The 144,179-nt window shown below is 42.6% G+C and overlaps 1 protein-coding gene across 1 annotated transcript; it reads left to right on the plus strand.

Annotated features, from left to right (window-relative positions):
• Positions 1 to 5,493: 5,493 nt before the first annotated feature.
• Positions 5,494 to 86,252, plus strand: LOC309601984 (E3 ubiquitin-protein ligase UHRF2-like; the record flags this gene model as incomplete). The annotated part of the gene is made up of 15 exons (XM_082335245.1): positions 5,494 to 5,556; positions 19,922 to 20,184; positions 27,232 to 27,450; positions 34,984 to 35,093; positions 42,669 to 42,855; positions 47,140 to 47,263; positions 47,612 to 47,719; positions 51,401 to 51,505; positions 69,290 to 69,396; positions 71,961 to 72,123; positions 80,819 to 80,956; positions 81,745 to 81,868; positions 82,251 to 82,411; positions 84,654 to 84,752; positions 86,106 to 86,252. The coding sequence occupies 15 exons, from the start codon at positions 5,494 to 5,496 to the stop codon at positions 86,250 to 86,252; spliced, it is 2,118 nt and encodes a 705-aa protein (XP_082191371.1).
• Positions 86,253 to 144,179: the final 57,927 nt, after the last annotated feature.

A 144,179-nucleotide genomic window follows, 5' to 3' on the forward strand; every position in this document is an offset into this window, starting at 1 on the left:
GTTTCTGCAAAGACCCTGTCAATCTCCTCATTGTCCTCCCTGATGATTTGCAGCCTGCTCACCTCTTCCTGCATCTCCTTCACCTGGTGACTCAGCACCTTGACCAGAACACATCTCTCACAGGAGATGCCACCACTGCCCCCAGTCCCACAGAGAGGCCCCAGGCACCCTCTGCAGCCCGAGACCTGGGAAGTGTCATCCTCCCACCCCACCCCAACTCTCTTTGGGTCGAGGCCTCCAGCGTGCCAAGGGCATTATCACCAGTCAGCGCTGGGGAGTGCTTCATGTTGAGACCATCACTGCACAATCTCCAAGCGGCCCCACGCAGTCCCCAGCATAAGTGCCTGTCCCCTCTGCACCACAGCCGTGTTAATAACTGCTGCGACAACTACCACGTCACTATCTGCTGCTCTCTGTGAGCCGGATCCTCCCTAATCAGGAGTCAGCCTTTCTGTGTGCAAACTGCTGTGCAAACTGAGAGCAGTCCCTGCAGCGTTCCAGGTGCCCTGCACCACAAACTGCCCCTGCTAATGGCCGCACCTCTGTTTGCAGCACTCTGGGCTGCTGCACTCCCTAAGGAGCAACTAAATAACAAAATCATTGCATGCTTTGTAGAGGCTAGGAATTTCTATGCGTTTGGAAGATGTAATCTTTTTCTTGTACTTGTAGATGCTCAGTATACTGAAAGAGTGATGACAGATGCACCAGGTGTAGCTGTTTGTTGGTGGTGCATCAATCAAAAGATGTTAATGAGGCCCTAAGTTTTAGAAGCATGCTAATCAGGAAGAAAAAATGGAAGTGAAATTTACTAAGGTAACTTGACTGTTTTCTAAATTACTGGAGTTAGAAGAGCTAGCGAAATGAAAAAAAACCTGTTATTCTTGCTCTAAGGCAAGTTACTCTTGCTTCAGTACATATTCTAATATCCCTTTAGAGAGTCATTATTGACTTATATGAAATACAGCTTGACTAATTATTTGCCTGTCGACTTCATAAATGTAAATTATGAACTGACGACAAGTGTTCTTAAAACTATTATTTAAGTTTATTTACCAAATGTATATCTTTTAGTTTAATATATTGCCTAGGCACCCTCATTTTGGGGGAGTCGTCTTTGAGCAAAGTTTTTCTCAATCATCTGCTATATAAACTGTTGTTGGATTGAATGTCCTATCAAGCTGATCGGGGGACTTGCTGTTCACCCATTCCCCAAAGCTTCGTTTCAGAGACAAATTGCAATACTTATTTTGATGAAAATTGACAGTTTTTTAGTTTGAATACTTAATTTGTCTGAGGGATTATTTGTGACTCATTTCAGTAACGCTTTCATGATTTCTGGTGATGTAGGAGCTGACTACTGGGAAGAAGAACTTTTTTATAAGTAATACTGTGTTCACTAAGGATTTAAAGTGTCTATTGTATTAATTTCCTTTGAATGTGCACAGATTGTCCTTGTCTGTTCATATATAGACCTGGGGCTATATCCTGAATTTTCTATATCTGACATTCCTTTAGTACAACTTGGAAAGTTGGAACAGACCAGAAGGTGTTATCTTAATTGCAGAGGGAAGGGTATGCTGGAGAAAGTGGTACTATGTTGTGGGTATAGCTGCTTCCTTGCAGTAGCTGGCTATGAGAATGTAGCCTTACCGGTTATGAGCCCCTTGTAATGTTAACTTTAGTATAGTGCGTGTACTTCAAGAAACCACACCTTCTTGTAGCTTTTCTCTCCTTCTGTAACAAAGTAGAGCACCTCAAGTACTGATTGTCTTCCAACTTATGTTATTCTTTTAAATCTTAATGAAGCAATAATGCTGGGTAGGGATATACAAATAAATAAGTTATTGTTAGGTCAGGTAGTGTAAGAACTTGAGCGTGTCAGTTATTTTTTGGTAATTCTCATTTTTTTTGTCCCCAAAGATGGGCACTGTTGCAGATTAATTGACTTGCTCTAAGTTTGCACATTTGCTGATATTCTAGGAACTTGTTTTTTTGATCATACCAGAAACAGATATTCTTGCCCTGAGTATCATTGCTGCTGAATACCGCACAGTGCTTTATACCTTTTAAATCGTTAGAGAAGCATGCTTGCAGCAGTCTCCTCTCTGGTGTTCTACTTGCAGACTTAAATGTGGCATTACTAGCCATAGAATAGTCTATAGCCATAGAATACTCCTATAAAGAAGACTGATTAAAAAAAATTACTTGGGCAGAGAATAGAACACTAATTCATTGTAAAATAATATTTTAAAATAACCGTGACAATTGGCTTAAAAATCTGCTAATCACTGAGTTACCGTTATTTAAAGATGGATGTGCCACATGAAGGAATGGATGATTTTGTGTATGGTGGTGGGTGCATGGGTTTCCCCATCCTCCTGCATTACCCACCAAGTACACCTGGGTCCTTGAGCGAAGACAATCCCACAAATGGGTTTGCCTTTTCCCAAGGGAGGAGCAACCCACACTGCCTTTCCCAGCCACTTCCCTATGTGCACTATGGGGACCTTATCTCCTCCCACAATACGTAAGGGCTGTGTTTGGGCAGGACCAGGTCGGTTATCAGATCCTCTGGTGTTAACCAGCCAAGTGGCTTCTGCTAATTTTACATCCCAGTGCTTCTGTTCCCCAGTGTCCAATGCTCTCGGCATAGTCTTTAACAGTCCATTATATTGTTCAATCTTTCCAGAGGTTTGTGGGTGATAGGGGATGTGATACACTCAATCGATGCCGTGTTTCTTGGCCCAGGAGTCTATGAGGTTGTTGTTTCGGAAATGAGTCCTATTGTCTGACTCGATTCTTTCTGGGGTGTCCTGTTGCCACAGAACTGGCCTTTCAAGGCCCAGGCTGGTGTTTCGAGCAGTGGCATGGTTTACAGGGTATGTTTCTAGCCACCCAGTAGTTGCTTCCACACAGTGCTTGCCTTGGCAAGTTTGTGGCAGTATAGTCAATCTACCAGGCCTCACCATATCGATATCCCAGCCACCGCCCGCTATTCCAGGGACACTTTACTCGTGTGGCTCGCTTCATTGTAGCGCATGTTTTGCATTCATGGGTGACCTGTGTGATGGCCTCAATAGTCAGGTCCACCCCTCGATCATGAGCCTATCTGTACGTTGCATCTCTCCCTAGGTGTCCTGATGTCTCACGGGCCTTCCAGCTATGAATAGCTCACCCTTACTTTCCCAGTCCAGGTCCACCTGAGCCACTCCAATTCTGGCAGCCTGGTCTACCTGCTTGTTGTTTTGATGTTCTTCAGTGACGCGGCTCTTGGGCATGTGAGCATCTATATGTGATGTGCCTTTACAGCAAGTTTTTCTACCCGGGCAGCGACGTCTTGTGACAATGCAGCAGCCCAGATGGGTTTACCTCTGTGCTGCCAGTTGGTCTGTTTCCATTGCTGTAGCCACCCCCACAGGGCATTTGCCACCATCCATGAGTCTGTATAGAGATAGAGTACTGGCCACTTTTCTCATTCAGCAATCTCTAGGGCCAGCTGGATGGCTTTCACTTCTGCAAACTGACTCAACTCTCAACTCGCCTTCTCCTTCGACGACTTCGACGGCTTGTTGTGTCGTTGCTTTCCGCTTCCGATGGTTTCCTACAACACAACAGGATCCGTCGGTAAACAGAGCATATTGCCTTTCACCTTCTGATAACTCATTGTATGGTGGCGCCTCTTGGGCACAAGTCACCTCCTCAGGCAATGCTCCAAAATCTCTGCCTTCTGGCCAGTCCACGATCTCTTCCAGGATTCCTGGGCAGTTGGGGTTCCCCATTCGAGCCTGTTGCATGATCAACGCTACCCACTTACTCCATGTAGCATCGGTTGCGTGATGTGTAGAGGGGACGTTTCCTTTGAACATCCAGTGTAGCACAGGCAATCGCGGTGCCAAGAGGAGCTGTGCTTCTGTACCAACAACTTCTGAAGTGGATGGAATCTTATTGATCACATCCCTTGGGTCTGTGACAACGTCCATCTTGCCATTTTATTCCCCAAAACTGGATGTCTCGTGCAGGTCCTTTGACCTTGCTTTGTCTTATGGTAAAACCAGCTTTCAGAAGAATCTGGATTATTCTTTTCCCTTTCTCAAACACTTCCTTCACCGTGTTGCCTCACACGATGATGTCATCAATGTATTGCAGGTGCTCAGGGGCTTCACCCTGTTCCGGTGTAGTCTGGATCAGTCCATGACAAATGGTAGGGCTATGCTTCCACCCCTGGGGCAGTCGATTCCAGGTGTACTGGACACCCCTCCATGTGAAAGCAAACTATGGCCTGCATTCTGCTGCCAAAGGGATTGAGAAAAATGCATTGACAATATCAGTTGTGGCATACCACTCGGCTGCCTTCAACTCCAGTTCATATAAGAGTTCTAGCATGTCCCGTCCGGCAGCACTCAATGGCAGTGTGACTTTGTTCAGGCCACGATAGTCCACTGTTAACCTCCACCCTCCGTCAGACTTTTGCACTGGCTATATGGGACTACTAAAGGGTGAGCGAGTCGTGCTGATCACCCATTTGCTCTCCGGTCGACAAATCAACTCATGGATGGGAACCAGGGAGTCTCGGATGATGTGATATTGCTGCCGGTGCACCGTCATGGTAGCAATCGGCATCCTGCTGTTCTTTGACTCACAGCAACCCCACAACAGAGGGATCCTCTGAACGGCTGGGCAAGGTAGACAGCTGTTTAGTCTTCTCTGTATCCACAGCAGCTACATGAAAGGCCCACTGGTATCCTTGGCCCACTTGGTATCCACTGGCCCACTTTGTGTCCTTGAAGTACCGTCTCCTGAGGTAGCCTATGCCAAGGATGCTTGGAGCCTCCGGGCCAGTAACAATGGGGTACTTTTGCCACTTGTTCCCTGTTAGGCTCACCTCAGCCTCCAACACAGACAACAATTGGGATCCCCCCGTCAGTCCAGAAATCCAGATGTGTTCCGCCCCCTTGTACCCCAATGGCATTAGGGTACGCTGTGCACTAGTGTCCACCCAGAGCCTTATACTCCTGTGGGTCTGATGTGCCGGGCCATCGAATCTATACAGTCCAGTACGCTCAGTCATCCCTTTCCTCTGCCTGGCTGAAGGCAGGGACCCTCTATTCCTTGTTGGAGTATTCACTATCCGACCCCTGCGGCGTCAGACCAGAAGTCCTTTCACCAAAATCAAGAGGAGAGGCGTTCTCAGTCGCTCTTCTGCATCTGGGGAATTGCTGGTTGCCAGTTCCCTTCTACTGTCTCAACAGCATCTGGAACAAAAGCCTTCTTGGATGGCCTCTTCTTAGCAGCTGTCTTCCCCCGCAAGTCACATATGTGGGCTTCTAGCTTTGAGGTGGGCTCACCATCCCACTTCCTCATGTCCTCCCCCTGGTCATGCAGGATGATCCAGAGGGTACCACGCAGCATGCGCCTGGGGCTCCCTTTCTTTCTGGCTGGGAGAGGCTGGCTCTGTGGGACGCCCCTGACAGCCGAGACGCTGGCCCGTGGGGGATGAGGAAGATGAGAGATTCTCTTCGAAACGCTGGAGCTGGTGGGACAGTCTCTCCACAGTTGGTATATTGAAGCCTGGCCAGTCCATCATCGCCAGGGTGTTGGAGTACAACACCGGTGCATTCCGGACAAGCCTCCTCCACATGGCCCGTGTACACTGGATGTCATCCAGATCTTTGGAGACCTGGTTGCTGTCCAGGTCACTGACAGGTTGCTGACTGTCACTGACTTCCACCACCGTTAATCCTCTCAGATACTGGATGCCTTCCTCAGTAATGGTCCGCTTCCCTCGGTAATTTACAAGATCATTCTTGAGGGGATATCTCACCTTCACACTCGACAGGAGCCACCTCTAGAGGCTGAGAATTGTCGCCTCTCTTCCGATTTCTTTGTCAATTCGCCAGTCCCTAGCTAGGGATACCAGCTGCTGGGCTTCCTTACCCTCTAATTCCTGACTGTTGGCCCCAGTATCCCTGGATCAGAGCAATCAGGCAGCAATCCGCTCACCTGGCTGAAGGCCATAATCTTTCCGCAGATCTCAAAGTTCACTCGGGGTTAGGGACCATGTGGTTTCTGCCTCTTGGGTGAAGTCTGTCACATCCTCCTCCTGTTTCTTTGTCGAAGAACCAGCTTCCTGATCAGACCCTTCCTCCTCCTCCTCTTCCCTTACTAATCAATGGTATGGACCTGTCAAACTCCACATCCAGTGTTTCTTTTTGACTACTGGGGCGATTACTGTAGTTGGGGTTTGGGTCCCTGTCTCAACCATTGTGTCCTCAGATGTAGAGGCCCTCCTTCCTGTGCTCCTCTGATGGTGCTGAACAGAGGCTCAATAGGCACAGGCCGTGCCCCAATACAGTGCTAGGAGCTGCTGGGTCTCATTGGGATAGGCAAGGCACCCTTCTGTCAAGTGGCGCACCAATTCAACGGGATTACATGCCTGTCCAGGCATAAAATCCCAGGCTATCAGAGGTGATAACCACCTTAGGCATCCGCCCAAATCCTCCCACACACCCTGCCACTCAGGGATCGACCGCCAGGGCGTGTCAACCGCCACTGCAAGGGGGGTTGGACTAGATAACCTTTAAAGGTCCCTTCCGATCCACACTATTCTAGGATTCTATGTTTCTCTGTGGCCTCACCAACAAGTTTTTTCCTCTTATGCCAGGATGAAACCAGGTTCCACATACTCGACAAAAAGCCAATGATGTTTGTTAGATAACAGAATCAAACAGCTTACATGAGGATGTACGAGAACCTCGGGAGCCCATGCAACAGAGCCAGCTGCATCGATCCCAGAGAAGAGGGAGATGTAATCCCTCATTCTCCCCACAAGGTAGCCCACCCAGCACAGGAATGACATCAATTACCAGGGCCACATGCCAGCCCAAGTACATGGCCATTGCTTTTATCAAAATGTTCCCAGGCACAGCGAAATAGAGAGATAAGCATAGCAAACAGCAAGAGTCGAAAGCAGCCACTAACAAGCCCTAAACTCTATTATACAGTAAAGCAAGCAAGCTCTGTGACCAGCACAGAAGCCTGCCAATTAACAACTACAACAGCTATAGCATGCTCAGATCAAAACTGTTGTTATCTCATGCCCCATGTTGGGTGCCAAAAAGGACTGTGGTGGGTTGACCCCGGCCAGCAGCCAAACACCCACCCAGCCTCTTGCTCACTCCCCTCTCCTGTGAGATGGGGAGAGAAATAGAAGGAAGGCGAGAAGATTTCTAGATCAAGATAATGACAGTTAAATGGGGAAAGAAAAAGCCACATGCACAAGCAAAGCAAAAAAAGGAATTTATTCACTACTTCCCATTGGCAGGCAGATGTCCTGCCACTTCCTGGAAAACAGGGCCTCAGCATGCGTAACGGTTGCTTGGGAAGAAAAATGCCATAGCCACAAACCTGTGGAGAGCCCATGCTGGAGCAGGCTCCCGGCAGGAACTGTGGCCTGTGGAGAGGAGCCCACGCAGGAGCAGTTGTTTCCTGAAGGACTGTGGCCCATGGAGAGGACCCACGCTGGAGCAGGGGAAAAGCGTGAGGAAGAAGGAGTGGCAGAGACAAAGAACTGACCGCAACCCTATATTCCCCATCCCCCCCCCCCCCCCCACGCTGCTCAGGGTGGGAGGAGGTAGAATAGTCGGGAATGAAGAGAGTGATGTTGAGCCTGGGAAGAAGGGGGAGTAGGGGGAAGGTGTTTTAGTTTTTGTCTTTGTTTCTCACCATCCTACTCTATTTGGCAATAAAATAAATTAATTTTCCCCAAGTTGAGTCTGTTTTGGCCGTGACGGTAATTGGTAAGTGATCTCCCTGTTCTTATCTCGGCCCATGAGCTTTTCTATCTTATTTTCTCCCCCCATCCTGTTGAGGAGGGGGAGTGAGAGAGTCTGGCAGCCAGCCAAGGTGAACCCACCACCAAATGTAATCTCTCTTGCTCATTACTTTCAGATCTTGGCTTAGATGGATAAGGAACTGGCTGGATGGCTGCATCCAAACAGTTATAGTCAATGACTCAATGTCCAAAAGGAAAACAGTAACAAGTGGTGTTCCTCAAGGGTCTGTACTGGGACCAATACTATTTAATAAATTCATCCATGACATAGATAGTAGGATTGAGTGCACCCTCAGCAAGTTTGCGGATGACACCAAGCTGAGTGATGCAGTTGATTCGCTAGAGGGAAGGGATGCCATCCAGAGGGACCTTGACAGGCTTGAGAAATTACCCATATTGGATAACCTGATTTTGTAGGAGTACCTTGGGGGCAGTGTCAAAGCAAAACTACTTAACTGGGCTCTGTCCAAGTTGACTCCTATAGAATCACTGAAGTGTCTCTGCACTGGGATATCCAGCGTTGCAGATTTCAGGAGGGTTCATATACTCACGACACAATGCCAGCAACGTTTTGTGTATTCTCAAATAAGTTTACCCCTGAACCAGAAATGGCTTCCTGTAGAAAGATAAAGCCAATTGGAAATTTGAAGCCATGGGGAGGTTTTTTAGTTTTACCCTATTTATTTCTTTGCAAACTTGCTGTGTTGTCCATTAGAACAAAATGGAGAAGCAATCATAAAAGTACGGATCCTTGAGGGACACCACTCATTACTGGTTTCCACTTGGACATTGAGCCGTTGACTGTAACTCTCTGGATGTGGCCATCCAGCCAGTTCCTTATCCATCTAACAGTCCATCCATCAAACCCATCTCTCTCCAATTTAGCGACAAGGATGTTGTGGGGGACTGTGTCAAAGGCCTTACAGAAGTCCAGGAAGATGACATCCATAGCTCTTCCCTTGTCCACCGATGCAGTCACTCCATCGTAGAAGGCCACCAGATTAGTCTGGCATGATTTGCCTTTGGTGAAGACATGTTGACTGTCCCTAATCACCTCCCTGTCTTCCATATGCTTCATCATAACTTCCAGGAGGATCTGTTCCATCATTTTTACTGGGCACAGAGGTGCGGCTGACTGGTCGGTAGTTCCCAGGGTCCTCCTTTTTGCCCTTTTTAAAAATGGGCGTGATGTTTCCCTTTTCTCCGGTCACTCGGGACTTCGCCTGACTGCCACGACTTTTCAAATATGATGGGGAGTGGCTTGGCAACTACATCAGCCAATTCCCTCAGGACCCTGGGATGCATCTCATCGCGTCCCATGGACTTGTGTACGTTCAGGTTCCTCAGGTGGTCTCAAACCTGATCTTCTCCTACGATGGGTGGGACTTCATTCCCCCAGTGCCTGCCTTGAGATTCAGGGACTCAAGAGATGTGGGAAGAGCCAGGGAAAACTGAGGCAAAAAAATTGTTGAGTACCTCAGCCTTCTCCATGTCAGTTGTCACCAGATCCCCATCCTATTTATCAGGGGGGGTACAATTTCTTTTGTCTTCCTTTTCTGGCCAACATACCTGTAGAAGCCCTTCTTGTTATTCTTCACATGCCTTGGAGAGACCTTGATTAAGAAATTGTCCTCGATGCACTCCAAGAGTCTCCTGGACTGCTTACAGCTTGCTGTGCTGCTCTTCCAGCAGATGTCAGGGTGATTGAAGTCCCCCAGCAGGATCAGAGCCTGCGAGCGTGATGCTTCCCGTAGTTGAAGTAAGAACACTTCGTCAACAGGCTCCCCTTGATTGGGTGGCCTGTAGTAAACACCAGCCACGAGGCTTCCTTTGTTGGCTTGGCCCCTAATTTTTACCCATAAGCTCTCAAGTTGTTCATCACTGTTTTTCAAAGACAGCTCTGTGCAGTCAATCCATTCTTTTACATAGAGGGCAACTCCCCCCCCCCCCCCCCGCATCCTTGCCTGTCCCCCTTCTGAACAGTTTATAGCCATTGATTGCAGCGCTCCAGTTGTGTGATTCGTCCCACCACGTTTCAGTGGTAACGATCAGATTGTAGCTTTTTAGCTGCACAGTGGCTTCCAGCTCCTCCTGCTTGTTACCCATGCTGCACGCATTGTTATTGAGGCACTTCAGCTGGGCCACCTACCTTGTCACCTTTTTAAGGAACATGACCTAATTCCTTTGAGGCATTTCACAGGTGTTTCCCTCTTGGTTCCTGATACATCAGCAGCCCCTTTGCTCTTCTCTGTTGCTCAAAATCGCATCCCCTTCCCCTGCTAAGTCTAGTTTAGAGCTCTCCGTATCAATGGCTGCCTTTAAGCTTAAAGTGTCCATGTTGATTTACCAATTGAAATTATATTCATAACAGAGTTACAGATTAAAAAGGCTTTGTTGTTATACCACTGATTAACATTCTTCTTCTGAATGTCTTAGTTTTTCTTTGAACCCCTCTGCTATTGTCTACATCTTTAGTTCATCAGGTATAAATAGGATGGTATATAAAATAACTGTGATATAGTCCTCAAGAGTTTATACTCGCAATTATTTGCCTTTACTCTCTACAAGGCTGGGAAGTCTATTGTCCAAGTGTGAGCATCACAGTGTAGAAAGATGCATTTGGGAGGAACGATCACAGGAGACTTACTTCTTTCTGGCTCTAATGTCTTTTGGCTTGAATAACATGGCTTCTTTGTCATCTTTGTAGCTAGTCTCAGGAAGTAGCTGCAGATGGGGAAACCTCAATAATGTCTGTGTCTCAACTGCGTTTTCAGGAGGAGGAAGTTGCGAATCACTTTAAGCTAGAACTAATTGAAATGCCTAAGGTTACATAGGGATGTTTTCCTGAGGTTTCCTTCCAGAAATACTCGCTCCTTATGTTTAAAATAGGTGTCCTGGTTTCAGCTGGGATGATAGAGTTAATTTTCTTCCTAGTAGCTGGTATAGTGCTGTGTTTTGGATTTAGGATGAGAATAATGTTGATAACACACTGATGTTTTAGTTGTTGCTAAGTAGTGCTTACACTGGTCAAGGACTTTTCAGCTTCCCATGCTCTGCCAGGTGCACAAGAAGCTGGGAGGGAGCACAGCCAGGACAGCTGACCCAGACTGGCCAAAGGGCTATTCCATACCATGTGACATCATCCTCAGTATATAAAGCTAGGGGAGTTGGCCGGGGGGCAGCGATCGCTGCTTGGGGACGTGCTGGGCATCGGTCGGTGGGTGGTGAGCAATTGCAGAGTGTATCACTTGCTTTGTAGTTTATTATTGTATTATTTTATTATTATTGTTGTTGTTATTACTACTATTACTACTATTCTATTTTATTTTACTTCAATTATTAAACTGTTCTTATCTCAAGCCACGAGTTTTCTCACTTTCACCCTTCCGATTCTCTCCCCCATCCCACCGGGGTGGGGGGAGTGAGCGAGCGTCTGTGTGGTGCTTAGTTGCTGGCTGGGGTTAAACCACGACAGTCCTTTTTGGCTCCCAACATGGGGCACGAAGGGTTTGAGATAATAACAGATTAACCAGAGCGTATTAAGGAATTTGTATCTGTCAACAGTTGCCGGTCATAATATTGATTCATCTGTTCTCGGTATTAGTCTACCTGATCTGCACCATGCTCCTGTTTTCACAGTACGTGTTAAAGATTGGTGTTGGGTTTTGCAGTTTGCTGTGCTCTGCAGTGATTAGTGATGTTTTGCTTTGGAGACTTATTATTCAAACACTGACCTTGAGCATTATCTGGTATTTGGGTTCTGTAGTGAAGCCATCACTGTACTTCGGGTACCACCTCATGGAGACAATTAGCAATTATACCTCTTCCTCTGAGAGGTTTTTTATGGAGGAAATAAATACAGAATGGCACCTTCACTGCCTTCTACTATGATGTTTCCTCCTTCATTACAACAACTTTTCAGTATCTCGAACATCCTTGGGTAGTTAAGATACATCTATTGGTAGTTCTTGGGAATTTTGTTTCAGTTTTATCTAAGGTTAATAAGCAGCTTAAGAATATCATCCAGAGATCTGCCCCAAGGCTGGATAGTTATGAGTGGCAGGGTGTGTGGGAGGGCATGGGCAAATGCCTAGGACAATGGGCCCCTCCAGTATTTTGGAACTTCACCCCTGAACAAGTGCAGAATCCTGAAAAATTAGTAGAATATTTGGAAAAAGTATGCTGTCACCCTGGCAATTCTAGGGAGACACAAATCACTGCAACGTGCTGGGGCCTGGCCCATGCCTACCGAGCCCTATTCAACACTATTCAGAACCCTCAAGGGGAAGAGAAGGTCTCTGGATCTGACGACAAAACGACAGGTGCTGCGGCTACTCCAGCCCCGGCAACAGGCGCTGCGGCTACGCCAGCCCCCACGACAGGCGCTGTGGCTGAACCAGAGAACCAACCCGTGCCAGTATCAGTCGCCCCTATACAGAAGAAAAAATACACAAGAAAACCAACTCATTTAGTAAGGGCTGATGATGAACCAGGGCCATCATGAGAACAGGAGGAGGAAGAGGCAGGACCCACAAATGAGATGGTAACAACCCGATCCCTGTCCCTGAGTGAGCTGCGAGATATGCGAAAAGATTTCGGTCGTGGTCCAGGCGAGCACATCGTCACCTGGCTGCTCCGATGCTGGGATAATGGGGCCAGTAGCCTGGAATTAGAGGGTAGGGAAGCCAAGCAGCTGGGATCCCTTTCTAGGGAAGGGGGCATTGACAAAGCGATTGCAAAAGGGGCAAAAGCCCTCAGCCTCTGGAGGCGACTCCTGTCAGGCGTGAAGGAAAGGTATCCCTTCAAGGAAGATGTTATATGTCACCCAGGCAAGTGGACCACCATGGAGAGAGGTATCCAGTACCTGAGGGAATTAGCCATGCTGGAGGTGATTTATGGTGACCTGGACAACAAGCAGTTATCCAAAGATCCAGATGAAGTCCAGTGCACACGACCCACGTAGCAGAAGTTTGTACAGAGTGCACCATCATCGTACGCAAACTCATTGGCAGTAATGACCTGGAAAGATGAAGAGGGACCAACGGTGGATGAAATGGCTGGCCAACTCCGACAATACGAAGGAAGTCTCTCTTCCTCCCTACGGGCCTGCATCTCGGCTGTGGAGAAACGGCCTGACGTGCTAGCTGAGAAATTATCCCGGGAGTTCCAGCGATTCAAAGAGGATATGTCCTACTCCTCACCTGTACGGACCAGTATCTTAGCCATTAGGAGTAAGCGTCCGTCTGCTCAAGAGAGAAGATATAGTGGATACACACCACGGGCCACCCTGTGGTTTTACCTGCGTGACCACGGAGAGGACATGAGGAAGTGGGATGGAAAATCGACCTCGACCCTAGAGGCACGGGTACGTGAGTTGCAAGGAAAAACAATCACAAAAGGGGGTTCTTCCAGGAAAATTGCTGCTCCAGTTTCCAGTGAGCAGTTCCCCAGACAGGGTAGAAGGGCTGATTTTGCTTCCGATTGTAATAAAGGGACTTTTGATTCGCATTTACAAGAAGCGAGTAACGAATGCTATGACCAGGACTAGAGGGGCCCTGCCTCCAGCCAGGTGGAGGAAAGGGACAACCGGGTTTACTGGACTGTGGATTCGATGGCCTGGCACATCAGACCCACAGGAGTATAAGGCTCTAGTGGACACCGGTGCACAGTGTACCCTAATGCCATCCATCAAGCTATAAAAGGGCAGAACCCATCTGTATTTCTGGAGTGAGAGGGGGATCCCAACAGCTGACTGTATTGGAGGTTGAAGTGAGCCTAACCGGGAAGGAGTGGCAGAAGCACCCCATTGTGACTGGCCCAGAGGCCCTGTGCATCCTTGGCATAGACTCCCTCAGGAGAGGGTGTTTCAAGGACCCAAAAGGGTACCGGTGGGCTTTTGGTATAGCTACCTTGGAGACGGAGTGAATTAAACAGCTGTCTACCCTGCCCGGTCTCTCAAAGGACCCTTCTGTTGTGGGGTTGCTGAGGGTCAAAGAACAACAGGTGCCAATCGCCACCACAATGGTGCACTGGCGGCAATATCGCACCAACCGAGACTCCCTGATTCCCATCCATAAGCTGATTCATCAGCTGGAGAGCCAAGGAGTGATTCAGCAAGACTCACTCACCCTTTAACAGTCCCATATGGCCAGTGCAAAAGTCTAATGGAGAGTGGAGACTAACAGTAGACTATCGGGGCCTGAACGAAGTCACGCCACTGCTGAGCGCTGCCGTGCCAGACATGCTAGAACTTCAATATGAATTGGAGTCAAAGGCAGCCAAGTGGTATGCCACAACTGATATCGCTAATACATTTTTCTCAATCCCTTTGGCAGCAGAGTGCAGGCCACAGTTTGCTTTCACTTGGAGGGGGGTCCAGTACACCTGGAATCGACTTCCCCAGGGGTGGAAACACAGCCCCACCATTTGCCATGGACTGATCCAGACTGCACTGGAACAGGGTGGGGCTCCGGAACACCTGCAATACATTGATAACATCATCGTACGGGGCAACACAGCAGAAGAGGTTTTTGAGAAAGGGAAGAACATAGTCCAAATCCTTCTGGAGGCCGGCTTTGCCATAAAACAAAGTAAGGTCAAGGGACCTTCACAGGAGATCCAGTTCTTAGGAATAAAATGGCAAGATGGACGTCGTCAGATCCCAATGGATGTGATCAACAAAATAACAGCCACGTCTCCACCAACCAGCAAGAAGGAAGCACAAGCTTTCTTGGGCGTTGTGGGTTTTTGGAGAATGCATATTCCAAATTACAGTCTGATCGTAAGCCCTCTCTATCAAGTGACCCGGAAGAAGAACGATTTGAAATGGGGCCCTGAGCAACGACAAGCCTTTGAACAAATTAAGCAGGAGAGAGTTCATGCAGTAGCCCTTGGGCCAGCCTGGGCAGGACAAGATGTACAAAATGTGCTCTATACTGCAGCCGGGGAGAACGGCCCTACCTGGAGCCTCTGGCAGAAAGCACCAGGGGAGACTCGAGGTCGACCCCTGGGGTTTTGGAGTCAGGGATACTAGAGGATCTGAGGCCCGCTATACTCCAACTGAAAAAGAGATATCGGCAGCATATGAAGGAGTTTGAGCTGCTTCGGAAGTGGTTCGTACTGAAGCACAGCTCCTCCTGGCACCCCGACTGCCGGTGCTGGGCTGGATGTTCAAAGGGAGGAACTCCTGTACACATCATGCAACTGATGCTACGTGGAGCAAGTGGGTCGCACTGATCACACAACGGGCTCGAATAGGAAACCCCAGTCACCCAGGAATCTTGGAAGTGATCATGGACTGGCCAGAAGGCAAAGATTTTGAAATCTCGCCAGAGGAAGAGGTGACGCGTGCTGAAGAGGCCCCGCTGTATAATAAACTACCAGAAAATGAGAAGCAATATGCCCTGTTCACTGATGGGTCCTGTCATCTTGTGGGGAAGCATCGGAGGTGGAAAGCTGCTGTATGGAGTCCTGTATGACAAGTTGCAGAAACTGCTGAAGGAGCAGGTGAATGGAGTCAGTTTGCAGAGGTGAAAGCCATCCAGCTGGCTTTGGATATTGCTGAACGAGAAAAGTGGCCAATGCTCTATCTCTGTACTGACTCATGGATGGTGGCAAATGCCCTGTGGGGGTGGTTACAGCAATGGAAGCAGAGCAACTGGCAGCGCAGAAGCAAACCCATCTGGGCTGCAAACCCATCTGGGCTGCTGCTCTCTACAACTACCTGAAAGGAGGCTGTAGCGAGGTGGGGGTCGGCCTCTTCTCCCTAGTAACAAGTGACAGGATGAGAGGAAACGGCCTCAAGCTATGCCAGGGAAGTTTAGGTTGGATATTAGGAAAAACTTCTTCACCAAAAGGGTAGTCAGGCATTGGAACAGGCTGCCCAGGGAAGTGGTTGAGTCTCCATCCCTGGAGGTATTTAAAAGAAGGGTAGGTGTGGTGCTTGAGGACATGGTTTAGTGGTGGACTTGGCAGTGATAGGTTAACAGTTGGACTCGATGATCTTAAGGGTCTTCTCCAACCTTAACGATTCTATGATTCTATGATTCTATTCTGGCAAGATATTGCTGCCCAGGTAGAGAACCTGGTTGTAAAAGTACGTCACGTAGATGCTCACGTACCCAAGAGTGGGGCCACTGAAGAACATCAAACCAACCAGCAGGTGGATCAGGCTGCTAAGACTGAAGTGGCTCAGGTGGATCTGGACTGGCAACATAAGGGTGAATTATTTCTAGCTCAGTGGGCCCATGACACCTCAGGCCATCAGGGAAGAGATGCAACATATAGCTGGGCTCGTGATCGAGGGGTGGACTTGACCATGGACACTATTGCACAGGTTATCTATGAATGTGAAACATGCGCTGCAATCAAGCAAGCCAAGCGGTTCAAGCCTCTCTGGTATGGAGGACGATGGCTGAAATATCAATATGGGGAGGCCTGGCAGATTGATTATATCACACTCCCCCAAACCCACCAAGGCAAGTGCCGTGTGCTTACAATGGTGGAAGAAACCACTGGATGGCTGGAAACATATCCCGTGCCCCATGCCACCGCCCGGAACACTGTCCTGGGCCTTGAAAAGCAAGTCCTATGGCAACATGGCACCCCAGAAAGAACTGAGTCAGACAACGGGACTCATTTCCAGAACAGCCTCATAGGCACCTGGGCCAAAGAGCATGGCATTGAGTGGGTATATCACATCCCCTATCACGCACCAGCCTCCGGGAAAATCACACGATACAATGGACTGTTAAAGACTACACTGAGAGCAATGGGTGCTGGGACGTTCAAACATTGGGATACGCATTTAGCAAAGGCCACCTGGTTAGTCAACAGTAGGGGATCTGCCAATCCATCTGGCCCTGCCCAATCAAAACTTTTACGTACTGTAGAGGAGGATAAAGTCCCTGTAGCGCACATAAAAATTATGCTGGGGAAGACAGTCTGGGTTACTCCCACCTCAGGCAAAGGCAAGCCCATTTGTGGGATTGCTTTTTCTCAAGGACCTGGGTGCACTTGGTGGGTGATGCGGGAGGATGGGGAAGTCCGATGTGTACCTCAAGGGGATTTGATTTTGGGTGAAAATAGCCAGTGAACTGAACTGTATGATGTTAGTTGCTATATAATACCGGATGTCATCACTTCAATGATTACTATGTGCCATATCAACAGTATACAGTAAGAATCACCCAAAGTAATGAAGAATGAACTTTGAGGAAACCGAGCAAAGTGCAGCAGTGATGAAACCAGGACTGGCTTCAGCATGCAACAATCCAACACCACACACCATCTCTCCTGCCCTGAAAGACTGTTCTGACAGATGAAACCCAAAGTCATGGACTAAATGAACTCAACAAACGTTTTAGAGGGATAGCCTATAGACTAAGGAAATGATATCTCTGTGTGTATGTGTATATATATATATATCTATATATCTCAAAAGACTGGAAAAGTGGTGGTGACTAATTGGAATGTATTGGAAAGTGTAAGACCCGGGCATGACGTAGATGGTATGGAATAAAGGGTGGATACTGTCCTGGTTTCAGCTGGGATAGAGTTAATTTTCTCCCTAGTAGCTGGTATAGTGCTGTGTTTTGGATTTAGGATGAGAATAATGTTGATAACACACTGATGTTTTAGTTGTTGCTAAGTAGTGCTTACGCTTTTCAGCTTCCCATGCTCTGCCAGGTGCACAAGAAGCTGGGAGGGAGCACAGCCAGGACAGCTGACCCAGACTGGCCAAAGGGCTATTCCATACCATGTGACATCATCCTCAGTATATAAAGCTGGGGGAGTTGGCCGGGGGGCAGCGATCGCTGCTTCGGGACGTGCTGGGCATCGGTCGGTGGGTGGTGAGCAATTGCAGAGTGTATCACTTGCTTTGTAGTTTATTATTGTATTATAATATTATTATTATTATTGTTGTTGTTGTTACTATTACTACTATTCTATTTTATTTTACTTCAATTATTAAACTGTTCTTATCTCAAGCCACGAGTTTTCTCACTTTCACCCTTCCGATTCTCTCCCCCATCCCACCGGGGTGGGGGGAGCGAGTGAGCGGCTGTGTGGTGCTTAGTTGTTGGCTGGGGTTAAACCACGACAACAGTTCAATAGACTGACTTAAAACAAGGTGGAGCTTTCATTTGTTTATTATATGTTTATCTTTTAAAAAGGTATGTTTTTAATATTGTGGGAGTTGAGAATAAAAACTAAATTGGATGCTGGGATTTTACATGGGGGGGGGAAGGAAAGGGTTGAATTTTTTGATAGGTTTTTTTCAAGGAAGCGTGTGAAAAGTAAGAAGAAATTGGCTCAATATGATATATACTTTATGCATTATATTCTTACCTTTCACCCTCTATCTCTCAGTAAATTTGTTAGTTCAGGAACTGCCTTCGTTTGTACTTCAGATTACCTAATGACTGCTTCAATTTAAATACTGATAATTAATATCATTCATGTTGTTTTGTTTACAGATGCTGGTCTTTGGGTGTAGTAAGAATAAATATCCATCTCTGTCGCTGTCTTGCTGCTTGATTAAGGCTATAAATTAAACCATACACATCTGTGGCAAATTAAACTGCCCTCATTTTAAAAAACTGTAAACACATAATACAGCCCCTGAGGCAATTCAGCCTTATAAATTTATCTCAGAAAAATGAGTTTTATAATTGTTCTATCTATGCATCAGTACAGAGCCTGCTTATTAAACATTTTGGAAATGCACAATTCTCTTGTATGCATCATAGTGTGGTAAAACAAGTTTGTTCATGCCCCGAGGTTGGCTGCTATGTTAATGTGTTATCTTTTGGGCTCAATTTTTCTGGTTTTTTGTTTGTTTGTTGTTTGTTTGGTTTTGGTTTTTTTTTTAAAGGGACATTTAGATGGTCTTTAGATAGTAAATTTCCTTCTTTATGTAAAAAAATTAGAAGAAAAGGATGTTTTGCAAATAAAGTAAAACTAAAAATGCATCTGTGAAACACTCCTGTTAAAATATTATTTCCAAAATGAGCGTGAAAAGTAGTTCCCCCAATTTGATTTTACAGTAATTGAACCTATTCTGAGCATTTTTAGAATTTACTTTAAATGTTTCATCTGAGAGTCCTCTTCCATATGCCTTATCTTCTTCACTTGGTATGGCTCCATAGCAGTTCTACTGCAATAATGTTTTCTTATACTTGGTGTGAAGTGTATAAAGGTGTTCCTTAAGTGTTTGGGTTTTTTTTTTTTTATACTATTTTAATCCAGTTAATATTTCAAAGAAAATAACTGTTTACACACTACAGCTTTTAAAAGAACGCCTGTGTAACTGAAGCGATGTATACCTCAGTGGTTTAACTCGAATCACAGGAAAAACCTTGTATTGTTGAAGTAATATGTATTTAATTAGTTGAAGGCTTGAGAAAATGTGTTAGGATAATGAATGAATGAAACATGCTCTACAATAGAGTAGCTTCATAACTTACTACCAGCACTATTGTGAGCACAGAAAGGAGAAGAGTCATGAGAGACTTCTGTTTCTTACAGTTGAAAGATTTATGGAAGCACCAGTCTCAATTGGTTATGATAGCAGCCTTGTTAGACTTGGAGAGCCCATCTCCCTCCCCCCTCCTTTCTCAAACATTGAAGGATTCAGCAGCAGTGCAGGTCAAAAAGAATCAGGGTTAAGTAATAATTCCAATTTGGAAGTCCGGGGAAATCTTAAAATCTGGTTGTGGGCTAATATTTTAAGTATACGTGCTTATTTTAGTCATAAGGAACAATTCCATGAAGCAAGAAAAAGTTCAGTGGAAAGAGAGATTAAGCTAATTTGTAGGTTAAAAAAAAAAAAATCAGCCTCAACTTTTAAAAATATATTTTTTACAAATTGTGTTCATAACAGATCTTATTAAGAGTAGAGGAATAAAATACTTAAAGCACAACGCTTGAATGACTGAACATTGCTCTAACTTACCCAAGCCCAAACCAGTATGAAATCAGCAGTGTAGAATTTTTTTCACTGACAGTTAAGTAGTTTAGTCAGTTTTCCTTTCTGTTCTTAACCAGGATTATAGAAAATAAATATTCATTATCAAATTTTCCTTTTAGATAAACGAATTGGTGGATGCCCGTGATGTCAGCATTGGAGCCTGGTTTGAAGCACATATAGAAAATGTTACTCGAGCAACGAAAGGACATAAGAATGGTAAAGCTCAAGTAAAGAGTGGCAATTCTTACAAAAGGACTAATGGAAACTTAAGTCAAGATCATTCTAGAGAGAATGCAAATTATTTGGACAGTACACCATCCACATCTTACTCAGACTGCATGGACACTGATGAAGAAGCTATTTATCATATCAAGTATGATGAGTAAGTGCTTCTGATATTATTTTGAGGACATCATATGTTATGATTTGGTGTGTATAAACAAAGAATTTTGTTGAAGAAACTTGGAATCAAAGAGAGTAAGTTCAATATTGCAACCAAGGAAAGAAATATTAAAAAGCCATGATGTCTTTCAGTCAGATATAATGAATATCCTGAGAGTAATGAGGTTTGTTTTCTTTTATTCACAAGTTCCTGTGAAGTATTAACTTTATCTTGACTTTATGAAACTCAGAATCCCTATCTCTAAGGAAAGGAAACTATGCATTGGATTTTTCTGTACTTGTTTTTCTATGTAAAATATAAGTTAATATTTTCTTTAAAAACTACTCTGCTCATATTCAGGTCCTTCCATTGAAGTCTAAACGAGTGTTTCATGGGAGCAAATTCTGGTGCTCGAATTGTTTAAATTTTGTTTTAAAAGTAATATTTATGCATGAGATGACAGGTCTGCATTTCACGTAGAGGTTTCTCGTAGAGAATCTGATGACTGGGAACATAAAATCAGTTCTGAGCTGGAGCGAGGGTACAAAGGGATTTTTTTATTTTTTAAATCTGTGGTACAAGCAAGTTTCAGAACCTACGACAGACGTGCTAGAGTAGAGGCTTTGTGCCATAAACTCAGTGGGATTTGCAGGGATTTCTCATCACCAGCTTTTGTGCTGATGCATTCACATAAATTGGATCCTAGGTTTTTTAATGATGCCTTAATTTGCTGAAGCAGCTAACTAAGCTTCTAAACCAATGGCATCAATGAGAACTTTTTATTACAGAGAACAACAAAAATATTGCACTGTGGCATGTGAGATTAAAGGTAAAGGAACATACGTTTACTTTACACAGAAGCATATTCAGTATTAGTCTTGTTGAGGATAAATTCAATTCAAGTTTTCAAAATATTTTTTTAGGTATCGATTTCAAGTTTTGTTGTTTTTAATAATTACAATTTAAACCGGTTTTGCTAGGGAAAAACCAAGAATGTTGAAGACCTAAGCTGAACATCTTTTAGCTGCTCTTGGCAATACTAGATACAACTTTTCTTTATATACTTACCTTGGAGGATAATATAGCTTTTTGTCTGAACATGGTGTTCAAATGCAGTTTTATATCTGCAACCATCATTTTTTTAACTGCAGATATGTTTGTCCACGCACACACACAAAAAAAAAAAAGATAGCTACCGTGTTGAAAGCAAAAATGCACTTAAAAAATATTGAAATACTTAAATTCAGAACTTTCTCACAACTTTAGTCACCCAGTATTATTACAGTTGGACTAGATGATCGTCGCAGGTCCCTTTCAACTGAACTATTCTAAAAGAAAAAAAATTGTCTCTAAAACGATAAATATGCATCATGGCATGGTTTCAAAGGCCTGGTTCTAAGATTGGTTAATTGTGTAACATCACAGAAGTATTTAATTGAGCAAAGGACAAAAATTTGAGAGAGTGTGTTTGTAATTACTGGAGTTAAATTATGTTCCTCTTTTGTAGATGGTGTCATTTTATGTGAGTTAGAGATTCGAGGGAGAAGCCACCTGTGAAGTAGAAAGTATAGTCAGGCTGATCTGACTTGCATAGGTGTACCTATGCTTACAAAACATCCATTTTACTTCATGTGTACCTTAAGATCTAGCATTTCCAGTAGATGCAGACAGTCGTCTTAGTCTTCCTATAACACAATCTTTCACAGGTTTGTGTTCTTAGCCAGTGACCATCTTAAAACATTATGTCTAATTTTGCTTATGTCATGGGCATTTACTTGATTGGCCTGAAATGTTAAAAGTTTGAGCTTTCGGGGAGAAAAGTTATTTTAAAACTTTCTAGCAAGCAAGATCTATGCATTTATCAGCTAATAGAGACTTCGGTAAAAGTTAACAGCCTACATACGACAAAACACAAGGCATCATTTGTGACACTTTGTATTTACCTTTCAACATCCCACTTTGTTCTTTGAGCGGTAGTTAACATGCACATTCACACGGTGGGTGGTTGTGCATGCACTCATAACACTGGCTTCAGACATTAGTCTTTTTGCCTTTTTGGTATCTGTAGAGCACACATATCAAACACAAGGGAGGAAGAATACATGGATAAATAGGGTAGCGTGTACTGTGCATCCTTCAGTTCTCAGTTCCAGATGTTCTTATCCTATTTGCCATCTCTTTGTGCTTGTTCTTTGAGGTTCATATTCTACTATTAGTTCCTATTTGTTCTGTGCATGGTTGCTGTTCCTGGATGCTTAGATTTGGGCTAGGCTGTGTGACACCAATCCACCTTGACAGCCTTTTCTTACTTTGTTCTTCATTGAAGTAGCTCATTTCTCCTTCCTTCTGTCTCCTACAGCAGATGATTTCACCCTGGCTGAAGGGCTTTAAGCTCCTTGCCCACAACAGGAGCGTTCCTGCCAGAGATGGAAGCAGTTGCTTTTTCTGCTTTGGGAAACTGCATGTCTCTGACAAGCGACCTGCAGATGGAGACCATAAGCCTGGTGCCCATAAAGCCATCAAAATGTCTTTCTTACATTATGGAGAAGACTATGTGCCTCTGACACAGATTGACAGCTGCTCAGATCCTCACTGAGATCATCTCAGTATCTAGACTGGTTCTCCTTCACTGCTTGTTTTATTATCCAGTCAAGAAAAACTGTCCACCAAGAAGGCTACAGCTGAAGGACGAGTCTGTTGTAATGTTTTGAGATGGGGTTGGGAACGTGGAGTAGACCTACGCTTTGTTTCTGAGACTTCGTGTTACGGCAAAGATTGTTTGATACCCAGCTGTTGTGGAAGGTCCAGTCTGACAATGCATACACACAAAAAGGGGGGGGGGGGGGGGGGGGGATCAAACATTCATTTTCTTTCTGTTTACATCTGGAACTGACTACTCAGTGATGTTTATTCAGAAGATAGCTATTCACCCTTGATCTCAACATGAAGCCCTCCACTGTCATAGATCTAGTTCTTTGGACCAAGCTTCCTAGTACAGGTCTATTTCTCCTAGCTGTCTTCAAACCCCAAAGATGCCACAGGTCTCCACTTAAATGGAGATCTAGAGCTGTTTTGGGGGGTTTTTGTGGGTTTGGTTCCCCCCCCCCCCCCCCAGCTGTCCCATTAGTATTGACACTGGTCAATTCAAGAGCAAGTCGAATGTTGACATAATATATCTTGCACCTCTGTAGTCGAGAACCTTAATCAGCTTTATTTATACTGGAGCATGATTGTGTTTTTCTTGGGGGCGGGGGGAGAAGACCATGCTAAGATGTCCTCCAACCTCCTTGTAGGTATTGAAAGGCTGCTATTAGCTGCCACCACCACCATCCCCCCACCAAGCTTTTCCTTCACCTGACTGAACAAGCCTAGTCCCCCAGCCTCTCCTCACAGAGCACATCTTGACAGCCATCTTGCCAGCCCTCCACTGGGCTAACTCCAGCTTGTCAGCATCTTCCTTGCATTGAGGGACCTAAACCAGGCATAATATTCTAGATATGATCTAACAAGTGCTGAGTAAAGGGAAATAGTCACTTCCCTCAATCTATTGCCTATGCTCCTGTTGACACAGCCCAGGATGCTGTTGGCCTTCTTTGCTGCCAGGGCACACTGCCGGCTCATGTTCAGCTTGCTGTCTACCAGGACCCCCAGGCCCTTTTCTGCAGAGCTGCTACCCAGCCAGTCATTCCGCAGCCTGTATTGTCACAGGGGGTATAGTGGGTTGACCCTGGCCAGCAGCCAAGTACCCACACAGCTGCTCGCTCACTCCCCTCTCCTGCAGGACAGGGAGAAAGCAGAAGGAAGATGAGAAAACGTGTGCATCGAGATACAGTTTAAAAGGTGAAGCAAAAGCTGTGCGTGCAATCCAAGCAAAAAGAGGAATTCATTCACTAATTCCCATCAACAGGCAGATATCCAGCCACTTCTTGGAAAGCAGGGCCTCAGCACACATAACGGTTGCTTGGGAAGACAAACGTCATAACCACAAACATCCCCAACCTTCCTCCTCTTTCCCTGAGCTTTTATTGCTGAGCACAAAGTCACATGGCATGGAATATCCCTTTGGTCAGTTTGGTCAGTTCGGGTCAGCTGTCCCAGCAGTGTCTCCTCCCAACTGCTTGCACACACCCAGCCTACTTGCTGTGGGGGCAGAGTGAGAAACAGAAGGCCTTGATGATGCGTAATTACTGCACGTAACTTCTGTTGTCTCTTAAGGTCACCACAAGATTTTAAAAGAAAGTCAATAAATAAGAAAATACCTTTACTAACCATAATTGTATCTAGCCATATTTTTTTATTCAGGTTTTACTGACATGGATTCTTAGGGAAAGTGAGAAAAATGAAAATTTTACAGTATTTTCTTAGTTTTTGAGCCTTTTTAAGAGGATGTTTTTTTCTCTTGTATTAGCTTGATTTATGTAGCCCTGCATATTCCCATTTTCTGCTACCTTAGTTACATACTCATCATGTATATTTGAGAGTTTAGGTTTTAATTTAACATTGTGGTCATTCATACAAATAACATGTTTAAATATAGGATGAAATTTGACATGGAGTAAGTAGCACTACCTAAATATTTTCTCTATGCTTATTTTGGTTTGTTATTTAGGACAAGTGAAAGGGAAGGAGAGAAATAGTCTAGATGGTGGAGGTCATAAGATGGAAAACATACTAGTTTTTGTGGAATTACAGTATTAGATATATCTGAGGTCAGAATTTTACTATAAAAGTACAATTTATTACTTACATGATGTAATGAGGAACAGCATTATAGTGCTTAATGTACTTAGACATGATTCTAAAAGTGTGAGTTAGACTCAATCTCAAAGGTTTGTGACAAGTGGTGTTCCAGTTATAAAAAAGTATCTAGATGTTCAATCTGTTATGTTGGCTATGGACAAATATGAATGCCAGCTGCTTCTCTCCTGTGTCCCATTGAATATAAATATTGGTGTGCCTTAGCTTATTGAAAGGATTCCTTAGACCAGGCTTAAGGTGAGTGGTAACAACTGTAAAAGCCTCTGCACCTGGTAGTCTTTTAATAATGAGACTTCTTGCACATCAGGCAGAAATTGTGAGACCTAGAGGAGGAAGATATATTCAGTTGACACACTTTTGCCCTCATATCTGTAAAGTTAGAGCACCCCATTACTAAAAGTTGTAGAATAAATAGAGAGATGGAGAAGTCATGTAAACAGTGTGGTTTTTGCAGTACATAAGAATATCCTTGTTTTTTATCCTTGATCCAGCTTCTGGATAACAGAGGTATTGATTTAGACTAAAACCAGATGAATGTCTTGATTATTCAAGTAGAATGGCTTTTTAATTTCATCAGGTGAATGGTTAAAAGGTTACATGTGGGTTTTTTTCTAAAGAAAATATTACAATTATACTTTCCTCAAACCATGTCACTTTGAATTTTTCCTTTTTTGTAAATCAGGAACTTTTTTCTTAAATTGATAATACTGTCTGAGATCAGATGCATGTCTGTGCTGGAAGAGAGGAAGGTAAAGATGACTGTAACTTCTTATATAATGACTTCAGGACTAACTTGGCATCCAGAGAAAACCATGGAGTAATAAGGATGAATATTGTTCCTTTACAGTTCTCCTGTAGTCTGGAAGTTCAGAAGTCAAGCACAAATGAGTGAAGAGAAGGGCTCTCAAGTGTGCTTTGTTTTTGCTAAGTTTCTTAATAAACTCCTGGAAGACATGTAGTTCAGAGCTGATGGAAGAACTTAACTTTTCTTTTCTTTTCTTTTCTTTTCTTTTCTTTTCTTTTCTTTTCTTTTCTTTTCTTTTGTTCTCTTCTCTTCTCTTCTTAACCTGTTTTAGTTTAAGAGGTTATATTTCTATCTTTTTATAACAGTTCACCTTCCTTTTCCTACGGTTATTTTCAGTGTCCACATTGCACAGTTTTTCCAGCACATCATAAGGAGGCTATGCAACCTCTACAGTCACTGCAAAATGGCTTTACACAGAGAATTTAAGACTATGTTATTAAACAGAATTGGCACCTCCAAAACCTTAAGCACCTCTTTTTTATTAATTTATGCTCTTTAACTGTAGTACAATGCCATTCAAATAGCCCTACTTTAATTGTTCTAAATGAACGTCTCTCAACTTGAAAAGGGAATAGAGCTCACTAGAAATTATTCATAATATAGCTGGGATAGGGGAGGGGGGGATAATCAGGTTTCTAGTTAAAAAAAAAACTGCCAAAGAACCCAAAATCCCATAAATGTCTTTTAGTGCACTTTTTTCTTTCTGCCTATTCTTTATTTCTTATAATTTTGCAACCCTTACTGTATCTCATTAAGAGAAATCCTGAAGTAATGCTTCTCTGATTTAACATAATAGGGTTTTAATTTTATAACTGAAGAGAGAAAACACTTTAAAACTATTAGCTCCTATGTCTATTAGAAAGTCTTAGAAATAGTCATGATTTTGGTTATGGATTTCTGCAGTTAGCCATTTTTTAAACATTGTTTGGTAAATGGAATGTGGACTCGTGCAATCTTCATCACGAGATTTTTTTTTATACATGCTGTGTTTGTAGTTTTGATTTTTTTTTAATGAGCTAACATTGTCTTAGCTATGTTGTTATTAAAATTGGTAGAAATGTAACAAATGTATGAAAGCCAAGTTAAACTAGAATTGAGCAGTTCTGAAGATTTGAGTTTTAATCTTTGTTGCTTTTTCACTGTTGGCTTAATTGAGTCCTTTGACTTTACTGAGAACAAATTTGATCTGTGCCTATGTGGAAACTTGAACTTATAAAAAGAAATCATCAAATGTTCATGGATTTTTTTTCCCTTTGGATTGCTAGATGCTTTTTCTGCTATGAGATTAGTCAAGTCACTAGTCAGCATTTAGACTAATATAAAATTTAGAAAAAACATACTAGATCAAATTTTTAAACAGAGTTAAGCATTAACACTCCCAGAAGTTATTTGGAAAATTGTGCTTCTGGAAAACATTTGTCTAACTTACTTCTTACTACTTTGGGAGTACTAATTGTTACTTCTGTTCATTTTTGCCTTTCAAGGTATCCAGAGAATGGCATAGTAGAAATGGACACCAAAAATCTTCGACCACGAGCAAGAACCATTCTGAAGTGGAGTGAACTAAAAGTGGGTGATGTGGTGATGGTTAACTACAATGTTGAGGCTCCAGAAGAAAGAGGATTCTGGTTTGATGCAGAAATTACCTCTCTGAGAGAAATTTCAAGGACTAACAAAGAGGTTCATGCTAAAATTCTGCTGGGGTAAGATTTCTTTGGCTAATATGGAAAGTCTATTTACATTCTTAAACAAGCAAAAAAACCCTAAAACTTTTAGTTTTTGTTTGCTACTCATCATTAGGTTAACATTAACATACTATATTTCCGCAGCTGAGCCAGGTCTGGGGTTTGTCCTCTGCTAGGGGAATTAAGGCACATATCAAATGTTCTAAAGGAATTTCCTTCACACACGAATTCCAGACCTGACTCAGGGATGCAAGCTTCAATGTCTACTGATTGCCATCCTTTCGTTCCTTGCCAGTCCCATTGTCGATGATCTACGCGATAGATCATGGATCTGGCAATATTAAAATAGTGGATTCCATGAGCCAGATATTCCCATTTGTCCTGTAAGTTTAGTGAACCAAGAGTCATAGGAAATTGAGATTTCTTCTTCAGAGTAGCAGGATGTCAAAGGAGACAATCTACAAGAAAAGAACAAAATGCACCCTGTCTAGGCTACAAGTCAAGCAGCAGGTAGTTATTTGAGTTACTCTTTTCAGAATGCCTTCATACAAATCTAATCCTAGTACCTCTGTAATTAGAGCTATGGTGATGGTATTGGTAGGGGGAATACATGCTCGCACTGTAGTCCCTACAAGAGCTTGTGAGGGTGGCGAAAGGAGAGGCTTCTGTAATAGGCGAGTTGGAGGGATCATTGGTAGCTGCAGAATAGGGAAAGGAGAGAGGGGTGAGAATAAATGGTTGGGACCTCAAGGTCAGACTCTGTCAATGATAGTGGAGATACCAAAAACCCAATGCTGAACGGTAATGGATTGTGCACGTCCTTCAGGAAAGGAACATTGCAAAGGACATAATGAAGAATAGGATGTAAAACCTTAAGTGTAAGGGGGCGATCCCCAAGGAGTTTGTGAATATCAGAAAGGGCAAGGAAAGTGAAGTGAAGAGGAGAGGAGAGGAGAATAGTTCAGTTGGAAGGGACCTACAACGATCATCTAGTCCAACTGCCTGACCACTTCAGGGCTGACCAAAAGTTAAAGCATGTTATTAAGGGCATTGACCAAATGCCTCTTAAACACTGACAGGCATGGGGCATCGACCACCACTCTAGGAAGCCTGTTCCAGTGTTTGACCACCCTCCCTGTAAAGAAATGCTTCCTAATGTCAAGTCTGAACCTCCCCTGGCACAGCTTTGAACTGTTCCCACACGTCCTGTCACAGGATACCAGGGAGAAGAGATCAGCACCTCCCTCTCCACTTCCCCTCCTCAGGAAGCTGCAGAGAGCAATGAGGTCACCCCGCAGCCTCCTTTTCTCCAAACTAGACAAGCCCAGAATCCTTAGCCGCTCCTCATAGGACATGCCTTCCAGCCCTTTCACCAGCTTTGTTGCCCTCCTCTGGATGCATTCAAGGTCCTTAAGATCCTTTTTAAATTGTGGGGCCCAGAACTGCACACAGTACTCAAGGTGAGGCTGCACCAGTGCTAAATACAGTGGGATAATCACCTCTTTTGACCAGCCGGTTATACTGTGTTTGATGCACCCCAGGATGCGGTTTGCCCTCTTGGCTGCCAGGGCACACTGCTGACTCCTATTGAGCCTGCTGTCGACCAGCACCCCCAGATCCCTTTCTGCAGGGCTGCTCTCCAGCCACTCCTCTCCCAATTTATACTTGTACCTGGCATTACTCCATCCCAGGTGCAGAATCGGGCATTTGTTCTTGTTAAATTTCATGCCACTGATGATTGCCCAATGCTCCAATCTATCTAGATCCCTCTGCAAAGCCTCTTGTCCCTTGAGAGAGTTAACAGCACCTCCCAGTTTAGCATCATCAGCAAACTTGCTAATGGTGCATTCAACTCCTGCATCCAGATCATTGATAAAAATATTGAACAGAATGGGGCCTAAAAAAAGCATTCTCCCATTCCTGATATGAGGCTTGCACATCTTGCCACCCCTTGCTAACAAAATGAGGATTGCCTTTTCAGGAATGCCCAGGGCCAAATAGTCTTTCCATGCTTCAAGGTGCTTTGGGTCAGGGCCCTTTTGCACAGGCTTAGAGGGATTTTTAACCACCCGGAGACAAGGAGGTTTGGTGGTAACTATAGCTGCATCTTCAGGGAGATGGGTAGATAACAGAACGGGCATAGCAGAAACTACCTCTTATGATACCTGGGTTCTGTACCTGTAAAGCAAGAGCCTATTGACAATAAATGGGCTCTGAGTGGATCAGGACCCTTTTTGACTAGTGGGTGCCACTGGGCCTCAGTGGGACATCCCCATAGGTCTTCCTTTACCATAGGGTTTACATCTAAAATGCAATTGATAACCAACCTATCTATGTGGAGTAGGAAAAAGAGAAAGCCTTGACACTGTATAAGCACTGCTCAGCAGTAGCCAAAACACTGGTGTGTTATCAACGCTGTTTTAGTCACAGATCCAAAGCACAGCACCATGTGGGCTGCTATGAAGAAAATTAACACCATCCTAGCCAGACCCAGTACACCTGTTTAATTTTAGGAACTTAGGTATAGTTCTTCAGAAATTCAGTAGTTTTTTGCATAAATCCACATGACAACTTTAAATAGGCTGTGACATTGCTTATTTTCCCCATCTTAAAGAATGCAGTCTTTACAGTTTCCTTGAAGAATTCACTGCTAGCCTTCTCCTCTCTTGCTAGCTTTCTTTGTCCCTTTGACACAGAGTCCTTTTCTTACCATATCATATTCATAAAGGAACCGAAGGCAGTTGGATTCAGTTTGTTGTCTCCAGCTCTGTAGGAGGATGGAGACACGGGGATGCATGTGTTACCAAGAGTGAAACTGTTACAGTGTAAATTGAAGTGAACGTTTCTTTTTAGCTAAGAAAATGTTTGCTTTAGTGGTGGCACCTTCTAAATTTCACCACAACAAACAGTATCGTAATTCTAAAAGTATTTTCCTTAAAATGATTTTAACCATTCAAATTTTAGAATGCTTTTTATTGTAAGAATGGAGGAATGTTGAATTTTTATGAACATTTCTAATGTAGGACATGATTGATTGGGAGAGACTGGCAGAATATTTTTATGATGAGCCGCAATTTAATATTTTGCTTACGTACCAGAAATAGTTGCATTTTTTAAATGTGAAAGACCTTGAGTTGGTAGCTTTTGCAAGCATATGCAAATCTGTTTTGAGTATTGCTTTTAAATTTGGGTTAACAGGAGTGACTTAGATGAAATATTTCAGTATATTATGGCTTCCTGTGGTTCAAAATGTAGAGGAGGCATATGAATTAATTTTGGAGACAATTGTCATTTAAGAAAAAAACACCCTCAAATCTAAAACAAGACATTGAATAGGAAGTTTGAATTATTAACCACAAACTTAGCAAGGGAGAAGTATTTTTTAAAATTAAAAACAATCCAGAGATCTCAAGATCATGGGATAATTCAGGTTGGAAGGAGCCTCAAGTTGTCTCTAGTCCAACTTCTCAAAGCAGGGTCAGCTATGATGTCAGACCAGGTTGCTCAGGGCTTTATTCAGTCTGATCTTGAAAACCTCCAAGAATGGAGACTGCACAACCTCTCTGGATGCCTGCTCCGCTGCTTGACTGTCCTTATGGTTTTTCCATTATATTTATTGTAATGCATTTAATATGTGTATGACATTTGGTGAACTGCAGAAATGGACTTCATGACCTTCTGCAAAACAAAACTGTCCAGAGGTTCATTTATATGAACCTTTGATTATTGATAATGTTTTTAAAACTGCTCTTTGGGGTAGTTTTTTTTGTGGCAAGGGTTCTTTTGTTCCCTCCCCCTGCCATTAAAATGGGTTAACCAAAATATGCTTTATTTTGGCAAAAACAGATATTTCAGGTGGTGTCTACATTATCTAATAAAAACTCTTTATTTCAGTTAGAAATTTCATGGATCAATTTTAAATTTTTTTTTTAAACCTAAGTAACCTGATAGTTATTTTTAAATTTTGAAGATGGTAAGTAGATATGACTCCCTATAGTATTCTTATTTCACTACCCTGTGGAAGAAATTTGAAAAAGCCACAATAGAGAAATATTGTATTCCAGGATGGTGAATTTATTTGACCAGATAAAGTACATTTTCTAAGTAGAATCTTATTTATTTCAGTGAGTATTCTGCCTGACTAAGTGTTCAGGCTTCATTGATGTGTTAATAGCTTATACATGTGGCCAATCAACTATGACAGTATGCAGAAAGCAAGATTTTATGAGCCCTGATGTTTCTTATGATTCATCCAGGTATAATTCTGAGTCACCTGAGTTACCCCAGTCATTCATCTCAATTAATGGTAAAAGTACAAGATAAACTTCCTGGAACTGATAAACTTGTGTAAAGAATATGCTTCAACGGGAATTACTTGATTTCAGGTATTTGGGTTTGTACAATTAATCCTTTAGTGTTAGTGTTAGTTATTAATTCTTTTCAATAAAAACTGTAATTTATCATGAGAGACTTATTTTTAGGTGATTAATTATTTGTTAACTACTTAAGAAAAAAACTTGGCAGGCAGTAAAGGGAGGCAGAACACTTGCAGTTTTTCCATTCACTGACTCTTTCTCTCTTCAGTATTAAGTTTAAGAGGGCTTGAATATTTGATTCAAAATAATACAACTTTTTATTGATCTTTATTGCTTTTGACAAAGGTGTCATTGAGTTGCTGGCACAATGACAGGAAATAACAAGGGCATGTATGTTTACATTGTATATAGTGATGGTGTAGAGTCAATAAAACTTGTGATGAGGAAAATGTATTTTTTACTGTATTTTTGACTTGCATATCTGTTATGTGGTATTTCTTTACTCATTTCTCAGTCAAACCCTAGTGGAAAACTCTTGAAAAATTTGTCATCATTACTTCATTTTTTGGGAAACCAAGAAAAATTAGAGAACATTATCAAAGAGAAGAGCAAAACTGAACAAAGATCCCCCCCAAAAAATCATTGCAACAGTAGATCTAACCATATATTAATAATTCTCATTTGTTCTGTATCTGCACTGCAGTTAAAGGTTGTCATTGTAGTGTTTCTAAAGCCTATCCAAACCAGACTTAATGCAGCTTAAATACAAATATCAGCAAAGCTGTGATGCTATAAGCACAGATCAGGTCTGCCCAAGAATGTTGGACTCTTATGACTCTGATCATACTTCATTATTTTCAGTTCAGAGTGGTCATTCCTGTTTCTCTGATACCCCAGAGAACTTGCAACTCAATTTACAGTATCTCTGAAATTCATCTATTCTTCCTTTCTTTGGGAAGTATTTATTTCACGGTGAAACCAATTATTAGTAATTAGGGCATTATGTTTTTTGTCTCTGAACTTTCAAGGAAGCATATATGTACCTGTTGGCGGAGGGTCACTGGGAGACAAACCTCTCATATTTTATCCAGACTTCGGTAGCTGGCTGACAATGAGAGTCACAATACCAAAAAAGTTCAAATGCTGCTTTGTCTTTTTTGTTTGCTAGACTTCAAGGTTGATGAACACTCACTTTTTCTTCACTCAGTTAATATATTAAGGCATTTGAAGTTTTGAATTTAGCAAGGGCCTCTCTCAATACCATGAGTTGTCTTATTTAAATCTTTGGATTAATTCAAGGCTAACAGTAAAATCAGTTCACTACAGATTCACTATACATCTTTCTCCAAGCAAATATATTATGAATTTGAGAAATTCATTAGAGTAGCAATAATGGAAGGTAGCAGTAAAGATCTTTAAATATGTCATAGTTTTGTATTTCAATCATCTGTTAGTTCTACAGATTGTGTTGGGCTTTCTGCTCTTAATCAGTGCTTTTCCAAACGTTTTTGCATTTTGTAGATCGCTGTCTTTTTATTGTGTTTTTACATTTAACCTGATGGATTTTGAGCCTTTCTATCTTCCTCATTTAGACACAACTTCTGCTTTTTGTAGGATGCTTTCTTGCTTCTTGTAATTTCCATTTCCCTGCTGTTTAGCCTTGCTTGGATTCCTTTCACTCATTCTTGATATTTTGATAGGTGGTGCACATTTGTTCTCAGTGTCCAGTATCTTGTCTAAGTAGTCTTCACACTGCCTGTAGAGATTTTACTCTTAATTATTTTTTGAGGAAGCTTTTGTATTTCTATTTAATTTTCCTTTTTGAAATTGAACGTAACTTGGCTTTTCTTGCTCTTGCAAAGATACTGAATTTAAGTACATCATTACAGAGCAACGGAATAATGCAATGAACCAGGTCTTGCAGAGTGGACCAAGTCACTCAGGACCAAGAGTTCTTCAGCTTTTGTGGATTCCTGGCTAGCTGCTCCAAGGAACCATCATTGGCAGTGTCTAAAAATTTAATCTTGACATTGGGTCTAGTACCCGATCTAGTATTTTTATGTTTCCTTTCTTAGTATGTCTGATGGCCTTCAACATCTCATAGTTGCTATTATCATGTTGTTTGGGTGCACAATAATGCAGTCCTAATGCTATATTTTTTTCTATTTAGACCTGGAATTTCAGTTTCTATAGATTCCCTTACTGATGTTTATATATATTCATGTGGTATAATTCCATATCCAAGATAATATCTTTTTTTCATCTAACACCTTTGGTACTTGCTGCTTGAGCTTTGAAGACATGTTTTTGTTGAGATGCAGAATGTTACTTCTGGTTCATTTCTCAAAATAGCTCTCATCATAACATAGTGGCATGTGGTCTAACAATTTGCTGAAACATTCTTGACCAGCTCTATTAAAGTTTACGTGTCAAAAAAACCTGTCTATAGACTTCTTGCACACACGTAGCTTATTTCCCTATAGGTAACAAAGCTTCTTAAAGGGAATCCTTGATTGATGTGATTTAGAGCCACTCATCATTGTGATTATCCCCTGTCCCAAGGTCCTAGTTGAGATACAGTAACTAAATTCAGCATCTAAGTAATCATAAACAGCAAGGTTGGAAGGGACTGAATGAGTTCCTCTTAGACAATTCTTTAAGATAAACTGTATCTGTTGTTATTTCTGAAAGGCATTTGTCTAACCTGTTACTAAAGGCATCCTTTTCTTGTCCCCTCTTTCTTCTTTCTCTTCTCTCCTCCAGCCAAAAATTACATATTTATATTTCTATATTTTGCATTATATACACACAAACACACGTGCGCGCGCACGGACACAAACATGCATGTATACATATATACTTTCAATTGAATATACTTTCAATTCAAAGTTTCCTGATATTTAGAAGTAAAATGAGGCATAACTGTGTGTTGGTTTAAGATAAAATCACTGTTGTGGTGTGTATTATATTAGAAGTATTCTTAGAAGAATCAAGCTGGACAATGAAACATTGTATTGGGATGTTCTTCATTTGTGCCACTAAGTAGACTGTATACCGTGTTTTGATTTTGCTACATTAGAACACTGCATTGAATTATGTTTGTGAAGTCAATAAAAACTATTTTATCATTGATAAAACAGATGCGAGTTAACTATACTTTGCTTAGGGTTTGCCAATTATAGAGGCTGACTGAGAAACAGAGTTCAATGTACTTTATTATATTTTTATTTTTCAGAGGCCCAGAAGATGCAATAAATGACTGCAGAATCCTTTTTATAGAGGAAATGTACAAGATTGAAAAGCCAGGAGCTTATCCACTGACATTTGGAGATGGAGATTTCAAAAGTATGCTTTTTTTATTGTATGATTAAGACTGTTAGTTAAATATTTGAATGGCATTAAAAAAATAAGGGATCAGAGCAGAGAATTAATTTAATTAAGGTTTCTTTTGTGTGTAATAAAAGAATTGTTATTACACAGATTTTTGGTTTGAAAAGTTTTTACTGTAATGTAACTTTATTATATGGCATACTGAGAATAAATTTTTGATGTAATATATCAAGACATTAGTGCTATGAATATAATCTCATAAGCAGGTAAATGGCTGATATTTTAGATAATCTATATGGACTGAGTTCATAGTCTGAGATAAGTTACTAGGCAGGTATCCGAATCATAAAACTTACTATCATAACTGACATCTCATTTGAGTTCTTAAAAGATGCAAAAGACTGAAAGAGTCAATACTGCTATCTTTAACACTGGCATTATCTAAGAATGAAAAATCATTAGCTGTGTAGAGCAAGAAAGTGTCAAGCTTGCTAGAACTATGAAAAAAACAGTTATATTTGATTTTAGATTATTATCTGACCACTTATGTCCTTCTGAACACCAAAAGGACGAGGAAAAGGCTGAGGTACTTAATGCCTTCTTTGCCTCAGTCTTTAATAGTCAGACCAGTTGTTCTCTGGGTACCCAGCCCCCTGAGCTGGAAGACAGGGACAGGGAACAGAATGAAGCCCCCATAATCCAAGGGGAAATGGTTAGCGACCTGCTACACCACGTAGACGCACACACAAGTCTATGGGGCCGGATGGGATCCACCCAAGGATACTGAGGGAGCTGGCGGAAGTGCTTACAAAGACACTTTCAATCATTTATTGGCAGTCCTGGCTAACCAGGGAAGTCCCAGTTGACTGGAGGCTAGCAAATGTGACGCCCATGTACAAGAAGGGCCGGAAGGAGGATCTGGGGAACTACAGGCCTGTCAGCCTGACCTCGGTGCTGGGGAAGGTTATGGAGCAGATCATCTTGAGTGCCATCACGTGGCATGTAAAGGACAACCAGGGGATCAGGCCCAGTCAGCATGGGTTTATGAAAGGCAGGTCCTGCTTGACTAACCTGGTCTCCTTCTATGACAAGGTGACCCGCTTAGTGGATGTGGATGTTGTCTACCTGGACTTTAGTAAGGCCTTTGACACCGTTTCCCACAGCATTCTCCTGGAGAAACTGGCTGGTCGCGGCTTGGACAGGCGTACTCTTCGCTGGGTAAAAAATTGGCTGGCTGGCCGGGCCCAAAGAGGTGTGGTGAATGGAGTTAAATCCAGTTGGCAGCCGGTCACAAGTGGTGTTCCCCAGGGCTCAGTGTTGGGGCCAGTCCTGTTCAATATCTTTATCAATGATCTGGATGAGGGGATTGAGTGCACCCTCAGTAAGCCTGCAGACGAACCAAGTCGGGCAGGAGTGTTGATCTGCTGGAGGGTAGGACGGCCCTACAGTGGGATCTGGCCAGGCTGGATCGATGGGCCAAGGCCGACTGTATGAGGTTCAACAAGGCTCAGGGCCGGGTCCTGCACTTGGGTCACAACAACCCCATGCAACGTGATACGCTTGGGGAAGAGTGGCTGTGGCTGGAAAGCTGCCCGGCAGAAAAGGACCTAGGGATGTTGGTCGACAGCCGGCTGAATATGAGCCAGCAGTGTGCTCAGGTGGCCAAGAAGGCCAATAGCATCCTGGCTTGTGTCAGAAATAGTGTGGCCAGCAGGACTAGGGAAGTGATCATCCCCCTGTACTCGGCACTGGTGAGGCCGCACCTCGAATGCTGTGTTCACTTTTGGGCCTCTCACTACAAGAAGGACATCGAGGTACTAGAGCATGTCCAGAGGAGGGCAACGAAGCTGGTGAAGGGTCTAGAGCACAAGTCTTACGAGGACCGGCTGAGGGAACAGGGGTTGTTTAGCCTGGAGAAGAGGAGGCTGAGGGGAGACCTTATCGCTCTCTACAACTACCTGAAAGGAGGTTGTAGCGAGGTGGGGGTCGGTCTCTTCTGCCAAGTAACAAGCGACAGGACGAGAGGAAACGGCCTCAAGCTGCGCCAGGGGAGGTTTAGGTTGGATATTAGGAAAAACTTCTTCACCGAAAGTGTAGTCAGGCATTGGAACAGGCTGCCCAGGGAAGTGGTTGAGTCCCCATCCCTGGAGGTATTTAAAAGACGGGTAGGTGTCGTGCTCGAGGACATGGTTTAGTGGTAGACTTGGCAGTGATAGGTTAATGGTTGGACTCGATGATCTTAAGGGTCTTCTCTAACCTTAATGATTCTATGATTCTATGATTCTAATATTTGTGTCATTGTATGTAGGTGTCATTAATACACAAGACTTTATTTGCAGTGTACTATTAAAGAAATGATGTCATATTAAAAATCAGTGTTTTTTCAAAAAGCAAATTCCATTTGGAAATATATTCATAAAAGTAGAAATGTAATTTTCAATAAATGAAGGGATTTAAGCAATTTATTTTTTTACTTGTTTATTATTTATTTTTCTCAGATTAGTTAATGAAAACTAACCATCCATTCTATTTATGTTCTCTTAGTCACTTTAAGGGTGATTCTCAACATTTTAAAATAATATTTTTGTGATAAACTGACAGTTTGAGAAATTTTTAAATTTAGAGATAGTCATTCTTTGCTTTATTTAATTAATTTAATTATTTTATTAATTCATTTTTATTTATTTATTAATTTCATTAATTTATTTAATTTTTAATAAATTTAATTTATTTAATTACGTACACCCTTACAGTGCAGTGTAACTAAGTTTAAAGTTCTGTTTTATGTAAATGATTACTTTATCACTAACTTTAGGTCATGGATTAGGCTTCAGGCCTTATTTATTTTACATTCTATATTTTCCTGCACTGGGTCCCTGTTTTATTCTATAAGAATCAAGTTTTCAGTTCCTACTCATTTTCAGTTACTACTGTCACGTCTTATTTCTTTAATTGTCTCCTTATTTGTAACTTGTTCTCAAACCTTTCACATAATTCCTATCTTTGTATAAATCTGCACCTATATGGTTTTTATGAAATTCTCGATCTCCTTTTCATTTCTTTCAAGTTTATTTTTTACAAAACATCATAATTAAGTGTAAGACAACAATATTAACTTACATTTTAACCTCAAAGATTTAATTGTTAATTTACTGCTGGCTATGTAACTTTATTCCTTTGTCTTCATCTACTTTTTTTTCCCCCAAAGTCCAACTTCCTCACCACACTGTTTACTTCATTTTCTCCTGCTGTTATTCTGATCTTTTTTTTGTAAGCTGTCCTGAATTTGTTCTGTGAAACACAGTGCACTATAGTTTTCTTATTGCTTATGGCTTAACTGATTTCTTTATTGCTCCTTTGTATTTGCCTCCCTAGTCCTACTCTACATTTAAAAATTAGCTGTCTAAATACATACAGCTCACTTTTAGTTTATTTGTATGCTAAGAAAAACAGTAGACTGGTATTTTAATAACAGTAGCTAGAATTCAAAGAGAATGAATTGGCCTGAAATGCTCCATGAGTTTCTATGGAGCAAGGTCAGAGAATGTGCTGAAATTAGGAGCTCTAGAACATATTTTAGATGTTTTTATACAAAACAGAACTGGTCATCAACACGTTACTTTAATTTCCATCAGAATCTAAATTTGTACTACAAACATTAGATAAGTTTTTTCCTACAAAAGAAGGGAATATGAAAGAACATATGCAACTAAATTTTACAGTGGTGGTAGGGGTGAACAGGCTCATCTATCCAAACAACAGTGCAAATAAAATCAATGCAATTTGAGTTATTAAACCAGTTTAAAACAGAAATGGGAAAAGGATATTTTCTGGCCCAGTCCTTCCCCTTCCTCTCACTGAGTTTGCTTTGAGGTTCCTCTGTTAGAGGACATGAGGAAACTCTTGCAAATTGATTGTTATAACTAATAAAAGTGGCTTTTCATTTTGTTTTTCTCATCTATCTTAAACTTTTTATTGTATCCTTTTACCTTTGTCCTAAAGTAGTAGTAGTAACAGGAGCCAAATGCTATCTGGTAGGCCTCAAGGTATATCACAGAATCATAGAATCATTTAGGTTGGAAAAGACCTTTAAGATCATCACATCCAACCGTTAACCTAGCACTGCCAAGTCTACCACTAAACCATGTCCCTAAACACCACATCTACACATCTTTTAAATACCTCCAGGGATGGGGACTTAACCACTTCCCTGGGCAGCCTGTTCCAGTGCCTGACTACCTTTTCGGTGAAGAAATTTTTCCTAATATCCAATCTAAACCTGCCCTGGCACAACTTGAGGCCATTTCCTCTCGTCCTATCACTCATTACTAGGGAGAAGAGACCGACCCCCACCTCGCTACAACCTCCTTTCAGGTAGTTGTAGAGAGCAATAAGGTCTCCCCTCAGCCTCCTTTTCTCCAAGCTAAACAACCCCAGTTCGCTCAGCTGCTCCTCGTATGATTAGCACCCCCAGGTCCTTTTCCTCCAGGCAGCTTTCCAGCCACTCTTCCCCAAGTCTATCACGTTGCATGGGGTTGTTGTGACCCAAGTGCAGGACCTGGCACTTAGCCTCGTTGAACCTCATACAGTTGGCCTGGGCCCATCGATCCAGCCTGGCCAGATCACTTCTTCTTTTAAAAGTAAGAAAAGGATATTCTTAATTTATAGCATTTCTGACAGTCTAGAGCTGCTTGGGAGCGTCAGAAAACAGTTCTGTTTATCCAAGTGAATGATATAATTAAATATTGCAGTAGTTCCAGAGAACCAGAAGATCAAGTTGTAAACTTCATAGGATGGTTGAAGAAAATGCGATATGGGGAAAAGAGAAGCTAATTTAAACTTTGTCTCATACTAGTCATTTGTCCATTATTATCAAAGGTGTCTTGATTCTCTAGATCAGTGAACACCAAAGTGGGATGTATGCACCCCAGGGGATGTGCAAGACAATCCATTGGGGTGCAGGAAGAAAATAATTTTTGTACTGTTAAAAAAGAAAATAAAAGAAAAGAAAAGAAAATTTAAAATAGTGTTTATTTCATCTTTATCTCATCCTTTTTTAATTTCTTTTTCTGTGTATGTTTTATAATGTACATAATATATTAGTACAGTAGTACATGTATATAATTTATAAATAAATATACATATATTGGCAGTGCATGCTCAAAAGTTTTTTACTGATGGGGTGCGCAAACAAAAAATTTGGAGAGCACTGCTTCCAACCCAAACTCTCAATCAATCATTCCAGTTACTCCTTGTCCTCTGATTCAAGGCCCATTTCTTCACTGAAGTAAGAAAAATGTTCCTTCAGCTGTCTGGAAGTGCTCTGGTCATCACATTACTTAGTTGTTGTTATTATTATATCCTGTATCACATCATCATAGTTTAGTTTGTCAGATTCACTTCCATAGTCTTTCTTGATGGTTTTCACACAGAAATACTCACTCCAAAATTGTTTTCCTTTAATGCTACAGTTCTTTGAGCTGTGGTCAAGTGCTCTTAAGTCTTCTCTTCCTTCTAAACTTATACTTGTTTCAGACACTTTCTGTAATAGTTAATTCTGCTACATGTATTCAATTTACCTACTCTCTCCTTTGCATTTAATATAAGACTATTAAATGTTCTCCTTTTTCTGTAAAGGCATTTCTTACCTTAGCTGAGGAATCAGTACCTATGCTGTTACTATATGAAGGATACATTGGTCCAAATTCCCAAATGAGCAGAAACTGAAGGGTAGCATTAATTCAATTTCTGTAAAAATAAACTATATGAAAATTGGTGATCTGGGATCATCTGTCATCCTTGATTAATAATTCTTATATCCCTCTGGATATTAATTTTTTAGAGGGATGGAGTTTTTCTGAGTTGTAATTTGCTCTTCATAGGTCTTAAGCTATACATTTAGGATTTATTAATATCTACATTTAAGAAAACTCCTGCTGAAGAATGCGCCAAGATCTGATCTGTAGGAAGAGTGTACAGGTGGAGTAGTGGTGGTGAGGAATCAGAGAAGCTGCTGATTGGTCACTTTAATTGTTGCTTGTACATGCGGCAGAAGAAATTCCATTAATCCAGGGAGAAAAATGCCTCATTATAAAAGCACCATTTTCAAATAGGGACAATGCTCATATGTGTAAAGAATTGAGTCCTATTGATGTAATAATGCATAAAAGCAGTAATCTGGTCATTTTACAACGCTAATGTAGGCTGATCCAAGTGCTTAACTTTCAGTAAACCAACATCATAATTAAACGTATTCTTTCATTTGACTGTTTGAACTAAGAGGAAAAAATGATTTATTACTAAGAATAAAGATGAAACATCTATTTTTTCAGATTTAAATAAAAATTATCTTGAATTGATGAAATTAGAATAAAACTGTATTATTCTTTATTTATCAACCCTGTGCATTTTTTGAATTGCAACACTAGAAAGGACTGTAGTTTCACAGTTCTGTTCAAGTCCTTCTACAGACAGTCCTGCCAAGGCAACTTGCAGAACAATATCTTCTCATGACCTAGTCCATGAAAATGAGTCTATTCATTCACATTAATAAGTGCTAAGTCTTCATAAAATTAGTTAGATATTATAATAGACTCAGTGCAGTCAAGCTGCCAGTGAATTGTGTTGCCACTGTTTGAGTGTGTAGAGCTGTTTTCTTTCTTTTTTACATCCCCCATGCCCCCATTCCCCGATAGCCAGGGTAGCAGAGCAATAGGCTAGGTTGCAACCTAACCTGTGTCATGGTTTAACCCCAGCCAGCAACTAAGCACCACACAGCCGCTCGCTCACTCCCCCCCGGCCCCGGTGGGATGGGGGAGAGAATCGGAAGGGTGAAAGTCAGAAAACTCGTGGGCTGAGATAAGAACAGTTTAATAATCGAAGTAAAATAAAGTAGAATAGTAGTAATAGCAATAGCAATAGTAATATAATACAATAATAATGTACAAAGCAAGAGATACACTATACAGTTGCTCACCACCTGCCGACCGATGCCCAGCACGTCCCCGAACAGCGATTGCTGCCCCCCGGCCAACTCCCTCAGTTCATATACTGAGCATGATGTCATATGGTATGGAACAGCCCTTTGGCCAGTCTGGGTCAGCTGTCCTGGCTGTGCTCCCTCCCAGCTTCTTGTGCACCTGGCAGAGCATGGGAAGCTGAAAAGTCCTTGACTGGTGTAAGCACTACTTAGCAACAACTAAAACATCAGTGTGTTATCAACATGATTCTCATCCTAAATCCAAAACACAGCACTATACCAGCTACTAGGAAGAAAATTAACTCTATCCCAGCTGAAACCAGGACACCTGGAAAATGACAATGACCCTTTTATAAATGTTAGGCTGAAGAACACAAGTTGATAATGACGGTAGCTGCTTAGTCATGTAGTAATACATAAGTGTTATATAGGTATAAACTGTTCCTATTGGCTTGATCTTTTTAAACCCAGACTTCATTGTAATAGCAAAGCTACTGCATCCATGGCATGTTCATGTGGACACACATATATATATTCTTCTGCCATTATGTTGTATTTATAAGTCTGAAATCAGTTTTCTAAGACCTGTGGCTTTTTATCTTTTTTGATAGGAAAGAGTGGCCCTGAATGCAAGCACTGCAGGGCTGACCCAGATAAGGAATGTCGCTTTTGCTCCTGTTACTTGTGTGGTGGAAAACAGGATGCTCACATGCAACTCCTTTGTGATGAATGTAATATGGCTTATCATATATACTGCCTGAACCCTCCCTTAAGCAAGATACCAGAAGATGAGGATTGGTAAATATACAAGGATGATTTACTTATGTATATTCCCATTCTACACAAGGTACCTCTTTGTTATTTGCAACTAGAGGAATTACTGAAGAGCTTTTATATTTCTGGTATGTTTTTCATCCTTGCACTGTATGTAAACATATTTACATTTTCTGTTAAGATTCTATTTATAAATATAATTCATAAACTATTGGTATTGAGCATTATTGATCATTACAGAATTTCAGAAATTAGCTTGTTCAGTTTATGACCTCTGTGACATTAACTGATGTTATTAGACTTAATTAGCACCACCTACAGTGGTGCTTCCCCAACCTTTTGGGTTTTTTTATTCGGGCTTCATTGTTGCTTCTCCTTTAATCCTTTTCTTTCCCTTCAATCTCAGCCCTTGTTGCTGTCTGCTTGCCCTTCCCTTATCCTATAGCTGCCTCATTAATTTTTTCTGCTGTGAGAAAACCACTACCTTACTCCTCCCCATTTCCAGTAACTCTAGCCAAACCAGTAGGCCTTGGTGGATTCAGCTAACTCCATTCTGAGCTGACTCTGCATGGAGCCAGCATCAGCCCATTGAAGCTTATCATCTTGAGCTCCATACCACATCACACCTGTATCAGTTATGTGCAACTCATGCCATTTGTACTTATAACCTGCTTGTAAAATATGTTAAATGCTAATCTTTTTTAAGTGACTTATAAATAGAACTTTAGAATTCAATTTTCCATTATGAATACATCAATAGATGTCTATGGACATATTTTAAAGAAAAACTTTGAACTGCACTTTGTGATAGATTTTAGTGGAACTACACACTTCAAATATAAAATATTTTAAGCACTTCAGAAGTTTTAACATTCTATGGAAGTAAATAACTTAGTGTACTATATTACATCAGCTGCCTCATATTGAGTAAGTTTGTTTAGAGTTCAGTGTCTAATGCTCTACCTTTTTTCCTGGGCTAATATATTTCAGTTTCCCCAGACTCCAGTTATATTTATACCTATGTGCAACTTCAGTTATGACATTTGGTGAGGGTTTTTTTCATTGTGTATATGTGCACACTGAGATGCTTCTGCTGATTTAAAAGGAAATAGACATTTCCTTTTGAATATCCTGAACTGAAAAGAATTTTACTCATATTTGCTCTGTTTGGAGAAACTGCTGAATTTGAACACTATCTAGAAAATATTTTCAATACATATTGCAAAACGTATGAGTTGTTGGGACTAAATATAGCAATTATTCTCTGTGTGCTTCCCATTTCTTGTATATGTAAAATGATTGTGTACACAGGTATATATAATCTTTATTCAGCAGTCTTTGTTGGGCAGCATGTGAATCCCAGCTATCCCCAGGTTTTCTACTTTTGTGCGAAGAAGACTAATCTGCCCCAACGTCCATTCACTTCTTACTAATTGCTTATGGAAGTAAGTGAGCTGAAGATCTTAGTGCTTCCAAATCATGTGTTGGAAAGTGTTCTCTGCTATAGCGCTTCAGAGTTGGTCACAGTCCTTAAACAGTGTTCTTTTGTGACTGTGCTTGACTTTTGGATATAACAACTGAGAAGTATTTTGACTACTTTTAGTCGTCTTAGTCTTTTTGAATTTCAGTAAAGCCTTCGATACTGTCTCTCCCAGTATCCTCCTGGACAAAATGCCAGCATACAGCTGGATAAACACATAATGCAATGGGTGAGCAATTCACTGATGGGTCGGGCTCAAAGGGTTATAGTAAATGGGGTTACATCGGGCTGGCGACCAGTCACTAGCGGGGTTCCGCAGGGATCCATCTCGGGGCCAGTGCTCTTCCATATCTTCATAAATGACTTGGATGCAGGACTTGAAGGTTTGCTATCTAAGTTTGCCGATGACACAAAATTGGGAGGAGCTGTTGACACTCTCGAGGGCAGAGAGGCCCTGCAGAGAGATGTAGGCAAATTAGAGAGCTGGGCAATCACCAACCGTATGAAGTTCAACAAGGGCAAGTGCCGGATTTTGCACCTGGGACATGGCGGCCCTGGGTGTACATACAGACTGGGGAACGAGAGGCTGGAGAGCAGCCCCGCGGAGAGGGATCTGGGGGTTCTGGTCGACGGCAAGTTGAACACGAGCCAACAGTGTGCCCTGGCAGCCAGGGGGGCCAACCATGTCCTGGGGTGCATCAAGCACTGTATTGCTAGCCGGTTGAGGGAGGTGATTGTGCTGCTCTACTCTGCACTGGTGTGGCCTCATCTTGAGTACTGTGTGCAGTTTTGGGCGCCACAGTACAAAAAGGATACGAAGCTACTAGAGAGTGTCCAGAGGAGAGCCACGAAGATGGTGAAGGGTTTAGAGGGGAAGCCATATGAGGAGCGGCTGAAGTCACTTGGTCTGTTCAGCCTGGAGAAGAGGAGACTGAGGGGAGACCTCATCACGGTCTACAGCTTCCTCACAAGGGGAAGAGGAGGGCCAGGCACTGATCTCTTCTCCCTGGCAACCAATGATAGGACCCGAGGGAACGGCAGGAAGATATGCCAGGGGAGGTTTAGGTTGGATATTAGGAAAAGGTTCTTCACCCAGAGGGTGGTGGAGCACTGGAACAGGCTCCCCCGGGAGGTAGTCACGGCGCCAAGCCTGACAATATTCAAGAAGCATTTGGACAACGCCCTCAGACATATGGTGTGAATTTTGGGGTTGTTCTGTGCAGGGACAGGAGTTGGACTCGATGATCCTTGTGGGTCCCTTCCAACTCAGGACATTCTATGATTCTATGATTCTATGACTATAGTAATCCAGAATATTAAAGGGAATATTATTTAGTATCTGTCCTCTGACAGTGCATCCATTTTTCTTCAGGTCCCCTTACTCCTAAAAGACTCTATACCAGTATTCCAGCAGCAAAAAGTAATTTTATGTTCCAATATTAATCACAACAAGGTTACAAAAAAGAAAATATACATGCTCTAAGTTTAATTTGTTTTAAAAAAGAACAACCCTCAAAACGTGTTTGAACAGGAAAGAACATAGCCTGAATGTCAATGTCCAGGTGGAGTTTGCCTAGTGGAAAATTATGGAAAATGTCTTCTTTACCTTTAAATTGAACAGGTATGATTTGGAAATTATTGGTTTAGTCTATATTTTCCAATTTTTAGAAATTTAGAATACTTTCACATTATTTCTTGGTTTTGGTGTAATAAGCTGCTTTAAGAGTACCAAGACCCCAAGTGTTAAACTGAATTGTGAATTGCGACTGTGTTCTGCAATAAGTATCTGTATGAATTCTAGGTTGCAAATAAAAACATGATTTGAGGTAGCTCCCATCTTCTTAGAGGGTTTAGAGTGTGTACACAGGCAATTCTTGTGAAATATCTGTACACAGTGACTTGTTGCCCTATGGTAACTAGTTCTTCTGTTCATACTCAAAGATAAAAAGTATATAGTAAAAATAAGGCATTAGTAGTAGTAGTAATCTAAATATATTGTTGTTATTATTATAGATCAGACTTCTTCCACTAGTGACTTTTGGACCAAACTCAGCCCATGGAAGCCAGAAGCAATGGCAGTTGCTTTTGCCTTGGCACTCCTGGAGTGGGAAAAAAGTGCTGTTAGAAGCAATAAAAGGATCTGTGTGCTCCCTTCCTCCCTTTGCCTTAGCCACTGTTTCCTACTGTTTCCTATCCTTTTTCTACTGTAATGGTTTTATGGTGGCTGGAATGAGTCCCAGTGCCATATGAGGCAAAGAAATATATAGAAATGGAGTTTAATACTCTTCCCATTTGTTGAGTAGAGTCACATTCCTGATGCTTTAGGCATGGTGGGGCAGGATAAGGATGCATGTGTACATGTATGCATGTTTTGTAGTACCCTAGGGCTGTTCCACATCCAGCTGTCTGAAGTGAGATTTGGTGCAGTAAAAGCAAATGTGGAAATTAACCATGAGCATTAGTCAGCAGTATACTTTAATCTCATTTCTCCTCTCCCCTATGTGATCTGAACAAGCAAGGAAAGGAAGAGAAAATGAGGAGGGAATACAGGAAACATGGGGACCTCTTGTACATCACATGAGAAGAGTGAAATGTTTCACCTCTACTACCCTACTTTAAAAAAAAAAGTCTTGTTTTAGAAGTGGACAGTATTTGTTCTTGTTGAGTTTATTGTTTCAACCTGAGTCCTCAGCTTTTAAAAACTGTCATATATTTGCTAGCTTCAAAATATTTATCCAGGATGAACAAATTTGACACTATTTTACTTAGAAGAAATGTATTGCCATTATTACGAAGTAATAAAGAATTTACTGAAGCTTTTATTTTAGGTATTGTCCTTCATGCAAAAATGATTCTAATGAAGTTGTAAAGGCTGGAGAAAAACTCAAACAGAGTAAAAAGAAAGCAAAGATGCCATCTGCCAGTACTGAAAGCCAGAGAGACTGGGGCAAGGTAGAGTGCATTTTAATTTAAAAATAGCTCACCGTTCATGTATGTGTTACATCTTTAACTATGTTTATATATGCATTACACAAAATTCAGTACAGGATTGAACAGACTGTAAAGCAATATTGAATCCTGTACACTGTCTACTGAAAGTTAAAACACCTGAAGAATTATTAAGATGACTGGAGGTAAATAAATGAAAATTAATTCATTAATTAAAACTGCTGTCGACAATTTTTATATTAATATATTTTGAAGTGTTTACTATAATGGTTGGATGTCTTGGTATCTGCATCAGCTTTTATAAATTATTTTAAATATGATAAAATTCATTCTCTCTGATGTGTTTTTTAGGGCATGGCTTGTGTTGGTCGCACTAAGGAATGCACTATTGTCCCTTCTAATCACTATGGTCCTATACCTGGTGTCCCTGTTGGGACAACCTGGAAATTCAGAGTTCAGGTATGTTTTTATATTTGTAATTGAAATAAATCTGAATAATAGGTACAGTTGGGGCACAAAAAATGATTTTTGGATTGGTAATTGTCTTGTTCACTAGGAATAAATATAGAGAGTGTATTTTCATTCTAATATTCAAAATACTGCCAACTATAGTGGAATTTGAAGTATACTGATTAGAAAATACAACTTAATTACAATTGTAAAAATGGTACTTACTATTTTTAAAGGGGAACCTGCTATAATTAGGATGGACTTATATCTTGCGTGTTAAACTCCTGACTGAAATAATAAGAGGAAGTTGAACATTTTCTGAAGTCTACTGCTATGGAACATGAACCAATCCATCCCACTTATGGATATAGATTATAGAATTCAGAAAATATTTGACTGTATCCAGTGGTGTCTCTAATGCTTATTAGCTGGTCAGGATCCCTGCTGAGGGCTACTGTGCAGGTGCAATATAGTTCCTGTTTCAGTGCATACTTCTCTTCCAATGTATTGTGGTGCCAGGCTTGGTGCTAGTGTGCATGCTATCCATACTTAGCACAGGAAAGAAGATTTTACTGAGGGTTCTAAAGTTCTGGTGGGGGTGGAACCCACTGTCCCCAAGGTAAGAGCCACCTCTGATTGTATCACTATGAAGTGATTACCTGTTCCTTTTGGGTCATGCACAACTGGCATCAGCACCTTCCTTTAGGCTGATGAATGTTTTAAACTAATAGAAGCCAGTATTGACTACTGAAAGAAGTAGTCCACCCAGCCATGTCCACTTCTTGCATTGTCCCTTCTGTTTTCTGTCACAAATGTTTCTCAGGCCATATGATAAACTATATTGGAAAGTAATCTGGCAGAAAAATAATCCTTTGTGGGAGAGGGTAATTTCCCCAATCCATTTCACTCTGTGGTTATACAAATACTGTGTCAGCACAAAGGGAGCAGGAATGAGCAGCGTGGAGAAGAACATATTTCAGGAGTATTCCCACCATAGCCAGAGGAATAGCCAGAGACTTTTTCTTCCCCTTAGGGAAGAGGGACATGGCAAGAACCAAAAGCCTCTTCTAATGTGTTTTCTGAAGTCTTCATCCCATCCATTGCCTCCAGAGAGAGTACTTATAAAAAAATCCTGGTTTTCTTATGGAAAATGGGTGTCTGAATAATTTGGGGTTTGGTATGACATGCAAGTCTTCAGGCTAACATGGTCAACAGCAGAGGTTTTACCCCTTAGCAACAGTTTTCAGTTTCTCCCCTTAATAGAATTCACAGTGAAACAGCTGACTACTAAACAAGTTCCTTGAATCTTGTCTGACTTTGGTGCTGATGTGAGCACTACCATCAATACAGATATTAGAGAATAGCAAAGCAAATTAATTTTCTAATGTAAAATTGCAGTGTTTGTTGATGTCAATTATTCATTGATTTTTTACACACAACTACTCGTTTGAGAAAATTAATGTCTATTCTTATGGGTTTTGTGATATTTTGATTTATCCCTACCATATTTGAAGAACTTTTCTGTGAAGCAAACTAAAATAAATACTTCAAAACATATTTATATTCTGAAAAAGTGCTTCTGTAGTTTCCAGGTAAATTATATTCTCTTAGATAGGGGATAAAAATCAGTTCTGCAAACTCAAGATCTCGGAATCAAATTTTATTGTTACTGGATCAGCCAGTATCAGCAGGAATAGAAGTTAGGATTTCATCTGTTTAAGGATTCCATTGCTGACATACAAGCTCAAATAGATCCCAGAACTTTCAAGTGCTGATTGCAAACAGGAATATAAGTAAAAAGAGGTTTGTTTTTCTCAGAAAATTAAGCAGATAAGACTTATAATGTAGGGTGTAGATATTAGAAGAGTTATCATTTGTACATAATTATTTAATAATGGCTACGTATTAACTGCATACTTTTAAAAAAGATCAACATTTTCCCATGTAAAAAGTTAGTTACACTTTTATTTCTGATTCGAATGTTCTTTTGTATAAAAATGGGTTCTTAGCAGATTCATGAGAATTTAGAAGGAAAATGTTGTCTCATGGTTTTCTTCCTTTTTTTCATGCAACAAGCTGCTTAAGAATATTTAAATGTCATGTATTATATATTATGAGTGGTCATGTAGTTTGAAGGCTTACAACTCTCTTTTTCCTGGAAGGAAACTGACTTAGAACTGTTTCTGGATACAGCATCCAAAGGGCAGAAATCTAAATTTTAAGTCAAATTCTGGATACCTCATGAAAATGAAAGAAGGGAGAGAGGAATGAATGAAATGACGTTTAATGGAATGGGAGAGAACAGAGTGGTAGTGAGGCCTGTGCTGTTCAACATGTTCATAAATGGTCTGGAAAAGATGACAAATAGCTGACAGTTAAGTGACAATGCTAAGTTGTCATGGATAGTAAAGATGAGGGGGAAAAATCATAACTTTTCACAGCTGATAAAGGGCTTTCAGCTAATTATTATCATTTAGCAAAGAGAACTTGTAATAAATAATTTTTTAAATATGTCATCTTTGTGCTCAGTAGTGGTCAGAAACGCAAATCAAGTGTTAGGAATTATTAAGAAAGGAAGAAGAAAAGCAATATAATTATGAAGAACAAGGATGGTTAAAGGTATGGAATGGCTTTTGTATAAGCTACAGAGGTCTATTAAAATTGAAGAAGGTGAACAGGGAACAACTGTATGTTCTTTTTTGATGCAAAAGGAGGGGGCATCAAATGAAATGATCATGTGCTAGATTAAGAATGAATGGAATCAGTACTAATTCATGCAATATGCAGCAATACTGTGAACTCTTTCCTGTAGGATATTGTGAAAGTGTGCAAGAGTTCAGAACTCAAGTAGATAAATTAATAACCATTGGTTGACTTCTCTTCCATGAAATGCAAAGATTATGCCTTTGGCTCAGGAAATCTAAGCCACACATAGCTGGAAACTGAGAAAATTTACATGTAAATATCATTGTGCACTTGCATAGTCAGTTTTCACACTGACCAGCTATCTGTTTTTATTTGTTGTCAGAGACAGGATATTTGGCTAGCTGAAACTCTGGTTTGATGCGGTTTGATGACTTATATTCTTATGACAATAGCAAAGCAATGCAAAATCTTATAAAATAAGACACACATAAAAGTGGTGGTGGTGGGGGGAAGTACAGGAGTTGGGCAGAACTGGAAAAAGAGAAAATGTTCAGAGATGAAAGAAGGCTGTAAATGTGATTGCATTTTCCTGAGTTGGTTAACTTTTAACAACACTTGACATAGTTTTCAGAAAAAAATTTTGACTCACTATGATCTTTCTTGCATAATTTTTTACACAAATTTAAAATACTACTGAATTAGATAATCTGTATCTTCTTTGAGTTGGTCTAAGCAACCATGAATCTGGTCTTAAATGTTGCTTACAGCAAGAATCGTGAAGATTTTTCCTAAGGGGCAAAGTGTACCTATTCATCTTTGTGTCAGCACTGTTCTATATTGTCCTGTCTTTTCATTGGATGTCCTTTCTTTTGTGTTTTTTTTTCCTTAAAAAAAAATCTTAAAAATTCATAAAATTATTTCCTTTAATGGCAATCCTGTTACACAAACATACTTATGGAAATAATTTTTAAGCAGAAAAATTATTGCAGAAGGCCAGTTGTTTCAAAAAGTCATTTTAAAATTTGTTCTTTTTTAATATTTAAGGTGAGTGAAGCAGGTGTTCACAGACCCCATGTTGGTGGAATTCATGGACGCAGTAACGATGGAGCTTATTCACTTGTACTAGCTGGAGGATTTGAAGATGAAGTGGTATGTCATGTAGTCAAATCACTAATATGTTATTTTAAAGTTTATAAAGATGAAAAGTGGTGTTTGTTGCTGATTCTAAAATTAGTACTTATGAAAATATGAGTATGCAAAAATTACTACTACCCAATATCTAATTTGCTATGTGTTACTATTTTTAGAATAAATTTTAAAATAAATTTTTCTTAAAGAATATTCTTAGTCCCATATTAATTACAGTTGAATTTTAGAATGTTTATGGAATTCAAGTTTCAATGTGCTTATATAGTCTGAGTTTATTATCATTTAAAATCTTATATTTTACAAGTCACAGAATATCAGAATCATTGAGGTTGGAAGGGACATTTTGAGAGGGTCTAGTCCAATGTCCCTGCTCAAGCAGAGTCACCTAGAACAGGACTGTGTCCAGTCAGCTTTTGAATATATCTATATATAGAGACTCCACAGTCTCTCTGGGCAGCCTGTTCCAGTTTTCAACCACCCTCACAGTGAAAAAGTGTTCCCTTATGTTCAGATGGAACCACCTGTGTTTCAGTTTGTGCCCATTGCCTCTTGTCCTGTCACTGAGCATCACCAAAAAGAGCCTGGCTCATCCTCCCTTCAGGTATTTATATACATTGATAAGATCCGCCCCTGAGCCTTCTCTTCTCCAGGCTAAACAGTCACAGCTCTTTCAGCCTTTCCTCATAGAAGAGATGCTCCAGTCCCTTAATCATCTTAGTGGCCCTCCATTGGACTCCCTCCAGTATGTCCATGTCTCTCTTGTACTGGGGAGCCCAGAACTGGACACAGGACTCCAGGTGTGGCCTCACCAGTGCTGAGTAGAGGGGGAGGATCACCTCCCTTCATCTGCTAGCAACAGTATGTAGCCCAGGATATCGTTAGCCTTTCTTGCCACAAGGGCACATTGCTGGCTCATGTTCAACTTGTCCACCAGGACTCCAAGGGCCTTTTCTGCCAAGCTGCTTTCCAGCTGGTGGGCTCCCAGTGTGTCCTGGTGCCTGGGGTTATTTTGCTCCAGGTGCAAAAGACTTGACATTTCCTTTTGTTGAACTGCATGAGGTTCCTTTCAGCCCATTTCTTAAGTCTGTTGAGATCCCTCTGAATGGCAGCACAACCCTCCGATATATCAAGTGATGTATAAGTGATATACTTCAAGTTCTGTCCTGGTCATTGCTTTTACTGTTGTCAAGTTAGATAGATGCCTCCTCTTTTGGAGTCATTATACCTCTGAAGTTAAATACATCACATTTTAATTTTAGTGAGGTCAGGACAAAAAAAAGCCTGTGACTTGGACATACAAGACAGACATAATGCAGCAAGTCCAGTGGAGGGTCACCAAGCTGATCAGGGGGTTGGAACACATGACATCATACATATATGGAAAGAACTGGGTTTGTTCAGCTGTAAGAAGAGAAGGCTCGGGGAGTTCTTACTGCTGTCTTCAGCTACATAATGGGAGCACGTAGACAAAACAGAGCCAGACTCTTAGAGGTGCACAGTGGAAGGATGAGAGGCAATGGAGAAAAGTTGGAACATTAGATATTCTAGTTAGGTATAAAAAAAAAAAAATTCTCATACAGGTAATCAAACACTGGAACGGGGGCCCAAAGAAGTTATGGGATCTCCATCCCTGGATATCCAAACCTTGACTGGACAAAGCCCTGAGCAACCTACTCTAACTGGATCTGTTTTGAGTGAAGGTTGGACTTAGAGACCTTGAGAAGTCCCGTCCAGCCTAAATCATGTGATAACTCTATGAAATAAATACATTTTGGAGGACATTTTACTGTATATTTATAATATCTTTCAAACTTTTTATACTCACTGCCAACATGCTACCTCTTCAATGTTCTCTTTCTGGCTCTGAATGTACCATTGGGGTAAGAGTAGTTTCAAAAATATACTTCAGGAAATAGAATTCACTGTTTGACTTTCAGGTTTTGTCTTTTTTATGATTCACATTTGGAAGCTCATGATCCTGCAAATGTAGACTTGTGAGGGACTTTGCTCACCTGAGGGTTTGGAATGCTTGGTAAAGTTGCCTCAATACAGGATTGGGACTCAAAATTGCAAAGGAATAAGGTTGTACTTTGCAAAATGAACATTAGGCCAAATAAAATTTAGCTTCATATGTAAAATATTCTTACATACATCAAAATTTTTATATGTTAATATTTCTCTTGTGAATGTTTAACCTAGGATTTTAGTGACAAGGACTTGAATTACTTCCATTACCTGATTGAAAATGCATTAACTATAGTGCTTAGATTTAGTGTTGGTTTTGTTAAAACTGCAAATCTTCTGGCGGTCCTATTGTTGATACTTAATAACTATAATGGGCATATTAGCTGAGAAATAGCAAGAATTATTTTGTGAATTTGAAAGTGAGAATTTTTTTCAGAATGGATTAACATTTGTAACCCATGTATTAGTTACTTTGAGCTACTGTGAAAGATATGATCACAAACTGCATGGTTAAATGATTTTGAAGTATTTATTCATCAAATGAAGTGGCTGAAGATATTTTACTTTTTCCTTGAGTTGCAAAATTGATATCCTAGTTGTTGTCACTGTTTTTGAGTTGGGGTCAAAAACTATGTTTATGTTCTTTGTGTATAAATTTTGAGATCCATACTTCTGCTGTATTGAGGTAGTGTTATTAAGATGTAAATTTCCATTCAGTGTTGTTCATATTAACAAATTTTGTTTCTTCACTAAGTGGCTTTTGCATATAGAATCACATGGTGTCTCTTAGCATTGAGGTTTAGAATGTCTTGGAGAATAGTATCTGCTGTGATCACTCACATACTCTTGCAGAAGATTCTGAGGGTATATAAATATATATATATATATTTTATAGGGTAGTTCTAGTGACTCAAATGTGACTCCAAGGTAATATACTTGTTGCTTAGATTCTTTCTTTAATCTAGGTCAATCAAAACTAGTGCCTAGAATGTGGCATTAATAAACTGCTTTATGAAACAGTCCACTGTCCTTTTTGGATAGTCTGTGTATCCCCATCAGTCTTGTGTTTGGGTAATCAGTTCCAAGGTATATCAGTATGGTTGTGTTCTAGTTCCTTGAAATTGTACAGTTACAGCATCAATAATATTTAGTTCTCTAGATTTGTATGGAGCTTATGATGAAGATCCAGAACCTCTGAACCATTGCTTAATGTTTATTCCTTAATGAAAATGCTAGATCAATTCTACCAGTGCCAAAGATGCATTGCCAAGACTGATTAATTGCTCACTGAAATAATTTTAGATACAAATGAAGTGGCAATAAGAGCTTCAGATTTGAGTCAACACTTGTTATATCCAAAGGTCTGGGTAAACTGCTAGTCAAAATGGTATGTATGATCTGTATCTATGCATGTATGATCTGTATCTATGCTAGCTAGATACCTACATCATCTGGATCCAACGTGAGAACTGTTACTGATGTGCTAGGTACAAAGGAAATGCTATATCACATATAAATGTCTTGAAATATGCCCTGCTGACTCTGTTGCTAGGGGAACAGGTTCTTTGAGATGTTCTAATTTCTGTTTATATTGCTGAGGATCCAATATCAGAAACTCATTACAGTCATTACACTGAGAATCTGTCTAGTGTGAGTCATCTGAACTGATTATGGAGCTGAAAACCTGACACTTGCTATCCATTTTTATAGATGCTGTCATGGTTCCAACATCTCTTAATTCCCATGCTGAGTTGGCACCTATTAATTTGGAACTAGTGTTCCAACGTGAGACATTTTGAGTGATCTCTCTACTATGGGAATAGCCAGCAAGCATCTTCCCATTCATTCAGATTTGTTATCTGTTTCCTCTTTCCACCTATGATATTAAGGGCATATTTGACATTATTTTGTTATATGGTATTTTAAAAATTCATACTTTCTTGTTACTGGTATTTCAGATTCTTAGGCAGACTATTATTTTCTGTTCTGCAATAGCCTCCTTCCCACTTTCCTTTACATATTGTTCCATATTGTTGTTTGTTAACTTTCAGTTTATACAAAATGCTAATACAAAAAAAATTCTTTTTCTTGTATCATTTTGTGAAATCTCTCCCTGTCTCCTGATCTTCAAACCCCTCATTGTCTCCTTGTCTGTACTTGCATTGTGTTGAAGATTATTTTCACAGCCTGAAAAACACAATTTTATTTTTTCAAACAAGAGTCCTATATTTAAACCTTGTCTTGGATTTAATAGCTTCTTTTTTAAAAAAGGCTTTTATTCTGGTTTTGTGATACTAAAGAAAATCTTAACCTTTAATCATATAATATTTTATATATTGACAGATACAGGATTTTGTGTATATATGAGACTAAACAAGTCATAGAATCATACAGTCATAGAATCACAGAATAGTTGAGGTTGGAAGGGACGTCTGAAAGTCATCTGGTCCAACCCCCCCTGCTCAAGCAGGGCCACCTAGAGCTGGCCAGGACCATGTCCAGATAGCTTTTGAATATCTCCAAGAGAGAGGTTTCACAACATCCCTGGGCAACCTGTTCCAGTGCTCAGGCACTCTCACAGTAAAAAAGTTTTTCAGTATGTTCAGAGGAAACCTCCTGTGTTTCCATTTGTGCCCATTGCCTCTTGTCCTGTCACTGGGCACCACTGAAAAGAGCCTGGTTTCATCTTCTTTGCACCCTCCCTTCAGGTATTTATATACATTGATGAGATCCCACCTGAGCCTTCTCTAGGCTGAACAGTCCCAGCTCTCTCAGCCTTTCCTTATAGGAGAGACGCTCCAGTCCCTTCATAATAGAGAGAATAGCATAGATAATCTTATGTCTCTTTAGATGCTGGAAACCCTGAGCAGTGTAGCATCGAACAGACCTCCGATCCACGCGTAGCACACCATGCAGACACTGTCCATAGCAGAGATTCTCCCATTGTGGTCATTCAAGTTATTATAGGATTTTTACTGTTAAAACAGAAACTATGTTCTCATGAGAACTTCTTGCTGCACTGTCAGATAAAGGCAAGGCCACGCAGGTGGCGTAATCACCAGTACCAAGTGGGAGCTGCCTGCAGGCTCCTCTGTTACAATGAGCTGGCTGAGTTTATCCTGCGGCCAAGGGATTTGTGCAACATAACACGGGCTTGAAGGACATGCAGCATAGCATGGCACAGCACAGGCCTGGGACTACTCAGACTGTTATGTGGATCACTAACTCCTAGATGTACAGTGGTCTTCCAGTCAGGTTCACTACACCACCTTTGCCCCAAAGGCACATTGCTGACCAATGTTCAACTTGGTGTCCACCAGGACCCCCAGGTCCTTTTCTGCAAAGCTGCTTTCCAGCTGGGCAGCCCCCAGCATGTGCTGGTGCATGAGCTTGTTCCTCCCCAGGTGCAGGACTTTGCACTTCCCTTTGTTGTCCTCTCAGAACATGTCTCCAGTCTTCAAGGTCCGTCTGGAATGCAGCACAACCCTCTGGAGTATCAGCCACTCCTCCCAGTTCATTATCCAGATCATTGCTTGGGGAGGAGTGGCTGGAGAGCTGCCCAGCGGAAAAGGACCTGGGGGTGCTGGTCGACAGCCAGCTGAATATGAGCCAGCAGTGTGCCCAGGTGGCCAAGAAGGCCAATGGCATCCTGACTTTGTATAAGAAATAGTGTGGCCAGCAGGACTAGGGAAGTGATTGTCCCCTTGTACTCGGCACTGGTGAGGCCGCACTAACCTTGGAGATATCAGAGCTGTGGGTACATTTTTCATAGGAGTGCCTCAACAAGCTACTCAGCCTCAAACAGAGAATGACAGACACAAAATAAGATTACATTAAATCACATTTCTCTGTTGCAATGTTGGTTCCTCTGTTGTATACCTGGTTTTGAATCTAACAAACAAGTAATAAAGAATCAAAGAATAAGACTTTAAATTCTTTAAATGTGGGCTAACATGAACCTTATATAGTTTAACAAGGACAAGTGTAAGGTCTTGCACGTGGGAAAACATAATCCAGGAGTGCAGCACAGGCTGGGATCCACCTGGCTGGAGAGCAGCTCTGTGGACAGGGACCTGGGGGTCCTGGTGGACAGGAAGCTCAATATGAGTGAGCAGTGTGCTGCTGCAGCCAAGAAGGCCAATAGGATGCTGGGTTGCATCAAAAAGGGCATCACCAGCAGAGATACAGAAGTCATTATCCCACTCTACTCGGCACTTGTCAGGCCACACCTGGAATACTGTGTTCAGTTTTGGTCCCCATTATACAAAAAAGATGTGGACAGGCTGGAGGGGGTCCAGAGAAGGGCCACCAAGATGATCAAGGGTCTGGGAAGCCTGCCGTATGAGGATAGGCTGAGAGAGCTGGGTTTGTTCAGCCTTGAGAAAAGGAGGCTTAGAGGTGATCTCATCACCATGTACCAGTACTTAAAGGGGAGCTACAAAGAAGATGGAGACTCCCTTTTTATAAGGAGTCCCATGGCGAGGACAAGGGGTGACTGGTACAAGTTACTCCCAGGGAGATTCCGATTGGACACGAGAGGAAATTTTTTCACAATGAGATCAGTCAGTCATTGGAATAAACTCCCCAGGGAAGTGGTTGACTCTGCTACGCTGGACACATTTAAGACTCAGCTGGACATGGTGCTAGGCCATCTCATCTAGACTGTGCTCTTGCCTAGAAAGGTTGGACCAGATGATCCTTGAGGTCCCTTCCAACCTGGTATTCTATGATTCTATGATTCTATGAAATTCCACCAATGTCCTCAAGCATAGTGTTCTTATTGAATAAGCTCAACTCTGAAGTCATGCAGAAGTTCACAAGGATATTAGCTACTACAACTCATGTGAATTTAGGCTATCTGAAGATGGTGCCAAATCTATTTTTTTTCCATTTAATATTTATCTTCTGTAGTATGCTCAGATTTCAACATCTTTAACATAGAATCATAGAATCGTTTAGGTTGGAAAAGACCCTTAAGATCATCAAGTCCAACCGTTAACCTATCACTGCCAAGTCCACTGCTAAACCATGTCCCTAAGAGCCACGTCTACCCATCTTTTAAATACCTCCAGGGATGGGGACTCAACCACTTCCCTGGGCAGCCTGTTCCAATGCCTGACTACCTTTTCGGTGAAGAAATTTTTCCTAATATCCAATCTAAACCTCCCCTGGTACAACTTGAGGCCGTTTCCTCTCGTCCTATCACTTGTTACTTGGGAGAAGAGACCGACCCCCCACCTCGCTACAACCTCCTTTCAGGTAGTTGTAGAGAGCGATAAGGTCTCCCCTCAGCCTCCTTTTCTCCAGGCTAAACAACCCCTGTTCCCTCAGACGCTCCTCATAAGACCTGTGCTCCAGACCCTTCACCAGCTTCGTTGCCCTTCTTTGGACACGCTCCAGCACCTCAGTGTTCTTTCTTGCAGTCAGGGGCCCAAAAGTGAACACAGTACTCGAGGTGCGGCCTCACCAGTGCCGAGTACAGGGGCGCTATCACCTCCCTGGTCCTGCTGGCCACACTATTCCTGACACAAGCCAGGATGCCATTGGCCCTCTTGGCCACCTGAGCACACTGCTGGCTCATGTTCAGGCGGCTGTCAACCAACACCCCCAGGTCCTTTCCCGCCAGGCAGCTCTCCAGCCTCTCTTCCCCAAGCCGGTAGCGTTGCATGGGGTTGTTGTGACCCAAGTGCAGGACCTGGCACTGAGCCTTGTTGAACCTCATACAGTCGGCCTCGGCCCATCGATCCAGCCTGGCCAGATCCCTCTGTAGAGACTTCTGCCCCCAAGCACATCATCACTCCTGCCCAACTTGGTGTCGTCTGCAGGCTTACTGAGGGTGCACTCGATCCCCTCATCCAGATCATTGATAAAGATATTGAACAGGACTGGCCCCAACACTGAGCCCTGGGGAACACCACTTGTGACCGGCCGCCAACTGGATTTAACTCCATTCACCACACCTCTCTGGGCCTGGCCATCCAGCCAGTTTTTTACCCAGCGAAGAGTATGCCTGTCCAAGCCATGAGCAGCCAGTTTCTCCAGGAGAATGTAGTAGCCAAATTAAGTTCTAGTTGGGCTTTGGCCCTTCTAATTTTCTCCCTGCATAGCCTCACAACATCTTTGTAGTCCTCCTGAGTTGCCTGCCCCTTCTTCCAAAGCAGTAAACTCTCCTTTTTTTTCCCTGAGTTCCAGCCAAAGCTGTCTGTTCAGCCAGGCTGGTCTTCTCCCCTGCCGACTCGTCTTTTGGCACATGGGGATGGCCTGCTTCTGCACCTTTAAGATTTCCTTCTTGAAGAATGTCCAGCCTTCCTGGACTCCTTTTCCCTTCAGGACTGCCTCCCAAGGGACTCCCTCAACCAGGCTCCTGAACAGGCCAAAGTCTGCCTTTCTAAAGTCCAAGGTAGCAGCTCTGCTGACCCCCCTCCCTACTTCTCCAAGAATCGAAAACTCTATCATTTCATGGTCGCTGTGCCCAAGACAGCCTCCGACCACCACATCACCCACCAGGCCTTCTCTGTTCACAAACAAGAGGTCCAGCGGGGCACCTCCCCTGGTTGGCTCCCTCACCAGCTGTGTCAGGAAGTTATCATCTTCCACACACTCCAGGAACCTCCGAGACTGCTTCCTCTCCGCTGTATTGTATTTCCAGCAGATATCTGGTAAGTTGAAGTCCCCCACGAGAACAAGGGCTAGCGATTGTGAGACTTCTCCCAGCTGCTTATAGAATATTTCATCTGCCTCTTCATCCTGGTTGGGTGGTCTATAACAGACTCCCACCATGATATCTGCCTTGTTGGCCTTCCACCTGATTCTTACCCATAAACACTCAACCCTTTCATCACCATCGTCAGGCTCTAGACAATCAAAACATTCCCTAACATACAGGGCTACTTTACTGCCTCTCCTTCCTTTCCTATCCCTTCTGAAGAGTTTATAGCCGTCCATTGCAGCACTCCAGTTGTGTGAGTCATCCCACCATGTTTCTGTTGTTGCAACTATATCATAGTTTTCCTGCTGTACAATGGCTTCCAGCTCCTCCTGTTTGTTGCCCATGCTGCGTGCATTGGCGTAGATGCACTTCAGTTGGGCTATTGATCCTGCCACCTTTTTTGGGGGAGAAGCCCTAATTCCTATGTGACTGTTCTTAGTCGCTTCTGTGGTTTCTAATGCATCAACAGCCCTTGCGTCTTTGCTGCTGTGTGGATCTCCATCCCCTATCCCCACTGAGATGGCTACGGTGCAAGTGCTTAAAGCTGTAGTTCTGCTAAAACAATAGCATTCCATTTGTTTCCCACTTTCCTTCTCCTGGACTTTCAATTTGCCCCAAATCTATAGCATTTTGCCCATTCACGTGTAGAACAGTGAAGGGGTATGGAACAAGTAAGTATATATGCCCAGGCCTTGCATCTGTCTTATCTATTTGTTAAGCCCAATGGCTAAAACATAGTTTTGATCAAAGAATATCTTCCAGAGTCATCTAATTCTACTTTGAAGGCCTCGAAAGTTTGAGAATTTCCTCTTTCCCCTGGAAACTGGTTATAGTGGTTAATAATAAATACACTTAAATATGTTCCTTTCATTTGAATTTGCTTGACGTAAGCCTCTATCCATTTCTTCTTGATTTATGTGTCTGTTAGATAAAAAATATTTTTGTATTCAGTATTCATAAAGGTACCTTCATGAAGGTACTTGTAATTTTTTTTTTTTTTTTTGCTAAGCTAAACAAACTATACCCTTTGTCTCTTGTGAGTTTCTCCAGTCTTGTTAATTTCTTTTGCTTTTTTCCCTCCAGGTTTTTTAACATCCTTTTAAAGATGCTATTCCAATACTTGTTTCAACAATGCTGTAAAAGAGGTAAAAATACCTCACAGTTTCTGATTACTATAATTTCCTTAAATATTCTATTTTCAGTATTTTTTCCAACCCAAATTTTTTACTTTCTAATGTTTTCTTTTTATTGTATCTAAATAAAAAGGAAAGAGAAATACTCTAGTAGTTCTGTTGCTGAATTTATTAAGATTTTTCTACACAGTATTGTTACCGGAAAGCGGCAAAATAATTCACTCTCTAAAACTTAATTTTGGAGTTTTAGAAAGCAGGCATTCTTTATTGCGGTGCTGGGCAGCACTGGGGATAATTCCACCATAAGTGCTCCGAAGGCTTGATAGACTTTCAGTAATTATATACTATGAAAATATACATATTCATAGGATTTCTGAGAATTCGTCTACATAAACATGAGATTTCCTGGAACTTATTAACATATGTAAATGTCCGATCCGCATGCGCAATCATCTTCCGTGGTGGTCTTCAGGTGGTCTTTGGGGGTCTTCAGATGAAGGCTCGTAGTCTTCTTCACTCTGTTCGCTGACTGACCTTTACTTCTGCGCAAACTCAGTTCTGGGATCACGTATACTATGTCCTTCAAGGTCGGATTGTTCTGGTCTAATGGTCATCTTGCAACTTTCTTATCCTCATGGCTCCGCATATCTGCTCTCCCAAGGCCTAGCTGTCTAAAGGGGAGTATTCAGGAGCTTCTTATCTTACAAGTGTCTTAGCTATTCACAAAGATTTGCTTTTGTTTGGTAAAGGGGAGTATTCAGGAGCTTCTATCTATATTCGCAGGTATCAATCCCTCCTTTTCTTTTGAGGGCTTGTAGCTTATATGCTACAGTCCTCACTATACAAACTTCTTCTGTCTTGTACAGCAGTTAGTTACAACATTGGATCATTATGCAGGCAAGAATACAAACTACAATAATAAAAATCATTAATAAAAATAATCTCTTCAGCCATAACCAATTAGGTAACCAAGAAGTGAGAGTATTCCAAATCTCTTCAAACCCAAAAGAGGTATTATCTTTAGTTACTTCATGTAAGATTGTTGTTTGGTCATGTATGATTTTTAAATCTTCTGATATCCTTCCACTTTCATCAACGTATGTACAGCAGCTTGAATTTACTACCGCGCATACTCCTCCATGGGAAGCCAACATCATGTCTAAAGCCATCCTGTTTTGTAATGCAACTTTCGAAAGCTTGGTAGTTTCTTCTTGTAAAGCTTTTATAGCATCGGATGTAGCATTCCCGATTTTCTCAATGACTCCTGATATGTTTACTATTGCTTTTTCCAATTCACTGACTCCAAATGCTGGGATTAACCATCTTTCTTACAAATGAGTGAAAGGTAGTAGACCGAGTAATCAATGGATTATCCATTGCTCTTTTTTGTTTCCAATTGGGGATTTAATTCCCCCCATTCCATGGAGATGTGTTATTACTTTAATGTCTGGGGACACTACCCCTAACGTACAAGAACCTGTCCACCAGGGAGGTAGTACTTTAAGGGCTTGCTCTCCGCACAGCCAATACCATCCTTGGGCACTTCACAAAATTTTCCTCGATATTTCTGTTGGTTTTTCCGCAATTGTAATTGCGTGTACCAATCACATTGCGAATAATTCCCTACAGAGTAGTTTCCTTTTTGTTCTGAATTACGGTCAGTAATGCACTTAACCTTGTCTGTCAATTGGGGAGTTTGGATTTTCCAAACTTGTGGATTATTATTCCGAGCTTTAAAATAAACTTTTGGACTGTCCCAAAGATTATTCCAAGTGGTATTGAAAGGAATTGGTAGGCCAATTAGTGTTACATCGGACTGAGTACTATGCTTTGGGAATCTAGCACAAATCCAACATTTGCTTGCATTAATAGCTGAAGCTACTTCTGCTACTAATTGCGCATGAACATTCTCGTGCCGTGGACTTCCTAGTTTCTGCCCAAACACTTCTGAACTTATCAATAACACAGAAACTAAAGTTGTCGTTTGAAAACGAGCTTGAGAGGAGCTGTCTCCTCGGAGGTCCATGGTTCAGGAGCCTTTTTGACTCTTGAGTAATGAATCCAGGGCCCTTTCTTATCTAGTTTTATGGCTGTGTATGTTGTCAGTAAAACCTGAAATGGTCCTTTCCACTTTTCTTGCAGGGGTTCTCCGGTCCACGACTTCAGGTATACCCAGTCTCCGGGCTGGAACGGATGTACTGGGGAATCAAGATTCAGAGATTTGTTTACAATCACATTCTTTTTCATTTCTTGTATCACTGTCCCTAGGGATATTAGATACTTTTGTAAATCTGTTTCACCTCTGATGTTTAATTCTTCTGGTAATTTAGGAATTTGGTATGGTCTCCCATACAACAGCTCATAAGGGCTTAACCGATGTTTTCCCTTAGGCTGAACTCTAATTCTCAATAGAGCAAGTGGAAGTGCTTGTATCCAAGTCATTGAGGTTTCTTGGTAAATTTTTCTCAATTGCAGTTTTAAGGTCTGATTCATGCGTTCAACCCGTCCACTAGATTGTGGGCAATAGGGGGCATGCAGCTCCCATGTTATTTGTAATACTCTACTTACTAGTTGGACGATGTCTGCAACAAAATGTGGCCCCCTATCAGAGGAAATCCCTAAAGTAAGATTTTGACAACTTCCCTGGCCTTGTTGGTGCGACACGGGAAGGCTTCAGGCCATCCTGTAAAAGTATCCACCAATACTAACAGGTATTTTAACCCTCCTTTTCTTGGCAGTTCAGTGAAATCTATCTGCCAGTGCTCTCCTGGAGTAGTTCCTGTTTTTGTGGATCCAAACTGAATTTTATTCTGTGTCTTTGGATTATTTCTAAGATGTTTCACACCTTTCAACTACGGACCTTATAATTTCTACCATATTACGACTCACCACTGACTTTTGTAGATGTTTCAGTAAATTCTCTGTTCCCCAATGAACACTATTATGTTCTTTCTTTACTATTTCATGCATCAAAATTGGGGTTAGAATTACCTGCCCCGCAGGAGTAACAGCCCATCCATTTTTCTGTATCTCAGCTCTTAATGTTTCAATTAAGTTTCTGTCCTGACTGTCATAGTTAGGAGATTCTCCTAATTCTATTTTCTTTTCAGGTATTATTGCCAATATTCCTTTACCCTTTTCCGCAGCCTTACGAGCGGTCAAATCGGCCAATTGATTGCCTCTTTCTTGTGGGGTGCGGCTGGTTTGGTGAGCTTTGCAGTGCATAACAGCCACTTCTTTTGGTTTCTATACACTTTCGAGTAACTTTAGAATCTGCTCCCCATGTTTAATTCCGGTCCCTTGAGATGACAATAGTCCCCTTTCTTTCCAAATCGCTCCGTGTGCGTGTAATACTCCAAATGCATATTTGGAATCGGTCCATACATTCACTCGCTTTCCTTCACTTAATTCTAAAGCTCTGGTTAGTGCAATCCGTTCTGCTTTCTGGGCTGACGTTTTTGATTGGAGAGCTTCTGCTTCTACAACAGTATCCACTGTGGTCACGGCATATCCCGACATCCAGATCCCTTCTTTCACAAAGCTGCTCCCGTCTGAATATAGCTCCTAGTCTGGGTTTTCCAGAGGGGTGTCTTTCAGGTCAGGTTGGCTGGAATACACTTCCTCGATGGTCTGTAAACAATCATGCGTGGGTTCTTCTTCTTCCAGTTGTCAAGATGACAGGAAAACTGCTGGGTTTACTACTGCAGTTGATTTTAAAACAGCATCATCTTGTTCAAGAAGTGCTATCTGGTACTTCAACATCCGGCTCGGAGACAACCAGTGCCCACCTTTTTGGTCCAGGACAGTGAGTACCATGTGTGGTACAAAAACAGCCATTTTCTGTCCCAGTGTCAGTTTCTGGGCTTCTTGAATTAACAGCACAGTAGCGGCTACAGCTCTCAGACAACCTGGCCATCCTTTGCTGGTATGGTCCAATTGCTTGGAGAAATAGGCCACAGCGCATCTGTTGCCTCCTAGCATCTGAGAGAGCACTCCCAGAGCTATAGCTTGTCGCTCGTGAATGAACAATTCAAAAGTTTTAGTTGGATCAGGAAGTCCTAAAGCTGGTGCTTTCATCAGAGTTCTTTTTATTCATTTGAAAGCATTTCTGGTGCTGTCGTCCCATTCCAAACATCCAGGCGGTGAAGTTTTCAGTAGCTCATATAAAGGTTTCACAATAAGTCCATAGTCTGCAATCCACAGCCTGCACCACCCCACCATTCCCAGGAAGGCCCGCAGCTCACGTGCATTCTGGGGCTCCGGAAGTTGACAGATAGCTTCCTTCCTTTCTGTGCTCAGTCTTCTTTGTCCTTTCAAAAGTTCAAATCCCAGATACCTGACAGATTCTCGAATGACTTGAGCCTTTTCTTTTGAAACTCGGTAACCATTCATTCCCAGAAAATTCAAAAGATCAATTGTTAATTGTAAGCATTCTTCTCGGGTTACAGCTGCAATTAGAATATCATCGACATACTGCAACACAGTCCCTGTCTTGTATCCTCTTTTCCAGGTTTCCAATTCTTTGGCTAATTGATTTCCAAATATTGTAGGACTATTTTTGAATCCCTGTGGCAACACTGTCCAAGTGTACTGTGATTTACGACCAGTTTACGGATTTTCCCACTCAAAGGCAAATATATTTTGACTTTCTTGATCGAGAGGTATGCAGAAAAAGGCATCTTTCAAATCTATAACTGTGAACCATTCTTGGTTTTCATTTATTGTTGTCAGTAAAGTGTATGGGTTTGCAACTACTGGATGAATATCCTGAGCAATTTGGTTAATAGCTCTTAAATCTTGGACCAATCGATAACTTTTCCCATCTGCCTTTTTTACTGGCAAGATGAGGGTGTTGTATTCTGATTCACATTCCCTCAGCAGACCACATTCTATAAATTTCTCAATAATGGGCTTTAACCTGATTCTAGCTTCTAGTTTCAAAGGGTATTGTTTTTGCCTTACTGGCTTTGCTCCTGCTTTGAGTTCAATTTTTACCAGTTTGGCGTTCTTAGCTTTACCAGGGACTTCTCCGGCCCATACGAGGGGTATCACTGCATTTTCCACTTCTGCTGGGATGCCGGTTCCTAAAGTTTTATCTTCCTGCAATAGGAACACAGTCGCTTGTACAAGTTTAGATTCAGGAATTAACACATCGACTTCCCCATCTTTAAATCATATTTCTGCTTCCAATTTTTCTAGCAAATCTCGCCCTAGTAAAGGTTTCGGAGCTCCCAGTAAATACAGGAATTGATGTGTTACCCATTGTTTTCCAATTTTAAACATTAAAGGCTTGAAGAATGGCCTAGTTTCAGCATTACCAGTCGCACCAACAACTTTGATTCTCTTATTACTAAATTAAAAACCTTTTTCATTCAAAACTGAATAAGCTGCTCCAGTGTCTACCAGGAATTCTATTTCAGTTTGATCTTCCCCCAGCTGTATTTTAACCAGAGGTTCTGCTGGGGAAGATACCTCCGGTCCCCTTCATTCCTCATTGTTAACTGCATTTATTGTTCTCAAAACAGAACCGGTTCCTTCCATTCCCTGTCAGGAAGGGCAGTTCGCTTTCCAGTGTCCCTCCTGTCTACAATAAGCACATTGATTTCTCCCCACTGCAGGATTAGGAAGTCCTCTAACCCGTCCTCTTCCTCGGACTCCATTTCTACCTCCTCAAAATCCTCCTCTACTTACTTGCAATCCTTCTAAAGCTGCTATCAACCGAGCATCATATTTTTCTTTCACCTGATCCCTGTTTCTGAAAGCTATCCATGCAACTTCCAACAATTTCCCTAAGTCTCTGGCATCCGTGCCCTGCAACTTCTGCAGTTTCCTCCGAATATTGTCTATTGACTGTCCTATAAAGAGGGACACTAACTGGTTTTTCCTTTCTTCTGATTCCAGGTCCATAGTGGTGTATTATTGTGCAGTTTCTTTTAGTCTATCTAAAAATTCAGTCGGCAACTCCTCCTTATTCTGCTTAATCTGATACAACTTCGACCAATTTACCACTTTGGGAATAGCATTCCTAACTCCAAACAAAATCAGTTTCTGGTATTGTTTTATTAATTCACTTTCCATTCTGTCATTAGGATCCCAATCCGGATCTGTAGGAGGTAAATGTTGCTCCCACCGACCCTGCAATTGTCCTGTAGCAATTTGTCCCTCTATTTGAGTTCTTGTTCTAAAGATCATTTCTCTTTCTGTGCTGTCAAACAATACCGACATAACAACATCAATATCCTTCCAATCAGGGTCTGTAGTTCTGATCATTGTATCAAAGGCTTTAGCCACCTTATCAGGATTATCTCTATAATTGCCTGCCACCTGCTTCCAATTATTTAAATCAGCAATTGAAAACGGCACCCTCACAATCACCAGTCCTTCATTTCCAACAGCCTGTCTCAATGGAGCTTGCAGCACTGCTCCCTGCTGACTAGAGTTCTCTCAGCTACTGGAGTCGCTTCTGTCTTTCTGTTCTCGGAGTTGCCCGCTTCAAGGGGCTCAGGTTTATCGTTCTGCAATCTCTATCTCAACCCGGGAGCAACCAACATTTCTGGGTCATCCTCTGGCTCATCCTGAACTAATTTTAAACACCTCTGTCCAATACTACAAGCAGCACAACATCTTTTCAAACCTTTCTCTTTTCCATTGCTCTTACTATCTTTTTCCAGTGCTAGCACCAAAGGATCTGAGGGAGCCAAATTTATCCTGCACTACTTCTGCCATTTAGGGTGTGAACATAAAGTGAAAAACATCCCCCCAGTTTATATACTGAGCATGATGTCATATGGTATGGAATAGCCCTTTGGCCAGTCTGGGTCAGCTGTCCTGGCTGTGCCCCCTCCCAGCTTCTTGTGCACCTGGCAGAGCACGGGAAGCTGAAAAGTCCTTGACCAGTGTAAGCACTACTTAGCAACAACCAAAACATCAGTGTGTTATCAATGTTATTCTCATCCTAAATCCAAAACACAGCACTATACCTGCTACTAGGAATGTTGTCCCAAAAAGCAGGGTCCGATACCCAGTGTGCAGTGACCAATTTACACACTGAGTCGAGATATTTGTTTATTATCCATTTTGCGCAAAAAGGGGTGCTAGGGGGTAAGTCCACAAAGCTAGCACACCTCAGTGTACCAGTTGTCCATATTTATACACTTCCTGTTTATGCAACAACCTAAGGCTTATCAGTTGTTTCTTTTTCTTTTCATCCCTTTTGCCGATTCTCCCACCAATTTTATCTTAGTACTTTTTATTTAGAATAACGACTCTCATCAGTCTGTAATGACCCTTGATTCTTATCAGGCTATAACGACTTTTATCGGGCTGTGACGACTCTTATCAGTTAATAATAATTTTTGAGTATTCCTAAGATAAGCAATAGTTAGTCATCAGGAAGAAAATTAACTCTATCCCAGCCGAAACCAGGACAAAAACCAAAACCTTAGACACCTTCTTTTTCTTTGGAGTTTTTTTCCTTTTTTTTTTTACTTGAAACTAAATGAGTATATCGTTACTGAAGTAAAGTACTTGTACTTAAGTACAAAGTGCTTTGCCGTATTGGTGCTCAATCCTATGAACAAGCAGAAGTGAGACCTCTGAGTGATGTATTACATATTTTCCAAATGGGATTTTCTTGTAAGCTGTGAAGTTAGAGAATGAGTACACACTAGCTAGAATGCATTCCCTCTATCAGAAATATTTGTGTGACTAAAAGTAATGCTTGAGGAGTTCAAAGAATTTTTTAAGGCATGTGGTTCTTTTTATAATCACTTTCTGATGAATATGTTGCATCTGAACCAGTAGCTTTTTGCTGTCATGGTTACTCTGAAAGGAGAAGGATGTTAAAACTGAGCACGTGTTTTTCTTTGCCTCAGGCAATTGTTCTTGTTTGAGTAAATAGGACCAATGAAGGAGCAGGTTTTCAGTTCAGATGCTTTAGTACGGAATGCTAAAATGGAGGATAATCTTCTTACACAGGACCGAGGAGATGAATTCACTTATACTGGGAGTGGAGGTAGAGATCTTTCTGGAAATAAAAGAATTGGAGAACATTCATTTGATCAAACATTAACACACATGAACAGGTAAGTTTTTAAGACTAAATTTAAAAAATGTTCCAGACCAAAAAGCTGAGTTTTATTCCTTTAATTTAAAAATTATATTTTGCAAAATTTGTTCCCTCTTATACATCATCTGCTACTGTAAACAGTGGTGCCTGCTGCTGTTTAGAGGCATTTTGTCAAACGGTGTTATGTTGATTTACAGAATTATTTGTAACTGATGAAAATATATTGCTGTATTACAGATTCAGCTGGTAGCTATGTATCTAGTTGAAATTGTCCAACACTTCTTATGAGAAGACTTGGTTGTCAGTTTGCCAAACTTAAACCTCTTAAGCTGAAATTTTCTGTGCTGGGTGTTTGCCTCAGATTGTTCTTATAAAGTTTCATCTTAAATGGTTTAACAATTTATGAAAGTTAGGTATGAAGAAAGTATGTTCATTTGCCCATGCTAAAAGAAATCTTACATAGTTTTGATAGCCTTTAGTGCCTTCATACTTTGCATGAAGAACAAGGAATTAGTATTGCTTTGCCTTTAGGTTGTGTGTTTTGATGTCCCTGATAAAAATTGGCCTATTTTTTGCTTAATTGTAAGCAAAACCAATTGACTAAAGAAAAAAAAAGGTTTGAAAAAATAAATGAGACATTTGCTTAAAGTATATTTATGTTCTGTAAATAGCCTGCCTAAACTCTAGGAATTCTCAATACCTTTACATTTCTAAATGTATACCATCTGCATGAAGCAACTAACCATGCAGTGGCTATGGGGTGCTAAGGTTGACTGGGACTTTCTCTACCAGATCTGTCATTGGATGTGCTGTTCTTCTGTCAAGTGCCAAAACTGAGTGGGGAGGCATTCTTTCAGGCTCTGTGCTGGTACTCAGAGGAGAAAGAAGAAAATACTGGGATACTGACAGAGGAGGAGGAGATAAATGTAACAGAAACAAGAGCGTGGAAAGAAGAGAGACAAAAAAATAGATTTGAGTAGCAGGTTTATAATGGCTTTTAATCATTAAAGCAATCTTTTTATTGGAACCTGGAATAAAACCTAGGCTCCTTAGTCTTGCCGTTCCTCTGCGCTCAGCAAATGGTTATGAAAGCCATTAGCAACATGTGTGTCTGGTTGCTTTGTAGTAGTTGAAGTGCAAGGAGTATAAGGTGGTGCTACCAGTTATCCATTTTGACTGGCTGGTGGTAGTCTGCTTTGGGTCTAATATTCTTAACCCTTGTGATGATTGAAGGAGGACAGTATGGTTGCATGTAATAGAATCAGAATTGGTTTTTTGTTTGTCCAGAATGTTTTCTTATTTTGTCTGTACAAAAGAAATAATACTTCTAAAACCTGCATTACTTCACCTTTCCTTACTTTTCTGTATATTGCAGGCTGTAGATTTTGCCATATTTTTCTGAGCGCCATTGTTTCTTTTGTGGTCGATGGTTGGGTTTGAACCCGATTCCAGAGACTTTTGTTCATCCACACTCAAATCAATGTATGGCTATAAAAATATTTTATGTTCAAACTGTTTAGTCAGGGAGGGATTCATACTATCTTACTCCAAGTGTCTAGAATAGGACACCTATATAAATAGTGGATAAAAGTGAGTGCTTCAGGAGGGACTCCGAGCAAGCTGGAGCCTACTTCTGCTCATCAACTGTATGGAGATCCAAATAGCTAAATTTAGACAATATAAATACTGTTGCTTAATGTTCCTCTACATTATTATAATGTTCCGCTAAGAAATGCCAGTTCTCTCCATGAGATTCATTCCCCTGTGTTCCTTTTGGAAGGATAAAGATTTATCCATAAAGATTTTTCACTTCCTGCCAAAAACAATACTTTTCCCCCCTCATGCATATCAATTCTTATTCTCATCCATTCTTAAAGCTAACGTGTGATGTGGGAGATGCTGCAACTAAACAAGGAAGAACATTTTTGTGGTGTTTACTGATATTTATTATTTTCTGAATCTTTGATGATCCATCTATACTCTTCTAGATCAAAATACATAGAAAAGAAGAACATTATGGTTTGCTTGTCTCTGAATTAGTTCATGGCATTTAACTTGTAAACATAGGTAGTTAATGGACTAAGAGTAATATTTGTTACAGATATATTTTTGGATAGTCACTATGTACTTTTTTTCCACATGTTACTTTTCATAATGTTTATCAATTCATGCACGCTTTAAAAGCCTAAAAATATGCAATAATGTGGAATAGTCAGAGACATAATTTGCCATTGTTACAACTTTTTAAAATCCTTCCATGTTACTTGAGAAATAATTATTTTTAAAAATTAAAAAAATATTAAACCTGAAGGGATTGGTTTCTTTTATTTAACTATATTAGTTGAGTTTTCATCATGAACATTTGGAACTAAATATATTGTATTCCTATTCTCACACATGGTAGAGTTGATCTCAGTGCTTCCATCAGTATTGCAGTCTACTGAAGAATTCACTGCAAATTCTTCTTCTGCTTAGTAAACATAATTGGATAAGGCAAACATTTCATCTTGTCACATTAATTCTCAATAGTAAGTTGTATGAAGCAATCTACTTTATGAAGATATTTAATGTGATTTTCAGGGCATTGGCCCTTAACTGTGATGCCCCATTGGATGATAAAAATGGAGCAGAGTCTAAGAATTGGAGAGCTGGTAAGCCAGTCCGAGTAGTGCGCAGTTCAAAAGGACGACGGATCAGCAAATATGCCCCAGAGGAAGGCAACAGATATGATGGCATTTACAAGGTATTATGATTTTTACTGTATTGTCGTGGTTTAACCCCAGCCAGCAACTAAGCACCACACAGCCGCTGGCTCACTCCCCCCCGGTGGGATGGGGGAGAGAATCGGAAGGGTAAAAGGGAGAAAACTCGTGGTTGAGATAAAGACAGTTTAATAATTGAAGTAAAATAAAAATAGAACAGTTAAATAGGTAAAGCAAAAACTGCGCACGCAAACAAAACAAAACAAGGGATTCATTCACTACTTCCCATGGGCAGGCAGTTGTTCAGCCATTGCCGGGAAAGCAGGGCTCCATCACGTGTAACGGTTACTTGGGAAGACAAATGCCATCACGCCGAACGTGTCCCTCCTTCCTTCTTCTTCCCCCGGCTTATATACTGAGCATGACGTCATATGGTATGGAATAACCCTTTGGCCAGTCTGGGTCAGCCCCCCTGGCTGTGCACACCCATCTGTTGGCCTGATATATAGTCAAAGGAAGTGTGCTGCTTGCCAGGAGCCAAGATCTGGAATGTGAGGAATGCTCCCCAACCCTCTCCAAAGGCAAGAACCCTAAGTCCAGCCACCTCAAGTGCTCACCAATGCAACTACCAATGCAAGCCCAGCCACCTCAAGTGCATGTATACCAATGCAAGTAGTCTGGGCAACAAACAGGAGGAACTGGAGCTCCGTGCCCAGTCTGAGAGTTATGATGTCAAAGGAATCACAGAAACTTGGTGGGAAAACTCACATGACTGGAAGACCGCAATGGATGGCTACAAGCTCTTTCGGAAAGATAGGAAGGGAAGAAGAGGAGGTGGAGTTGCACATTATGTAAAAGAGAAATTTGAGTGTATGGAGGTGAGCTATGGAGACCACAAAAGTTCTATCATCGAATGCCTTTGGATCAAGATTAGAGGTATCGTCACCAAGGGGGATCTTATGTTAGGTATCTGTTACCAACCTCCCAATCAGGGTGACAAGGCCGACAAAATCTTACTTCAGCCGCTCAAGGAAGTCTCGGGCCAACAGAACCTGGTCCTCATGGGTGACTTCAATTACCCAGACATTTGTTGGGAAAACAACACAGTGGTGCACAAGTCATCCATCAGGTTCCTGGAATGCACTGAGGACTGCTTCCTGCTACAGATGCTGGACATGCCGACTAGGAACAGCGCATTGCTACATTTACTGCACACAAACCAAAAAGACTTTGACACTGTCTCCCACAGCATTCTCCTGGAGAGGCTGGCTGCACATGGCTTGGATGGGTGCACTCTACGCTGGATTAAAAACTGGCTGGACGGCCGAGCCCAGAGAGTGGTGGTGAATGGAGTCAAATCCAGTTGGCAGCCGGTCACGAGTGGTGTTCCCCAGGGCTCAGTACTGGGGCCGGTCCTGTTCAATATCTTTGTCAATGATCTGGATGAGGGGATAGAGTGCACCCTCAATAAGCCTGCAGACGACACCAAGTCGGGCAGGAGTGATGATCTGCTGGAGGGTAGGACGGCCCTACAGAGGGATCTGGACAGGCTGGATCGTTGGTCTGAGGCCAACTGCATGAGGTTCAACAAGGCTCAGTGCCGGGTCCTGCACTTGGGTCACAACAACCCCATGCAATGCTACAGGCTGGGGGAGGAGTGGCTGGAGAGCTGCCTGGCAGAAAAGGACCTGGAGGTGTTGGTTGACAGCCGCCTGAACATGAGCCAGCAGTGTGCTCAGGTGGCCAAGAGGGCCAATGGCATCCTGGCTTGTGTCAGGAATAGTGTGGCCAGCAGGTCCAGGGAGGTGATAGCGCCCCTGTACTCGGCACTGGTGAGGCCGCACCTCGAGTACTGTGTTCAGTTTTGGGCCCCTCACTACAAGAAGGACATTGAGGTGCTGGAGCGTGTCCAAAGAAGGGCAACGAAGCTGGTGAAGGGTCTAGAGAACAAGTCTTATGAGGAGCAGCTGAGGGAGCTGGGGTTGTTTAGCCTGGAGAAGAGGAGGCTGAGGGGAGACCTTATCGCTCTCTACAACTACCTGAAAGGAGGTTGTAGTGAGGTGGAGGTCGGTCTCTTCTCCCAAGTAACAAGTGATAGGACGAGAGGAAACGGCCTCAAGCTATGCCAGGGGAAGTTTAGATTGGATATTAGGAAAAATTTCTTCACCGAAAGGATAGTCAGGCATTGGAACAGGCTGCCCAGGGAAGTGGTTGAGTCCCCATCCCTGGAGGTATTTAAAAGATGGGCAGCTGTGGTGCTTGAGGACATGGTTTAGTGGTGGACTTGGTAGTGATAGGTTAACAGTTGGACTTGATGATCTTAAGGGTCTTTTCCAACCTAAATGATTCTATGATTCTATGACTTGACAACATATCTACCAATGGTAGCCTTGGATACAGTGATCGCAACACTGTGGAGTTTAAGATCCTGCCGAGCACACTGAAGACCAGTAGTAGGACAAAGACCCTGGATTTTCGAAGAGCTAACTTGAAGATGCTCAGAGCCCAGCTGCAAGGGATTCCATGAGAAGCATCCATGGAGGGCAAAGGAGCTTGTGAATGCTGGGAGTTATTCAAGAACAGCCTCCTGGAAGCACAAGAACAGTCCATTCCCTACAAAGGGAAAGGAAGAAGGCAGAACAAGAGGCCACCCTGGCTTAATAATGAGCTTTTGACTGTGCTTAAAGGCAAAAATGAAGCATACCAGCTATGGAAAGGCAGCCAAATAGCCATCGAGGACTACAAAAACCTTGCTAGGGCATGCAGATATGCAGTCAGGAAGGCTAAGGCTCGGTTAGAACTGAAATTGGCCAGAGATGTTGTCATGGTTTAACCCCAGCCGGCAACTAAGCACCACACAGCCACTCACTCACTCCCCCCTGGTGGGAGGGGGGAGAGAATCGGAAGAGTAAAAGTGAGAAAACTCATGGGTTGAGACAAAGACGGTTTAACAGGTAAAGCAAAAGCCACACATGCAAGGAAAGCAAAACAAAGCAAGGAATTAATTCACTACTTCCCATCAGCAGGCAGGTGTTCAGCCATCTCCAGGAAAGCAGGGCTCCATCATGTGTAATGGTTACTTGGGAAGACAAACGCCATTACGCCAAACGTCCCTCCTTCCTTCTTCTTCCCCCAGCTTATATACTGAGCATGATGACATATGGTATGGAATAGCCCTTTGGCCAGTCTGGGTCAGCTGTCCTGGCTGTGCCCACTCCCAGCTTCTTGTGCATCTGGCAGAGCATGGGAAGCTGAAAAGTCCTTGAGTAGCGTAAGCACTACTTAGCAACAACTAAAACATCAGTGTGTTATCAACATTATTCTCATGCTAAATCCAAAGCACAGCACTATGCCAGCTACTAGGAAGAAAATTAACTCTATCCCAGCTGAAACTAGGACAGTATCCACCCCTTATTCCATACCATTTACGTCATGCTCAGGTCCCACGCTATCCAGTACATCCTCATTAACCACCACCCCCCTTCCCATCCTTTGATACAATACACTGCTATCATTCCCTTAGTCTATGGACCACCCCTGTGAAATGTCTGTAAAATGTCCATAAATGTCCACAAAATGTCCACTGAGTCCATTTAGTCCATGACTTTGGGCTCCATCTGTGATGGTGATCACTCAGGACAGGAGAGGTGGTGTGTTGCATGGAGTTACTGGGCACCAAAGCCAGCTCAGGTCAGGTCACTGCTGCACTTGCACTGCTTCTTGTAAGGCTTGTCCTCCATTGGTTCAGGTGGTTCCTGCTACAGTAATTCCTATAACATGCAACTCAGCTCATGGGTTACAACAATTTAAAGGTATTTCCATTACAGTCCCCACCCCTGGCCCCTTTGGACCAGACCATCAGGTTTAAAACTGCAATGGACTCCTCCCCTTGCCCCTGCTCTGCCTTGGACTTATCCACAGACTGCAGTCCCTTAGGGGTTTACCTGCTCTAAGTGGAGCCTTGTCGATGAGCCACAGTCTCTCCAGGGGTATACCTGCTGCGGCATGGACTTATCCACAGCTACAGTCAATTAGAGGTGCACCTGTTCCAGCGTGGCCTTCTCCATGGGCCACAATGTCTTCAGAGATAGACCTGCTGCAGCATGGCCTTACCCATGGCTGCAGTCCCTCCAGGAGTGTACCTGCTCTGTCGTGGGCTTATCCGCAGACACTTTGGGATGTCCTGCTCCGACATGGACTCATCAACAGGTCACAGTCCCTTCGACTCGAGTTCACACTGCAGTTCCAGCCTGTCAGTACAGCAGTACAGAAACAGCAGAGATGCCCTGGCCATCTGCCAGCCGAGGCGCATGGCCATTGCTGTTATCAAAATGTTCCCAGGCACAGCAGAGTAAGATGATAAGCAGTTCAGCAAGCAGCAAAAGCAAAAAGCAGCCACTAAGAAGCACTAGACTCTAATATACAGTAAGGCAAGTAAGCCTCACGGCAAGCACAGAAGCCTGCCAATTAATAGCTAAACAGCAATAACAGCTATAAATTCGATCTAGTGCATTCCAATCAAATATGTCATTATCTCGAACCCTTCGAGCCCCACGTTGGGCGCCAAAAAGGACTGTCGTGGTTTAACCCCAGCCAGCAACTAAGCACCACACAGCCGCTCGCTCACTCCCTCCGGTGGGATGGGGGAGAGAATCGGAAGAGTAAAAGTGAGAAAACTCATGGGTTGAGATAAAGGCAGTTTAATAGGTAAAGCAAAAACCGCGCACGCAAGCAAAGCAAAGCAAGGAATTCATTCACTACTTCCCATTGGTACACAGGTGTTCAGCCATCCCCAGGAAAGCAGGGCTCCATCACGCATAACAGTTACTTGGGAAGACAAACACCATCACGCCGAATGTCCCCCCTTCCTTCTTCCTTCCCAGCTTTACATGCTGAGCATGACATCATATGGTATGGAATAGCCCTTTGGCCAGTCTGGGTCAGCTGTCCTGGCTGTGCTCCCTCCCAGCTTCTTGTGCACCTGGCAGAGCATGGGAAAGCTGAAAAGTCCTTGACTGGTGTAAGCACTACTTAGCAACAACTAAAACATCAGTGTGTTATCAACATTATTCTCATCCTAAATCCAAAACACAGCACTATACCAGCTACTAGGAAGAAAATTAACTCTATCCCAGCTGAAACCAGGACAGATGTCAAGAACAAGAAAGGTTTCTTAAGGTACTTGAGCAGTAAGCAGAAGGACAGGGAAGACATAGGCCCATTAGTAAACAGGGCAGGGAAACTAGTCACTAATAATGCTGACAAGACAGAGGTTCTCAGTACCTTCTTTGCCTCTGTCTTTACTGGTGTTAGCTGGACCCCAGATCACAAGATCAAGTAGCTATGACAACACGTATGTCAACCCACCAGTAGTGGAGGAAGGGCTGGTCTGCGGCCTCTTGCAAGGGCTCAACCCACATAAATCTATGGGCCTGGATGGAATCCACCCCAGGGTGTTAGGAGAAGTGGCTGGCATTGTTGCAAGGCCATCTTTGAAAAGTCGTGGAGATCAGGGGATGTCCCTGATGACTGGAAGAGGGCAAATGTCATACCCATCTACAAGAAGGGCCCAAAAGAGGACCCAGGAAACTACAGGCCTATTAGTCTTGTTTCAGTCCCTGGGAAAGTGATGGGACGAGTCCTCCTAGAAACTATCACAAACCTAATGAAGCAGATGACTGGGAAAATCCAACATGGATTTACCAAAGGCAAATCTTGGCAGACTAACCTGATCACCTTCTACAACAAAATAACATCTTCTGTCAACACAGGGAGAGCAGTGGATGTTGTTTACCTGGATTTCCACAGTGTTCGACACTCTTTCCCACAGCCTTCTCCTGGACAAACTGGCAAGATACAGATTGGATGGGTGGTCTGCGAGATGGGTAGGAAATTGGCTAACAGGTCTCCCTCAGAGGGTGGTGATCAATGGTTTTTACTGAGGCTGTCAGCCTGTCACAAGTGGGGCCCCCCAGGGATCGATACTGGGCCCCATGCTGTTCAACATTGTGGTGGGTTGACCTTGTCTGGATGCCAGATGCCCACCAAGCTGCTCTATCACTTCCCCTCCTCAGCGAGACAAGGGGAGAAAATAAGATGAAAAACTCGTGGGTCGAGATAAAGGCAGTTAAATAAAGAAAAGGCCATGCAAGGAATCAAAGGAAAACAAAAAAATTTATTCTCTACTTCCCATCAGCAGGCAGTGTCCAGCCACTTCCTGGGAAATAGGGCCTCAGTATGCGTAGCGGATACTTAGGAAGAGAAATGCCTTAATAACGAATGCCCCCTGCTCCTCCTCCATTCTCTTAGCTTTTATTGCTGAGCACAGCATCATGTAGTATGGAATATCCCTTTGGTCTGTTTGGGTCAGCTGTCCTGGCTATGTCCCCTCCCAACCTCTTGCCCACCCCCAGCCTTTGGGGTCAGGGTGTGGTGAGTGGTTGGAGTGACAGTCTTGATGCTGTGGGAGCACTGCTCAGCAGTAGCCAAAACACTGGTTTATTATTAAGACCCTTCTAGCTACAAATACAAAGCACAGCATTATGAGGGCTGCTATGGGGAAAGTTAACTCCATCCCAGCCAGACCCAATACAAAGATCTTCATAAATGATCTGGATGATGGGATTGAAAGCACCCTCACCAAGTTTGCTGATGACAGTTGTATTGGGTTTGCGTGGCAAGGTTTTGGTAGTGAGCGGGGGGGGCTACAGGGGTGGCTTCTGTGAGAAGCTGCTAGAAGCTTCCCCTGTGTCCAATAGAGCCAATGCCAGCCGGCTCCAAGACGGACCCGCCACTGGCCAAGGCCGAGCCAATCAGCAACGGTGGTAGCACCTCTGTGATAACATATTTAAGAAGGAAAAGGAAAAAAACCCTGTGCATCTGCAGCTGGAGAGAAGAGTGAGAATATGTGAGAGCAACAACTCTGCAGACACCAAGGTCAGTGAAGAAGGAGGGGGAGGAGGTGCTCCAGGTGCCAGAGCAGAGATTCCCCTGAAGCCTGTGGTGAAGACCATGGTGACCAGGCTGTCCCCCTGCAGCCCATGGAAGTTAATGATGGAGCAGGTGGACACCCGAAGGAGGCTGTGACCCTGTGGGAAGCCTGCACTGGAGCAGGCTTCCGGCAGGATCTGTGGACCTGTGGAGAGAGGAGCCCACGCTGGAGCAGGTTTGCTGGCAGGATTTGTGACCGCGTGGGGGACCCGTGCTGGAGCAGTCTGTTCCTGAAGGACTGCACCCTGTGGAAAGAACCCACGCTGGAGCAGTTTGTGAAGAACTGCAGCCTGTGGGAAGGACTCATGATGGAGAAGTTCATGGAGGACTGTCTCCTGTGGGAGGGACCCCACGCTGGAGCAGGGGAAGAGTGTGAGGAGTCCTCCCCCTGAGGAGGAAGGAGCAGCAGAGACAACGTGTGATGAACTGACCACAACCCCTGTTCCCCATCCCCCTGTGCCACTCAGGGGGAGGAGGCAGAGAAATCAGGAGTAAAGTTAAGCCCGGGAAGAAGGGAGGGGTGGGGGGAAAGTGTTTTAAGATTTAGTTTTTATTTTCTGATTACCTTACTCTGATTTGATTGGTAATAAGCTAATTTCCCCAAGTCGAGTCTGTTTTGCCTGTGACAGTAATTGGTGAATGATCTCTCCCTGTCCTTATCTCAACCCATGAGCCTTTCGTTATATTTTCTCTCCCCTGTCCAGCTGAGGAGAGGGAGTGATAGAGCAGCTTTGGTGGACACCTGGCATCCAGCCAGGGTCAACCCACCACAACAGTAAACTGGGTGGTGAGGTAAACACATCAGAAGGGAGAAACATCTTACAGAGAGACCTGGACAGGCTGGAACAGTGGGCTAGCAAGAACAGTATGAAGTTTAACAAAAAGACAGATGCAAAATCCTGCACCTGGGTCAGAATAACCAGAGACCCCCAGTACCGTCTAGGATTTGTGTGGCTGGGGAGCAGCTTTGTTGAAAGGGACCTGGGGGTCCTGGTGGAGAAGCTGAACATGAGCCAGCAGTGCTTTGCTGCAGCAACAAAGGCAAATCGGATCCTGGGCTGCATCCGGAGGGGCATTACTAGCAGAGACAGAGACGTGATCATACCACTCAGCGCTTGTCAGGCTGTACTCTCTTCACAAGGAGCCACATGGAAAAGACAAGGTGCAACAGGTACAAGTTGCACTGGGAGAGGTTTCATCTTGATATAAGAAAGAATTTTTTACAATGAGAACAATCACTGGAACAACCTCCCCAGGGATGCGGTAGAATCCCTATCACTGGAGGTTTTCAAGATGTAATTGGACAGGGTGCTAGATAATCTCATCTAGGCTCCCTTTCCCACAAAAGGTTGGACCAGATGATCTTTCAACATCCCTTCCAACCTGGGCTGTTCTATGACTCTATTATTCTATTCAGAGCAGTGATAGTAGAACACAATCTATAATAGGATATATTAAGTTGAATACATAAGCTATTTTTGTGTGTGCTCACTGAGTCATATTCATCCCTGGAAATTGATTTCTTCACTCCTTCCAGCTCCCTTTCTGGCTTTTCATACACTTAATGTCTTCTCAGTATCTGGAATAAAGATGTGCACCTTTTAAAACAGTATTGTTTTTATCAAAATACAAACATTTTCCAGCTGAGAGAAGAGATACTTTAAAATAGTAACATATCATTCTTAAATTAGATTTGAGGATCTACTGTGATAGCAAAAACATAAACCTGTTGTTATTTATCCTTAGGTGGTAAAATATTGGCCAGAAATTGGGAAATGTGGGTTCTTAGTTTGGCGCTATCTTCTGAGGAGAGATGATATTGAACCCGCACCTTGGACTTCAGAAGGGATGGAACGGTCAAAGAAACTGGGTCTGAGTGTACAGGTCAGAATCAGTGTTCACAAAGTTGCTCTGATATTCTGTTCAAGTAAATGGAGTCTTAACTTCATATACTTCAATGAGGCAGGGTCTAATATAAAAAAAAATATTTTAGATTATCTGTAATTTGAAAAACTATGATATTGGCAAAGCAGAAAGAATTGTGAATGAAGCTTTCTGCCTTAACAAGAAATTACTCTGTATATATGGATCAGAAAATTATGATTTGAATACAGTTTTGTGATCCTTACACTGGATAAGATTTATAAAAGTAACTCTTGTAATAGTTGAGTCTCTTCTTAGAATTTAAATAATATATATGATTTAATGTATTTTTCTCTAATTGTAACCTATGATTGAGGAACTAGTATAGATAATGTATTTCAGGCAGGGACTTTGGCGCTGTGAAATTTGTGGCATATGGGAAGAATCAAAGTAGCATTTTTTTTCCCTCAGCAACCCAATCATTTCCTTTGGATGGGTTGTTTTGCTACATGACATCATCTTAAACTTTAGCTTTCTGATTTGTGTAGTTGGAGTTGTAGATATGGATATAAGGTGCCTTTTAATAAAATCTATTCTAGATCAGATCCTTTGACTTAACTACAATTTTCTAAAAATATATTAATTTAAAAGTTTTCCTGTTTATATAGGGTTTTAGAAAATATTTTTATATTATTTCAATATGTAGTCATAGGGGTTTACATTCTTTTAGAAAATAGACTTGTCAGTATTTGGGAATTCCCAGATGCCAGTGGATTTTGTTTTAAATCTGTTTTTCGGGTTTTTTTTAGTATCCAGAAGGTTATTTGGAAGCCATGGCTAGTAAAGAGAAAAAGGATAAGGTTAAGAAGCAAACTGTGAAACAGGAGCCAACCAGCCAAAGTAACGGAAACCAGAAAAGGACAATTGATGATGGTATTTCTTTTTACTTCTTAGTGTTAGAGCTCTGTCAAGTTATATATAAGCCAGTAGTATGAAAACTACAAGGAAGTTGGAAGTCATTTGGAATCCAAATGTAAAGTGTTAAGTGCTCAGTAATAAAATGGGAAGCTGGGGATCTTATGGTGCTGTTCCATACTTGTAAGGTTTCTTTTTCTTAAACTTCACAGAAAAATGAACAATCTTCTATGTAGTTATATTCTATAGTTCAAAATAAAGCTGGGCAATTTGAATTGGAGCTTTATTGCATCATTACATAGATGTGATTCATGTTTTAGCTTTCTAGAAATAATTTTGTCTTCCCTTTTTAATAGTTCAGACTACCACTGTTACTGTATCTTGTCATAATTTTAAACAGGTATAGAGGAGACTAAAAATACATCCAAAGCCATGAGAATGGGAGATGGAGGGAAAGGAGAGGCTTTCCAACTGACCCAGCAACAGCAGTGGCTGATTAAAGAAGACTGTATGAACCAGAAATTGTGGGATGAAGTACTTGCTTCTCTTAAGGAAGGACCAGTATGCTTGCAGCTTGCTTAAATTATTCATTTTTAACCTTTCTTTATATAGAGTTAGGAGAAATGAAGCTTTGTTAATACCTAATTCACTTGCTTAAAATTGCTGAATACATACTATCTGTTTAGAAACAGTTGATGGGGCATGTAATTTCATTCACTTAAGGAGACAGAAGAAATACTGTCATATTGAGACTTAGATACCAAATGAAAATATTTTTAACTCAAGTTTAGCAGATTATTCCACTCACTATAGAGAGAACCTTAAGTAAAAAAGAGGAAATACTTCCCTCCCCCAGCTGTCAAGAAAATAGCAAGGATAGTTCAAGTTTGAAGACACTTGTGTATTTTTTTGCATTAGTCTCTGATGGAATATCCTCCAAAATATTATGTCCTTGAACATTTATTAGCTTTATTGATGTTCCAATTCATAGTTATTTTAGCTGTTTTGCAGAAGAAAAAGAAATCCAGATATCAGAATGGTAAAGGTCAAAGAATCAAGTCAGTGAAAGAACAAAATATTAGATGGAGAATGGATGCCTAAAAATGAATGTACAAAATCACTTTATTTGGGAATTGCCAGGGGCTATTTACTTTGCTTCTTTGAAAGAAAAAGCATCCAGTAACTCCTTGATCTTCCACTTACAGTACTATTGCTATAATGCTACTGCACTTGTATAGAAGCTGATATTGTAAAGTTGTAAGTAAAAGTTATTTATCTGCGGGTTGTCCAATGTTTGTAATTAATTAGACTTTCAACTCTTAATTATGTGACAAAATACAATAGACATGTGTTTCTAAAGCAACAGAAAACAGTATCTTAAGAGAAATCCAGTTACTAGAAAGTTATTTTCCTATAGATTCCTGCCCATAATTTTGATTGCCCTTGGTGATAGCCATATAGAAATTTCAATGGGAATCACACAACTACCACTAGATAGCTGCAATGAAAATATAAATCTTAATGCTTGAAACAACCTTTCCACTTTAATTATAAGTTTTGGGTTGAAACGAATCTGATATTATTAAAATTATTGAAAAGAACTGTATTTTGAGTAACTTTAGATCTGTTTTTTACACTTCTATACCTGAGTGGGTATGCTTGAGACTACTGAAATACCAAAGAATAAGGTCTCTGTAAGCATGCTTGTATGTGTAAAATCTATGGCACAAAATTTATCCCACATTCTTCAAAGTTGCTCTGAGAAGACTGAAAAAGCAGGAAGGTTCTTTTACTTATTGCAGAGTATTTCAGAGTGAGGACTCAAGAAACCAATTAAATACCTCCAGCAGGTGCAGAGGTGAATTTCTTAGTGAGAGAGGTATACAGTACTTTGCTTTCCCTTTGCAGAGCAGCAGCAATCACTTATCCATCATGGATGTGCAAAATTCTAGCAATAATCACTAAATACAGATATTAGCTTCCAAATTCTCTGACTCATGCTAAGAATCAGGCTTGATGGGCCCTCTGTTTTATTTTTAATGATAATAATGTACAACCAAATCACCTTCAAAACCTTAGTTCTCTGACTTCTGGAAAAGCAGGGAAATTAATTGTTCATGAACTTGCTTTCTAAATACTTTGTTAGCCACACTACTTATGGATGTGAAGGATATAAGATGAGCCTTCCAAAATTTTTTAATGTAATAAACATAATTTATTAAATGTATACTTTGCACTGAACACAATAGAGGTTCACTTCTGAGGAAATAAGAATGAACAAGAAGCTGTAAACAATAATAATACAGGGAATGAGCAGAAGATAAGTAGAGGTAATAGCAGAGGGTATGGGAATATCTTCATGTAAATGTCCATGAATACAGGAGTAATGGTGGTAGGCTTTGGAAGGAAATCTGTAACTTGGACTAAGACCTGAAGATCGCACTAGAAAAGTTTCAGTGTAAGCAATCTTTGCAATGTCAAGCTGTCCTATCACACTGAATATTGGATTTAACAGCTTCTAGCAATTGTGTAACGTTATTAGACCATGCTAACCGTGAGTTTGGGAAGAGTAACAAGGATGTTAAACAAGTATCTTATGAATGTATCTCTGCATTTACCAAATGCTATGAAGGCCAATTTTTTTACTCAATTTAGGGCTGTGAATTTATAATTTAAACATAGAGTAGTTAGGCAAATTAGTTTTTAAAAAAAGTTTAATAATTTTAAATGCCTTTTTTTTGTTTGCATGTTTGTGAATGTGCCTCTAATAGTTCTACTTTTCTCTTCTTTTGCCCTATACTAGAATTTCCTGAAGAAATTGGAACAATCTTTTATGTGTGTCTGCTGTCAGGAGCTGGTTTACCAGCCAGTGACAACAGAGTGCCTCCACAACGTCTGTAAAGTAAGAATAATCCCTGCATTGCTCTGGGCTGTGTTCTTGTCCCTGAGATACTGATCACCAAAACCAACATATATTTTAGGAAGACAATAATTATTGCCGAGCAGTCTGAGGAAGAAATGTAACGTGCTTGCTTCCAGTTGTGTGGCTGCCATATAATCAATCTTAATTTTATGTAAAAATTAGTGGAAATGTATTTAGTATAATTTCTTATAGCCATGATGTATCAAGTTTACCATTCCATTGTAATTAGTGGAGCTATGCTAGGGATTGGTTTGTTCCAGGAGCTAGATGTTGGTACAATAAGATTAAGTTAATTTTACGTAGTTAAGAAATGAGAATAGAGCAAGACCGCTCCTTCAAAGAGCTGCTTGTTACATAGAGGTAAAGTATTATGAGTGGGTTAATATACAGAGTGGTGGAAAAAACATGGAGAATGTTTAATGGCAACAACTTCAAAGCATAGAATCTGAGGCTATCAATGACTAATTATAAAGTAACATCCAATTACTGGTTTAAGGTATAGACTGACAGACAGTGTTGTTGTTTGGGCAAAGATTGACCCTCATAAAATTTTCATATTTAACTTATATGCTTGGAATGTCTGCAGTCTGGGAAAACCAAAAAAAAAATGGCAACATTAGTAATCATCTTTTAGATATTGTAGTCTGAAACCTATTTTATTCTACAAATAAACACCCACCAGTCACTCGCTCAATCCTCCCCCACAGCAAGAAAACTCATGGGTCAAGATAAAGACAGTTTAATAAGTGAAGAGAAAGAAAAAAAAAGAAAGAAAAAAGTAATGCAAAGGCATTCGCTCACCACCTCCCACAAGTAGACCAATGCCCAGCCAGTCTCTGAGCAATGGCTACTTTGGAAAGACCATCCCCTAGTTTTTATTGCTGAGCATGACATCATATGGCATGGAATATCCCTTTGGTCAGATTGGGTCAGCTGTCCCAGCTGTGTCCCCTCCCAACCTCTTGCCCATCCCCGGCCTACTTGCTGGGGAGGCAGAATGAGAAACAAAGAAAGCCTTGACGTTGTACAAGCACTGTTCAGCAATAGCTAAAACATGGATGTGCTATCAACACTGGTTTAGTCACAGATCTAAAACACAGCACCATACAGGCTGCTATGAAGAAAATTAACTCCATCCCAGCCAGACCCAGTACATCATTTCAGTTGTAAAGGCAGAAATATGGCAAGAGAACTCAGTAAGAACTTGCTGTTTCTGGAAATGTGGGAAACTGCATCTTTGGTTTCTAGTAATTGCTTAATTTTTGCTAGCTAAATTTTCAATGTAAAGCAAAAGCTGTAACATTTTTATTTCTTTGTCTTTGTATGCCCTAGAGCTGTTTACAGCGCTCTTTCCGAGCTGAAGTCTTTACCTGTCCTGCCTGCCGCTATGACCTTGGAAAGAGCTACACCATGGTTCCTAACAAGATATTGCAGACACTACTTGACCAGTTCTTCCCTGGTTACAGTAAAGGACGATGATGTGTTTCAATCCTTTCATACTTCTCCCGTTGACTTTATAGACAGTAAAGGAGAATAAACATCTAAAAGTCAACAGTGAGCCAGCCAGCTTGATGGAACTGAATCTATTGTCACATTTTGAAGCAGCTAATCTTCTTCCTCCCCATCACCATCTTTCTTCATGTAGTGAGAACTCTAAATCTCTGCTGTCTTTAACATCAAAGGTAGTTTTGGTGAGCTGACAAATAATTTTTAAAGGGAGGAAAAAAACCCAAACCAGAAGCTTTAGGTCTAAAAGTGGTGAGTCCTAGCTGGTGCTTAAGTTATGCTTTGTTTTTTGTAACTACCTCAGATAGAGGAAAACAAATTGTGGGGAGGAAAAATAGTTCATAAAGTTTTAGCTACCCACTGCTTTCTTAATTTTACTTATGTCTAGTCTATGTAGTTTGATTCAACAAAAAAAGCCAAAAAACCCAAACACCCAAAACAACGACAAAAAACAAACAGCACTTAAGTCAGCTGGATTAAAGAACAGCAAAATCTGTGGTGTGCATAGTCCTTTTTTTGTCTTTCTTCCATTATGGTGTATTTTTTTGCAAGAACAGGCTGACTTTTAGTCTATTTTTGTGATCTTCACTGTACTTTTTCTTGTATCTTATGCAAGCTGACTACTAAGGACTAATGAACAATATGAATGCATTGTTGCTACAGTAGTGTAAAGTGATCTGTGTTTTTTTGCACTTAGCAGATATTCAAGACAGTAGTTGTGTACAAAAAATTCATATAAAAAAGCCACTTTTGTATTAGTTTAAAATGTATGCTTTTAGTAGGTCTTGTATCAGTGGCAATAAATCTATACAGCATTGAAGACTGCTAGCTTGAAAAGGGTTTAAATAGCTTCTTATGGTGACCTGAAATTTTATATACAATATATTCCCCCAAAATATACATTATTAAATATTTTATGATTCAGAAATGTTGCTAATTTTGTGGGTTTTGTATTATCCAAACTTGTCAAATTACGACATTTAAAATTAAGATACTTTTTTCAGACTACAGAATATTTCCTTTAGGCAGTCTTCTTATTCTTCAAACTTGAGTCTTCATATACCTTCATTCATTCATCAAGAAAACAGAAGAATGTTTGATCAAATGAATTTCTAAGCCACCATGCTGCCCCTCCCCCACCTTAAGTAAAAAATCTAACCTGATTCAGGGTCTTGCATATCAGATATATATTTTTCCTGTAGCAGTGCTTGTGCTACAGGTGCAGCTATTTAGGCCTCTGCTTGAGACAAGCATGAGTAGCCCTAGCTCTATATATCAGAGCAGGAGTCCTAGGAACTGCTGCAGGAGAGAGCCTTTCCTTCTCATTAGCATTGTATGTTGTGGGATCCCAGCACAGTAATCAGTAAAAGGGTTGTCTAAGTAGTCATGGGGTGGTACCAACAGTGTATAGTCTACAAAGGAGATATGCCGTGATGTTGGAGGGAAATAACAACTAGATATTATTTTTGTGTCAATTCTCATTTCAGACCTTTGAAATACTATTTATTGTTTACTGTTAAATATTGTTTGAGGCTGCATTATATCAGTAAGGTATTATCTTTGATTTGTTAATAGTTTTATGTAAAGTGATAATCCCCTTTTGAGTGCTTGTCTATATGTACATTCATATCGGAGAAGTATGTGCACGTTTATGATGACATTCTCTGATTCAAAACCTTGCCTTCACCTCTATAATGAATCAGACAAATGTAATTGCTCTTTTTTTTCCGTTTTTTTTTGTTCAGTTAGTTTTACCTAAAGAATTTCAGTTACACTGTACTAATGCATAATGCTTTAATGTTGGTAGCATCTTGAATCACATAATATTGAAGACATGCATTGTTGAACAACTCAGAAAGAAGTTAAAGCTTCAGCTTTTGATCTTTTTCTATACTTACTAGGAAATGAGGTTTCAGGCACTATGCAACAACTGTATTAATATTAAGCATATAGTTTGAGAACTGTAGATGGTTTCCTAAGTCCATAGATTTCCCAAATCGTAACCCAATGCTTTTTATGGTGAAAATTATACCTTTGTGATCAGCACATGCATCTGTGTAATATGCACCTACCAAAAGTCTACAGTATTTTATACCTTTTGATGGCCTTTGAATTGGTAAAAAGCTACCAAACTGAATTGGTGAGGTATGACACTATAAATGCACCATTTTATTAGAGAAGTCTTATCAAAACTGCTTTGGAAAAGACAGCTTTTAATCTAGATGCCTGAGTCTTAAACTGAGGTTGGTAACATTCATCAAAACACACAAATATCTAGAAAATATAAATCTGAAGTATTCACCTTCTCTGTTAAATATTTAGCAAGAAACTGTTCCAAATATTAACTTTTATTTTTCTTATTCAGAAGAGTTAGTGACTCGATTACTAGAGAACCTGGCTTTTTCCCTAGTTTATATTATTTCAGTGAGTTTACTTTTAATGTACCATTTGTCACAAAGTTTAAGGCCAACTGTAGGAAGTTCCTAAATTTTTTTTATGGTTTTGGCTTAACTATTTTTTTTCAGACCAATTTAATGACTTAAGCACAATTGTTTGTAATGAACAGATTGACAAGATTTTGCATAATTAGTGGCAACTGAAAACACGTCCACTGTTTTCACCTATATTAAAAATCCAGTTTGTAGTAGTATTTCACAATTTTGTAAACCCTTAGTGCTATACCAATGTCTATTAAATGTCTTTTTCAATATTATTGAAGAAGTCTAAAATTTTCTAGTGCTGAATCTCTCTGTATACAACAATGGCTTGTCTGTTTCCTGTTACTTTCATATGATGGTGCAACCTCTGTCAAATTAAATTCCCATTGGAAGTCACTAAGTAGGTAATGAAGAATTGCAACTCCAAAACCTTTACCATAAAGGACACAAAAGTAGTATAGTTAAAATAACTCTATTAATACAAGCCTCATTTTTGTCACTTCAAAGAAAGCCCCCAGGCATTCATGTGCCTGTATACCATAAAGTTCTAGTGGTTACTGTTTGGATGATGTAAAATTGTGCAGTCATTTCTCCACTCTAAATATTACTACAGTATATACTTCCTGATCTGCAGCATTACTACTTTATGTGGTGACAAACTAACTCAGCTACAAAGGAACAAACTTGATTGAACTCAAGTATCTGCACAGACGTGCCAGAAAAGCTCATGTTCCTTTCAAATACACTACATTGGTGTCTTCATCATAAAGTTATCACATGTAAAGTCTATCCCACCAACTATATGGACAGTCTCAGAAGCCAAATTTTTATATAAACTGATAGGAACAGATGGGAAGATGTTCCTGTTCAAGGTTTCAGTCCTGGCCACTTTTTACTTCTACATGGCATTATGTGGAGCAATAGGACTCTGATCTCAAGTGCTCATTCAGTATTCCTGGAGGGCCAAAGCTTAAGTTTTGAAGCCATTTTAAAGCAAGCTATAGTCTATGTAATGAAGCAAGGCAAGTTAAGCATGCTGTCTAAACCAGAGTCATTATTCAAACTAAGAGGTCGAAAAAATATTGTACTTCTGTTAGATGAGATTTAACTCAGAGTAAGAAGTTCAATTTCGATATTTGTAGAAAAGCTGTTTCATACTTTACCTGGATTAAAAGGAGAGGTTTATATGGAACTATAAGGAAAAAATGATGTGATACTGAAAAAGGTAGGTTTAATGCTCAGTAAAAATTGAACATTGTAGCTTGTGGGGGAAAAAAACACAGATCTTTAATATTACATTCTGCCAGTATTTTACTTTGTGTAGGACCTACTGCTACTGTGACAGCTCTGACAAATCAGAACTGAAGTATCAAACAAAACAGGAGCAGAACTTCTGTACATAACATGGGGACTTGAATAATTTTTGGAGATTCTGGTACAATATGGTAAACTTGAATGAATGGGAATTCTAACTCACTTTTCAACAAGAATGTCAGCTTTAATCTCTAGTATTGATATGTTGAAATTAAGATAACTAAACATGAAGAGCAAGCTTTGAGTTCTGACATGAGAAATAAAGCTTAACATTTGCTTAGATTTCACTTTCAGAATAATCGCATAACAATAAAAATGATTCTAAAGTTAATATTCTTGTTAGCATATTACATCAACAGATGAGGAAACCACAGAGCAGGGGGCAAATTTACCTTTTCACAAGTCATTAAAAGTCCATCACTTACTAGTAGGAGGGCTGCTACTTCTGGAGTGTTGCAATGAAGGGATACAGGCTCTTTAGGGAGGACAGTCTGGAAAGACAAGGAGGGGGACTTGCACTTTATGTGAGAGAGCAGCTGGAGTTCATGGAGCTCTGCCTGGGAACAAATAAGGAGCCAACTGAGAGTTTATGGGTTAGGATTAAAGAAAGGACAGATAAGGGTGGCATAATAGTGCATGTCTGCTACAGACCCCCTGACCAGGAAGAAAAAGCAGATGAGGCTCTCTACGGACAGATAGGAGCAGCCTCACGTTTTTAAGTTTGTTGATGACACAAAACTGGGAAGAGTGGCTGATACCTCAGAAGGTGGTGCTGCTATCCAGAGGGATCTCAACAGGCTGGAGAAATGGGTCAACAGGAATCTCATGCAGTTCAAAAAGGAGAAGTGCAAAGTCCTGCCCCGGGGAGGAACAACCCCATGCACCAATACAAGCTGGAAAGCAGCTTGGCAGAAAAGGCCCTGGGGATCCTGGTGTACACCAAGTTGAACATGAGCCAGCAATGCACCCTTGCCACAAGGAAGGCCAATGATATCCTGGGCTGCATTAGGAGTGTTGCCAGCAGGTCAAGGGAGGTGATCCTTTCCCTCTACTCAGCACTGGTGAGGCCACATCTGGAGTCCTGTGTCCAGTTCTGGGCTCCCCAGTACAAGAGAGACATGGACATACTGGAGAGAGTCTAAGGAAGGGCCACAAAGATATTTATGGGACAGGACCATCTCTCCTATGAGGAAAGGCTGAGAGAGCTAGGACTGTTTAGCCTAGAGAAGAGAAGGCTCAGGGGGGATCTCATCAATGTATATAAATACCTGAAGGGAGGGTGCATAGAAGATGGAGCCAGGCTCTTTTCGGTGGTGCCCAGTGACAGGACAAGAGGCAATGGGCACAAACGGAAACACAGGAGGTTCCGTCTGAACATCAGGAAACACTTTTTTACTGTGAGAGTGCCTGATCACTGGAGCAGGTTGCCCAGAGAGGTTGTGGAGTCTCCCTCCTTGGAGATATTCAAAAGCCATCTGGACACGGTCCTGGGCAGTCTGCTCTAGGTGGCCCTGCTTGAGCAGGGGGGTTGGACCAGATGACCTGCAGAGGTCCCTTCCAACCTCAACCATTCTGTGATTTTTGCAATTCTGTGTTTTTCTACAGTAAGGATGAGCCCACTTAGAAGAGGCAATACAGTTCAGAGTATGTGGTGACAATTAAAGCAGAAAGATGTGTTTAAGACATGAGAAGACTGGATTCAACTAAATGTGTCAACGCTGAATCCTCACTCCTTCAAGTCCACGTTACTACATGCATATAGCTGAGATAAGCCTCAAGAGGTTCTCTTGAACATAGGGTATCTGAAAAAAAGAGACCAATTTAAAACAGGAAATGAATCGACCTTTATGCATTTTTCAATTTGGTTAAAGATATTAACCAAGACCTGAACATAATTCTTAACTTCAGTGGGTTAATCAGGGTCCATCGTGTCTTCCTCTATTTTAGCATTTCCTGCTGAATATTGATCATTGTATGACAGAATCTGTCCAGCTCCACATTCTGTTCAGACTCTGTTGGTTCAATCATAAGTGTCCCTGCCATTGGCCAGTACATGGCTGGAGCATGAAAAACTGATAAAGAACAAATCTAGTCACTGATTACAGATTATGAGTTAATGTAAGCATTAGCTAGAAGTTGACAACCTTATTTTTCCGAAAAGATGAAAAAACAAGTTCTTAGGCCTTTTCTGTAACCATTTTCAGGACTGAACACACAGGTAGACAATATACTGGAGGGGGCAGATTGCTCAAAGAACCTTAGTTCCTACCTAAAGGGGAGTATCTCATTGTGTTACTGATTGATAGTAGAGGAAAGAGTCACACACAGACTTTATGGAATGATCTTAAAAGCTGCACTTTTAGATGCTCTCTGGTTCTCAGCCCAAAGGCTAATACTTCCTTCCAAAGTGATTGGGGTAGAGGTGAGGTGCTTTCCCTGCCTGTCAAGGAAACACTTGGACAGACAGATGAAGCATCCTGGTGTCACCATATCAGCACCCATTCTTGGCATGATGGCATTGGCAGCAACCCACCACTTTCTAATATCTGGTGTAGTCTGCAGGTTTCTGATCCAAAATCAGCACACAAGGTGTGGTTAGGAACAAAGCCTTGGTTGAAGAGGGAAATGGATTTCAGAGGGGGGAAACCTCAATGCTTGGAATGGGTAGGAAAACTGGTTGGGGATGTGATAATAAACAGAAGCCTTGGCTGCAGTGTCCATGAACTAGCAGAGTTGAAGCTGCTGAGGGTAATGAGGAAAGCAAGTAGCAGAATACAGGCCCTGGACTTCAGAAGAGCAGATTTTGGCTTACTCAGGAAACTGCTAGGTGGTAGGTAGTGCTGAAGGGCAAAGGAGCTCAAGAAAGCTGGGAGGTCTCTAAGGACAGCATTGTCCAAGGAAAAATACAGTCCATCCCAATACTCAGGAAGACAAGTAGATGTACCAGGAGACCAACTTGGCTAAGCAGGGAATTCATGGTAGAGCTCCAATGCAGAAAGAGGGCATCAAGTAGGTGGAAGCAAGGATAGGTGCTATGGTTTAACCCCAGCCAGCAGCTAAGCACCACACAGCCACTCACTCACTCCCCACCGAGTGGGATGGGAAAGGGAAACGGAAGGGCAAAAGTGTGAAAACTCACAAGTTGAGATAAAGACAGTTTAATAGGTAAAGCGAAAGCTGCGCATGCAAGCAAAGCAAAACAAGGAATTAATTCACTACTTCCCATCAGCAGGCAGGTGTTTAGTCATTTCCAGAAAAGCAGGGCTCCATCACACGTAACGGTTACTTGGGAAGACAAACCCCATAACTCCACATGTCCCCCCTTCCTCCGTCTTCCCTGCTGCTTTTATTGCTGAGCACGACATCATATGGTATGAAATATGCCTTTGATAGGTTAGGGTCAGCTGTCCCAGCTATGCCCCCTCCTAACTTCTTGTGTACCCCCAGCCTACTCGCTGGTGGGGCAGTGTGAGAAAACAAAGGCAGCCTTGGTGCTGTGTAAGCACTTCTCAGCAATAATTAAAACATCCCTGTGTTATCAACACTGTTTTCAGCACAAATCCAAAACATAGCCCCATACAAGCTACCATGAAAGAAAATTAACTCTATAACAGCCAAAACCAGTACAGACAGGCTACAAAGGAAGAATAAAGAAACACTGCCCAAGCATGTAGGGATGGTGTCAAGAAAGCCAAAGCTCAACTGGAGGACCATCAAGAGCAACAAGATGAGTTTCTACCACTACGTTACCAATAAAAGGTTGAACAAGGAAAATGTGGGCCTGTTGTTGAATGGGCCAAGGGATTTAGTGACAACACATGCAGATAAGGCTGAGGTACTCAATGCCTTCGTTGCCTTCACCTGCAAATTGACTTGACTTGCCTTCTCCTTCAATGGCTTCTGTGACTTGTCGTGTAGGACTTCACACAGCAACTTTCCACTTCCGATGATTTCCTACAACACGACAGGATCCATCAGTTAACAAAGCATAATGCCTTTCATCTTCTGGTAACTCATTGTATGGTGGTGCCTCTTGGGCACGAGCCATATCCTCAAGTGATGCTCCAAAATCTCTGCCTTCTGGCCAGTCCATGATCTCTTTCAGGATTCCTGGACATCTGGGGTTCCCCATTCAAGCCCAGTGCATGATCAATGTTACCCACTTACTTACCCTCTTACTTAGTGTTGGTTGCATGATGTGTAGCAGGGAGGTTTCCTTTGAACATCCAGTGTAGCACAGGCAATCACAGTGCCAAGAGGAGATATGCTTCTGTACCAACAACTTCTGAAGCGGCTCAAACTCCCTCATATGCTGCTAGTATCTCTTTTTCAGTCGGGGTGTAGGGCTTCTGATCCTCAATACCCCCAGCTCCAAAACCCTAGAGGTCGACCTCGGGTTTCTCCTGGTGTTTTCTGCCAGAGGCTCCGGGTGAGACCATGCTCCCCAGCTGTAGTGTAGAACACATTTTGCACAGCTGGTCCTGTACAGACAGGACCAAGAGCTACCTCATGAGCTATCTCCTGTCTGATCTGCTCAAAAGCTTGCTGTTACTCATGGCCGCACTCAAAATAGGAGTTCTTTCAGGTCACTCGATAAAGAAGGCTCACAAGCTGACTATAACCTGGAATATGCATTCTCCAGAATCCCACAAGGGCTAGGAAAGCTTGTGTTTCTTTCTTGTTAGCTGGTGGGGACATAGCTGTTTCTTGCAATGATTGTTTGTGAGTTGGAGGCAAATACATATACCAGACTCCTCAGGAGAAATTCATCCCTGCAGAGATCTAAGCACACGGACCAGAAAATTGGATACACCACTCACATGTTGAATGAGTGAGGAATAGCCAACCAGCTGAGAAAATGGAACACCCTTTAGGATCCTCTCTATTAGCATTAGGGACTAATCAATGACCTTTGTCTGACATATTAAGCAGGAATGCTTAATAAAAAATACAAAGGGAGGACTGTTGTAGAAGTCACTTTTTAGCTCAAATAAGAATCCAAAGACCTGTTGAAGCCTTAGGCTGCAAGTTGTGAACTTTCACCTAGATACGCTGACCGTATGCCGAACTCTCTTACTTAGCTACATGAAGGAAGGCCCTGAAACTGGTGCAAACCAGAAAGATAAGGTAGCTGAAACCATCGGCAGAAGCTGCAACTATTCAAGATAAGAAAAGGAATGTCCTGCCTGGAGACAGGGAAAGGATCCAATAAGGAACAAGAAGACCCCAGACCCAAATATTGCTATTGGACTGAACTGTTGTGTGTGGGGAAGGGAACTTAAACTGTAAGGGTATAATTGCCCAGGGATTTCTTTGTTTGGAGTCCCTCTCCAGAGGCACCCAGCTCGAGCTGCTCTTCACCGCTGTACCACTCAATAAATTCACCTGGCATACATCGTGTCAGAGACTCTGCTTTGGGGAAACCTAGGGTCGAGCCTGAGGGGAGAGAAAGCTCCCAAGGGTGAGTGTGTGTGTGAGCGAGGAGTCGAAAAGGGGTGCCCGTCAGCTCAATGGAGCTGCCTGCTGCGAAGGGACTCCAGTCCTAGCAGTTAAAGTCTCGGGTGGTGTGCGTGCAACTCCCTGAATGGTGTGTGAATGTTCGGGCAGCTGCTGTTCCTTTAACAGTGAGCAATTGTTTATCATTTGCATCACTTGCCTTTCTTGGGTTTTATTTCTCTCTCTTTCTGTTATTTTCCATTTCATAACTATTGCTATTGCTATTAATATTAATATTTTATTTCAATTATTAAACTGTTCTTATCTCAACCCATAAGTATTCTCACTTTTACTCTTCCGATTCTCTTCCCCATCCCACTTTGGGTGGGGAGTGAGCAAGCGGCTGTGTGGTGCTTAGTTGCCGGCTGGGGTTAAACCACGACACTCCTGATGAGGAAACCCTTGCTAAATGGGCCCACAAAAAATCTGGGCACGTGGGTGTCGACATCACACATAGACGGACTCAAAGCCATTAATCCCATGTACCCAGCAAGCTATTTGGGAACTAGTACTGTGGTGTGCAGTCTGTAAGGTATTGAAAGCTAAAATGTTGCCTCAGCAGCCTTATGGGAAGATGCAACAAGGCCCTGTTCCTGGCCATACCTGGCAAATTACATTGGGCCCTTACCAAAAGCACAGCAGTTACAGTACATACTGTAATGGTCGACACATATACCAACTATGTTGCTGTTTTCCCCAACTACACATGCTGACCAGATGGGGACACTGAACAATGATTGTTTGCAAGTCGGAGGCAAATACATATACCAGACTCCTCAGGGGAAATTCATCCCTGCAGAGATCCTGGCACATGGACCAGGAGCCATGTACTTAATCTGAGAGAAGAGCAGGTAGACACCCCTCATTATGTGCCTCAAACAAAACAAAATGAAAAAAAAAAACCAAAAAACTGTACATAAAATAATGCCTTTGTTTTATCTCATGCAGAACCACTATGTGGAGCCTCAAACCACTGCTTTTGCTGACTGCATGCTATGTATCAACAAACATGAAGCATCAGACACCTCTGCCTGCCAGCTGCACTGAAGCTCCTCCTTGTCTACTACATCACACAAGCAACTGTACTGTTTGGTGAAATTTGCACCACCATTGTCTTACGAGACATGGGACGAGAGATGGAGTCCAATGACAGGACATCTTTGGTGGTCCTAGCTAGCCCTAATATCATTGCTGTTCTGCATTTCTTTTCACAACCAGTATTTGTTTTACTTGTCATTATTTGAAGGGAATGAGACACGGACTCCGCATATGAGTTCAGGCGAAGACAAGCGAAGACCCTTTATTTTTACAATCTATCCCTTTTATAATATGATCTAGTGTTCACGAGCAAGCAAAACTTATTTCATTGGTTACTGTCTTATGTTCACGCGTCTCTTCCGCGCTGCTTATTGGTTCTTCAAGTTGGTGCACGTGACTTTTCTCTTTCAGAAACGTATCTAATCTCATCCTTATTTTTCTGCCTCTGAGTTTCACAAACTTGTTTGTAACAAGCCTCAAGGCCACAGCTGCATTCCTGCGAACCTGTTTGTAACAAGCCTCAAGGGCACAGCTGCATCTCGTCAAAGTCAAACACAGCCTCACTTATTCCCACAATTATTCTTGTACTATTGTTATTTTCAGTAACCACTTTTTATATAAGAAACTTTCTTAGCTGAATGTCTTACTAATATAATCTGTAACTTGTAATATCTTTGGGAAAGGTAAACTGTATGTGAATCAAGGGGTGGAATGTAGTGATCCTGACCAGAAGACCATTGTATATTGAGGAGTTAGTGATCCACAGTACAGTTAACCTGAGTAGGCCCAAACCTGTGCTGTGCTATGCTGCACATACAGCATGGCCTTCAGGCCTGTGTTGTGCTTCACAAATCCTTTGACAGTTTAGACTGTCCCAGTTTAAAGGAACTATCTTGAAGGCTGCTTCAGCATCCTAACCTGCTTATTTCAATTCTGGAGACAGTATTCTGAAATTCAGATACAGCTCAATTCCACCATTGTCTTTATGCCATGCATTAATAGCGAAATAAATACTCTGTGGGATCTATGTTCATGTGGTTCTACCTTTGTAAATATAATGAGGTACAGCATAGTCTGTGGAACAGCAAGTAAAAAGTTTGAGCTGTTGATATAATCTAGGAGCACAGACAACTAAATGGGGCAGCTCCCTGGGTTAATATTCCACTGGAGATAAGAATGGTGACAAGTAACACTGTACAATTCTAGAAGTGCATTTGGCAGATGGCTCATAATTTTGATCACTTTGTTCTATTCATTTTAAAGCTACTTTGAGGATATGCCTTCATTTTATTAAATAAGAATAATTGCTTAAAAAAAAATTCTTATCATCTTTATGTACCCAGCCTACCAAAAAAAAAAAAAAATCCTCTATAGGACTATTTGGTGCTCTTCTGTATTGTGGTAAAAGAAAAGTTAAGTCCAAGAGCAGTGGGTTTTGTCTTAAGGTTAGCTCCCAGCCAGATGAGGTAAGATGATGTATTTCATCTTTGCCATTACTAGAATGAACCTAGCTTGCTTAGGAATTTTTTCAGCTCTGTTTCTTGTTGTTCCTCTCTCAGACAATGGGAGGAAAGGGTCTTAAACATGCTTCTGAGATTGCTTTATTCACTGCAAACTGCATGGCAAAGAGGCTCGAGAAACACTACAAATTCCTTTTTATAGGAATGAGAGGCAAGTATTGAACAGGTTCTTCTGTTTTCTTCAACGCTGACTTTAACCTCTCCTGTTAAAATTTTGGATCGTAATATATATATATTTTTTAAAATGTTCAGTAGATCAGTCTCAGCATTTTCTTGATGCAGTGCATGAAGAGGTGGAGTTAACTTTCTCATAGCAGCCCATATAGTGCTGTGGCTAAGACAGTATTGATAACACACCAGTGTTTTGGCTTCTGCTGATCAGTGCTTGCACAGCATCAAGGCTGTCTCTCCAACATCCCCCACCCCCAAAGGCCAGTGGGCTGGGGGTGGGCAAGAGCTTGGGAGGGGACATAGCCAGGACAGCTGACCCAAACTGACCAAAAAGATATTCCATACCATATGTCGTGCTCAGCAATAAAAGCTAAGAGAAAGGAGGAGGGGGTTGGCATTCTTTATTAAGGCATTTGTCTTCCGAAGCATCTGCTATACATACTGAGGCCCTGCGCCTGCTGATGGGAAGTAGAGAACAAATCTCTTTCTTTTGTTTTGCTTCTGTACGTGGCCTTTGCTTTTTTGTTTTCTCATTAAACTACCTTTGCCTCTGTGGTGAGTTAACCTTGGCTGACCACCAGGTGCCCATAAAGCCACTCTATCACTCCCCCTTCTCAACAGGAGAGGGGGAGAAAAAATACTATGAAAAGCTCATGGGTCAAGATAAGGGCAGGAAGATCACTTACCAATTACCATCATGGGCAAAACAGACTTGACTTAGGGAAATTAATTTATTGCCAATTAAATGAAACAGTGCCAATTAAATGAAACAGTGGGAATAGGGGAAGCTGTAGCATTGAGACCTCCAAATCTCTACTTGTGTCATTGGTTACAGAAGAGACTGAAAATATATTTTTGGCATATACTTTCCCTCATGCATTTTTTTCTCTAAAAAAAAAAAAATCTTCTCCTCCTTTAAAACCCCATTCTCCTTGGTGGTGGTGGTGGTGGAGGAAATCCCCTTAGCAATGCAAAATACTTCAGATGATTTCTAAGTAAGTTCCCCAAATCTGTGTAAACCTTTGTAGGAAGTGTTCCAACTATGGTCATTCTGCCTTAAGGCAGACAAAAATAATAGTTAAGTTTTTCAAAGAATACTATTTGTTTTCTTGCCAGTTTGAGCTGAATGGCACTTAAAAAAAAAAAAACAACAAACCTTGAAAATACATCTTGAATAGCACACACATTGTATATGCCTCTAACTTAAGAGAGTACACTGACTGTATTTTAAGACAATACTATTTTCTCAAAGAAATAAAAGTAAATTGCAATTTTTGAAAGGTTCAGTAATGAAATGGAACTAGGGTCATATGGATCACAGATATAAATTTTAGATGACTTATCTCTATCCTCTCTCTATAATATCATATTTGAGCTCTTTGTCTGCCTAGCTTGAACATGGTGTTCTTGTATACTGCTAGTCTGGGGAGCTTGAGATAAAGCCTAGGACCCAATTTATACTGGAATGTTGGAAAACTGAATTACTCTCCAGAATATTTGTAAATAGGCACCTCTGCCTATCTCTGCTCATGGCAAATCTAATGCCTTCTTTTGAGGTAATGGGGCTCAAGGAGGACCCATAATCAAATACTCATCTCTATTACCTGTTAGTTTCTCAAGTGTGTGGGTGTTGTTTTTTTTGTTTCCTCGAATGGATAGTCCTTGTGTGTCTTTATACTGTATTCTTCACACATATGCAAAAATAATACTATATTATACTATATCTAGGCTGGTTTGTAGATTGTTTCATTCTCCCATCAAATAAGCATGGTACATATTTTGTTCATTTAAAGGTTATGTAGCCCATGATGTAAGGGTATGTGGAAGGAAAGTGTCCGCTCCTTTAAGGGTATCTGGTCAAAGTGTTGTCCCAAAAACTTGGGTCCGTTACCTGGTGTGCATTGCCCAATTCACACACAGAGTCGAGGTATTTTCCTTTATTACGTAAATGCGCAAATACAGGTGTGTGGTACAAACCAGCACACGGTTGATGTAAACTAACAGTTATTTATACAATCATCTAATACATATTCATTGTCACTTTGTTAAATGATTGATTGGTTAAAATTCTTCGCCTGCCATGTAAATTACTACGCATGCTCACTATGATTCTCGAGACCTTTACTTCCCGAATCTTTTGGGTCGGTGGGTTTCTTGAGTGGGTGGTCCTTGAGTCGGTGGTCGTGATCTCCCCCTGCCGGAATTACCTATCCTCTAAGTTCACTTAACTTCGGGAACACTAAGCAGTCCTTTACGGACCGTTAGCGAAGCAAACTATCAGTCATTCACTTTGGGGTTCTTTGTTCTGAGACAGATATCCTGTTTCATGATGTCATAGTATTGTTAGGGTAAAAATGAGCAAGGTTAATCTTTACCGACATCAGTTTCCCCCCTTTGAGACTTATCAAAGCTCCAATCTTCGACAAGTCTCACCTCCATTTTGCACCACTAATACATATGATTGGGATAATTGCCTAGTAAAAATAATAAAATTTTGCAGTAGGCTGCAAAAAAAAAATTCTGTCAGGAAGAATCCTAAACCATGTAAAACTTTATTTAACCACCCAGTTTCCATACCTTCTCTTAAGTCCCGACTTGATTTGGCTACTTGTTGAATAACATCTAGTTGTTTCTCTAAATCCTCAGTCACATTTGGAATATGGATGCAACACTTATCGCTCAATTTCAAATATCCACAGACACCATGTTCATGTAAAAGCAATAAATCTAGGGCTAATCATGTTGCTAGTGCCTCAATTTTCCCAGTTAAATTATGTAACTATACCCTATTACTAAAAGAAGTAATCTGAGGGCTGAATATGGACTCTAATATCCACCCTACTTTCATTCCAGTTGATGGGTGTTGCCAGGGATCCCCATAGGACCTTTTGACTTTTCCCCATGACTCAAAGGTTAGGGGTCGTTTCCTCCACAAAGGACAGAGTTAACATTCCCAGTGTTACCTGTTTTCTCGGTCCCTTTAGAGCCAGTTGAGTTGACTAGGATCCATCACTACTCACCCAGACAGTGTGTCCAATGGGGAGGATGGTTTCCCCTTCACAATTCATTACCTTATCCTTAATCATTGTTCCTGTCCACGTGTCCTTTAGGGATGTTGAATAATTTCAGCATAAACACCCTTATCTTAAAGCTCTACCTATTGGTCCAATTCTTTGAATCTCTGATATATCAGCTGAACAATTAAAAACTCAAGTACAGTTCCAATTGTAAGCTTTTGGAACCTCCATTCTAGTCTCAGTTAAATTTGAAAGTAAAATTAACTTCCTAATCTTCTCTTTCGATTGGTCTCCTATCCAATCAATACACCAAGAAGTTGATTGCATGTAATGCCACTCTCCCTCTTCAGCAGTCTTCCAAATAGGTGGAAACTGCATTCCCCAAGGGAATCGATCACAAGGTTCAGCCAGCCACTTTTATTATTCCTGGCTGATGAGTCTCGTTAATATGCCAACATAAATTTTCTGATTCATTTCCCAAAATTTTCCATCTGCTTAATCCGAATACTTTCTCTTTCTTTAAGTTAAACTGTAATATTCCTGTCCCATTGGTTAACATGGTATCAAAAGTTCGATTTAGGTCAATAGTCAGAATTCCCCAATCTAAGGGGGAAGCAGCAGATTTTGGCAATGGTAAACATGCAGTAATTTGACTAATGTTATGGATTCTCCTGAAAGATTGGACTAGTTGCAAAACCAAATGGCTTTCACAAGTAATCATGCATTGGTAAATCAATACTACTAGTGCTATCTTTAATTTCTCCATGTTCAAGTTCACACTACTATAATCAGTATTCTCTAAATGCTTTCTCATTCAACATAACAATTCCTGATGACTATCAATTTTTCCTGGAAATCTTCAACCTCAGTTCCCCTGTGGGCTCCAAAGTCCACTGTTTCTGCTCAGGAAGTGGTGCCTTCTTCACTCTCGTATAATGAATCCAAGAATCCACTCCTTCTACCTTTACTGCGGTGTAAGTTCTTAACAACACAGTATATGGTCCTTTCCACTTTTCCTTTAATGGTTCATCCTTCCAAGTCCGTATGTAGACTAAGTCTCCCGGTTGAAAGGGATGGACAGGGGTATCCAATGGTAGCGGTGTCCTCTGGTTCAAGTATCTATGTAAAGAAGATAAAACCTGTGAAAGAGAGATTAAATACTCTTTGATTGTCTCTTGTCCTTTAATATGCATCTGATCCCCCCTTATCGTAATGGTATTAGCAGGATATGGTTTTCCATACAGTATCTCAAAGGGACTTACTTTTTCTTTAAGTCTTGGAGTTATCCTGATCCTCAATAGGGCTAGAGGCAGGGCCTCTACCCATTTAAGATGGGCTTCCTGACATAATTTTGAAATTTGTCTTTTGAGAGTCTGATTCATTCGTTCTACTTTCCCACTGGACTGAGGCCTCCATGGAGTGTGGAGATCCCATTTTATCTTTAAAAATTTAGACACTCCCTGTACTACTTCCACTATGAAATGGGGTCCAATATCCAAAGATATTCCTTCTGGAATACCAAATCTCAGAATAATTTCTTTTAGCATTACCTTAACCACCTCTCTAGCTTTATTGGTGCCACAGGGGAAAGCTTCAGGCCAACCAGAGAAAGTATCTACTAAAACCAGCAGATATTTATATTGATTACACCTAGGTAACTCTGAGAAATCTATTTGCCAATACTCTTCGGGCACTATTCCTTGTTTTACATTTCCTCCTGGTGTCTTCTTTTCAATTTTTGGATTATTGGCACAGCATACTGGGCATTTCTTTACCACTATATCTGCAAGGCTCTGCATTTTTGGTCCTATGGCATATTTCTTTGCAACGAGAACCAATGCATCAGAGCTCATGTGTGTTTCCTGGTGTAATTTCTTCAATACAAATTCCATTGTCCTTTCAGGAATTAGGAGTTGCTTTAAACGTGTCATCCACCATCCTTGTTCGATTTTGGTACAGTCTAGATGTTCAGCTAGTTGATCTTCTCTTTCTGTATATCGTGGAGGGATCAGGCTTAGGGAACGTTCAGGAATTAGAGCTCCTTCTATCTTTAGGTTTTTTAGGGCTGCCTCTTTGGCAGCTGCATCTGCTCTCCGATTTCCTCTGGTTACTTCATTGTTTCCCTTCTGGTGTGCTTTACAATGGATTATTGCAACTTTTTCTGGCTGTAAAACAACTTGTAACAATTTCATAATTTCAGCACCATATTTAACAGGGGTTCCTTGTGAATTTAGGCTAGCTGAAAGGGTTTCTGCAAATTAGGAAGTCCTAATGCAGGAGCCTCCATTAGTCTTTTCTTGATTTCATCAAACCCTTTTCGGCATTCAGCAGTCCACTCCAGCAGCCCTTCTGGCCCTTTAATAGCAGCATATAATGGTTTAGCAATCAGCCCAAAATTAGGGATCCATAGCCTACACCATCCAGCCATACCCAGGAATCCTCTTAATTGTTTCTTTGAAGTGGGTACCGCAATTCTGCAAATTGCTTCTTTTCGTTCTGCACTTAACTCCCTCTGTCCCTGCATGATGTCAAATCCCAGGTATCAAACTCTGTCTTTTACTATTTGTGCCTTTTTCTTGGAAACACGATATCCTGCAAGTCCTAAGAAATTCAATAAACTAATATTAGCTTCAAGGCACTCGCTGTAATCATTTGAGCCAATTAATAAATCATCAACATACTGTAACAAAGTTATATGTTCATTATCACCTTGCCATTGTTCCAATTCTTTTGCCAATATGTTACCAAATAACGTGGGACTATTCTTAAATCCTTGTGGCAATACAGTCCAACATAACTGGGTTTTCCTTCCGGTAGCGGGGTTTTCCCATTCGAAAGCAAAAATGGGTTGACTCTGCTCATCCACCGGGATGCAAAAGAAATAATCTTTCAAGTCTAGAACTGTAAAATACATGTTATTCTCAGGAATAGAAGCAAGCAATGTATACGAATTTGGTACCACAGGGTGGACATCAACTGTCCGAATGTTAATTTCTCATAAATCTTGCACTAATGTATATTCTTGAGAATTAGGTTTTCTTACCAGTAAGATGGGAGTATTAAATTCTGATTGGCATTCCCTTAACAGTCCATATTCTAAAAAGGAGTTAATAAGTGGTTCCAATTTTCTCCTCGCTTCCAATTTTATTGGGTATTGTTTCTTTCTTACCAGTTGTGCTCCAGGTTTCAATTCAGTTTTGCCAGATGCTCATACCAATGGTATTACTGCATTAAATACCTCTTCCAGAATACTCACATCTTCATCGTTTTCCTCTTGAATCAGCAAACATACCTGTGCCTTCCAAGCATTTTCTGGGGTAATATGTAACGGTACAGAATTTCAAGAGAAAGTTATTTGCGCATTCAATTTACACAATAAATCTCGCCCCAACAGTGGCAGGGGACACTCCGGCATATAGAGAAAAGAATGAGTTACCTTAGTGTTTCCAATTGTGCGCTCCATTGGTTGCAGAAATGATTTTAGAGTCCTTTTCCCAGTGGCACCAATTACACTAGTTTTAATTTTATGGATTTGGTGCCTTACAGTCTGTAAATAGGAAAGTGTTGTCTCACTATCTATCAAAAAATCTATTGTTTCATTCCCCAGCTTCACTGGAACCAGAGGATCAGCTGGGGAAACTTTAACAGATTCCTCCCGTCCCCTCCAATCTAATCCTATTTCTGCCAGTACCTCAGCGGCTGTCTCCATCCCTTTTTTCCTGACTATTTGACCGATGCTAACAATTTTTTTTTTCCCAGTGATCATCCTGCTTACACAGGATTGCACAGGATTGCACATTGATTAGGTCCTAAAGGAGTATCACACTGATTCCCCCTCAAAGTTCCATGGCCTCCTCCTCAGCCCCTAATCTGCTTGGTGAATTTCCTCTGCCTCTTCCCTTACCTCTCTCTTGTCCTTCTGCCAAGGCAGCTAACAAGGAAGCCTGTAGCTTTGGTTTTGGGTTTTGGTTTTGGTTTTGGTTTTTTTTTCTGTTTTTTTTTTCCCTCTTTTTTTTGGGGTTTTTTTCGTTTTTTTTTCTCTTCCACTTCATTCCGATTATTATAAACTTTATATGCAATTGACATCAATTGTGAAATTGTCATGCCATCTGCACCATCCACTTTTTGCAATTTCTTCCTAATATCTGATGCCTATTAGCCAATGAACAACATATTAAACAATTTCATATTACTAGCATCATCTGGATCCAAATTTATCCATTTTCGAGCTACTGCACACATTCTTTCAAACAATATTGTGGCCACCATTGATTACAAGATCTTTTCAATGTATCTTTTGTCATGGGGTCCCCACAGAAATTATTCCAATGTTTTAGGATGCATCCTAGAGGAGAACAAAGGGGTGCCTCCTGAGAAGCAGTAGAGCCCATTTCGGTACCGAAAAGAATTTAACACATTCCCCTGCTGCGTATTGTCCTTGATGCGCCTTACGCAGGGTGATGCCACTGCCACATATCCTCCCTGATACGCCTTACGCAGGGCTTGCCAACAGCTTACTGCTTTTCAAGAGATTTCACCCATCCCCCCTTTTCCCAATATTTGAAAATACCTCTTTTTAAAAGCGTTGCACCGTTGTGTTGCTTACTGCCCGACTGTAGGAGAGGAGCCGATGGAGTCCCCGATCAACAGGTCGGTGTGTGCTGGAATCCACTCAGTTCCCTTCTCCCGTCGGGTGTGGCAAGACAAACCGGGAAAGGCTGTCAGTGCAGTCCCATTTGGGTCACTAAAAACTGTTGTCCCAAAAACTTGGGTCCGTTACCTGGTGTGCATTGCCCAATTCACACACAGAGTCGAGGTATTTTCCTTTATTACGTAAATGCGCAAATACAGGTGTGTGGTACAAACCAGCACACGGTTGATGTAAACTAACAGTTATTTATACAATCATCTAATACATATTCATTGTCACTTTGTTAAATGATTGATTGGTTAAAATTCTTCGCCTGCCATGTAAATTACTACGCATGCTCACTATGATTCTCGAGACCTTTACTTCCCGAATCTTTTGGGTCGGTGGGTTTCTTGAGTGGGTGGTCCTTGAGTCGGTGGTCGTGATCTCCCCCTGCCGGAATTACCTTTCCCCTAAAAGTTCACTTAACTTCGGGAACACTAAGCAGTCCTTTACGGACCGTTGGCGAAGCAAACTATCATTCACTTTGGGGTTCTTTGTTCTGAGACAGATATCCTGTTTCATGATGTCATAGTATTGTTAGGGTAAAAATGAGCAAGGTTAATCTTTACCGACATCAAAAGGAGCCATAAACAAGAGCATACAGAGAAACCTGACCAATATATGACAGGAACAAATCTGGTAAGTCGCACTAATTGGTAAGGATATGTAGAGTTCGAGAATGTTTATTCTTTCAGTTGGGAGGAAAAAGAAAGGAAGGGAGACAAATACACAGAGGCATAAACCCTGACCAATTAACATTAACAAAGACAATAACCAGAAACAAACCTGGTCAGTCACACTAATTGATGGGCTATCAAGAAACTGCAGGCAAATGGGACTTTGCAACTGATAAGGATGTAACCCTGAGGGTCTAGGATGTTGGAATTTGGGTCGGTGGGACCATTCCAGCTGATGAGGCAATGTGCAGGGGAAGGGAGAGCAAGGAGAAACAAAGTAGTGGAGGGGTAGACAGAAAGGGGTATAAAAGGGGTCAGTCAAGTATAAAATGGAGCCAGTCAGTACGCTTGTCTGGTTGAGCCCTGTGCCTGATCACCGCAGTCTGTCCTATCTTCTTATATCTTCTTAGTAAATCTTTTCTTAACTATCTCTCTGCATAATCCCACTGTCTATCCTGTGTGTGCGCTACAAGCACTAAGTGCCATCTACTGGTGAGACCTCTGTGTGTGTGTGAGTGAAATTTGGTGCCAGCTACTGGAGTCAAACCGGGGATGTAGGTGCCCTTGGCCTGTGGTGTCAGGCACTGGAGTGAGTGAGGTCTCAGTGCCAGCTACTGGAGCGGGTGGGGGTCTCAGCCAGCGGCTACTGGGATGGGAACGGTGTATGTCCTGAAAACCAACTACTGTGTGGGCAGACCAGTGCGAGTGAGGTGAGTGAGGGGCTCAGTGCTGGTGACTGGAGTGGGACCACAGGTCACAGCCCATGTGCCCAGTGCTGGCTGCTGGGGGGGGGGGGGCGAATATCTGTATCTTTCCAAAACCTCTGTGTGTGTGTGTGTGTGTGTGTATTCGCCAGAAAACTTCAAGCTGGACTAGCCAGCAAGTAGCAGGGGGGCCTCAGGTCCGGGCCGGGGTATCAAGCAGGCAAGGGTCTGTGCTGGTATGCCCATGGGGACCTGTGAGTGTGGAATGGCTGTGGGACGAGTGTGTGAGTGAGTGTGTGTTTGCTAGTGAGCATCAAGCTGGACTAGCCAGCGAATAGGGAACCTGTGAAATGGGTAAGAGGGCCTGGGATCCTGGCAGGGATACCAGGCGGACAGAGGGGGCCATGCCGGTACTCAAGGGAGCCGCGAATGTGTGTGTGCTTGTGCACTTAAAAGCAATAATGCCCCTGCAAGAGTAATAGTCCATGTAGACAATTATGGTTCTTTGGCCTTGGTAGTGCATATGACATCTCTCCAGGCATAAGGTCATGGGATGCCAGGTAGATGACTGTCATTGTCATTGTCTTGCTGGCTTGTGCCACTGGAGTGAGCCCTTTTCTTGCCTGTAGAAGATTCAAATCTCTGAGCCGCTGCTGGTCCTGGTCCCACTCCTGTAAGTCTGGGTGATCCACCTCAGTGGTCCACTCTGTGGGTAGGTCTGTGTTGATAGCTATGTCACATCATAATGTCAAAGGCCAAGTTAAGTTCACTTCTTGATTATTGATAGTTTCAGATCAATACCATTTGCAGTGTCAGTCCCTACTATTTGAGGTTGGTGCTACCCTCCCAACATACCCATTCATTTACAGTGGTCTATTGTCTGGGCCTTACCAGGGTTATACGCTGAAGCTCAGGGTGCTGTTGTGGCCACCCTTTTCATAAGTTTCCCAGTCCAACCCAAATTCCTTTCTCTTTATTCTGGGTTGCCAACACGAAACTAGGATCCAAGATGAGTATGTATTTCCCAATGTATTATCCAATCCCACATCCCTCATGTCATGGCACTGAGGATACTAATAGGCCTTAATGGCCCTGATTGGCCTCACCTGGGATCTCTACCCTCACACCCTGCCCATGGGCCTAGGAGCTCCATTTAAGCTCAGGCCTGGGCGTTTAGTCCCTGTCCGAGCTATGCTGTAGGAGTGCTCAGTTATGTCTGTGCCTGGCTGGGAGCTCTGTTGATCTGGACCCTCACCTATGCACTGACTTCCTGGCTTGACCTCAGACCTCTCTTTTCACTCTCGACCTGTATGGTGATCACTAGACCTGACCCTGACCTTCAGATTGGCTTCCTAGCTTGACTTTGAACCTGTCTCATCACCATGAACTTGGCTGGTGATCTGGACTCTTGGTTGAAACTGGCTACCATATCTGGTTCTGCTCTGCTCACCCCACTTGAGTACTGTGGGACTGGGACCTGGTTGGCGAGGTCCTTGCCAGCTGTGTTATTGTGCTCAGCTTCTGGCTCCCTATCCCTTAGGAAGCAGCTGGCCCTTGCTGCTCCTCGACACCTCCTACCTGGATATGAGAGTTGTGCATTGGTCCAATATCCACCCACCCAACTCCCCATTGGCAGACTCCTCTCTCTCAGCTTTCTCACTGGAGATTCCCAGTGCTCTTACAGCCAGCTGTCTTGGCACACTTTAGGTAGACTGTACTCCTGTAGCCTACTGAGCCAATGATTTTTCCTTCAGATCTTGTAACCTGTGAGAGCTGTGCATGAGTGTTGAACCTCAGCACAGGGTTCTTAGGGTAATACATTGGCTGTGATGGTCCTGGCAGATCAGATTGCATTAAAGTTACTAAGACGTTAGTTATTCCACTTCCCAATGTTGCTAATAATACATTGTTTTCTCCTCAATATTTGACTCGCCATGACTTAATAGTTTACTCATAGCATTTTGTTTCCCTATTTTATCCAATTCATTATCTATTATTGATAAACAACTGTTCATAAATCCCCTGTCTATTTGTTATCTGTCATTATTTATCCGTTGGTTCCATCTCTTCTCCATGAGAAACAGAAGAACTTTATAATTTAAATTAGCAGTTACCCACCAAGAGTACCCAGGTCTTTGAGTGAAAGCAATCCCACAAATGGGTTTGCCTTTTTCAGAGGGAGGAGCAACCCATGCACTCTTTCCCAGGCAGTTCCCTACACGCACTACGGGGACCTTATCTCCTTCTACAATATGTAGGGGGCTTGTTTGGTATGGACCAGGTTTGTTATCAGATCCTTTGGTGTTAAACAGCTAAGTGGCGTCTGCTAAATTTGCATCCCAGTGCTTGTATGTCCCAACATCCATTGCTCTCGGTATAGTCTTTAACAGTCCATTGTATCTTCAGTCTTCCCAGAGGCTGGTGCATGATAGGGAATATGGCATGCACAATCAATGCCGTATTTCTTGGTCCAGGAGTCTAGGAGGTTATTTCAGAAATGAGTCCCATTGTCTGACTCGATTCTTTCTGGGGTGCAGTGCCACCACAGAACTTGTTTTCCAAGGCCCAGGATGGTGTTTTGGGCAGTGGTATGGGTCACAAGGTATGTTTCCAACCATCCAGCAGTCACCTCCACCATGGTAAGCACATGATGCTTGCATTGTCAGGTTTGTGGCAGTGTGATATAATCAATCTGCCAGGCCTCCCCATATTGATATCACAGCCACCATTAGGTGGCTACCAAAGAAGCTTTAGCTGCTTGGCTTGCTTGCTTATGGCACAGGTTTCACATTCATGACTAACCTGTGCAATGGCTTCAGTGATCAGGTCCACCCCTTGATTACAAGCACATCTGTACATTGCATCTCTCCCTAGATGTCCCAATTTTACATGGGCTCACAGAACTATGAATAGCTCACCCTTACATTCCCAGGCCAGGTCTACCTGAGCTACTTCAATTCTTGCAGCCTGCTCTACTTATTTGTTGTTTTGATGTTCTTCAGTGGCATGGCTCTTGGGCATGTGAGCATCTACGTGATGTACCTTTACCCAAGGTTCTCTACATCCAGTGCAGCACAGGCAATCAAGAAGAGCTGTGCTTCTGTACCAACTACTTTTGAAATGGCTCAAACTCCTTCATATGCTGCTAGTATCTCTTTTTCAATCGGGGTGTAGCAGGCCTTGGATCCGCTATACCCTGGCTCCAAAACCCTAGAGGTCGACCTCGGGTTTCTTCTGGTGCTTTCTGCCAGAGGTGCCAGGTGAGGCCATGCTCCCTGTCTGCAGTGTAGACCACATTTCGCATAGCTGGTCCTGTATGCACAGGCCCAAGGGCTACCACACAATCTGTCTCCTGTTTGATCTGTTTGAAGGCCTGCTGTTGCTCAGGGCCCCAGTCAGAATGGTTCTTCTTTCAGGTCACTTGCTAGAGAGGGCTCACAGGCTGACTATAACCCAGATATGCATTCTCCAGAATCCCACAAGGCCTAGGAAAGCTTGTGTTTCTTTCCTGTTAGCTGGTGGGGACATAGCTGTTACCTTATTGATCAAATCCCTTGGGTCTGTGACAATGTCTGTCTTGCCATTTTATTCCCCAAAACTGGATGTCTTGTGCAGGTCCTTTGACTTTGCGTTGTCTTCTAGTAAAACCAGCTTTCAGAAGAATTTGGATTATTCTTTTCCCTTTCTCAAACACTTCCTTCTCTGTGTTGCCCCACACAATGATGTCATCAACATATTGCAGGTGCTCAGGGGCTTCACCCTGTTACAATGTAGTCTGGATCAGTCCATGGCAAATGGTAGGGCTGTGTTTGCACCTCTGGGGCAGTCGATTCCAAGTGTACTGGACCCCCCTCCAAGTGAAAGCAAACTGTGGCCTGCATTCTGCTGCCAAAGGGATCGAGAAAAATGCATTGACAATATTAGTTGTGGCATACCACTTGGCTGCCTTTGACTCCAGTTCGTATTGGAGCTCTAGCATGTCCCATATGGCAGCACTCAGAGGTGGCATGACTTCGTTCAGGCCACGATAGTCCACTGTTAACCTCCACCCTCCGTCAGACTTTTGCACTGGCCACATGGGACTATTAAATGGTGAGCGAGTCTTGCTGATCACTCCTTGGCTCTCTAGTTGACAAATCAGGTCATGGATGGGAACCAGGGAGTCTCAGATGATGCGATACTGCTGCCAGTGCACTGTCATGGTAGCAGTTGGCATCTGCTGTTCTTTGATGTACAGCAAGCCCACAACAGAAGGATCATCTGAGAGACCAGGCAAGGTAGCCAGCTTTTTAATCTTCTCTGTATCCAAGGCAGCTACAACAAAGGCCCACCAGTACCCTTTTGGGTCCTTCAAGTACTGTCTCCTGAGGTAGTCTATGCCAAGGATACATGGAGCCTTCGGGCCAGTTACAATAGGATGCTTTTCCCATTTGTCCTCTGTTAGGCTCACCTCAGCCTCCAACACAGGCAACAGTTGGGATCCCTCTGTCAGTCCAGAAATACAGATGGGTTCTGCCCCCTTGTACCCCGATGGCATTAGGCTACACTGTGCACTAGTGTCCACCCAGAGCCTTATACTCCCCTGGGTCTGATGTGCCAGGCCATCAAATCTACATAGTCCAATAAACCCAGCTGTCCCTTTCCTCAGCCTCGCCTGAGGCAGGGTCCCCCTGTTCCTGGTCAGAGCATTCATTACCTGACTCTAATTGCAGACCAGAAGTCCCTTCATCAGGATCACAAGGATAATCAAGCCTTCTACTACTGTCTGGGGAATTGCTCAACAGCAACCGGAGCAGTAATCTTCCTGGATGGACTCTTTTTGGCCGCTATTTTTTCCCGCAATTCACATACGTGGGCTTCCAGGTCCATGGTAGGTGTACCGTCCTACTTTCTCATGTCCTCTCCATGGTCATGCAGATAGAACTACAGAGTGGCACATGGTGTGCACTCACAGTTCCCTTTTGTTTGAGCAGGGAAAGGCTGACTCCATACAGCACTCTTGATAGCTGAGGCGCTAGCCTGTAGGGGTAAGGAGGAAGAGACAGTCTCCATATTCTCTTTGCATTGCCAGAACTGGCGGGACAGTCTCTCAACAGCTGAGATGCAGGCCTGTAAGGTCGAGGGGGTGTGGGAAGAGAGATTCTCCTTGAATTTCTGCAGCTGGCAGGTCAGTTTATCCACAGTTTGTGCCTTGATGTCTATCCAATCCGTTATCACCAGGGTGTTGGCGTATGACTTCGGTGCATTCCATGCAAACTTCCAGCACATGGACCGCGTGCACTACCATGTGCAGTGGACATCATCCAGATCTTTGGAGGCTTGGTTGTTGTCCAGGTTGCTGTAGACCACCTCCACTACCACTAATTCCCTCAGATACTGGATACCTTCATCTGCGGTAGTCCACTTGCCTTGGTAGTTTACAGGATCTTCCCTGAGGGCCTACCTTGCCTTCACACTCAACAGGAGCCACCTCCAGAGGCTGCAGATTGTTGCCCCTCTTCTGATCCCTTTGTCAGCTCCATGGACAAGCTAGTGATCCTAGCTGCCGGGCCTCCTTTACCCTCTAATTCCTGACTGTGGGCCCCAGTATCCCAGCATTGGAGCAACCAGGTAGCAATTCACTCACCTGGCTGATGACCATAATCTTTTCACATAGCTCATGGCTTGCTCAGGGATAGGGACTGGGTGTGAGCACAATGTCATATGGTATGGAATATCCCTTTGGTCCGTTTGTGTCAGCTGTCCCGGCTATGTCCCCTCCCAACCTCTTGCCCGCTCCCAGCCTACTGGACTTTGGAGTCAGGGGACTGGAGAGACAGCCTTGATGCTGTGTAGTAGCCAAAACATTGGTGTGTTATCAACACCCTCCTAGCTACAAATACAAAGCACAGCATTATGAGGGCTGCTATGGGGAAAGTTAACTCCATCCCAGCCAAAACCAATACAAAGATCTTCATAAATGATCTGGATGATGGGATTGAAAGCATCCTCACCAAGTTTGCTGATGACAGTAAACTGGGTGGTAAGGTGAACACATCAGAATGGAGAGACAGACCCAACACACATAGTAGGATGAGCCATCTACAAACAAAGCCAAATCTGGATTCTGCAAAGGAACATCAGTTAAATCTGTTCGTGGTTTGCTAGAAGTAAGCATTACCCGTTCACACTGATGATGTTCTTCCCCTTCATCAGGCAATGGTAACAATGTCGCAGGATTCAGGCTATTGCATCTCCTCAGAATAACAATATCTGCCACTAGGAGAATTAGTTCATACCTATGTGTCCATTGTGGTGACAATGCTTGGGTCACATATTGCTTCAGTAGTATTTCTGCTTCGTGTGGGACATAAACTGTCACTGGATGTCCTAAGATAAGTGGGTGACTTTTCTCCAATATAGCTGCTGTTGCCGCTGCTGATTTAATACAAGCTGGTGCTCCTGCCGCCACTGGATCAAGCTGAGTTGAATAATAGGCGACTGGCCTGTGATGCGGACCCAATTTCTGCATTATTACTCCACTGGCTATCCCTTTTCGCCCATGTACATACAAATTAAAGGGGTTTGTATAGTCTGGGAGTCCAAGAGCAGGAGCTGATGCCAAAGCTCCTTTTATTGTTTTAAAAACTTGCTCCCTTTCTGGACCCCACGCAACAGGTTCTACCTACTCATTACTTGTTACTTTTGTCAGTGATCTTGTTAATTCTCCCAACCCAGGAATCCATGGTCAACAAAATCCCACAGCTCCAAGGAACCCTCGCAACTGTTTCTTTGTGACTGGACACGGAAGCTTTATTACAGCTTCTATTCTTTTCTGGGTCTATTACTCACTGCCCTTCCCTGAGGATAAACCCTAAATATTTAACTTCCTTCTGACACAGCTGAAGTTTGGATGGAGATGCACGATGACCCTTCCCCGCTAAGGCAGTACAGAGATGTATGGCGTCTTTTATACAGGTGTTGTCGGAAAAGCGGATTCTTTGCCCGGTGTGCAATAGGCCAATAATCACACACTCAGGAGAGACATTGCTTATTTATTTATTTCATGTCTGTGCAGAGATGGGTGCTAGGTAGCAACTCCACAAAGCTAGCACACTGTCCCGATGGCGTACAGTCTTTTTATACAATGCAGAAGGCAGCATCAGCAATTAGTCAGGTTTAGAGATAACTTCCACTTATACAATTGGTCTAAAAGTTTCTCGCTTTCAATTAAAGAGACAGTATAACATTTTTATACTATGCATGTTCAAAGGGTGAGGGTCTTCTCATTCAGGCTAGGGTCTCACAGTAGTGAGTGTGATTTTCAGTATTATAATGAGGACAGTTCACAGTAAGTACGTAATAGTTTACGTACTTCCAGGATGCTCAGGGTCGGTTCCTGATTAGGAGTTCCTCAAATAATCACTGTTGTCAGCCTCAAGGATGGTCATTCCGACCCTGGACTATATGTTTCTATTGAAATTCCCTGTGCCCATACAGATAGTTAGTTACGCAAAATAGAGACATATGGACCTTGAGTCTTCTTTTGCCAAGTTGGAAGCATCTTGATTAACTGTCTCTTCAAGGCCTAATTGTTTTAGCTTGTCAACTTAACATTTACAAAGTACACCTTGCACAAAATAATCAGACCATTCAAAATTTCTAAGTTAACCTTCAACACAGGCATCCTCGTCTTTACTCGCTATTAGCAAATCATCTACATATTGTACAAGAGCTGATTCACCCAGTAATTTTATATCTCTCAAATCATTTCTCAGTATTCGTGAAAAAATTGTAGGAGACCCTCCAAAGCCTTGTGGGAGACAAGACCAGGTTAATTGTTGTCCGTTCTACGTAAAGGCAAACAAAAGTTGGCTGTCCTCACCTAAAGGGATGCTAAAGAAGGCAGCGGTTAGATCAAGCACAGTAAAATATCTTGCCCAATGCGGTGTTTGTAAAAGTATGGTAGAGGGATGGGGCACTACTGGATGAAGAGTCACTACGTACTGATTAACCACCCGTACATCTTGTACAAAACGATATTCCAGGTCCCCATCTTCACCTAATCTATTCTTCTTTTTTTCCGATGAATATAGGAGTATTATACGGTGGCACACACACTTTCAGAATCCCTTGGGCTAAATACCCGTCTATTTGCTTTTGAATGCTCTTCTCAGCTTCTTGAGGAATCGGATACTGTTTCACAGCCGGAGGGGGGTCTCCTTCCTTTGTGTTTTTGTTTATGGGTTGAGCTGAAACTAGTAATCCTACATCCGTGCTAGTTTTACTCCACAGCTTTGTTGGTACTGATTTCAATACTTACAGTATTTTTAGCACATTATTTGGGCTTCCAGTGACTACAGTCATTCCCATGATTATTAAATCTCTTCCTTCAGGTGACAAGTGTAAATCTACATCTAGAGTCTGCAAGAGATTTCTCCCTAACAGGTATGCTGGGGAGTCCCCCGCCAATACAAATCACCCCCACATACTCTTGTTTCCTATGGTTACTAATAGGGATTTACTCAAATTCTGCTCTCTTTGTCCTGTGACTCCATGTATTAAAATTCTGTCTGTGGACCGAGACCGTATCGGGGTAAAATTCAAAAGGGATAACGTGGCTCCCGTATTTACCAAGAATTCAACTTCATGACCTTCAGCTTTACTTATAATACGTCTCTGCTGATCCAATTGGGTTGCCCACATATTAAAAATTTCTAATCCTTCTGCTTCAAGATCCGCAGGGTCTCTTTCTTCCAGTCATTGTGATTGCAAATCTTCCCGAGGCAATTCTTCCCGGTGATAATTTCCTTCTTTTGTCCTTTCCCGCGGCCGGAGTGGGCATTCCCACGCTATATGCCCTAAGTTCCCACAATAATAACACTCCTTTCCAGCATTCCTTCCCCTTTCTTCTTTTCGTGGTCTTAGCTCAGACCTCGTATCCGGTCTTCTTCCACCCAGCTCCCATCTCTCACTTGCAAATTCCTTACTAAAGGGTCGTCTTCCTCCCCCGCAGCCCCTGTCTCTCACATGCAAATTCCTTACTAAAGCCGCAGTCAGTAAACTTGCCTCCTGTTCTTTTGCCTTTTTTTTTCTTTTTTTTCTTTTTTTTTTTCTCTTTAATCTGCTCAGCTTTTTGCCTTTCCTCGCACCCATCATATACAAACACAGCAATACTCAAAATCTTTTACAAATTCTCTCCCTGCCACCCGGGCATGTGTTCTTTAAAGTAATCCCGTATATCGGGCACCTCCTGGTCCACAAAGACGCTAATCGTGAGCACATCATTAAAATTCTGCGGCGTCATTCCTCCGCATTTTAGCAGAGCTTGCTGGAGTCGTCCCCAAAAATCACTAGGATGCTCGTCAGGTCTCTGCCTACATTCTTGTACTTTAGTCTAGTTCACTCCTAGTTCCCCACATGCTCTAATGGCTTCTATTAAATTCCAGAGCCCTGTCTGACAACCAGCTCGATCCCATGCATGATTGTAGTCCCAGTTTGGATCATTTGCTGTCCAGGGGTTTCTGTTTCCTCCTGCCTGTTGAGCCAGTTCAGCATCCTTCTTCATTATTTTCTCTCTTTCAAAAGGGTGAAAGAGTTCCCTTAATAGTATTCAAGTGTCACTTCAATTCGGATTATACTCTGCACATATATTCGAGAGTAGTTGGGCACACCTCTCGGCATCTTCCCTTAGGCAGGGCATCTTACTTCCCCAGACTGCTAAATCACTAGGTTTCCAAGGCTGGTGCCTATAAAAGGTTAACACTGGCGCACTCTCCGCGGGGCCCAGGTTGCAGAGCAGTAGGATTAGGAACATGAGTCAAAGTCACAGGAAAGAGTCCTGCGGGTGGGTAAACAGGAGGAGAAACAGAAGAAGATACAGAGGACAGATAAGGTGGGGTTGAACTACTGTCGTGGTTTAACCCCAGCCAACAACTAAGCACCACACAGCCCCTCGCTCACTCCCCCCACCCCAGTGGGATGGGGGAGAGAATTGGAAGGGTGAAAGTCAGAAAACTCATGGGTTGAGATAAGAACAGTTTAATAATTGAAGTAAAATAAAATAGTAGTAATAGTAGTAGTAGTAGTAGTAATATAATAATATAATAATAATATACAAAGCAAGTGATACACTATACAATTACTCGCCACCCAATGCCCAGTCCGTTCCCGAGCAGCGATCGCTGCCCCCCGGCCAACTCCCCCAGCTTTATATACTGAGCATGACGTCATGTGGCATGGAATAGCCCTTTGGCCAGTCTGGGTCAGCTGTCCTGGCTGTGCCCCCTCCCAGCTTCTTGTGCACCTGGCAGAGCACGGGAAGCTAAAAAGTCCTTGACCAGTGTAAGCACTACTTAGCAACAACTAAACCATCAGTGTGTTATCATCAGCATTATTCTCATCCTAAATCCAAAACACAGCACTATACCAGCTACTAGGAAGAAAATTAACTCTATCCCAGCTGAAACCAGGACAGTATCCACCCCTTATTCCATACCATCTACGTCATGCCCAGGTCTTACACTTTCCAATACATTCCAATTAATCACCACCACTTTTCCAGTCTTTTGAGATATATAGATATATATATATACACATACACACAGAGATATCATTTTCTTAGTCTATAGGCTATCCCTCTAAAACGTTTGTTGAGTTCATTTAGTCCATGACTTTGGGTTTCATCTGTCAGAACAGTCTTTCAGGGCAGGAGAGATGGTGTGTGGTGTTGGATTGTTGCATGCTGAAGCCAGTCCTGGTTTCATCACTGCTGCACTTTGCTCGGTTTCCTCAAAGTTCATTCTTCATTACTTTGGGTGATTCTTACTGTATACTGTTGATATGGCACATAGTAATCATTGAAGTGATGACATCCGGTATTATATAGCAACTAACATCATACAGTTCAGTTCACTGGCTATTTTCACCCAAAATCAAATCCCCTTGAGGTACACATCGGACTTCCCCATCCTCCTGCATCACCCACTAAGTGCACCCAGGTCCTTGAGAAAAAGCAATCCCACAAATGGGTTTACCACTGCCTGAGGTGGGAGTAACCCAGACTGTCTTCCCCAGCATAATTGTTATGTGCACTACAGGGACTTTGCCCTCCAAGTCATGGGGGTTGGGCAGGAGGCCAACTACCTCCTCCCGGAAAAAAAAATAAAAAGTTGCAGAAACGACGAGCATCAACTCGGAGATGGAGAAAATCAGTAATGAAGTGAGGAGGAGGAGATGGAACTGGATCGGTCATGTCTTGAGGAAAAAACCAACAGAAGACTGCGCTGTGGCCCTTGGGACTCCAGAGCACGCAGCCGCAGACCGATCGAAGTGGAAGAACGATGTTCGCGCCTTGTGTGCCTCCTGGCACTGAGAGAATTCAGATCAGACTACAGGGACTTTATCCCCCTCTACAGTACGTAAAAGTTTTGATTGGGCAGGGCCAGATGGATTGGCAGATCCCCTACTGTTGACTAACCAGGTGGCCTTTGCTAAATGCGTATCCCAATGTTTGAACGTCCCAGCACCCATTGCTCTCAGTGTAGTCTTTAACAGTCCATTGTATCGTGTGATTTTCCTGGAGGCTGGTGCATGATAGGGGATGTGATATACCCACTCAATGCCGTGCTCTTTGGCCCAGGTGTCTATGAGGTTGTTTCGGAAATGAGTCCCGTTGTCTGACTCGATTCTTTCTGGGGTGCAATGTCACCATAGGCCTTGCTTTTCAAGGCCCAGGACAGTGTTCCGGGCGGTGGCATGGGGCACGGGATATGTTTCCAGCCATCCAGTGGTTGCTTCCACCATGGTGAGCACATGGCGCTTGCCTTGGCAGGTTTGTGGGAGTGTGATATAATCAATCTGCCAGGCCTCCCCATATTGATATTTCAGCCATCGTCCTCCATACCAGAGAGGCTTGAACCGCTTGGCTCGCTTGATTGCAGCGCATGTTTCGCATTCATGGATAACCTGTGCAATAGTGTCCATGGTCAAGTCCACCCCTCGATCACGAGCCCATCTATATGTTGCATCTCTTCCTTGATGGCCTGAGGTGTCATGGGCCCACTGAGCTAGAAATAATTCACCCTTATGTTGCCAGTCCAGATCCACCTGAGCCACTTCAGTCTTAGCAGCCTGATCCACCTGCTGGTTGTTTTGATGTTCTTCAGTGGCCCCACTCTTGGGTACGTGAGCATCTACGTGATGTACTTTTACAACCAGGTTCTCTATCCGGGCAGCAATATCTTGCCACAATGCGGCAGCCCAGATGGGTTTGCCTCTGCGCTGCCAGTTGCTCTGCTTCCATTGCTGTAACCACCCCCATAAGGCATTTGCCACCATCCATGAGTCATTACAGAGACGGAGCACCTGCCACTTTTCTCATTCAGCAATATCCAAAGCCAGCTGGATGGCTTTCACCTCTGCAAACTGACTCCATTCACCTGCTCCTTCAGCAGTTTCTGCAACTTGTCATACAGGACTCCATACAGCAGCTTTCCACCTCCGATGCTTCCCCACAAGATGACAGGACCCATCAGTGAACAGGGCATATTGCTTTATATTATCAGGTAGTTTATTATACAGCGGGGCCTCTTCAGCACGCGTCACCTCTTCCTCTGGCGAGATTTCAAAATCTTTGCCTTCTGACCAGTCCACAGTCACTTCCAAGATTCCTGGGCGACTGGGGTTTCCTATTCAAGCCCGTTGTGTGATTAGTGTGACCCCCTTACTCCACGTAGCATCAGTTGCATGATGTGTACTGGGGACCCTCCCTTTGAACATCCAGCCCAGCACCGGCAGTCGGGGTGCCAGGAGGAGCTGTGCTTCAGTACCAACCACTTACGAAGCAGCTCGAACCCCTTCATATGCTGCCAATATCTCTTTTTCAGTTGGAGTACAGCCAGCCTCGGATCCTCTGTATCCCCGACTCCAAAACCCCAGGGGTCGACCTCGAGTCTCCCCTGGTGCTTTCTGCCAGAGGCTCCAGGTAGGGCCGTTCTCCCCGGCTGCAGTATAGAGCACATTTTGTACATCTTGTCCTGCCCAGGCTGGCCCAAGGGCTACTGCATGAACTCTCTCCTGCTTAATTTGTTCAAAGGCTTGTCGTTGCTCAGGGCCCCATTTCAAATCGTTCTTCTTCCGGGTCACTTGATAGAGAGGGCTTACGATGAGACTGTAATTTGGAATATGCATTCTCCAAAAACCCACAACGCCCAAGAAAGCTTGTGTTTCCTTCTTGCTGGTTGGTGGAGACGTGGCTGTTATTTTGTTGATCACATCCATTGGGATCTGACGACGTCCATCTTGCCATTTTATTCCTAAGAACTGGATCTCCTGTGAAGGTCCCTTGACCTTACTTTGTTTTATGGCAAAGCCGGCCTCCAGAAGGATTTGGACTATTTTCCTGGTTTCAGCTGGGATAGAGTTAATTTTCTTCCTAGTAGCTGGTATAGTGCTGTGTTTTGGATTTAGGATGAGAATAATGTTGATAACACACTGATGTTTTAGTTCTTGCTAAGTAGTGCTTACACCAGTCAAGGACTTTTCAGCTTCCCCTGCTCTGCCAGGTGCACAAGAAGCTGGGAGGGGGCACAGCCAGGACAGCTGACCCAGACTGGCCCAAGGGCTATTCCATACCATATGACATCATGCTCAGCACATAAGCTGGGGGAAGACGAAGGAAGGAGGGGACGTTCAGCATGATGGCCTTTGTCTTCCCAAGTAACCGTTACGCGTGATGGAGCCCTGCTTTCCTGGAGATGGCTGAACACCTGCCCGCCAATAGGAAGTAGTGAATGAATTCCTTGCTTTGCTTTGCTTATGTGTGCGGCTTTTGCTTTACTTATTAAACTGTCTTTATCTCAACCCACGAGTTTTCTTACTTTTACCCTTGCGATTCTCTCCCCCCTCCTATCGGGAGTGAGCGAGCGAGCGACTGTGTGGTGCTTAGTTGCTGGCTGGGGTTAAACCACAACAGCTATTTTCTTCCCTTTCTCAAAAACCTCTTCTGCTGTGTTGCCCCGTACGATGATGTCATCAATGTATTGCAGATGTTCTGGAGCCCCACCCTGTTCCAGTGCAGTCTGAATCAGTCCATGGCAAATGATGGGGCTGTGTTTCCACCCCTGGGGCAGTCGATTCCAGGTGTACTGGACGCCCCTCCAAGTGAAAGCAAACTGTGGCCTGCACTCTGCTGCCAAAGGGATTGAGAAAAATGTATTAGCGATATCAGTTGTGGCATACCACTTGGCTGCCTTTGGCTCCAATTCATATTGAAGTTCTAGCATGTCTGGCACGGCAGCGCTCAGCAGTGGCGTGACTTCGTTCAGGCCCCGATAGTCTACTGTTAGTCTCCACTCTCCATTAGACTTTCGCACTGGCCATATGGGACTGTTAAAGGGTGAGTGAGTCTTGCTGAATCACTCCTTGGCTCTCCAGCTGACGAATCAGCTTATGGATGGGAATCAGGGAGTCTCGGTTGGTGCGATATTGCCGCCAGTGCACCGTTGGGGTAGCAATTGGCACCTGTTGTTCTTTGACCCTCAGCAACCCCACAACAGAAGGGTCCTTTGAGAGACCGGGCAGGGTAGACAGCTGTTTAATTCACTCCGTCTCCAAGGCAGCTATACCAAAAGCCCACCGGTACCCTTTTGGGTCCTTGAAATACCTTCTCCTGAGGGAGTCTATGCCAAGGATGCACGGGGCCTCTGGGCCAGTCACAATGGGGTGCTTCTGCCACTCCTTCCCGGTTAAGCTCACTTCAGCCTCCAATACAGTCAGCTGTTGGGATCCCCCTCTCACTCCAGAAATACAGATGGGTTCTGCCCTTTTATAGCGTGATGGATGGCATTAGGGTACACTGTGCACCGGTGTCCACTAGAGCCTTATACTCCCGTGGGTCTGATGTGCCAGGCCATCGAATTCACACAGTCCAGTAAACCTGGTTGTCCCTTTCCTCCGCCTGGCTGGAGGCAGGGCCCCTCTAGTCCTGGTCATAGTATCCATTACTCACTTCTTGTAAATATGAGTCAGGAGTTCCTTCATTACAACCAGGACTAAGATAAGCCCTTCTACTCTGTCTGGGGAACTGCTCACTGGAAACTGGAGCAGCAATTTTCCTGGAAGAACCCCCTTTTGTAGTTGTTTTTCCTTGCAACTCACGTACCCGTGCCTCTAGGGTCGAGGTCGATTTTCCATCCCACTTCCTCATGTCCTCTCCGTGGTCACGCAGGTAAAACCACAGGGTGGCCCGTGGTGTGTATCCACCATATCTTCTCTCTTGAGCAGACGGACGCTTACTCCTAATGGCTAAGATACTGGTCCGTACAGGTGAGGAGTAGGACATATCCTCTTTGAATCGCTGGAACTCCCGGGATAATTTCTCAGCTAGCACGTCAGGCCGTTTCTCCACAGCCGAGATGCAGGCCCGTAGGGAGGAAGAGAGACTTCCTTCGTATTGTCGGAGTTGGCCAGCCATTTCATCCACCGTTGGTCCCTCTTCATCTTTCCAGGTCATTACTGCCAATGAGTTTGCGTACGATGATGGTGCACTCTGTACAAACTTCTGCTACGTGGGTCGTGTGCACTGGACTTCATCTGGATCTTTGGATAACTGCTTGTTGTCCAGGTCACCATAAATCACCTCCAGCATGGCTAATTCCCTCAGGTACTGGATACCTCTCTCCATGGTGGTCCACTTGCCTGGGTGACATATAACATCTTCCTTGAAGGGATACCTTTCCTTCACGCCTGACAGGAGTCGCCTCCAGAGGCTGAGGGCTTTTGCCCCTTTTGCAATCGCTTTGTCAATGCCCCCTTCCCTAGAAAGGGATCCCAGCTGCTTGGCTTCCCTACCCTCTAATTCCAGGCTACTGGCCCCATTATCCCAGCATCGGAGCAGCCAGGTGACGATGTGCTCGCCTGGACCACGACCGAAATCTTTTCGCATATCTCGCAGCTCACTCAGGGACAGGGATCGGGTGGTTACCATCTCATTTGTGGGTCCTGCCTCTTCCTCCTCCTGTTCTCTTGATGGCCCTGGTTCATCATCAGCCCTTACTAAATGAGTTGGTTTTGTTGTGTATGTTTTCTTCTGTATAGGGGCAAGCGATACTGGCACGGGTTGGTTCTCTGGTTCAGCCGCAGCGCCTGTCGCGGGGGCTGGCACAGCCACGGGGGCCGGCGCGGGGGCTGGTGCAGCCGCAGTGCCTGTGGCAGGGGCCGGCGCAGCCATGGGGGCCAATCCAGAGACCTTCTCTTCCCCTTGAGGGTTCTGAATAGTGTTGAATAGGGCTCGGTAGGCATGGGCCAGGCCCCAGCACGTTGCAGTGATCTGTGTCTCTCTGGAGTTGCCAGGGTGACAACAGACATTTTCCAAATACTTTACTAGTTTTTCAGGATTTTGCACTTGTTCAGGGGTGAAGTTCCAAAATACTGGAGGTGCCCATTGTCCTAGGTACTTGCCCATACTCTCCCACACACCCTGCCACTCATAACTATCCAGCCTTGGGGCAGATCTCTGGATGATATTCTTAAGCTGCTTATTAACCTTAGATAAAACTGAAACAAAATTCCCAAGAACTACCAATGGATGTATCTTAACTACCCAAGGATGTTCAAGATACTGAAAAGTTGTTGTAATGAAGGAGGAAACATCATAGAAGAAGGCAGTGAAGGTGCCATTCTGTATTTCCTCCATAAAAAAACCTCTCAGAGGAAGAGGTATAATTGCTAAATGTCTCCATGAGGTGGTACCCGAAGTACAGTAATGGCTTCACTACAGAACCCAAATACCAGATAGCACTCAAGGTCAGTGTTTTAATAGCCAGTCTTCCAGGCAAAACATCACTCATTATGGCAAAGCACAGCAAACTGAAAAAACCCACACCAATCTTCAACCTGCACAGCAAAAACAAGAGCATGGTGCAGGTCAGGTAGACTAGTACCGAGAACGGATGAATCAATATTACGACCGATAACTTAACAGATACAAATTCCTTAATAAGCTCTGGTTAATCTGTTATTATCTCAAACCCTTCGTGCCCCATGTTGGGAGCCAAAAAGGACTGTCGTGGTTTAACCCCAGCTAGCAACTAAGCACCACGCAGCCACTCGCTCTCTCCTGCACCGGTGGGATGGGGGAGAGAATCGGAAGGGCAAAAGGGGGTTTCAACTCGTGGGTTGAGATAAGAACAGTTTAATAACTAAAGTAAAATAAAAATAGAACAGTAGTAATAGTAATAATAACAATAATAATAATAAAAACAAGTAATAATAGTACAATAGTAATACAAAGCAAGCGATACACTCTGCAATTGCTCACCACCCACCGACCGATGCCCAGCACGTCCCCCAAGCAGCGATCGTTGCCCCTCCCCCGGCCAGCTCCCCCTGCTCATATACTGAGCATGACGCCATACGGTATGGAATAGCCCCTTGGCCAGTCTGGGTCAGCTGTCCTGGCTGTGCCCCCTCCCAGCTTCTTGTGCCCCCGGCAGAGCATGGGAAGCTGAAAAGTCCTTGACCAGTGTGAGCACCACTTAGCAACAGCTTAGCACTACTTAGCAAGAACCAAAACATCAGTGTATATCATCAACATTGTTCTCATCCTAAACCCAAAACACAGCCCCATACCGGCTACCAAGAAGAAAATTAACTCTGTCCCAGCTGAAACCAGGACATCCATGTATTCCAAGAATTTTTCCAGTTAATCTGTAATGGAAGCACCACTTTGTATTTCTGAATCTAATATATTCCCCAAACACCATACTAATTTTCACGCTAATTTCTTATTCAGGCCAACATATTGGTCTTTAAACAAATCAAAATCAGCTTAAATGGAACAGTGTTCAGGTCAGTAGAACCATCTTTTAAATAGTTCACAACTTTGCTTCATAAATTAACGGGAGGGGGGGTGAAGAGAAATGGCAAAACACAAAAGCACAAGCCCTACAACCCAAGAGAGAAACCAGAAAAAAATTTAATGCCAGCAGGATAATATACCTTGGAGAGAAATAAATCCATATAAAAAGCTTTTAAAAATAATTTATTACATTCATCATAGGGAGGGATGAGGTAGTGAGAGGTTACATAGAAGCATGTCTTCTCTGACCTCCTGATAGAAGTTTCGTTTTTGCCAAGCTTATCTGTTTTATGAGGTCTGTCAAATGCAATATTTTTTTCTCCCCAATTTCCTCAAAATTTTTAGGAAAACAGGCCACTCCCCTCCAAATCTGGAGACCCCTACCACTGCTCAAGCCATCAATAAATCAAAAAGTGACTGATACTCTTCAGTCTACAGGGCTTCAGTCTACAGGACTGCCTGGCTAGCCAAGAGAGTTCACTATCCTGACTGATAATTTGGTCTCTTCAAATATACAAGGGACACTAGCTGTATAATAGAGAGAACATTAGTCTACCTTGTTTCCTTAGATAAGATTCATCATTTTCACAGCAAGATTAATTATTTTTAAGAGTCTGAACTAAAAGGGAAAAAGATTGATATAACTATTCAGGTAGGGTTGACTCCTAACTCAAGTAGGGCAGCAAAATATTCCTAGTAGTATTTTGATTTAGGAATAATAACACTAAAAATTTAAGAAGTTATACGCTTTTCACTAAATTATTTCAGTACAAGCTGCAAACCATATAAATATTTTGAGGAAAACAGGAGGAGAGAAATTCAAACTCCCTGTGAAAATGCATTTCAGAGAATTTTTCTTCTAGCCACAATGCACACTATGGAAGACTACTATAAGCTCTAGTTAATTTATTTTAATTCTACAGAAGTACAAACTAATTAGCTGTTTTAATTAAAGCAGTGATGTTACAGAATGCTTCATGAATGGAATAATATTTTAATAGTTGATAGGCCTTCCGCATATTAACACAATAGCTATGAATAGACTATATCATAGTCAATATTCATTTTATGGAACATACAATAAATGATATCTTTCACAAACTGCATTACATGACTTAAAATACCATTTATGAAAAAAGTATTATGAAGTAGAAACTAAGGCTATGTGCAAGGTAGTTGGTTTTTTACTGTGCTATTTAAGGTAAAACTGAGGTGATATGTTGGGGGGGTTGTTTGGGTTTGGTTTGGTTTTAATTTCAATTGAGGCTTTGGTCTGAAAGTTCTTTGTAATATAAATGTCTGTGTAAATGATGAGCATGAGCAAAAAAAATTTTTTTGAAACAAAAGCAGAATTCATATGCAGTAATGTGTGAGGGTTTCCAAAGGGAAAAAAAGGGGGGGAAGGGAAAAAGGGGGGGGGGGGGGGACAAAAGGGGGGAAGAAAAGGAAGAAATGGAAGAAACAGCAAAAGAGAAACAAAAAGAAAAAATTTTCTTAGCTGGTTTACTTCCTTTTTCCCTGAGAATGAGCACTAGTGTGTGTGTGTGTGTGTGTGTGAGAGAGAGAGACTGAGGGCAGTGGAGGAAGAAAAAAGGAAAACTGAGATGATATTATATCTAGGGGCTATGTTTAAACTGGCATTGCTAGATTAAACACATGTCAAACTGCAGCCCTAAGCTATAATTTCACACTACTACCAAACTGTTAGGTGCCACCAGGTTCCTTACAAGGAAAACTTTTCTTCTGGGTTAGCTCCCTGAACCAGCTCACTGTGGGTTAGCAGTGGGAATATACAGCCAGAATTTCTCCCTCAATGGCCTCTGTTCTTTAGACCCAGTCTAATTATTGCATAAGACTGGGCTCTTAGTGTACACAAACAACATTCATATCAAAGTCTGGGCAGAAGGGCTGTAGTACTCAAACTGACATGCTACCTTCCTGCATCCAACCTCTTCACACAAACCGTGTATCACTTTTGAAAATATAAAAGCACTACAGAAAGAGTAATCAAAAATCCTCAAATACAAGAGCAGGGAAAAAAAACCCACACAAAAAAATACATTTGCAGAGGTCAAAGGCCTAAAAGAATTGTGCTTTGCTCCAAAATAGAATTTGGAGTAACAGACTCACTTGCTTCCTCAGCGCTTCCTATTTTGCTGAAAATTTTCTGCAGCTTTTGCAAAAATCTCCAACAAAAATAAGAATTTGTGTCTTGAGTGAACAGTGTAGAATGCCAACAGCAATTCAAAGGCCAGGTACATTCTGCATTGGTATCTTTGAATCACATTAATTATTGCTATTCTTAAGACACCTGAAAGAACTTAGCAAGAAACTCAAGTTGAATAAATTTACAGAACAACCTCACAATAAGAGCAGCGTGTGCCAAATGCCACTACCCTGATAAGCTGTCCATGTCAGTGCACTAACAATTGCTCCCTATTAAGTAAACAGTAAGCACCACCTTTTTAAGGTGTTTCCTACTGGGAAATTTAAAAGTTAACTACACAGACAAGTGTACTGGCTTAGTAGACAGATGATAAATTACTGACAAATGGTAAATTACTCACTACATCTGTTTTTACCCATTTTTTGCAATCACATTCCCAGTTTTGTTTACAGTAGCCAAAGATTAGTGTGTTAATTTTTGAATAGGAGCATAATACACTGTGAAATGAGCATTCCTCCTTTGAGGATCCGATTGTAGGATCAGGGCTTATACATATAATACACTGGAGCACTGAATTGATTTCAACAGGACTCCATAAAGGTTTGGACTGCAGGAGTAAGGCTTCCATTTTAATATTTTTTATGCTTCCTTGGTTAAATTTAGATCTTCAGTATTACATTTATATACAATGTACTTGAATACTTCTAAATTCTTCCAAATTTCTGATAAAAGGTCATCCTAAAACTATCATAAAGCAAGCAGATCTTTCTAATCCTGTATCAGAAGAATGAGAGAGTAGGATTTACTGCCTTACAAGCCACAGCTGCACTGCAATTAGAAGATATGACTGCAGTAGGTTATATAGACTTCAATTACAAATTAGACTTTTGTTAGTCTCAAATAACAAAGCAGTTAAAATACAGAAATATGGACTTCACTGCAGGCAACTAACTTGAGCAAGCATCCAAGGTACAAAATAAGCCTATATACCCCTAACTGAGGGCTATGCTACCACAGCTTTGCTGCTGCTGGTATATGAACTAGTGAGATTAAAGCTAGCACAAGCATGTCTATGCAAGCTATAATCATGCATCCAATTGCATTGTGCATATAGGAAGAAAAGCATTTTGCATGTTTTTCAGCTCAACAATATTCTGTGGAAATATATGTTTAGAATACTGAGAGCTACCACTTCATAATCACGTTCATGTGAATCTAGAGATGATACAAAATAACCTCCTTTCTTTTACTCTCAATAAGCCTGAGAAGATCTGCTGTAAAGGCCTTAGAAAAAGAAATTTCAATAATTCAAGAGGCAACTAAATACCAAGCAGGCACCCACTGCAGGACAATAAGTCTGTATACAAACAGTAAAGTTTATTTCATAAAAAGAGAAATTCTACAGTTTGATTGTTAAACGCATCCCTCAGATAAGAAATGCAGAGGAGACAGTACAACTAAAACCAACTTAAGTCTGTTTTGAATTATCGAGAATGCAACCAGAAAGTTGTTTATTATTGTAGCAGAGGTGTATTTCTAAATCCAGAGTTGGTATATAGTATTTTGTTATAAGTTAGATTTTAAAGACTTCAAAATATCAGGAAGACACAATAGAAAACATAAAAGACAAATGCTGTTACAATGTCAAAATGATAAGTAAAAATCTAAGGGATTTTTTCAGTCATTTTACCATGAAAAGGTTCATTCCTGCATCACTACAATATAATTTGAATTTAGTGATGATACAGTTGACAATTATAACAATAACCTGGCCTTCTAAAAAGAAAATGAAGACACAATAAAAAGCAAAAGGAACTTTTTATTTCAGAGACAACCATGAAAAAGTTGTTTTCAGAATCATGTCGTGACTGATCAACAACATTGCGTTACTTTCCTTATCAAATATAGTCCTTGCGCTCTGTTACTCTTGTCACATTTACAAGACTACATTACGCATATTCATGCGCTTTCAGTGCTGGATTAGATAGATAGTAAAAGCCTTAAACTCACGTGTAAAGTCTTCAGTTTGAGAAAGACTCACAAGTGAGGTCATTTTGATAAAAGAGTAAATACCACTTTTGTAGTGAGACAGCTGTATAATGAAAACTAACAGAAAACGTTGATAGTCAAAATCTTGAAAAGCTTAATGACACTCAATAAAAGTGTTCTTATCATTTCAGAAGATTTTGTTTTCTCCATAATGCACAAGGTTTACAGTGTCGAGCAAACAATACTGGGAAAAAACTTGAACTCAATGGTTTCAACAGAAAGAAACATCAATGAACATATCAAACCAAATGTTATTTCATAAAAATTCCAAATGACAGTGTAAGTAAAATGATTCTCAGTTAAAGGGGAAAAAAAGCATATATGGTACAGCTTAGAGCACCCTTTAAAAAGTTAATTCCTCACTGTAAACAAACTGGATATCTATTTAGCAGGAGGACAAACAAACCTCAAAAAATGACTCATTTATATAATTTAAAGTGTGTGAGCCTGCACAGGACACAGGAACAACCACAAAACCACGGATAAAATGCAAAGAGTAAATTTATTTTCATTACCTCACGAACCGGGGGATCCCCGAAGCAGCACCCCAGGCAGAGGCACACAAGCGGGAACGCAGGCATCGCGGAGCTCGGTCCTTGCTAGAGGATTGCCGAACCTGCTGTTTTCACCTGTGTATCAGGGATTCACCCAGGCATAGTTTACCACTGTGCCACAGCAGGGCAAGAATCTCAAGCATGTTCGATAGGGTGCCTCTGAGTCTATCACAGGCCTATGTTATCTAAACACAGATGTTCTACTTGTCAAGCACACAAGACTAAACAATGATTAGTATGATATATGTTTCTCTCTACACCCCAGCTGCAAGTCACTTGAGCGTGTTTACAGTCCTCCTCGCCAATCTTCCGTTATTTTCCCACATAAAGTAACTTAATTCCAGATCTGGTTATTGTAGTTAATTCATTTTGAAATTAACTACAGAAAAGAGGTGAGGGAGAAACACACACCTGCTGTGCAAAGTTTATACATTACAATTTTACATCTTCTTTAAAATGTTATTTATAAAATGAGAGCAATGACAAACACCCAAGGAAAGGAAATCAAGTTTTTTAGCATCTTGCTGTACTTTTATAAGCCTCTTTTCTAAAATATATATTTTTTCATAGAAACAGATATTTTATGTGTTCAAATATATTTTCCCTTGTCTCCCTTAGGAGCAGAAAAAATAGCACAAGGCAATTGCTCAGTACAGCCATACAAAGTTATTTAAAAATGCAATTTTTATTCTTCTGGGACATGGAATGGTTGAATTAGGGATGCTTTTTTAAATACTTTGCTATTGAAAACTACAGATATACGTAAAAATTGACTTATTACATATATTGCAGAAACATCAGTCAACCGGCCAAGCGTTTAGGTCAACACGCGATTTACCATACAAAGTAGTTTCCCATTATGGGGGCTCCCGAGAGTAAACACCCTCGCAGAGCCGCGGGGCAGCAAACGGCCATGTAACGCACCGCACCCCTACGCCCCCACCCCGGTCACCTCCATCAACACGGCTACAAACTCCGCTGCCCCCAGCACGCACTCTTACCTGCGATCTTTTAGGCAGGTCTCCTGCCATTGCTCCACCTCACCCCTCGACGCTACACTCCGAGGTCTCTTCAGAGCCGGTGGCGCTGGGCCCGCGCGGTCACGGGCCTCAGCCCAGCTCTTCCGCTTCATAGTGGAGGCTGCCGCACCGCTACGGTAGGTGCGAGGCAGTCTGGCTCATCCCTGCCACACCGCTCGGAGGGGAGGGACCCCAAGACAACGGCTGATGTGTCAACCTGGACATCACCCCTCCTACCTCCCTATACGCCTACCGCCCACCCGCCCCAAACCGGCGGCGGCTCTCGGACACCTCCAGGGATTCCCCACCGCTACCTGTGATTGGGTCAGGGCGGTGTGGCATCACCAGTACGGAGTGGTGGGGATAGTGATGTCATAGTGGCCGGCCATAACAGGTCGAAGGTGGAGTACAGGGTTGGGCTACCGCGGTGAGTGCGCGTTATGGCCTCGCCTGGATGCAGCCTGTTCCTCCCCCCCGCCATAGGCGTCACCTCGTGATCCTTCTGACATGGCCGCCCTGGGGATGTCACTGACACTTAGCGTTTGTCTCCTGCCGCTCCGCTGGCACCCACTCGGGTTCTCCTCTGGCCTCGCACACGCTGGGGGTGGCCCTGGGATGCACATCTGTCAGCTCTGCAGGGCACAGGCCCCTGCCCACTATGAAAGAGTGTGAGTCTGTGAAGAAGCCCATAGGGTGCCCCCAATACAAACAGGTAATTAATTAACAATAAACTTCTACACCATACCACCCTTCCTTAGTTGCCTACTTTTTAGGTGGCACTGTACTTCCAGAAGGAGTGTTCATGAGGAATAGCATTATTGAAATATAGCTCTGGGGTGTAAAGGCCCCAGCTGCAGGCACACAGCTTATCATGTGTAAGGCAGGATGAGGTATTTACTCCCATGAAAAGGCCTGCAACATTTGTTGTTACATAAAACTGTATTCATTAGAAAAGAGTATTTTTAATTGCATTCTTGAAGTGTATCAGTCTTTTGGGTACCTATTACAATATATACAAAACAAGGATTCTGTGGAGAGATTATATCTTGTTAGACCAACTGATACAACTGGAAAGAAACCAATCCAGTACACACACCCTTCTTCTGGTCTGAAAATATAAGTGATTTATTTGAAAAGTTAAAATAATTATATTTGTATCTATATATTGGATTTATGTGGCAAGGTTTGCAGGGGTGGCTTCTGTGAGAAGAGACCAGGGGCTGCTGCTGTGCTGGACAGAGACAGTTCGAGCTGGCTCCAAAATGGACCAACAGCTGGTCAAAGCTGAGCCAATCAGCAAGGGTGGTGGTGATGGTGCCTCTGTGCTAATATATTTAAGAAAGGGTAAAAATGGCAGTGCAGCAGCTGTGAGAGAGAGAGGAAAAAATGTGAGACAACCCTGCAGACACCAAGGTTTGAGAAGGAGAGGAAGGAGGTGCTCCAGGTGCGGGAGCAGAGATTCCCCTACAGCCTGTGGAAGAGACCATGGTGAGCAGGTTGTCTCTCTGCAGCCTATGGGGAGGACCGTGCTGGAACAGTTCGTGAAGGACTGTATCCCGTGGGAGGGACCCCACACTGGAGCAGGGGAAAAGTGTGAGGAAGAAGCAGCAGAGATGAAGTGTTATGAATTGACTGTACCCCCATTCCCTATCCCCCCTGTGCTGCTCGGGGGTGGGGGGAGGAGGTAGAAGAGTCAGGAGTGAAGTTGAGCCTGGGAAGAAGGGTGGGGGGGAAGGTGTTTTTAGTTTTGTTTTTGTTTTCATATCCACAGGGAGTGGGATATATTATCCTGTGCTCCTCTCAGCTGCTGGGTAATCATAGGGTTTTGCGAGATGACACTCAAACACTTTAATTGTTTAGAATTTAAACATACACTATCTCCTCCAAAGTCCCATACTCACAAAAGCCATCATGCCAGCCTTTCTCCTGGCTTTTGTTGGCATGCTTTTGCTAAATCTTGCAACTCAGGCTGTGTAAAATTGCACACCAAGAAAGCATACTGTGGTGCCCCTGGGCAGCCCTTTGCTTTGTGAATCACTAGTGGCCGTGGAAATGCTGTTGCCACACTCATCCTCCAACCCCTCTGTCCACTTGCCCTCACCAGAGAACCAGGGATCCTTGTTCTACCATTCATTCTTCTGGCAAATAGCTCGTACCTCGGCAGTGCCCTTCCCGGGCTGCTCCACGCGCCCTCCCTGCACAGTGGGCACCTGTACTGTCTCTTGCTGCCCAGGGGCTGCCATGCAGAGCAATGGCTGCAGCTCGTGCAGGTCTTTTTGCGTCAGCTCCAAACACCCCCATGTCCACTTCAAGCATGTTAGTAACAACCAAAGACAGCACAAGTTCTCCTTAGCTTTTCCTTTTCCTAGCCCTTGTTTTCTAAGACAACTTCAGCTGGGATGGGGCATTCAGACAATTCCTCCTCAGTTTTCCAATCCACCGGGGAAACTGCTTGGGCTAGGTGTCTTGCAGCTACCCTCTATGGATTCGTGCTGGGCCAGCTGGGCACCCAGTTTCTCTCTTCTTCATTGTTCTTTTTCCAAAAAGGTATTTCTCACTGGGACCTGCTGACTACACCAAATATTTTGCACCAGGTGGTGCTGGTCCATTATGATCCCAGTAAGAAAGGCACTCAGACTCTGTAAGGTATCATTTTAGAATGCGATTTATTAGAGCTAACACAATAAGGGGAGTATAGTACAGACACTCTTACGACCTTTTATATGCTGGGAACCTTGAGTGATGTAGCATCGAATGGGTCTCCAATTCATGCACAGCATGCTGGACAGACCCCATCTGAAAGGGTTAAAAACCACAAGAGCAAGAAAGATGTTGTAAATACTTTAGTCACTTAATTAGATCAGAAGACACCCTGGTGTGATTTAAGGATGTTGTGAATACCTTATTAGACATGAGGGTGGTCTGATGTGATTTATGGAGTAGCTAGAAGAACAGTTATAAGATAAGGGGGGCTCCGGGATAATCTCGTTACAGACAACTCGGCCTTGGGAGAACAGATGCACGGAACCATGAAGATAGGAAGACACAGAAGAATGGCAACAATAGCCTTGAAGGACAACGTTTATGTGATCCTAGGACTGAGTTTGCGCAGAAGCAAAGGTCAATCAGTGAACACAGTGAAGAAGACCACGAGCCTTCATCTGAAGACCCCCAAAGGCCACTTGAAGACCACCACGGGAGATGACTGCGCACGCAAATCGGATATTTACATATAGAATCATAGAATCATAGAATTGTTAAGGTTGGAAAAGACCCTTAAGATCATCGAGTCCAACCATTAACCTATCACTGCCAAGTCCATCACTAAACCATGTCCTCGAGCACCACACCTACCCGTCCTTTAAATACCTCCAGGGATGAAGACTCAACCACTTCCCTGGGCAGCCTGTTCCAATGCTTGACCACCCTTTCGGTGAAGAAGTTTTTCCTAATATCTAACCTAAACTTCCCCTGGCGCAGCTTGAGGCCGTTTCCTCTTGTCCTATCGCTTGTTACTAGGGAGAAGAGACCGACCCCCCCACCTCGCTACAACCTCCTTTCAAGTAGCTGTACAGAGCAATAAGGTCTCCCCTCAGCCTCCTCTTCTCCAGGCTAAACAACCCCAGTTCCCTCAGCCGCTCCTCATAAGACTTGTGCTCTAGACCCTTCACCAACTTCGTTACCCTTCTCTGGACATGCTCCAGCACCTTGATGTCCTTCTTGTAGTGAGGGGCCCAAAAGTGAACACAGTACTCGAGGTGCGGCCTCACCAGTGCCGAGTACAGGGGCACTATCACCTCCCTGGTCCTGCTAGCCACACTATTCTTGATACAGGCCAGGATGCCATTGGCCCTCTTGGCCTGGGAAGAAGGGTGGGGGGGAAGGTGTTTTTAGCTTTGTTTTTGTTTCTCACCATCCTACTCTATTTTTAATTGGAAATAAATTAAATTTTCCCCAAGTCGAGTCTGTTTTGCTCGTGATGGTAATTGGTGAGCGATCTCCCTGTCCTTATCTTGACCCATGAGCTTTTCATCTATTTTCTCTCCTCATCCTGTTGAGAAGGGGGAATGAGAGAGCAGCTTGGTGGGGGTCTGGCAGCCAGCCAAGGCTAACCCACCACAATCTACTTCTCAAATACAGCATTATTTTTAAATACACTATTAATTTAAGTAGGTATCAAAATAAATCAAGAATATAGTTAAAACAACTTTTGAAAAGTGCTCCCTCCCCATCTCTGTCTAATTGGCCATGCCACCAGCCCTTGCTGAAAGTATTCTACCATCTGCTGAGAATAAGGTCAGTGATTATCTCCCACTGTTTTCCACCTTTAACTGTGTCACTTCTTTTAAAAAATATTTTTTAATTTAGCACAAGAAACCTAAAATTGTGCTGGCATTTTGAAAATCATGTCTCTTATGGATAAATGTCTGTCATTCTCACAATTTATTATGTGTGGGGAGGATCATTGTCTCACAGAGCTCCAGTGAACTCAATGAAACTGTGGGCAGATGAAACAGTCTATCTGCATACAACAAATGTAGGGCTGATACCTTAATTTCTACTGAGTCCTCCTCTGTCTCTTTCTCTCTTTTTGTTTGTCATCTTTTTTGTGAATCTTTCTGAAGAATAAGTGATTTTGCTGGAATAACACAGAGTCTATGGTATGATTGCTGTCAATATTGAAATGGTGAGCATGGATGACAAATCTACAAAGCTGTCAAGCTACAACCTAATTCATTCCAATGCCTTTTAAAGGTACACAGTTCTTTTAGGTATAGTTAATTTTATTTATTGTTTTGTATGTAAAATTTAACAATAGAAGTATTCCCATCATATATTTTGTTTAATTCTACTGAAAACAAAACAAGCAGAAAAAACAACCAGCCAAACAATTCCTTTAAAATCGAAAGCACCAAGAACGTGAAGATGAAATGGTTGTAAAACAAAAGTGGAACTAGAATCAGTGTCCTTGGCAGTGCTGATCAGATAAATGAATTAAAGTAGTAGCACTATAAATAAACTGAATATTTAACATTCTTTCACTTTGAGCATATTTTAAGTTTTCTGCATTTCTAATAACACTTGCCTTTGTTTTACAAACATAGGACTAGTTTTCTAGCTTGTTTTTTTTTTTTTCTTCTGTGGTTTCAGTAACATACAGGCAGCTGGAATCCAGAGTTTCTGGCTTACTCAAAAAATATTTTTAAGCTGGGAGAACCCTGGAAATAGGGGGTAGTTCCTTATTTATGAATGTAGAGGCAGGTTTCATTACAAACAGACCTTATTCTCTTGTGAATGTTAGCTGCCAGAAAGGTTCTTGGGCTGGTCAATCTATTATGCTAAGTATTGAGGAAGCCTCTGGCCAACTCAAAAATCATGAGGGTTCAAAGGCTGCATGTGATGATTACTTTTAACCCTGTATTGAGTGCTGTTTAGTCAAAGCAGGGAATTGAATACAATATTTGAATACTAATAATATCCTTTTCAAACATGTGAATCACTCAAAACATATGTATATAAATAATAAGGTGCTATGGGATAGTACCTAGAAGAGTATCTGTGGTTGTAAATTGCTATCTTTTACCTCAGAACAAAATCATTCAGTGCAAATCATTAAGACATAAAACACAATAGAGTATACAATTTATTTAACGACTTTTATTTACCTTGATGTGATGATGACTGTTCAATAACTATAAGCCTGCCATTTGCACCCTAGAGCAGAACACAGGTATTGAAACTCTAAAGAGGAACTCAGTGTTTCTGCATGACTGCAAAGCATTAGCAGCAATTGGTGTTCTGAGTTAATGATCACAGTGTACTGAGTTGAAATTAAAGTCACTTACATACTTGGAGCACTTCTGTCTATCACCTACAGTTAGCGGCTATATAAATTTATTAAGGGATAAATTATTTTTAAAGGTAACTTTTAAGTTAGATATGTACATTTTATGTTTTTTCTAGCATTGGTAGAGTCATCTTTTCAACCAATTGCAAACTGTTTATCATTTTTGGAAAAGCAAAATTCCCACTCAATTGTACCTGCATCTAAAGAAACAGCATGCAAATACTGTTGCACATATAAGTACCTGTGATTTACATATACCAATACTCATTAATATATATAACTTGCAACCACATGTACTGCTGTCTTCTGCAGGTGCAAAATTAGGCCTGAGTCTAAAATACAGGGAAAACATAAGTTTATTTAGATGCCAGTAATGCAGTTAATGAATCATAGAATCATTTAGGTTGGAAAAGACCTTTAAGATCATCACATCCAACCGTTAACCTAGCACTGCCAAGTCCACCACTAAACCATGTCCCTAAGCACCACATCTACACATCTTTTAAATACCTCCAGGGATGGGGACTCAACCACCTCCCTGGGCAGCCTGTTCTAGTAGTCAACAACCCTTTCGGTGAAGAAATTTTTCCTAATATCCAATCTAAACCTCCCCTGGCACAACTTGAGGCCGTTTCCTCTCGTCCTATCACTTGTTACTTGGGAGAAGAGACCGACCTCCACCTCGCTACAACCTCCTTTCAGGTAGTTGTAGAGAGCGATAAGGTCTCCCCTCAGCCTCCTCTTCTCCAGGCTAAACAACCCCAGTTCCCTCAGCCGCTCCTCATAAGACTTGTTCTCTAGACCCTTCACCAGCTTCGTTGCCCTTCTTTGGACACGCTCCAGCACCTCAATGTCCTTCTTGTAGTGAGGGGCCCAAAACTGAACACAGTACTCGAGGTGCGGCCTCACCAGTGCCGAGTACAGGGGCACTATCACCTCCCTGGTCCTGCTGGCCACACTATTCTTGATACAGGCCAGGATGCCATTGGCCCTCTTGGCCACCTGAGCACACTGCTGGCTCATGTTCAGCCAGCTGTCAACCAACACCCCTAGGTCCTTTCCCACCAGGCAGCTCTCCAGCCACTCCTCCCCCAGCCTGTAGCGTTGCATGGGGTTGTTGTGACCCAAGTGCAGGACCCGGCCCTGAGCCTTGTTGAACCTCATACAGTTGGCCCCGGCCCAACGATCCAGCCTGGCCAGGTCCCTCTGCAGGGCCTTCCTACCCTCCAGCAGATCGACACTTCCACCCAACTTGGTGTCGTCTGCAAACTTACTGAGGGTGCACTCGATCCCCTCATCCAGATCATCAATGAAGATGTTGAACATGTATATATGATAAGGTCTCCCCTCAGCCTCCTTTTCTCCAAGCTAAACAACCCCTGTTCCCTCAGCCGCTCCTCATAAGACTTGTTCTCTAGACCCTTCACCAGCTTCGTTGCCCTTCTTTGGACACGCTCCAGCACCTCAATGTCCTTCTTGTAGTGAGGGGCCCAAAAGTGAACACAGTACTCAAGGTGTGGCCTCACCAGTGCCGAGTACAGGGGCACTGTCACCTCCCTGGTCCTGCTGGCCACACTATTCCTGATACAAGCCAGGATGCCATTGGCCTTCTTGGCCAGCTAGGCACACTGCCAGCTCATATTCAGTCGGCTGTCGACCAACACCCCTAGGTCCTTTTCCTACAGATAGCTTTCCAGCCAGACCTGCCTTTCATAAATCCATGCTGACTGGGCCTGATTCCCTGGTTGTCCCATACGTGCCACGTGATGGCACTCAAGATGATCTGCTCCATAACCTTCCCCAGCACCGAGGTCAGGCTGACAGGCCTGTAGTTCCCCAGATCCTCCTTCCGGCCCTTCTTCTAGATGGGCGTCACATTTGCTAACCTCCAGTCAACTGGGACCTCCCCGGTTAGCCAGGACTGCTGATAGATGATGGAAAGTCGCTTGGTGAGCACTTCCGCCAGCTCCCTCAGCACCCTTGGGTGGATCCTATCTGGCCCCATAGACTTGTGTGTGTCTACGTGGTGTAGCAGGTCGCTAACCATTTCCCCTTGGATTATGGGGGCTTCATTCTGCTCCCTGTCCCTGTCTTCCAGCTCAGGGGGCTGGGTACCCTGAGAACATCTGGTCTGACTATTAAAGACTGAGGCAAAGAAGGCATTAAGTACCTCAGGCTTTTCCTCATCCTTTGTCACTATGTTTCCCCCTGCATCCAATAAAGGATGGAGATTCTCCTTAGCCCTCCTTTTGTTGCTAATGTATTTATAGAAACATTTTTTATTGTCTTTTACGGCAGTAGCCAGATTAAGTTCTAGTTGGGCTTTGGCCCTTCTAATTTTCTCCCTGCATAACCTCACAACATCCTTGTAGTCCTCCTGAGTAGCCTGCCCCTTCTTCCAAAGACAGTAAACTCTCCTTTCTTTTCCCTGAGTTCCAGCCAAAGCTCTCTGTTCAGCCAGGCCGGTCTTCTTTCCCACTGGCTCGTCTTTCAGCACATGGGGATGGCCTGCTCCTGCGCCTTTAAGATTTCCTTCTTGAAAAATATCCAGCCTTCCTGGATACCTTTTCCCTTCAGGACTGCCTCCCAAGGGACTCTGTCAACCAGGCTCCTAAACAGGCCAAAATCTGCCCTCCAGAAGTCCAAATAGCAGTTCTGCTGATCCCCCTCCTTACTTCTCCAAGAATCGAAAACTCTATCATTTCATGATCGCTATGCCGAAGACAGCCCCCAAGAGTCACATCACCCACCAGGCCTTCTCTGTTCACAAACAGCAGGTCCAGCAGGGCGCCCTCCCTGGTTGGCTCCCTCACCAGCTGTGTCAGGAAGTTATCATCTCCCACACACTTCAGGAACCTCCTAGACTGTTTCCTCTCCGCTGTATTGTATTTCCAGCAGGCATCTGGTAAGTTGAAGTCCCCCACGAGAACAAGGGCTAGCGATTGTGAGACTTCTCCCAGCTGCTTATAGAATATTTCATCTGCCTCTTCGTCCTGGTTGGGTGGTCTATAACAGACTCCCACCATGATATCTGCCTTGTTGGCCTTCCACCTGATTCTTACCCATAAACACTCAACCCTATCGTCACCAGCATTAAGCTCTAGACAATCAAAACATTCCCTAACATACAGGGTACCCCACCACCTCTCCTTCCTTGCCTATCCCTTCTGAAGAGTTTATAGCCGTCCATTGCAGCACTCCAGTTGTGTGAGTCATCCCACCGTGTTTCTGTGGTTGCAACTATATCATAGTTTTCCTGCTGCACAATGGCTTCCAGCTCCTCCTGTTTGTTGCCCATGCTGCGTGCATTGGCGTAGATGCACTTCAGTTGGGCTATTGATCCTGCCACCTTTTGGGGGGAAGAAGCCCTAATTCCTACGTGACCATTCTCAGGCGCTTCCATGGTTTCTAACACATTCATAACCCTTGCATCTTTGCTGCCGCATGGATCTCCATCCCCTACCTCCACTGAGATGGCAGACCAAAGGAGCTCGCTAGCACACCGTCCCTCAAACATTAGCGTGCTGCCCCCAGGCTTATCTCTAGCAAGCCTGGTTTTATCCCTTTCCCCTTCAAATCTAGTTTAAAGCTCTTTCAATGAGCCATGCTAACTCTTGCATGAAGATTCTTTCCCCCCTTTGAGACAGGTGTACCCCATCTGTTGCCAGCAGGCCTGATGTCATGTAGACCAACCCATGATCAAAAAACCCAAAATTCTGCAGGTGACTCCAAGCTCAGAGCCAGGTATTGGCTCTTCCTGCATCTTCCCTCATCATTCCCTGCAACTGGAAGGATAGAGAACAACACTATTTATGCTCCTGATCCCTTAAGCGGTCGTCCCAAGGCCCTGAAGTCTCTCTTGATTGCCCTTGGACTTCTTATTGCAACTTCCTCGCTGCCTACCTGAAAAATTGATAATGGATAGTAATCTGAGGGCTGTACCAGGGTAGGAAGCTTTGTCTTCACATCTTTAACCCGGGCCCCAGGGAGGCAGCAGACTTCCCTAAGTAGTGGGTCAGGTCTGCATATTGGGCCTTCTGTTCCCCTCAGGAGAGATTCTCCCATGACAATGACCCGTCTTTTTTTCTTTATGGAAGCAGTTTTGACACAGGACGTAGGCCGACTTAACCTCGGCAACACCTCCAGACTAGATGAACCATCATCCTCATCGTTGTTCGGTTTCACTTGCAGAGCCTCATACCTGTTATGCAAGGGCACCTGGGAAGGTGGGGCAGTCACAGAGGAGATGCACCTGCTGCACCAGGCAGGAACTTGTCACCATTGCCCCCTATCTCCTAAATCACTGTGTTCAGCCAGGCAGAGAGAGGATAGGGAATCTTCTGTGTCATGTGTCCTATCTGCCTGTTGGGCCTGTCCCAGAGAAGGTAGGGTGCGATTCCAGTAGTCTCTCTCTCTTTCATGCTCCCTGATACTCCTCAACCTACTCACCTCCTCCCAGAGCTCTGTCACTAAGTGGAGGAGTTCCTCTACCTGGACACACCTCCTACAGGTGTATTCACTACTGCCGTCCAGTACTGGCATGAGTAGGGTACACCCTGCAGCCTGACACCTGGGTGGCAGCATGTTCCCACCAGAGCTCTGTCTGGGAAGCTGTGTCAGCCGTGGTGGGTGCAGAGCTTAGAGAGGCCACGGCTTTCTGCCAGGTGGATACCATTGCTCCCTGGTCGAGCTGACAGTGCTTCAGCGCCCTTCCTCAGCGCCCTTCCGCGCAAACTGCCACGCCCTGTTCGCAGCGCTCCTAGTCGCTAGTGTTCCCTAAGGGCTACGGGGGGGGGGGGGGGCTTGGCTGTCGTTGCTCCTGGCCCCGCCCAGGTCTCGTCAGCCGCTGTCGCGCGAGCTGCGGGCTCCTGGCGGCTCTCTCGGCTCCCCCTGAGGTTCCCCCGGTTCGGGAACCCCTCCAGTGCACCGCGCTAGAGCGCTCCGCTGCGGATCGTGCCGGCACCGGAGCTGCTCGCCTCGGCGACTGAGTTAATGAAATTTAAGGTTATTTGAATATTATGGTGTAATACTTGCCTAGCCCCAGTAGAATCACTTTGGCTGTTAGCAAAATAAACCCTCCTAAAATACTCATACTAAAAAAGCATGGAAGAATTTGTTTCTCTCTATATATTTATTTGAGCAGCCAAATTAAAAAAAAAAAAGGTCATACTGAGTAACATTAATTGAGCAGTTTAGAAAAATCTGTCCTGTGAAGGGGAGCTGCCAAAGAAATTGTTCCTCTTGATTCTGAAGTTCCTTTTCCATCTAAGGCCTGCTGTCAGCAAGGAGCCGGATCTCGTGTCAACAGCTACTCTGCTGTTGGGAACAAGCTATGACAGAATTTCAGTCAGCAGACTAGAAGAGACAGATGGATCTTTCTAATTTAGCAGGGGATCATTGTCTTTCTCTGGTATCTCCTACCACTAAACAAATACCAGTCCATAGCAACCCCTGCCCATTTAATTTCTCCTTTCTGTCACTATGTCACTCCTGTTTGTGCAGCTGCCTGGTGAACAGGTCACATGACTGATGGAACTTACAAATAACCCATAGAAAAATAGACTATTTTAAATCGAGCTCAATTTCCTGATCTTCCATGCACAACCAGTACTCAACCCTATCGTCACCAGCATTAAGCTCTAGACAATCAAAACATTCCCTAACATACAGGGCTACCCCACCACCTCTCCTTCCTTGCCTATCCCTTCTGAAGAGCTTGTAGCCATCCATTGCAGCACTCCAGTTATGCGAGTCATCCCACCATGTTTCCGTGATGGCGACCATGTCATAGTTTTCCTGCCGCACAGTGGCTTCCAGCTCCTCCTGTTTATTGCCCATGCTGCGTGCATTGGTGTAAATGCACTTCATTTGGGCTATAGATCTCTTCTCCAACACAGGCATGCCACCCCTAGGCTCATCCCAAGCAAGCCTGGTTTTATCCCCTTCCCCCTTCGCATCTAGTTTAAAGCTCTCTCAGCTAGGCCAGCTAACTCCCGGGCCAGGATCCTTTTCCCCCTTTGCGACAGGTGAACCCCATCTGTCTCCAGCAGGCCTGGTGCCATGTAAACTGCCCCATGGTCGAAAAACCCAAAATTCCGCCGCTGGCACCAGCCCCCAAGCCACGTGTTGATGAGGTGGGTCTTCCTGTTCCTTTCCATATGCCTCCCTGCTACTGATGGGATGGAGGAAAACACCACCTGTGCTCCTGATCCTTCAAGCAATTGTCCTAGTTCTCTAAAGTCCCTTTTGATTGTCTTGATGCCACTATCAGCTGCCTCATCACTGCCGACTTGAACAACCACTTGTGGGTAATAATCGGAAGCTTTCACCAGTCTGGGGAGCTTCCTGGTAACGTTTCTTATCCTTGCCCCAGGGAGGCAGCAGACTTCCCTATGGGATGGGTCCGGTTGGCAGATAGGGCCCTCTGTTCTCCTCAGAAGGGAGTCACCTACGACAATTACCCTTCTTTTTTTTCTTACCAATGGCCGTTGTAATGCGTGGGACTGACTGCTTCCCTCCAGTCAACCCTTTGGATGGATCCCTGTCTGTATCTTCATCCTCCTGGCCCTCAAGTTCCAGAGCCTCATACCTGTTGTGTAAGGGCACCTGGAGGGGTGAGGTGGGCCGGGAGAGGATTTGCCTGCTGCGCCGAGCTGGGATCCGCATCCATCCTTCTCCTTCTCTTGGGTCCCCTCCCTCTGCCTGACGGCATGAGGGCAGGGGAGCCTCTCCCTCACTTGATGCTTCCGTCTGGCATGGTCGTCTCAGGGATGGTAGGGACTGGCTCCACCAGTCTATCTCCCTCTCACACATTATTATATGTTAATAAGTTCCTGGAAATCTCATGTTTATGTAAATGAATTCCTGGAAATCCTATGAATATATATGATTGTATAGTATATATTCTCTAAAAGTTCATTAACTCGTTGGAGCACTCATGGTGGAGAATCTCCAGTGCTGCCCAGTGCTGCAATAAAGAATACCTGCTTAATAGTAACTTCGTTGCTATTGAGTTTCATTTCAGGGACTCTCTGAATACTCCGTTTCTCCCTTGGGGAGATTCAGACTGTGAGGAGAAGCATCCTTGAATTTTTGTATCACATCCATAGAAGAGATTCTCCCCTTTCTGTCATCCAAGCTATTATAGGATTTTCTTACAAGGAAACAACTCTATTCATCATTTCTACTGTCAAACAGAAAGGACGTTCTCATGAGAACTTCTTGCTTCACTGTTAGATAAAGGCAAGGCCACGCAGGTGGCATAATCTCCAGTACCAAGTGGGAGCTGCCTGCAGGCTCCTCTGTTACAATGAGCTGGCTGAGTTTATCCTGCGGCCAACGGATTTGTGCAGCCCA

Source organism: Platalea leucorodia, assembly GCF_965183815.1.
Source record: "Platalea leucorodia genome assembly, chromosome: W".
Lineage (NCBI taxonomy): Eukaryota > Metazoa > Chordata > Aves > Pelecaniformes > Threskiornithidae > Platalea > Platalea leucorodia.